This window comes from Hippopotamus amphibius, chromosome 8 (assembly GCF_030028045.1).
Source record: "Hippopotamus amphibius kiboko isolate mHipAmp2 chromosome 8, mHipAmp2.hap2, whole genome shotgun sequence".
Taxonomy (NCBI): Eukaryota; Metazoa; Chordata; class Mammalia; order Artiodactyla; family Hippopotamidae; genus Hippopotamus; species Hippopotamus amphibius.
In genome coordinates this window covers 99,208,375-99,352,553 of record NC_080193.1, presented here as the reverse complement: position 1 = coordinate 99,352,553, position 144,179 = coordinate 99,208,375, and the positions used below count along the sequence as shown (strand labels likewise).

Below are 144,179 nucleotides of genomic sequence, written 5' to 3'. Positions count from 1 at the left end.
CGGATTTGATCCCTGGTCGGGGAAGATCCCATATGCTGAGGAGAAACTAAGCCCTTGAGCCACAATTACTGAGTCTGTGCTCTAGAGCCTGTAAGCCACAGCTGCTGAGCCCACGTGCCACAACTACTAAAGCTCATATGCCTAAAGCCTGTGCTCTGTAGCAAGAGAAGTCACCGCAATCAGAAGCCCATGCACTGCAATGAAGGGTAGCCTCCGCTCTCTGCAACTAGAGAAAGCCCACACACAGCAATGAAGACCCAACACAGTCAATAAATAAATTAATTTAATTAATTAATTAATTTAAAAAACTCTCAATATGGTAGGAACACAAGATAGAAGGAGTGTTTATCCCTGAGCCCCCGAGTGGAGGAGCCCACCAAGGAAAGCCACTCAGATCACACCAGACTGTGGCGTGAATGAAGCTCCTTAGATGTGCAGGCTTATTTGTTACCACAGTAAGGCCCAGCCTATCCTGACTAATACAGGATATATTTGAGCTTTGCTAAGAATCTCTGCATGTCCCACCAATATTTTCCTTTTCCCCTCTTCTCTTCATAACTTGAAAAGAATAACTTAATGCAATATTAGGACTTGAAGCAGTGTGCTTACCTTTCAAGGAACAAATATGCTTGGCTGCGTGATGTTCTTGCAGTTTACAATGAATTCGCGTAGCCCAGCTGGTATAATAGCCTTGAGAGCGCCTCCCAAGGCCCCCTGCCCAATTTAAGACATGGGTTTGGGTGGTAGTGTTCAGCTGTCCACCCCCCACTTAACAGATCTAGGGAAAGTACCAATTATTGCTCAACTGCCTTGCATGCAGCAGCCCTCGCGGTCAGAGGATGACATCCTGAAGGGCCATTTGCAATGATTATATAATTAATATTATCATGATGTATAACTGTGTGTAATGGTTTTCACAGACGGAGACCTTTTCATCCCAGGCTATTCTTCAAAGCAAGGTGGTTTCTGACTCTTCCTGCGTGACATTCAGGGACATCCTTTGGCAACATTGTTTCTAGTTTTTATGGTGCATCTTTAAATCTTTTCTTTGAAACCCGCGGGTCCTGAAAGTTTCTGAACTAAGTTTTGTGGCTCTACGTTTATGGTTTTTAAAACCATCAGTTTACACAGATGCTTGATCATGGGCATTGACTCCTCCCAAAGTCAACTCTCAGATTTATTGACTGAGAAGGACATAACTGACCAAAACTTCACCCAGCTCAATATTTGCCTAGAGACAATAAATCTCAACACTGACCCAAACTGAAAGTCGACGGATATGTTATTGTTACATATTTTCTTTTGACAAGAGTAATCAATTGGGTATGGATTTTGAAATAATTTTATTTTGATTGGAGTGTGGGACTAACTTGACAGTGAGGGCTGAAAATAAAGGCTGGAAAGGATGATAGGAACAGTTGCTCCTCGTAATTCCATAGTTAAATGTGGTGCTGTGAGCAGCACTTAAAAAAGAAAAAAGACCCTGTCATCTACCAAGCATCCAGAAGGGCTGCTTTATGTGAGATGATGTCATCATAATGGCAGAGTGTGTTAAGCCCTGTGCGAATCCCCACAGGGTATTTGTCCTGCATGAGAATCAATTACAGAAAAGATAAATGGTGCATTAGAAGTGTCTTTTGGCATATATTTCACTTCTGATATATGTTGTTCTACTGAGCAACAAACGATTTAGATAAACCTCAAGGTCATGTTTGGACCAGAGAGATGTTTTTCATTAGTTAGAGAGTGACCATCCTGATAAGAGAAACAGAAGCTTGTGGAAAATTGTAAAACACCCATGTCCTCAGGGGCAGCCAGAGCAGCCTACCTGGGCCTCCTGGATCAGGCTGAAAGCCCTGGATATTCACAGGAAGCCACGTCAGCATTCAGACCGAGGCAGAGTGATGTCTTTGCCACCATCACCCACCTATGGCCCCTCTGGTCCACTGGGCAGTTATTACTGTGAACTGTAGTTATACTTCAAGGAGGGACCCTGGAGAGTGCATCTTCCCAGCACGAATCTAAAAACCAGCTGCGTTGTGATGTTTCCCCCGGGTCTGTGTTACCAGGACATCATCCTGTCTTGGCCACTCCTCTTGTTTTCCCCTAGACATCCTCACAATTCCACATGTGAGAAGGAAGAGCGTGTTCATTCATGCCTCCTTTGGGTCACCTCGGCGTCCACTTCCTTGTCACGGGGTCCATAGACCCCACTGCACTAGGACTGTCACCACCCCCAAAGGGCACAGCACAGCCCGGTCTGAGTGTGCTGCAGCAATGTCATCTTTCTGTCATTCAATCCAGCGCCTGCAATGGGCTCTCATTTAGGGTCCTGTCCTCCTAGGACCTCACTACAGCCTCAGAGGCCTGTGAGCGTCATGTTTTTATTCTAGAATCTTCAGTGTCTTTAGGGAACTCAGCTGCCTTCCGTGGAAAAGACTGTCCTCCACATTTTCATAAAGAGAAATTCAAGTCTGTCCTCTTTACACTAGGAAGCATCCCCCCCACTCCAATCTGGGGTGTCTTCTCTGTTCTTGCTTAGCTTGCTGTGGGTACAGAGAGCCCACATCATAATGACCTGGTGATGTGTCGTCTCTGCAGCCTGAAACAGTAAGCGCTAGGAGAGAGGATTTTCATCTCATCACCAGTTATAAGCATGGCTCTTATCACCCCTTATAAGTAGACACTCAACAAGTACTTTAAGCATACATGAAGACGTCTTAGGATATTAAATGTTTGTGCTCATGTTTTTCTACCAGGGTCTATTACAGTTGGATTAAGAATTTCAGTGATTGGCTTCTGTTTTCCCCCATTTCTCAGAGTATGAGCCACAGAGACTCAGCAAAGTGTAAGAACCACTTCAGGGGCCCAGTGTCTCAGGCTCGGTCGCCGTCTCTGGAGTGTGTGGGGTATGAGTGTGGACCAACCAGGTAGAAGGGAACAGGCCATAAGGGTGACTGGTTCCAGGCCAATGAACATTGCTTCTTGCTCGTGAATTTTTTCCCTCTTTCCGGAAGGTGGACCCGACCAAGAACAACGAAGTCAGCAAGAAGGGGGAGCCCGCTCTAAATCAGAGGCACCTGGCATGTGTCTCCTGGCCCTGCATCCCCACCAAGCTGCATTCAGGTCCCCTCTCCGCCCACAGTTGTTCTGTCCCAGCGCTGCCCACACGGTGTCCTGACACCTGATTATTCCCCTGCAGGTGCTTTTATCCACGTTTAACCAGCTGATGTTCTAAAGCTAGGGTTGGTTTCTTTAATAGCTTTATTAAGTTACAATTGATGTATAATATCGCACATATCTGAAGTTTACAATTTGGTAAGTTTTATATATATGTGTGTGTGTATGCATATACACACACACACACACACACACATCTCGTCACAAAACCACTACCACAATCAATGTAGTGAACATATTCATCACCTCCCAAGGTTTCCCCATGTCCCTTTGTTACCCCACCCTCCTCCCAGCTTCTCTATTCGCGGGCATCCACTGATCTGCTCTGTCATGATCGATCAGTTTGCATTTTCTCGAGTTATATATAAATGGAATGATACAGTATGTGATCTTGCTGACTGGCTTCTTCCACTCAGCATAATTATTTTGAGCTCCATCCGTGTATTAATGTATTAATGCACGTATTAACAGTTTATGTTCAACTACGGTTGTTATAAAACTAACCTGAAAGCTTAGAGGCCTCCTAAAAATTGGGAAAGATTGGGTTCTTCAGATATATTATATCATAAACTGCCTAGATTTGTTCCAGAATTAGCAATCCTGATATCAGCAGGAAACCCACAAAAAGGAAAGACTCAGAAGAGGAAAGGGGCAAATAGCATATGGAGATGGACGGTTAAGAGAGCAGAGAGGAGCTAGAAATATCTCCTGAATTTCCTGTCTGTAACTCTCTCCCCCACAGCGCTCCCCTGGACCCACTGTCACCGATTCATCCTAATCTTTCACTGAAAGTATCTCCACTTCCTTCTGCTTCCAAATATCCCACCTCCGCTATAAATAAAGCCTTTTGTTTTTATCACCTACCTTTAGCCGAGCAAGAGAAAAAGTGAAATTACCTCCCGCTCAGACATCTCACTGGCAACCTCACTGATGCTGTGTTTAGAATTCTGAATCCACTGAGACTTGAGACAAATCTTTCCTTTTAAAATCCCCAGGGTAAAGGTGCCAGAGCCTGGCTTCACCTGCCTCCCCCACCACATCTCAGAGCCCTCAGCCCAACTCGGGAACATTACCCATTGGTTAGAAAGCACACTAATCTCAGTGTTATCCAGGGAGCCCAGGATTGATGCCTTGTCAGGTGGAGCCTTCTTCTGAGTTTTGCTCTCTATCATGAAGTACTTGTGAAAATATACTTCCCTTCGCCATAACAACCTAGCTCTGGGCACAAGCACACGTGCACTCCCAGGCTGCTACTTTTCCAGCCGCAATCCTATCAGCCTAGAAGAGGTGTTTCTCATGCCCCGGTTGCCTTTTGGACTCCTTCAAGGTGTAAAACACTCCCTTCTTGACTTCTGCATGTACGGGCACCTAAATCCCAGAAGATTGACTGCGGTGAGAATTCCAACTTTCAACAAGCTATATGAGAGACACTGGGTTTGCTGTTTGTCTTGTGACAAGTCCATTTATCCTCCCTGTTTGTTCCAGGCTGGCTAGCATATGTGACCTATTTAATGGGCATACTTTAATGCGCTAAATAGCACAGATTCCAAAGCTATGGTTGAAGGCAGAGCAAAATGATTCCCTTGTAGATAAAGAAGGTGCCATTCCAATTACTGTAAAACTTGGCCATGAATTTCCAGGCCCAAAGCAATCCTTCATCCAGACTAGCGGTGAGTGTCTGGCCATTCCTTCCCCGACACTTCACCCGTGGAGGACCCTTTTTCCATCCCACTCCCCTAAGCATCCTGTGCCAAGAATTTGCTCAGGCTCCTGGCGGGAGGTCTAATTACCTGTGGCTTAATTGATCATGCTGTAGCTGTGTAGAGCAGCAAATGTTCTGAGGAGGCTTTAAGAGCCCTACTCTACCAGGTTCTGACCTGTCTTACCTGCTTTATCTCCTGTGTCCCTCAAACCCTCCTTCCAGATCATGAAAACCCCATGGGCTTTTCTTCCCTCAGTTCCTTTTTTCACAGTGTCTCCTTTACCTGGATTGTCTCTTTGGTCCTCACCTCACCATCTCTGCCTACCAAAGACCTGTCTACCCTCGAGGTCCTAGACCTGAGTGCCCCCTAGTCCCTAGCGCTCCCATAAATCCCCCAGCCCAAAGTGACTTCTTTCCCTTTTCTTCTTAAAGCACTTAGTTCATCCCATAAATATGGAAGTTGTCAGATTCTGCCTTGATTGTAGCCAGGGCAGCCTAGATGGCCAGCGCCTTGAAGCTGATGTGTCAGAGGACCTTCAAGCAGGCACCGTGCTTTCACACGAATTAGTGCACTTAATCCTCAAAGAACTGCTTACATTCCAAAGGCGTTATTTAACTTGTCTAAGATCACAGAGCTAATAAGTCATAGATTTGAACCTAAGGCAGTTTGACTCTTGCCGGCAACCAAGGGACTGTTGACTGTAAGCGCTTGAGAAGAACAGCTCTACAGACCTTACGACGTGCCTTCCCTATTAGTAACAGTCATATACACAACACACACATGCACACAAAATCTATCTTCTATAAATATTGATTTTATTTTTATATTTATATTTATAAGTAACTAGATATAGCTATACCTCACATAAATAAAATTAGTGAATAGAACACGTATTAGTTTCCTGTGGCTGCTGTAACAAATCACCGCAAGCTTGGTGGCATAAACAATGGAAATTGTTCCTCCCTCAGTTCTGGAGGCCAGAAGCCTGGAATCATAATCACTGAGCCCAAATCAGTGGGTCGGCAGGGCCACGCTCCCGCTGGAGGTTCTGGAGGAGAATCCAAGCTTTACCTCTTCCAGCTGCTGGCATTGGTTTGTGACCACATCACTCCAGTCTCCGTCACATGGCCTTCATTTCTGTTTGCTTCGCTCATATAAGGACACTTGTGACTGTATTTAGGGGCCACCCAGATAATCCAGCCTCATGACACCATCTCAAGATCCTTCACTTAATCACATCTGCAAAGATCCTTTTTTCCAAACAAGGAGGCATTTATAGGTTCCAGAGATGTGAATGTGCTAACTTTGGAAGCCTTTGCTCATCCAAGTGTAATACCCAACCTTGGTTCTTATTCCTAAATCACAGGTGTCCCTTAACAGCTGGTCTTACAAATTAACATGCTCCAAACTGAAATTAGACTTTGTAGGAACCACCTCCTCAGCCCCTAAAGTACAGAGAAGCACTAAAAACAACCAGAATTTCACAAAGGACTTTAGGAGAAGCTGGGTTTCAATCATGAAAAGTATAGTCTTCGATAGAAAACAGAACTAGAGCTCATTCTCCTCAACAAACATACTGTAGGTCACGTTTTTATGGCTGAATCAACAAAATGCTCTCCATAAACTACACTTTTGTGAAACACAAACTGTTTCGGAAACACTCCTGCTGCCAAGATGAGAAGTAAACGTGGCCAGTTGCTTACCCTAGTGTCTCGGAAAATTCTTTCCCACGTAGCTCGAGGTTGGCTGTGCTAACAGCAGGGATAGTATATCACCCTCCGGTGACCAGCCAGCTTCCCTCTGTTAGGGGCCCAGGGAATCTAGAGCACAAAGCATGAAACACGTCAGGGCTCCGTGGTAGGGACCCCAGACAGCTGTTGTCGGAGGGGGTTACAGAAGCCTCTTAACGAGGGCCGATCTGAAATTGCACGCTTACGTGGAGCGCACCGGCCTCTGACAACCTCAATGTGTGAGTCTTTGCTAACAAACTCTCCGTTTGGGAAAAAACTTCACTAGGAGATGTTCAGACACAGAAAATGCCCAGTAGGCCTTTGGTCAATATAATTTTATGGTTTATTTAAAAACAGTGAAATAGCTATTAAGCTTCCCTCTCTCCAGCCATCATCCTTGCCTTCCCGCCTTCATATAAGTCACGCAACCATTCGCTCCCTCCTCCTAAAACTCTCGGACACATAAACACACACAAGCTCTGTGGTTTCATTGCTCCATTATGGAGAGGAAACGTCATGATTTTTCCACCTCTGCTGAGCGTTAAGAATTCAATCACAACCATGAACATGAGCTGACCAGCCCCCGGTGACAGACTCCGGCCCTTATGAGCCAAATGAGTTCTCTCTGCACTGAGATGCAGCCAGGGGTGCAGGGTGAGGGGAGGGGGTCCTTTCTGAGCCATTCTGTGTTCCAAACAGCTCGATAAAATTGATAGAATTAGAAAGCTTTCTTTTCTTGGTGACAGTTCAACCTACTCTGTTTTATTTCTGCTAGGTTGGCACTAACTGGCCAGCCAGGCTGTTAACCACATTTATTACTCACAGTCCAGGAAGTCTAAGCAAACACAGCCAGAGCCGCAGTACGTGCTCCCTGCGGACCCTCGGGGTCAGGCAGGAAGTCCCCTCCAGGAGCAGATTTCAGTGCTTGCTGGCTGGATGGCCATTTTGGTCAGGAGCCAGCCCCGACTTCTCTTCCAATGTCACTCTTGGGGGAAGCTCAGCAGCCGTGACACCTCCCCTGGGACACTGTCATCCAACTGTTACACAGAACATGGATTTGCCTGACAAGCCTGAAACAGCACCGGGTATTTCTCCCAAATCCTTTATCTATGCATCGCAAGAAGGTTTCGATTAGGATAGAATTAAATTTTATGCCACTTGGCATGTTGGCAATTCTCTCCTTCTCTAACCTGTGATTTAGAATAACAGTATGTAAGGACCTGAAGTTAACACAATAACTAAATTCTGTCTTCACATGAACAAGAGAGAAAGCAGAGATTTTCATAGCCCATTCCATTAAAAGTCACAAAGTCAAGGATGCTAAATTTTTACCTTTTGCTTCATAGAACAACTCTCTATTAGCTAAAAGAACAAAGGGGATATTCCAGCAGTTTAAAAGTATGATCTGAAATTCAGAATTCAATTCATTAACATTCATTTTTTCACTCACTGTAACTAGAGGAAATAGAGGGTTTCATCCATCTCTTGGAAAACATGAAACTCTTTCGTTCCTTCTTGGTCACATCTATTTATCACGCAAATAAAGGAGCCTTCCATTTCACCAGCAGCAAAAGATGTCAGTGCTTACCCTGCATGCTGTATACCTTCAGAAACTCCCAGGAAAGAAGAGAGGGGAGAGAGAGAGGGGGAGTAGCAGAAGGAGTGGGGAGAAGAAAAGACCCAAAGTCTCAAGGAAGCTACTGACTAAATACATTGGCCTTTGTTAGATAATTCTTCTCATTCTAAACGTTTGCACATTTATACAAAGAACACACCCTTTTAGGTCCAGGAAACAGACCTGGTCTTCTATTTAAAAATCTAGTGGATTTTTAAAAAACACAGAAAGGGAAGATCTGATCCTTCCCACCACCACCCCCAAAATGCTCCCCCAGGATGCCTGATGATCCTTCATCCCAGTTTATTTCCGTGTATCGAAAATGACCTCCTCCTGGGCATTCTCTTAAAATACGCACTCCTCCCAGCAGAGGTCATATGTCAAATCCCTTGCTTGTTAGTATGCATGATACTTTCAAATTCTTCAGCAAAGGAGAAATCAAGAAGATTTAAGGCACGAGGTGGAGTAAGGGCAACAGAAATGGAAGTCAGAGGTGGGACCCGCCGTGGGCCTGCATGGAAGCGGTACCCAAAATTGGTCAGGTGCTCGGGATCCAGTCCAGTGAGCGAGGCTGGGAGAGTAGAAGATGCATTTGTGCGTGAGGGGACATCCCCCTTCCTCCTCGCAGACTCAGCCCTGCAACAAGGCACGTGCCTCAGGGATCAGCTCCCACTTTTCCCCTCAGCTAGGCCCCTTTGTGGGGTCCACAGACTACACAGCCAGGTGCAGTGGCTTAGGCAAGAAGACAGAACCTCAACTTCACTTAGGGACTGGCCCTGAGGAAACAATTTCCATCATAAAACAGAAAAGACCTTTGGGCCTATTGACATTCCTTGTGTTTACTAGGAGGTGCATTCATGCTCCTAGGAATTTCCTTCATTTTTGTTCTAAGTACCCCAGGTGTCTTCTACCCTCTAATGGCTGAGGCGCTCGGGTGTGAACTCACTGTAACCATCTCAGAATATTCTCCACATCTTTTTTCTCTCTGAAGTTGGAATCTCCCATATCCCCCATCCATATCTCCCCATTGTTTCTCCATCCCCCCCGACATAAATAAGGAAGAGGATGGTAGATGGGTTTGTGATGTTTGCACTGCTGGGTTACTGTTCAAAAAAAACACAACTGGTGAGCAGACATGGTTTTAGATCTAGAGAAGACTCTGCCTACATCTTCAAAACTCTGGCAATCCCGGAGAGTCTAACCTCATCTAGAACTCTTTACACTGACTTAAATGCAGTGAAGGCAGAATCAAATGTGTCTAGCTCTCCTACCCAAGGATGCACAGGTAGAAAGTGGAGGAGCTGGGATTCAAACCCGGGAAGTCTGACTCCAGAGCCCCAGGGTTCATGACCACCAAACTCACACAGCCTCCCAGAGAGGGTGCAGGGAAGCCGGGGGTTCTGAGAATCCTTTCCCAGGTTCAGATTCTGTCTTTCAGCTTCGGCCTCTGATTTCCTGCTCTGCACCCCAGGAACCTGTCTTCCAAGTGGGGACCATGTCAGTGAGTAACCAGGCAGGGTCAAGGTAATAAGCCCCTGGGTCTCATAAGAGCAGCCACCACCACTCAACCAGAACCAAATGCTTCTGCACAAATAGGCTTAACTATGGGTAACCAGGATGGCCAGGGGCTCCCTCAGGCTTGCCTTCACACATCATGACCAAAAAGATAAGCCTTCAGGCTACGGAGGACAAACGTGAGCGGCTTACTGGCTTGCCTTGCTAAATGTGATAACTACAGACGGGGAGAATGGACAAGCAGTGTCTCACACTTTCTCCATTGTCAACAGGGGCTACCTAGTAAGCATTTTCTATTGATTAAAGTGCAGAAATTAAACCTCAAACCATCATTACCATACTTGGATGTGTTGTTCCTGTGTAAGGAATACTTGGAAAATTCTTACAGGTTTAAAGAAATGTCTCTCAATTTTCAGCTATATTTCTAAATAAAGAGGCAGATCATTGGAATAACCAATATATTTCCCCTCTAAGTAACGGTCTCACGTTTGAGTTTCCTCTTGCACGTCATTAAATTAACACCCCAAATTTATATTATATTGTTTGAATAGTTGTAAAAGATATATTTTATCGTAATCTTGGAGCTAAAGGTTTAGTTCCAATTTGTGGAAAAAATGTCTCCCACACAACATATTTGGAAAATAAAGTTTAAAAAAAAAACCTTATTATGAAAACAACTATCAAACTTACTTGCAGTCAGAAAAGGTCTAATTTTACCTCAAACAAATGTATTAATAAAAGTGCTCATGAAAATTCTTTGTTCTGGATTCTAATTCTGAAATGGATGGGTGAAAGGATGGATGGACAAATAGATGGATGGATGGACAGACAGATGAGTGGATGGATGCATCAGAGTCTCAACATGAGTTTGTCACTGTGATGAAATAAGCTGTCATCTCCTTCAGTATTTTTTTAATTGTGGCTAGAAACAATGAACTGCACACATAAAATCTACCATTTAAACATTTTTATGTGTACAGTTTTCAGTAGTGTTAACTACATTCAATATTATCAGTCCAGGACTTCCCTGGTGGCACAGTGGTTGAGAATCTGCCTGGCAATGCGGGGGACATGGGTTCGAGCCCTGGTCTGAGAAGATCCCACATGTCGCAGAGCAACTAAGCCCGTGTGCCACAATAGCTGAGCCTGCAGTCTAGAGCCCGCAAGCCACAACTATGGAGCCCACACTCTCTAGGGCCCACGTGCTGCAACTACTGAAGCCCACACACCTAGAGCTTGTGCTCTGCAACAAAAGAAGCCACTGCAATGAGAAGCCCATGCACTGCAAGGAAGAGTAGCCTCCACTTGCCACAACTAGGAAAAGCCCTCGCGCAGCAATGAAGACTCAACAAGGCCAAAAATCTAAAAAAAAAAAAAATTGTATACACACAGACACACACATGCATATAATCCAGGCCCTAAGAATGTATTACATATATACCTACACTCTCATTCCATCCCTCCCCCCAAAAAAAAGATAAGTAAAAAGATTAGCATATGATCAGGTAACAGGTGCAATGAAAAATTAAAATATACCAAGCTGAAGGAATGAAATTTTTACCTTCCCAGCCAGGAAGGGGCTCACTCCCCGCGCCTTGCATGCCTTATTAATGATGATGACCGTTTAATCACGCCCCTGGTAGTGGGGGAAACATCTTGTTCCCATTCATTAGGTCAGAATAACTTTTTTGTTCACCCAAAGTGCTTGGGATAAGGTTCAATGCATAGTGTCACTGACAACCCTGCTAATTGAAATCCCATCTGAAGCCCTGCACCTACCTAATGGAGACCAGCCGCATAATCCCATGCCTTTCCTCATGTCTCCTTCCTGCTCCCATCCTGAGCTCATGTACCTAATCTAGCATCGAGCCCATGTTCTGAAGGGTTTGGGTGGCTCAGCAATTGAGTGCCACAGAGACCCAAGGTTTGCAGGAGAAAATTAAACGTTTGTTGAATGAATGCATACAGGCGCACAGAAATGAATGCAGGAGGGAACAAATGGGTAAAGGATGGAAGGCCACAAAGAGTTTGAGTCCCTGGTACCAAACAAAGTCCAAATGACACTCCTCAAGTGTTTTCATCTTTCTTATTAAACACAGCCATGACTTGGCTGACGCTAATTAAGTCCTCAACAGTAGCTAATGAACTGCTGAATAAAACTAAACAACCTTACATCCTGACCACAGAAAAGGTCAGACCCATTCAATGGCCGAACTCCACAGCCAGGGAGAAAGTCTTGAGAGCTTCTCCTCAGTTGTCCTTCAACAGGATGGGCACCTAGCGCCCTCTACCCTTCAGGCTCAGGAATCGTTTGGATCTGTGCTTTCCTGCCCTGTGGATGGACATGTACATCCGTCCTCCAACCAAGTGCTCCATGCCCAGTGAGTCTGCTCTGCCCAGCCTTCACGGAGGGGGCTTTGCCACTGGCCCAGCTTTCGCCTCTGCCCAAAGAAACACCCAATAACCCCACGCTCTGACCTCCCAGCAACACTACAATTCACTGATTTTGACAATTAATCACATCCTTAAAAATGAAGAGGCACTAAGCAGATGCCAGGGAGAAATAAACATGACAACACTTTCTACAAATGGTGGGCAATGCTCTTAGAAAGAAGGTTTTGTCTGTGCCACCTCTGTCCCTGGGTACGAACGTGCATTATTATTTCAAACCTGTATCTCAGGTTACAACCTAAGTCAGTCAGTTGTGTTGTAGTCAACCAAATTTCAACAGACTTTGAAATGTCGATTGCGTCTGGAGATTGCACGAGTTTAGTTATTTTTTTAGCACCTTGGCCTGTCATAAAAACATCCTCTCAAATCCCAGTATTTCTCCTCTCCCCGCATAATAACTTCAAAATGTATTATTGTTGAGAAACTCCATTCTCTCTGCCAACAAGTCCCTGGAGAGAAGCTCGAACACAAGAAGCTTTTACAGTCACTTCATGAGAGAGTCACTCATCTACTGGACCTAATCAAGTTTTCCAAGACGTGGCCCATAGCTGACACCCAGAGCTACCCTCTTTGTGTGGTACTTTTTCTCTTCCTTCTCTTTAAAAAGATATGGCAAACAACAATGCTTTTTCTTTCACAGCAAAACATAATGGGCAAAAACGAGGGGCTATTTTCGTGGGAGTGCTAATAGAGATTCTGGCCTGTAAGTAAAAAGACTTTACCGGGACCAGAGGACCAATTAACAGGTCAGCCAGATAATGCACGAACGCAGGAGGAAATGCGTATTTAGAAACCAGGGCTGAGGATGTACTGCAGGCTGCTGCGGATTTTACAGCTGCTCCTTTGGCCCCATGGAAAGGCATTAGCGTGAGGTGGGGAGTAGGTGTGATCCAACCCAGCCCCAGCCCCAGTTAACGCCTCCCCTTCTCCTCCATGAATCAGGAGATATATATTGAAGTGAAGACCTTTCAGAGGCCTGCCTTTGGAAGCCATGATCTTCTTGATAGTTTGATGAACAGTTCAAGAAGCATACCTGCCACTTGGTAGCACAGCCTGAGAGGCATAGAAAATGACGGTCTTGCCTTCTCAGAGTCAACGTTCCACGGAAAGGGGCCTGATGTCCACTTCCTCCGTGTGTTAGTGTCTCTTGTGCAGAAGGTTGCATCTGTGGATGCAAGCACATCTGACGTCTCTTCAGACAGCAACTTCTGTGAGCTGGCAGACTTGCCCACTGGCCATCAACATTCCGAGTAGGGATCCAGGGACACCTAGGATCCACCGATGCCTTCTAGGTGAGCAAAGAAACATTGCCTGTGGGGTTGTGTTAGAGTTATGTGTTTCAGCAACGCTTAAAACATCTGAGCATCCGCCCCGTTTTTCAGTGAAAGCAGTTAAGACTTAACGGAGGGCACGTATGTAAATAACTGATGTCAACATTCTCAGGGATGTCCCTGAGCAAAATGGGGAGCTTGCCAAAGGGAAGCTTGTAACTGTGTAACAAGTTACAACAAATGTAGTGCTTCAGATCAACACAAATTTATCATCCTACAGTTCTGGAGGTCAGAAGTCTGAAGTGGGTCTCACTGGGCTGAAACTAAGGTTGTCAGGAAGGGCTGCATTTCTTTCCAGAGGCTCTAGGGGAGAATCTATTTCCTTGCCTTTTCCAGCTTCGAGAGGCTTCCTGCATTCCTTGTCTCGTGGCCCCATCCTCCATCTCCAAAGCCGGTAGCACAGCAATCTCTCTCTTACTCTGGTCTTCATCCTCTCTCTTCCACACTGAAAAGGGCTTTATGATTCCATGGGGCTCATCTGGATAATCAAGGATAATTTCCCAAGTTTAAGGCCAGCTGGTTAGCAACTTTAACTCCCCATTGCTACGTAGCACAATGTATTCACGGGTTCCAGGAATTAGGATGTAGACGTCTCTGAGGGGCTGCTATTCTGCCAACCACAGAGTGTCTGCAATGCCCCCTTTCTTCACTCTAGTCCCTTCTCAGGAGTACGTCCTTCTACACTCAAGAGTACTAGCTATTGTCATCGGGAGAGGACAGTAGTTCACTTTACTTGACGGTTACACAGGGCTCCTGGCTTCTCCTTCATTTTGTCTTTGTCTTTAACAGAGATTCAATTTATCATATTTGTTTGCCTTTTCATTCTACCATCCATTTCCATCAATTTTATCAGCTGAACTGTTTCTCAGTCTCTTTTCTACTCCTAACTCCATGACTTCTTTCACAGAATCCATGGAGCACTAAACTGAACTGTACTTAGAAAAAGGACCTTCTGGTTAATGTCCAAAATACATAAAGAACTCATACAGCTCAACTTCAAAAAAGCAAACAACCCAATTAAAAATGAGCAGAGGACCTGCATAGACATTTTTTCAAAAAAAGACATACAGATGGCCAGCAGGCACATGAAAAGATGTTCAACACCACAAATTACTAGGAAAAGGCAAATCAAAACCTTGATGAGGCAACTAAGCCCATGCGCCACAACTACTGAGCTCGTGCACCACAGCTACTGAAGCCTGTGCACTTAGAGCCTGTGCTCCACAACATGAGAAGCCGCCACACTGAGAAGCCTGCGCACCACAATGAAGAGTAGCCCCCTCGCCGTAACTAGAGAAAGCCTGAGCACAGCAACGAAGGCCCAATGCAGCCAAAACAAACAAACAAATGAGTAAATAAATAAATAAAATTTTAAAAACGAACTTTGATGAGATATAACGTCACACCCATTGGAATGGCTGTTATCAAAAAGACAATGCATTGCGGGTGTTGGTAAGGATGTGGAGAAAAGGGAACCCTCATACACTGTTGGTGGAAATGCAGATTGGTGCAACCACCGTGGAAACAGTGTAGCGTTTCCTCCAAAAATTAAGACTAGAACTACCATGTGACCCAGAAATTTCACTTCTGGGTATTGATCTGCAGAATATGAAAACACTAATTCAAAAAGATATTTGCACCCCTGTGTTCATTATAGCATTCTTTACGATAGCCAAGATATGGAAACAATCTGAGTGCCCATCAATGAATGAACAAATACAGATGTGAAACACACACACACACACGAGTGAAATAATTACTCGGCTATAAAAAAAAAAAAAAGATGAAATCTTGCTATTTGGGACAACATGGATGGACCTTGGGAGTATTACACTAAGTGAAATAAATCAGACAGAGACAAACACCATATGATTTCACTCATATTTGGAATATTTAAAAAATAAATAAAACAAATAAACAATCCACACAAAACAAAAACAAACCTACAGATACAAAGAACAGAGTAGTGATTACCAAAGGGGAAGGGGTATGGGGGGAGAACAAAATGGGTAAAGAGGGTCAACTATATAGTGACAAATAGAAACTAAACTTTTGGTGGTGAACTATAGGGTACATAGAAGTTGAAATGTAAGTTTGTAAACATGAAGCTTATATAATATAAATCAGTGCTACCTCAGAAGAGAGGTCTCAGGAGGTGGGTGAAATGGGAGAAGAAAGTCAAAAGGTACAAGCTTCCAGTTTTTTGTTTTTTTTTTATAAATTTATTTATTTATTTATTGGCTGCGTTGGGTCTTTGCTGCTGCACACAGGCTTTCTCTAGTTGCTGAGAGCAGGGGCTACTCTTCATTGCAGTGCGCAGGCTCCTCATTGTAGTGGTTTCTCTTGTTGTGGAGCACGGGCTCTAGGCACATGGGCTTCAATAGTTGTGGCACGTGGGCTCAGTAGTTGTGGCTCACGGGCTCTAGAGCACAGGCTCAGTAGTTGTGGCGCACAGGCTTAGTTGCTCCGTGGCATGTGGGATCTTCCCAGGGCAGGGCTCGAACCCTTGTCCCCTGCATTGGCAGGTGGATTCTTTACCACTGCGCCACCTAGGAAGTCCCAAGCTTCCAGTTTTAAAATAAGTCATGAGGCTATAGTGTACAGCATTGGTGACTTTAACTAGTAATACTGTATTGCATATTTCAGAGTTGCTAAGAGAGTAGATCTTAAAAATTCTTATCACGAGAAAGAACTTTTGCAACTGTGTATGGTGACAGATGTTAACTAGATTAATTGTGATGATCATTTTGCAATATAGACAAATATCAAATCATTCTGTTGTACACCTGAAAGTAATACATTATAGGTCAATTATACCTCAATTTTTAAAATAAATAGCATGTCAATTATATCTCAATAAAATTCTTTTTAAAAGGGAAAAAAGAAAATAAATAAATAAATTGGGAAGGAGGGGTGAGGAAAAAGAAGAGAGCGGTACCCTTGCACCCTGAGCTGTGCTCCTTGGCTCAGTGGGGAAGGGCTCACGCGTCTGAAATCGTGGGTTAGAACATTTTGCTGATTCTACTTGCAGAGTGAATCTGCTGCATTCCCAGCACAAATTCACATCTTTTTCTAATTTATATCTCCTTACTTTCTCCAAAAAGCCTGCCCTGGATTCATGAAATACTGATACTTATCATTGCCAAGCATTTTGTTGAAGCTTGGACAGTGAAATGCATTGTATGTCTATGGGAACGGCCTTTAGAATTGCTGGGGTGATGTTCGGATCATTTGATTGAATGAAATAACACCTCCTTCTGGATAAAGTCTACAATTCACTTGTTAGGGTGTTACTCCTCTAACTTGAGGCTTCCTTCAGATGTTAAAATGAAAATTCCTGTGGAAGGGCGGATGCATCCAGCATGGTCGATGGTTCATTAACCTCCGTGGGAACGAGTCTGGTCTTTCCTCAGCGAAGTTGGAGAGGTGATGGAGATAAAGAACATGAACCTAGAGACTCTCCTTCCTAACTTCTACCCAACTGAGCCCATGTCCCCGGGGAGTTCAAGTCGAAGGGTCCACACGTCACCAGGACTCTGGTCTACGACCAGTTTACGTAAGCCAAGCATCTTCCACAGAAAAGGGTGGTACCCTCTAAAGCATCTTCTTCAGACCTTCTTCCCCCGCCTGCCCTCAAAGTGCTCACAACTCTCAAGACTCATCTGCCAAAATCCAGCAGTTGGGGTGTCTCAGGATCATGGGACATGGTGGAGGTGACCCCTGGGACGTTACTACATAGGAGTCAAGGGCACTTTCCTCATCTACCTCACCTCCCAGGATGGTGAGGACTAACTGTGATGTGGAGTGACAAGTGCTGCTGTCATTCAGCCACTTTCCAGAAGAAAAAGAGGAAGTGAAGAGAGTTAAGAGAAGGAACAAGCACTCAGGTTCACAGCTTTTCCTTAGGCATTGAAATGGAGAGCCCATGAAGTACCACGCACAGAATCACCTGCTCCTACGGACGTTGCTTCATTGAATCCCTACCACCACCATTTCCTAGGTGAGGAAACGGGCTGAGGATGTGATGTAACTTGCCAAGAGCTGGGGCCCCTGACTCTTCCTACTGAGTCTTTCTCCCCTTAAATAACATCAACCCAGTCCCAGAACGTTCAGTAGACACCTCTACAGATCTGCCTATTGTTACTGTTTGTATATCAAGTAGATATTAAGGAGCCGTGTCCTCGCAATGTGCCGAGCTCTTTGATAAGCATGTGACACGCAATGTCACATTAATACTCACAACCACCCAATGAAATAACAACTCTACATTGCCCCCTTCATACACAAGGTGACGAACTTGACTCTTAAGGAAGTTAAGTGTCTCAAGTCAACAGGGCCAGTAAAAAGGAAGAATTCACAGATTCCAACCTAGGTTAGTCTAATTTCAGTAATTTTAAGTTAGCTTGACTTGTGTTTACTCGATTCACCATAACGCAGCATGCAAAAGACGAAAGCACTTATAGAAAGTGACCTAAAATTGCAGAAGACCCTGAGTTTAGAGGAAAATCAAGGCAAGAGACGTGAAAGGGCAATTTAGGTATAAGTCAGCAATTGCTCACAGCAATTCAATTTATTTAATTTTTAAAAAGAGAAAAAAATAGAGAGAGGGAGAAGTTGAGGTTTTTTCTTTTTTGGAAGAGCAAAATACCCAACCAGGAATGCTCTCCACCCCACACAGCATCCATCATACATGCTGCAGACTTTCTGAAACCATCAACCCTGTACGTGTGTGGAATTATTCCCTCAAGGAAAGTGGCCAAAACTCTGATGCATAAGATTCGTATAACTGCTGGGCAGAGAGGAAGACAGACACCCTGGGGAATTCTCTGCCTGGTGGGTGGGGAGACCAGATGACCCAAGAGCGCTGAGCCCTTCAGGCACACAGCGGCACAGAGGAGAAACATCTCATACCCAGCAGGTACACAGAGGAGGCCACGCTACTTTGGGCCCTGGGGACCAGGCATCATTATTATAACCATCCTTAGCTTCTCCCCAGCCCGATGGGCCCTGCGGACTGAGGCCTGGTGAGGCGACACAGACTACTGCCGGGCACAGCCAAGCCCACCCTGGCCCCCATGATGCTCAGAGCCCTCCCCTCGGCAGGCTGCCCAAGCTGATGGATTGCATCCTGTCAAGATATTGATCCTGGTGAACTAGGGGACCCTTGGTTGTGATTAAAAGAACCTGAGCATAAAGAAAAGTCTTGAACTATAGATGATACCATGCCACTTGGGAGACATTGCCAGAAAATCAACTCCAAACAGTTCTGATGGGACGTGATCGAGATGTTAGGCATCTAGGGAGTGGGGTGAGAGGAGGTTCCCCACAGCCAGCAGATGCCTCCCACCGGCAGGGGGTCCCAGGAAGTTGTCCTACAAATGTTGAGTCCTTGGGCCTCGTGGTCATTCGGCCACCAACCCTTTTGCAAGATGACCTCACATCACATCCCTTTAGTGAGAACAACCCAGCCCCCATATAGCCTCTGGCCACCATGTGGCCACCAGCACCTGGACACCCAGCACCTCTTCCCTCTGGAGTCCACGGTGAATAGAAAAGGCCCTGCTGGTCCAGGTCTCTTCACATCTCCCCCATTCCCAGGTTCAAAGTCTCCTAGGGGTTCATGATCCTTCTTCCTTCTTCTGTGCTCTCCTCTCCCATGGAAGTCGTCTGCCCTTCTGTCCTTGAGCAAGGCAATCGAGCCATTTCAGGTAAGTGAGGCACTCGTGTCCTTTGAGACCCAGGCTGATCCCTGAGAAACGGAGGGCCCCTCAGTGGCTTCCAGGCATGAAAACGACTTGAGCAGAAGTAAAGGGGGAAGCGGGTAACATGACATGGCTCTTCAATGGGATCTGAAAACCTGAATAAGAGCCGCTTCAATGGTTCATTGCATTCTGTGATGGTTTTCAAAATGCATTTCCACGGAGGCCAGTTCCGTGTCTAATTCATCTTTCTCTCTCCCACATCAGGTGCTCCACGTAACAACAACACGCTTCCATTTGCACTGCGTTTCACCGTGAGCAGGGTCCCTCCCCATCAGTCATTCGTCCCTGACACCCCTTGAGCACCTAGTGTGTGCCAGGCACCGTGCTGGGTCACAGGAATGAAAGACATAGATGCCCCCATGGAGCTCTGTGCAGGGAGGAGGAAAACTTAGGATAGAGCTCGACGGACGCACGACAGAGGAGCCCAGTCCATGCCCAGACCGGGACGGGGTCAGTTGAGAAAGCTTTGTGGTGATGACCCTGAGCCCAGTCCTGGGACCGGTTGTGATTCTAGACAGCGAGGGCAGGTGAGCACAGAGCAGTGACAGGGTGGCTGGGTGGGGGCTGTGAGCCTCACTGTCAAGGCCGAGGGGTGGGGGTGGGGGGACAAGACCATCAGGGGCTGAGGTCACAGGACTTGTGCCGCAGGCAAAGAGCCTGGCTTTCGTCACAAAAACCACGGCAGGGTTTGAAGCAAAGGAATGACACCACCACGTCCACATTTGGGGAGGATCTTTCTGGCTGCAGGCGGGGAGGGATGAAGCATGGCTGGGTGTGAGGAGGCTGGAGGTGGGGAAGCAGGTCAGAGAGAAGGGGAGCCACACCCTGGGTGGCTGTAGGGAGATGGAAAAGGGACACCGATGGAAAGACAGTTAAGAAAAGTAGCAGCTCCCAGTGACCCTTTAACCAGGGCGAGTGCAGGAGGTCAGGCTGATTCCCAGGGTCTGCCTTAGGAGCCTGGTAGAAACTGGGGTCATTTGTCAGGCTGGAAATTTGGCAGCAAGGAGAGGGGTCAGAGGAGGAAGCGGCCATCAAGTCAGGTAGGGGCCTGCGTAACACCGTGCGCAGGTCTGTGTGGAAACGCCCCAGGCACTGAGCTTGGCTCTGGAACCCTGGACAAGGGCTGGACATGGAACTGGAGATCCCAGAACCTTCAGGGTGACCCGAATCCTGGTGGGCGATGTTGCCCAAGGAAAGCACGCCAGATGATTTAAAGAATAAACTCAGCAAAAGAATCAAAGGTGGGACTTCCCTGGTGGTCCAGTGGTAAAGAATCTGCCTTCAATGCAGGGGACACAGGTTCAATCCCTGGTGGGGGAACTAAAATCCCACAGGCCGCCGGGAAATGACACAACTACTGAGTCTGCGCCACAGCTAGAGAGCCTGCATGCCGCATACTTCAGAGCCCATGCACTCTGAAGCCTGCACACCACAACTAGAGAGAAGCCCATGTGCCCCAACTAAGACCCAACACAGGCAAAAATAAATAATAAAATATTTTTTTAAAAATAAAATCTGTTTTAAAAAAAAGAATCAAGGGTGTGGAGAGAACCCAGGAGACACCTACATTTAAGAAACTATAGAAAAGGGGGGTGGGGGGGAATCCACAAACAAGGCTTTTTAAAAACCTGAAAAAGAAAAAAAAAAAGACCAGGAGAATGGTGCCATGAAAACAGTGAAGGGAGGGAAGGGGCCTCACAGACTTTGAGTCTGATTGGTTCTCACAGCAGCATTGTTGTTCCCATTTCACAGAGAAGAAAACTGAGGTTCAGAGAGTCAGGGAGGTAAGCAACCTGTCCAAGGCTCTTCATTTAGAGAATAGGCTCCAAGCCAAGTCTTCAGTGTCAGCCCAGCTCAGGCCTCATTCCCCAGGGCCACCTCCCACGGAGCAGATCTTAGGTTCACCCATTCACTCATTTACTCATGAAAACCGTAGCTATTTCCTACAGTCACTGCAGGAGGAGGGAGTGTTTCACACGCCTGGGCTGGCGAACCAGCAGAACTGGAGAGGGGATCCGCAGGGGTGGGGGCCAGACCCACGCCCGAACACGCGCTTGCCGCCTGCCCCGGCCCGTGCCCTTCACCATCCCGGAGGCTCCCTGCCACAGGGGTGGCAGCCCCTCCCTGAGGCTGGCTGCGCAGGTGGCCGGGCCAGGGCTGAGCGCCTTCCCTGCTCCCGGGCGCCGCCGCCGCCTCCCTGGGCCGCGGGACGCCCTCCCTGCCTTGCGCGAGCCTGCAGCGCCCCCTGGTGCTCGGCGCCGGCACCGACACATCCCGGCGAGCGCAGCGGGCGCCGAGAGGTGATGGGTTTCTGCCTGCCATGCGCTGGAGCGTTCTCAGACTCTTGTTTCTCTCAAATCTTCAGTCCCACGTGGCCAGTTCGGATGATCTGAAAGGTTTTCCAAAGGGGTCTTCGGTTGCCTAAACACGTTCACCGGGATAAAGGACAAGGAGCAAAACGACTTGGAGGGTTATCAAAACCCTTAAGAGGCAGAGACAGATGGACAGCCCTAGGAGAGAAACCCGATGTTTCAGGAAGAGATAGGCAGAGGAGATAAAGAGAAAAACACATAAACCTTGGAACTCAGCTGCCCTGAGCACACCATTAAAACTAGCCATGGCTGAATGATAGAGCCAAAGGGCAAAATAATTTTCCCATGGAAATAAAAAAAAAAGGGAGAGGAAAGGGACGCAAATAGATACACATGTGCCCAAGAGAGATGTTTAAAATGGTAATAACAATATGGGAAAGAGAAAAAATGTAGGGTCCTTTGTAAAAATGGGGAGGAGGCCACTTGATTTGGGATTCCCTTGAGGTGGGAATGATGGAATTTCCCTCTGCACCCAGCTAAAGAGTAAATCAGTCTTGAAATGTACCAGAGAAACCAACAAACAAAATAGTCCCCTCTCCCGCATCTCTCGTGCAAAGTGTCCCAAAGAGGCTCTGCAGAATGGAATTGAGGCGAGCTCTGCAACGGGAAAGCATATACGCTATAAAGGAACATTCTATATAGAAGCAATCAATCCAAGGCGATTCGTGCAATCAGTCAGTCAGAGGTGTAAATCCCTCCGGACGCATGAGGTATGCGGCTGGTCTGGATGCCTATTTTCTGGGGGCATTGAATGAATGGATTTCTCCCTCCTTCCCAGGCTCCAATGCTTTAGCAGTTGGCACTGTGGCAGGATTTATACCACGGTTCTTGTAAATTGTACCTTCTCTCTCTTTCCAAAGGTTTCTTTCAATACAATGTAGATGGAATTGTTCAAGAGCTGCTTTTCATGTGTTTATAGGTTACTTCTGCTGGGCTGCTTCTGCAGGTGTGTGTCTCTAGGCCTCTTTGTTTTCTATTTTCTCTGCCTATTAGGGAAATGGAAACATATGGATTCCTTGTCTGGGCCCAGCGGACCTTATAGAATCATATCCCCGCTGCCTTCCTCACTCATCTTCCAGTAATCACGTGGCTCTGAATTAGCCTCTTAATCCCCAGTGGAAAAGCCATAATATGGGGAAATTCAATAAAATGTATATGCAGTCTGAATGCCAAAGCACTTACAAAAATAGATGGGAACGTGGTCGTCTATACAACTGTGAAAGGAGAGTCTTGGCTGGCATTGGTGATGAGTCACCGTTGCATAAAGAAACAGACATTTAACACGGCAGGCAGGAGCCTGGTGTTAAGGCAAACTAAGATTTTAAAGTCTGGTTGGGAAAAAGGTAGTACTTGAGTGTAAAGAAACTGCAGGCTTGAATTTGGATCTGCATCACCAACACAAACATTTCCAGGGTACACGAGCGGAGATTCCTTGGCTATTCTTTGCCCGGAAGATGAAGAGTCTAGAGACATACGCAGAAGCATTCCCAGAAATGCAAGGCAAAGCCCTGCTATAGGTTACTTTCCCATGTTATAATTTTCATTGTCAATAAATAACTCATCTACTGAAGGCTGCATACGTTTTATTAAAATACCCCACGACCTGCCTTTAGGAAGAGGAAATAAGTGAAAGTTCACCCAGGAGGCTGTCCCCCACCCCCAGCAGAGTGCTCAATAAGACTAACAGGAACACGTAGTGTCTACCTTGCTCCAGTTTTCAGAGAAAGAACATCCCTCGGGTGAAGCGTATCATTTTGCTGTTCTTCCCTGCCAGTCTAAGGACACTGTAAGAAGGAAGTGAAACACAGACATCCGTCCACAGCCACATCTGGACGAAAAGACGAGTGTATCCTGTGAGGTATCAAGCTTGCAACGTTCTGCAGTTGAGGGCCTCAAAATGATTTGCAGAGGTTCAGACTAAAATGTGGCAGGATTCCATGTGCTTCCCCCAGCCTTTTGGGAAAACTGCTGAAGTTGCAGTCTAGAGGGAGTCACGCTGTTGAGCCCTGACAACCAGGGCCTCTGACCATCTTCATGATGCAATGAGGGGGAAACCTGCTGTTCTGTCCAGATAGATTCCACTCGGATGGGACCCGCTAAGGTGCCCCAGGAAGGATAAGGCTCCAGGCGCCCCCTGGGGGAGAATCATTGTTTGTATGAATGATATTAGTGATGAGACTTGCTTGGTGAACATAGTGAAAGCAGAAAAAGGAATCACTGATAAGGGTCTGCTTGGACAACTCTTACAGTGACCCTCATGACTTGAACGTGGTTCTTCCCCTCTCAGATTCATGAGTGCAGTTCTATACTAGCTCTTTCTCCAAAGAAAGTAAACCAAGGGCTAGCAGTGGGATCCCTGACCTGGTGATTGACATGCCCTTGCTGTGGTCCCCATTTTGCCTTAAATGTATAACCTCAGGCAGATTGTGTGACATCTGGAGGCTCAGTTTCCAAATCTGAAAAATAAGAAGTTTTGACAAGATGATTTCTAAAGTGGTTTCCAGCCTTAACATCTAGGACTCTACATACTAAATGTTAAAAATAAACTATTAAGATGTGCTCCCCGTACCCTGCAAACACAATGCTCATGGCTCCGGTGAGCCCAGAAGAGGTTTCCCAACAAGGCAAGATTGGTCCCTCCACCCTCCTGTGGACTCTGCTTCTGACCATCAGCCTTCATCCAAGAGAAGCTTGGTCAGAAGAAAAGGATTGCCCGTGTTTTGTCATGGAAGCATTTTCTCACTTGGTTTCTTATCGCCGGTAGGAAGACATAATAAATACTAATTAAAATAGCCTGATGCAGCATCTTTCATCTTGACAAATAGCTCATCCCCCATCTTTACATAAACAAATTAGAAAAACCAAATGAGGATATATGGATCTAGGGAGAGGGAAAGAACAGGAGTTACACCCTGCACAGAGGAGACACCACCAGTTCTACTGTGAGCCTGTGATGGCAGATATTTCAAATGTAATTACCTCAGTTACCCCCCCACTGGGCAAGGACTCTTAAGGTCTGCTCAGCTTCTAGTGCATGGCTTGTGCTCAATAAATGACAAATGCAATTATAATAATTAATAATTCATATTAATAATGCAATCCCTTTCCCCACTTTCAGTAATTGCCAGCCAACATGCCATGCATACACAGGAAAAGGGGCTGCCAGGCGCCCTGGAATTTCTTTGCACTTCCATAAAGCTGTGTCCAGAGGTCACCTTGAAAAGGAGATCACAGTCGCAGGTTAGTCTAACAAAGATGGCTAGCTGACATGCTTCATTTTCTATCTAACTCCTTCCCATGTCAAATATTTGGAACTGTCTTTGAGAACTAGCCCAAGAAATAAATGCCACGTAGACACAGTGGACATCTGTCTAGAACCCTCACTGTGCTTCCCAGAGGCCCAGCAGTCAGGAAGCCTCACTCGTCCCCGGCACCTCCTTCCTTATCCAAAACCTGCAAAGAGCTCAAGCAACTGATATGTCCATCCAGACCCTCCCCGGCAGGGCCCACCCTGGCAGCAGAGAGCCTTTGAGGCTTGCGGAGCTGCTTATCTGGGGTGAATTGGTGAACTCGGTTTGGCAAATCCTCATCCCACAGTGAACGGATTGTTCATTTCGGAGACAGTCATGAAAATCAAAAGCTCAAGCAGGTTATTAATATCCTAGCAAGCCTTCCCAGAAGAGGGCTAATGTTGATCTCTTTATCTCATCTGTGTTTTCTTTTTTCCTGGCATTCTTTGATTTTTCACAATGCAGGTAATTCTACTCTGTTTGATCAGAACTCACTCAAGTTGTCTAATGAATTTCAATTGCCAGTTTATTTAGTTTTCCAACTGGCCTCTCCTCCCCGGACATTCCAAGCGATTTCCAAACTGGGATTAAAACTCAGTGTTTTAACCTCCCACTCCACCTCCACCCCCAACCCCCATCCCCTCTCCCTGCTCTCCCTAACCTCCCCACCAACCCTCCCCCATTTGCTGTAATACTAAGGCCGTGGTCAGCAGGAAGCACAGAGGCTGATGTCATCAGACAACTCTCTAATCCTTCTGGAGCCCAGAAATGACTGACCTTTTGTTAGGCATAAAATCTACTCCTACACCCTAACTCTGAGGGACCGGAAGGCAAAAGAGTCCTTTAAACGATCATCTTGCGTCTTACAAATTGCTTTCTCACATTGTTTTTTTTTCTCACATTGTTTTGTCTTTACATTTTTTCAGGCTCCAAGTAAAACCACCTAAAATAAAGCTTCTGGTTTCACCTTTAGAGGATAAAGTATATACGGAGCTAACTTTCAGAATTAATTTTCTATGTGTTGATTAAATCACATTCATCAAGATACTGTTTAATTGGAGAGCTCTGTCAAACGTACCGTTGGCACCCCACCACCCTAAATAGATACTGGAAACAAGGCCGTGATCCCAATTTCCACATCTGCAGGAATCTGTCTCCCTCTGTCTCCAGTCCTCCTGGTGGAAGTGTTCTGTGTATGTGTTTGGTACACTTTATGCCTCATAGGGGGCTGAGAATGAAACCCTTCAAATATCAGGTTTTCTCTCTCCCATGCTTCTGGTTCAGAACCAGTGTCCAAAGGATCTGTATCTGTTAACATTTAACACCCTCCTTCCAGACCGTTAAAAGAATATCTGTGCCTTCAGTTCAGATCTTTGTTTTACTGAATTCCAGATTTCTCATTAAATAAAAACATGGCTTGGGGCTTCCCTGGTGGTGCAGTGGTTAAGAATCCGCCTGCCAATGCAGGGGATACTAGTTCGATCCCTGGTTCAGGAAGATCCCACGTGCCGCAGAGCAGCTAAGCCCGTGCACCACAACTACTGACCCTGCACTGTAGAGTCCATGAGCCACAACTACTGAGGCCACGTGCCAGAGCTACTGAAGCCTGTGCACCTAGATTCCATGCTTTTCAACGAGAGAAGCCACCACAATGAGAAGCCCACACACCACAACAAAGAGTAGCCCCCACTCTCAGCAACTAGAGAAAGCCCACGCACAGCAACAAAGACCCAATGCAGCAAATAAATAAATAAATATAAATAAAATTTAAAAAACAAAACATTGCTCATCTGTAGATCTACCCATAAAAGAAGCCCAATATCACAAACCCATTATCTTTCCGCATAAATCTGGTCTTCCTCTCATAGTCTTTATACTAATTCAAAGACACCACCATTGCCTAGTCCAAGGGTTAGCAAACTCTGTAAAGGGCCAGATAAGAAATATTTGAAGCTTTGGGGCCATACGGTCTCTGTCACAACTGCTCAGTTCTGCTGTTGTAGTGTGAAAGCAGCCACGGGTAATACCTCAATGAATGGCATGGCGGTGTTTCAATTAAACTTTATTTACAAAAACAGGTGGTTCTCCAGTTAGCGACCTAGGGTAGAATTTGTCAACCCTTTTGCCCAGAAACCTGGGAATCAACATCTTTCCTTCTCTCTTTAACCGTATACATCCAATCAACAGATGAGTCAGCTTACCTTACCTCTTAAATATTTCTGAAATCTGCTCTTCCTCACTATCTTTAAGTTCTTACTCCACTTTAAAGATATTGCAATGGAAAATTAGAGAAGATGCAAGAAAGACAGTGTGGCACAATGGATATTCAAAGAAAATTTCTCACGCATCAAGATCAGAGCATAAATGTTTGCTTACTGTGTTTCATCCAATCTAAGACCCCACTGATTGTAAGATGTGCATTATTTTATGCATGACACTAAGAAAGAAAAAATACAGCCAAAGCCAAATCAAAACTTTCTTATCACTTAGAATTTGTATATTACACTTCTTGAAAAAAATCATTTTAGACGTAGAAGACATTGTTCTTCATCAGTTTTGCACATGCATTAAATATACATAAACTGTATATGCAAAATAAGTTGGTTAACGCATTCCTAAAACTTGACATGAAGTGTCGGATTTATACATATTTTCCTTCTACAGTCATGGAAGTCTGTATCTTTCAGCTCAATAGACCATCAGGGAGATGGTAATGCAGCATTTCTTAAGAGTGTTCTGTGATTGTTTCCAAGAATTCACCCCAGCCCCTGATACACATTCAACAAGTTTTCATGCTATCCCTTTCTTGATCTTACTAGAAGGTGTCAAGAGAATGCATGCCAACAACAGCCAGGACTGACATTCCTTCCTCAAGGATTCCCTTAGATGCTTTGTGGTTTAAAACATTGAGACTCTGCAGTTGTCTAGTTGTGCCATCAGGAATAGCAAACTAATATGCTCATGCTGGCAATGACAGCTACATCTTGAAGTCTGCCTGGCAGACAGTGATTAGAAAACAATCCCAATTGCAGAGATGTTAATGTAAAAAAAACGTGTATCCATGAAATACGGTATATAAGTCAGAACAAATGTTTATGGCATGTATGTAACATTTTGTATGATTCCCCCATCTGAACCAGTTTTTTGGATTAACTAGCCAAATACTGGAAGTCATTGCTACCTATAAAATAATAGGAGCGCTTCTGCTGTACATGCCAAACAGGAATTTGACAAGCTCAGTCTTGTCGGAGGGGAGATCTGGAGCTTAAATGGCTCTCTTCAGATGAGTATATGTCACAAGTAGCTAGACTGTCTCACTGGCACTACCTCTGACAATTAGGGAAAAAAACAGCAACTTGTTTTTTTCCCAAAATTTTTCCCAAAGGACTTGAACAGTTCTTATTCCCCCTATTGACTTGGCTTGAAAAGACTCAACCGTGGTGGCAGAGTGAGCACTAAGATTTTTAGACCCAGTTCTTCTAGAACAAAGATTATACCATGAGCTCAAATTAGTAAAGTCTTGTGGGGCCCACAACATACAAAAGGCAAGAGTTGAATTTCACAAGGAAAGCCTTCTGAACCTGAGAACATTCTTCCATATTCACCCTAGGACAGCACATGTGCCCACCAAGGAAACGCCTCTGGGGCCTTCAGTCTTCTATAGGCTAGCTCCCCATCAGACACTGGGACTGGCTCCAACTTCCTCCTAGAATGAGTTGCTAGTTTGACTGTTCATTACAGAGTGCCACTTATATAAGGTTAGAGCCAGGAGCAATCTCAGAAAGCCAACCACATAAAGCTCCAGCTGGGAAGACTGAAGAAAGTCGATTGCCCTTGGGACCACTCCAGGTCAGGGGCAGTGTGTCTAGACCCTTAAGCCAGTGTTCTGTCCCCCACACCTTGGGACCCTTGGTGGAAAAATCCCTGAATTCTTCAGACAGAAGCTACCCTGTGACACAGTTTTTTAGTCATTAAAATAAAATGCCACCTACCTCAAACTCTAGAACAAGAAATCATTTTTCTTTTCCCCTTGAAATGTGGATGAAAATGGTGTTGGCAAAAATTCCATAAGACCTCTTCTTTTAAGCTTTAAATGAAATTCATTAAAGCACTTGGGGGAAAAGACTACTGTTTGATTTTCTTGTGTTTCTAAAATACTAAAATAGCTGAGGTTTTGAAGAGAAAGACAGCATTGCTGGGAGAAGGAGGCCAGGAGATGGCTGGATAAAGCCACCAAGCTTCCAGCTCCTTCCCTCGGAGTCAGACTGCTCCTGAGAAACCAAAACAAAGTGACGTGTGAGCCCATACAACCCTTTTCCTATGCGCCTCCAAAATCCTGAGCTGACCCACCGTTGTGTGCCCAGGAGAGCCCGAAGGTGGGAGGTGATGGGCGAGCCAGAGGCAAGAGGAAGGCGGGTCACTTTGCTCTGTCTTACTTCAGCTGTAAATTTTCTGGGCTATACGAGCGTGACAATTGATTTATTTTTCATTTAATACAGATTTATCCTGTGACGCTTTGAACACTCACTGACTCAGAATGGAGAATTTTCAGTTTAGCAAAGCAAACGCTCAATAAATATTATTGGATATGAAATTTGTTAATCCGCACTTCCCCTGTTTGGAGATAACCATATTTTCTGCTGCTCCATTTGACAGATCTCCAACCTCTAGCATTTCAACGTTAATCTGAAACGATAAGTGATCAAGGCTCAGAACCTATTTTCTTTTCAGACAAGACTGACATTTTTTTTTTTTAATCACATTCTTAAAATTGCCCCAAAGAACAAGTCAGGAATCCCTGGGGAATCTAATCATATCTATTATGCTAACTATGAAGACACTACTGCCCCAAGCCCTCAAGAAAAGATCTTAAGAAAGAAGAAATTAAATTGCCAAGTCTAATGGATTCCCTGTGTGACTAAATCATTGTATTATTTCTCATGTTTGAGGACATACACAAATTTCACGGACAGGCCCACTCTGGGCTTCAATACCCCTGCTTTAACAGCTGTTGCCTTGCCCCTGTGTCTAAGGTCAGGTTCATCGGTGATGGAGCCCAGCAGTTCTTACTCAAGTGGGCTGAATGCATGAAAGAGTTTTCTGTTGACATTATTCTGATGCTTTCAGGAGAGACCCCTCCCCACCCGGTCCCAGGGAAGATTCTGCCTGGCCTCTTCGTGATGGGAGGTGGAGGCGATTAAAGCCATGGGGTAGATGAAAGCGCTTTCATCTGAGAGTTTGAATAGCATAGGATGGTTGGGGGTCACCCAGCTGAACTAAATAGACTCTCCCCCCTCACAGCTTCCAACCATCACCTTTATTTTCAACAGTTTGCTTCTTCTGGTGGTCCCCATTTCTCGTGCAAACTCCAGAGAGAAAACTAGATTATCTAAAATCCTTTTGGGGAAAGCATGGCATAAACCCATTCCACAAGGCATAGTAACAAAATAGTGACCTTCCCCTTTTCTTTCCTGTACTCTCACACTGAGCATCTTCGTCTTCCAGCTGCAACCTCAGTAGCGTGATCCAAAATAGTCCCAAAGCTGTGGGCATAATGTTTTGTTCTTTACTCTCAATTCTACCGACTATATTTTAATGTGGTGTGTGTATCTGTATATATGCATTCTCGTTTAGAAATAATTATTTAAAATATATTGAATTATGAAACAAATATAATCATCATACAGTTTCACAATAGTGCGTGTTATGTTCAGACGCGTAATCTGAATAGTGCAGTGAGGAATCTGATTTTTTTTCAAGTGGGTTATAAATAGGGTTAATATATTTTTTAGCTCTATAGTGGGCCTCATTATCTGAACTCAGACAGGGACCATTTCCTCTCTTTCTTTTTTATGAATTCTTTGCCTAGTGAACACTAAAAATAATGTGATGCCTAAAGTTTAAAGTTAGCTCCTCAGGGAGTCCTTTGCTCTGGTAATTTTTACCAGTTGCTAACAAATCATTCCCATCTCCAATATCAGTTTTAGTTACAGGCTTTTTTTTTTTTTTTACCTTTTAAGGATTCACTTTTTTAAAAAATTTTATTGGAGTATAGTTGACTTACAATGCTGTGTTAGTTTCAGATGCACAGCAAAGTGAATCAGTTACGCATATACATATATCTACTCTTTATTAGATTCCCATATAGGTCATTATAGAGTATTGAGTAGAGTTCCCTGTGCTATACAGTAGGTCCTTATTAGTTACCTATTTTATATATAGTGGTGTGTATATGTCAATCCCAATCTCTCAATTTATCCCTCCCTCTCCCTCTCCCCCCTGGTAACCACAAGTTTGTTTTCTACATCTGTGACTCTGTCTCTGTTTTATAAAAAAGCTCATTTATACCATTTTTTTTAATTTCCAGATATAAGCAATATCATATATTTGTCTTTCTCTGTCTGACTTACTTTACTCAGTATGATAATCTCTAGGTCCATTTAGTTATGTTGAAATAGGAGCTTCCCCCCCTACCCAAAACTGTATCTACCTGTTAGAGAAAGAAATCGGAAAACCCTACAATTGCATCTCAAACCCTTTTCCGATCAAGTTGTCACTGCAATGGGCAAAGAAAAAAAAGAAATGATGGTTCTGAGTTGAAAGTAAGGTGTGCAGCAGCTTGGAAGGGAGGGCTGGTTACACCTGGCAATGAGAGTCTAAAGGCAGGAAGCCCCTCCTCAGCAGAGCAGGGAGCTCTGACCCATATACAGATGCCTAGCTGGTGTGCACAGGCCATGACCTCAGTCCAGAGCCCATGAACAAGGGGCAGGCACCAAATGCAGAACTTGGAAGGAGAAGGGAAGAGAGAACTTCCAAACTCTCACACATGCACTCACTCATAAAAAGCAGTCTCAACTAAGATACAAATGTACTTATTTACAAAAACAGACCCACAGATGTAGAAAACAAACTTATGGTTATCCGAAGGGAAATGGGGTATGGAAGGGATAAATTAGGAGTTTGGATTAGCAGATACAAACTACTGTATATAGAATAGATAAACAATAAGGTCTTACTGTATAGCACAGGGAACTATATTCAATATCCTATAATAAACCATAATGGAAAAGAAAGAGAGAAAGAAATTATATATATATATAGAGAGAGAGAGTCACATTATAGTATACCAGAAACTAATACATTGTAAATCAAGTACATTTCAATTTACAAAAAAGAAAAGAATTAGAGGGCAGGCAGAAAGAACTACAGACTCACCTAAGTTGCTAAGGACCCAGGCCTCGCTCTGCCACTGCATGAGTGCTCTGTTCCTACCTGTCTCAGTCTGCTCAGGCTTCTATAACAAAACACCCCAGGCTGGCTGGCTGAAACAGCAGACATTTACTTGTTCCCAGTTCTGGAGGCTGGAAGTCCAGGATTGGAGTGCCAGCATGGCCAGCTGCTGGTGAGAACTCTCTTCCTGGCTTATAGACAGCCACCTTCTCTGTGTCCTCACATGGCCTTTCCTTGGTGTGTGAGCAGGAGGGAGAGAAGCTTTCTGGTATCTCTTCTTATAAGGGCACAGATCCCACCAGACCAGGGCCCTGCTCTGAAGGCCTCATCTAACCCTAATCACCTCTCAAATGCAATTAATATGTGCTATATTTAGCTGTTTAATATGTATAATTAAATAAATACCATCACACTGGGGGGTTATGGTTTCAACAAATGAATTGCAGTGGGGAACACAAACATTCAGTCCACTACACAACTACACACATAAAACAACCAACTGCAAAGCCTCAGTGCCATTCAACAATGGGCTTATTTCTCAAAATCTATGAGGTTCACTGATTTCATCTGGACCCATTTATGCATTTGGAATCCAACTGGGGGTCGGCTGATTTGGACTGGGTCCCCTGGGGCAGCTCTGTGGCCCACATCTCTCTCCTCCTATAGGCAGGCCTGGCCATATGCTCATGGTGGTGACAGAGGAATGAGTGAGAGAGCAAGCCTTTTCCATCACCTGGTTATGTCACTTTTGTTACCATCCCATTAACCAGTTCACACGTCTGAACCAAGGCAACTTGGGAGGGCACCATAAAGTTACATCCTCAATGGGGCACAGAAGGGGAACCCCTGGGGTCACCCTTTAATCCCCTACAACTATGTAATATTTGCTCAGATATCTTTCCTCTCTGCCGACATTTCCCTTTCTTCTTCTGAGGGGCATCGGCAAGTGCATGTAAGACCCTTTCCAGCATTAGGATTCTGTGACAATTGCCTTAATATAATATTTCATGTATAACTTCATCCTACTGATGAAATATGTAAGTAGTATTTTAACCCTAGTTGTATTTTAAGCAGTATTTTGACATATTGGGGGATAGGGGTTATTCTAAGTTTACAGTGTTCAATTAAACCAAGACTTCTTGAAAGAGTTAGCCAGAAAGTAAGACTGCTCCGGTTCTGTCTCTCTCCTCTGCCAACCCTGCTAGTCTTTTTCTCTGAAGAGAACCGGGGTTGGTTTAGGTAAAGTAAAGTATCCAATGGGGCCTATTTGCAGCAAATTCCAGTTTGTGTTGTTGGAGAAATCGATCCCACGAGAAACCAAGCACCACACTTGGAGGGTTGGAGAACTCAGGTTAATTGAGCCAGCAGACCCAGACAGCTAACGCTCCAAAATTCTGGGCCCCATTCTAGGTGAATTCTCTCCTTATATAGGTTAAAACACATAGCTACAATTGGCATTAATTGATTGGCTACAGTTGGCATTAATTGATTGTATTAATTGATTGGCTACTCAATTTCCATAGGTTACAGGTGATTAAAGAGCGCGGGAGTTGCTAGGGGTTACATGCAAAGGGTTTTCAAACAAAGGTGAGCAGGCAGAAAGCTATGAACTCCAAATTTTTCCTCATCATTCCCCCTCTTGATGCCCCTAAAAATCTTTATAAGGCAACTTCTTGATCATCTAGGCCCATGGGTTGATAACTGCTCAGGGCCAGAAGGTGTCACTAGTCTCTACAAGGCAGGATGTCATCGTAACCCTGATTTTCAGATGTCCCTCGACGAATTCCTCAAGCTTCCGCCGTGCGTAGACCAGTCAGCCCTGGAGTGAGTGGAGCAGGGCTGAAGCTCTTAGACGGGACTTGGTTGTCTCCATAGGAAGACCTGAAGTGGCTGGTTCAGATGGGCTTTTGCCGTCCAGCTCTTGCCCTTCTAGAGGTGCTGCTTTCTTCACCCAGGTGTGGTGGGTCCCCGGGGTAACTCCTGTAACTTTAACAGCAGTAGCGGCCACCAGGATAACCGTATGAGGGACCGTCCAAACTGGCTGAAGTGGTTCCTTTCTCCAATCTTTTACCCATACCTCATCTTCTGGCTGATGGGAATGAACCCAATTGCCCAAAGGAATGAGAGTCCTTTCTAGGGCTTCTCGGGTAATATGACAAAAGACCTTTCCCAGGGCCTGGAGGTGTCGAGACATCTCCAGGTCAGCTAGTTGTTGGGGGTCTCCCTTGAGCTTCCCTACCACTGGGCGGGGGAGGGGGTGTCCCGTATAAGATTTCAAAGGGAGGATAGCCTGAGGACCTCGTGGTGCATTGGACTCGGAGCAAGGCTAGGGGCAGCATGTCAATCCAGGGTAATTGGGTCTCCTGACAGAGTTTAGCTAACATAGTCTTAAGGGTCTGATTCATGCGCTCAACTTTCCCTGAGCTTTTTGGCCTGTAAGCAGTGTGGAGCTTCCGTTTGATTCCCAGTGCCTTGGACAAGGTCTGGACTATCTCAGACACAAAGGCTGGCCCGTCGTCAGACCCTATGGAGAGAGGTAGGCCATATCTGGGGATTATGTCTCTCGACAGGGCCTTGGCCACCTCTCATGCTCTCTCAGTGTGCGTGGGGTAGACCTCAGCCCATCCCAAGTAGGTGCAGACTATCACGAGCAAATACCTATAGCCTCAGCAAGGCTTAATTTCAGTAAAATCCACCTCTAATTCTTCAAAGGGTAACGTTCCAACTGTCTGCACCCCTGGGCTGGGTCTTGGTCTTTGGCTGGCATTGTTTCATGCAAAAGTTACGTACCTAGCACTGATCTGGGCACACGGGGTTGGGAGCTTAGGAACGAAATAGTAGCTGCTCAGTAGACTTTCTAACGCAATTTTCCCTAAGTGAGCTGTCTTGTGATGTGACTTTACTAGCTGAATGGCTATAGTACTAGGAACAAAGAGCCTTTGGTCTGGAAGCTTCCACCAGCCTTCCTTCCCCTTAGTTCCTCCCTCATTTAAAGCCCATTGGTCTTCTTCTATGGTATACCTCAGAGATGAAGGCAATTCTGGTGCCAAGAGGATTTCAAAGTCTGGTTCAAGGCTCACTATAGGATTCAGTTGGGTTGCTGCCTCCTTGGCCGCCTGGTCTGCCAACCGATTCCCTCTGCTGACTGGGTCAGTTCCTTTTTGGTGGCCTTTGCAATGGATGACTGCCACCTCAGAGGGCTTCCAGATTGCCTCTAACAACTGAAGGATTTCTTCTTTGTTTTTGATCTCTTTTCCCCCTGCTGTTAGTAGTCCCCTTTCTTTGTAGATGGCTCCATGTACACGTAAAGTAGCAAAGGCGTATCTTGAGTCTGTGTAGATGTTGGCTGGCTTCCCTTCTGCATGGCTCATCGCCTGGATGAGTGCCCATAGTTCAGCCTGTTGTGCAGACCACCCCTGGGGCGAGGGCTCAGCTTTTATTGTTTCATCTGTTGTTGTTATGGCATAGCCTGCTTTGCGTTGTCCTTCCTGGATGAAACTGCTTAAATACAAGAATTCGTGAGCCACCAAGTGACCCCCAAGTTGACAGGAGTGGGCTTTACAGAATGAGCGAGCAGTCTTATCTCCTGTGGCCCCAATGATAGTTGCTGTCCAACCTGTAAGGGGAGCCACAGGTGTGGTCACCACAGAGTGTTCAGCTCCGGTGTCTACCATGAAAGTCATTGATTGGCCCCTGATTTTCATTGCAACAGTTGGCTCCTGGGGGCCCAGGGTCAGGGAGCCCGGTCTCCCCTATACTGACCCTGTACCAGCCAGGCCAATAAGATCTTGGATGACTGGCTCAAGCTGGTACCTTCCTCTGCTGGGTTGATTGAACTTCTTTGACCCTTCAATTGCCCCTCTGCTGTCGGGACATTCATTTTTCCAGTGCCCGGATTCTTTGCAACAGGTGCACTGATTGTGACGTAGCAGTGGTCTGCGGTTTCCCCTTTCCACAGGGGAGCAGCCTGCTTCACTGGACCTGGGTTCCCCAGTGCGGCGGCCAGCAGGGACACTTATTGCTTCATGCGCTTGTCAGCCATCTTTTGGGCTTCATAGTCGAGATTCACAAACACCTTGTTTGCAACTTCCAGCAGTTGGGTGGCATTCATCTCAGCGAAGCCCTCAAGTTTCTGAAGCTTACTGTGGATGTCAGCATGAGACTGGGCTACAAATGCCGCATTAACCATGTGTGGAACCTCACGCGCCTCAGGGTCAAAAGGGGTATACACCCAGAACACTTCACACAATCTCTCGTAGAGCTCCATAGGTGATTCATCTGGCTTTTGGTGCACTTCCATCATCTTGAACATGTTGGTTGGTTTCCTAGCCCCTGCTCTCAGCCCCTACAGCAGGGCTTGTCGGTACTTGTCAAGAGAGCCCTTCCCATCCGGGGTGTTGAAGTCCCAGTTGGGTTGGACATCTGGTGCGGCCCCCAGGGCCCAGGCTGCTGGATCTGTTGTACCAGCTGGTGCCTGCTCTTGGAGCCATCTCGGAGCCTCTGATAGAATCTGACAACGTTACTTGGTGTTGAAGAGAGTCAGGAAGAGATGGCGACAGTCATCCCCAGTAGGTTGGTGGGTGTGAAAAATGGACTCAAGGAGGTCAATCATTGCTTGTGGCTTCTCTGAATAGGACAGGGTATGGTGTTTCCAGTTGAGGAGGTCGGTAGTACTGAAGGGCTGATAATAAAGGACTGGGCGTCCTGGCTGGATAGAGCTGTCCTCATTGACCTGAGGAGGGCTTCAGGCCTCTCTCAAGGGCATCTGCAGGGCTGTGGGTTGCTGTGCTGGTTGGCCAGCCAAGCAAAGCCACCACAGGCTTGGAGGGGGGCTCTGGATTTGGAAGCAGTGGAGATACAGAGGGTGGAGGGCTGTCTGGTAGAGGACAAGGAGGCTGAATGGGAACTGGTGGAGCTGTTGGTATATAGGATGGAGGCAGAGGGTGCCCTTCTTCAGGGTCCTCTTGGTGGATAACCTTGGCCGGTTTTTCTTTACTTTTTCTTGGAGCCAGTTGGACTACAAAGATCCTACACTGTCCTTGCTTATTCATGCAGAACCAAACCCAGGGAGGCAGCTGAACAGCAGTTTGTAACCAGGAATCTATTTATGGAAACTAGTCTGGGTGCCCAGGGGTCCCCGTCACCACCTGGTACACTGCTCTAACCATAGGGAGATCCAGGGTACCCTCCGTAGGCCATCCTTCCCTGAAGTTGGGCCACTCCAGTTCATGCAGTGTGTGGACATTTCCCATGGTCATCTTAACCCTATAGTCTCTGGAAAAACCTTTCTCAAAGTTTTTCATCATACAATCCAAAACAGTTGGCTTTGAGGAATTTCCTCCCACCTTAACAAGTGCAACCTGCTTCCTTAAACAGGAGGGAGAAGGGAAAACCCAATATACTGGCTCAGAAGGTTAGCTGAGGAAAGGGGAGGATAATCCAAAGTTTTAGGGGCTCTAAAGCAAAGGGCAATTATTCTTTTCCTCTCTATGTATCCTATCCTGTGTTGATGATGCAGAGACAAACAAGGATGGGTGCCCCCTCCAAAGAGGAGACCACTCAGATGCCCACCTGGCTGCATCCTCATGGGGAACTTAGGTACCTCTTAGCTTTGGTGGGTGGTATAGATTCCCAACTTGAATCTGACTCACAGGGAGGGACTGGGTCCCCCAGAGGCAGATACCGCCCTGAGCTGTATGACGTCACCACAGAACCACAGGTTTGGGCCCACTTGGACTCCATGGCCACGAAGGCCGTGGAGCCACACAACCGTCCTGGAGCAAGGATGAACCAGGGCACTCATTCACACATACATTCAGACCAGACCTGACTGGGTTCAGTGCCCTGGGGCCTTACCTTATCCTGTGTCTGCTCCTGGTGAGTTGGTCCATCCCTCCAATGAGTCTGGTTGGGGCCCGGCTGTCCGGAGAGTTAGAGCACTGGTCCGAAAGAGAACCCGGAATACTGTAGGGTGGCATGCCTCCTCTTTTGTCTCGGAGCTCCTTCTCCTCAACCCAGCCAAGCAACCTGTCTGGAGGCTCAAGGGGCTGGCGTGGTTGGAACCTCACTGGGGCCTCCAAAAATGTTTCAGAAATCGATCCCACGAGAAACCAAGCACCACACTTGGAGGGTTGGAGAACTCAGGTTAATTGAGCCAGCAGACCCAGACAGCTAACGCTCCAAAATTCTGGGCCCTGTTCTAGGTGAATTCTCTCCATATAGGTTAAAACACATAGCTACAATTGGCATTAATTGATTGGCTACAGTTGGCATTATTTAATTGGCTACAGTTGGCATTAATTGATTGGATTAATTGATTGGATACCCATTTTCCATGGGTTACAGGTGATTACAGAGCGTGGGAGTTGCTAGGGGTTACATGCAAAGGGTTTTCAAACAAAGGCGAGCAGGCATAAAGCTATGAATTCCAAATTTTTCCTCATCAGTGTAAGAAAGATAACACCACATCCTGAAAAGCTACAAGGTGCAGGTAAAGAAAAAGACCAAAGAGCTATTATACAGACATCCCAATGTTTTTAAAAAACAAGCAAACAACAACAAAAACCTAGATGGAAATTTAAGCAGAAAATCTAGGACTATGAGTTGTGTGTTGTCAGGATAATTGAGAACAGGCAATTTCCTAAGTGATAATGAACTAATGTAGAAGAAATGTGTTTTTTCAGCACTGGAAACAGGTTGTACCAAAATATCAAATTTAGGGAGCTCCCAGAGAGAGAGTGTGACACCTGTGTTCTGGGAGTGAGAACAACAACCCCACTCCACAAAGCCGAGCACATTCATGCCTTCATGTGGGTGTGGTCCCCTCTCCAGGGAGGTGAAAGCCTGTAGCAGACTCCAGTTGTCATAACCAGCCCTCCCTTTCTGCAGGGAGGTGGGAGTCAGCCCAGAAGGGGCTGCAGTGGCATAAAACAGACAAACCCTTGACTAAGAGCAGCCAAGGGTATGAGAGCTGTGTCTCTGGGGAAGATGTACTTCACCACTCCTTCCTGAGTCCCCAGAGGTGACTCCACTCAGGCAGCCCACAGCAGACCCTAGGACCTCAGGGAAAACCCTTGCTTCCACTTTTCCATCTGTGGGACAGAGCCATTCAAGTCAGGCTAGCTGGGGGCAGGCTGTTTGGGCCATAAATCACTGCCTGGACGTGTCCCACGGCATCTCCCCCATGTCGGGTGCCACGCTAACCCTGCCACACCCACCAGCTCTCAGGATCACACGTCACATTCTATGAGCACCAGCTCCCTAAGTGCAGACCAACCCGCATAGGAGGACTCACAGATCAGAAGCTGAGCCATGGGAAAGAAGATGAAATGTGACCAGTGGGCACAGTGTTGGGTGCTCTGTGGGAGGAGCTGGTGTCCTGCTGGATCCTGGTCCCCCATCCCCTCCCAACCCTCCTCTGTCAGGACAAGGCACACGGCCCTGCCATAGGCGTGTGTGGGTGTGGAGCGCCACACTCAGCCCACAGAGTGATTCAGAGATGCCCGTGAGCAGAAGCTGTCACGCTTGTCACCTGCACTCAGCGATCTGGTGAAGAGCCTCCAGGCACGCGTGGTGACTGTGGCTATGCCAGCAGTGTAAAGTGCTTTAAAAGAGGGCAGTGAGAGACTCGGGAAAGTCTGGGGCTGGAAGATAAAGCAACTGCTGGAAACTCTCTTTCCATTGAACTAGGACGTGAAAAACTTAAGTTATCAGCTAACGACATTCATAATTTGACTCTACAGCTGGATTTCTGAGTAAAACTATGAGGAGATGAAGGTTTTATCCAAAAGGAAACAAACAAAGCTGCTTTGATCCGACGTACCTTTTGTGCCTTTTTTTTTGGTCATTTATTTGATTAATAAACAGAGGCAATTCAAAAAAACTGTAATGAAACTTAGAAGACACCCTTAAGCCATATCAGAAAACCACCCAACCCTACAGAAAAATGCAAACACAGAAAAGGAAACAAAATGGGAAAGGAGAGGTTCAGGGGCGGCCTCGGCTGAGAAGGTAGTGATGTCTCTGCCTCCACCAGCCCTGCATCCTCTCCCTTATCTGCCTTCCGCCTCTCAGCTCTCACTCAGTGCAGTCTATCTGCAGAAAGACATGGAACTGAATACCACAAAATAGGCTACTTTTATACTAAAAGGAATTCAATAAAAGTGAAATATGTAAAAGTCAGGGCTTATGTATTTTTATTACGATTCTTTTCAGCCAGGCTTTAAAAAGTTCTCTATGTTGGGAGTAGTACAACCAGTGCATCTTGCAGAAAGAGACATGATATAAGAAAACATATCTGGGACTTCCCTGGCAGTTCAGTGGTTAAGACTCCACGCTTCCAATGCAGTGGGCACAGATTCAATCCCTGGTCAGGGAATTAAGATTCCACATGTCACACGGTGCAGCCAAAAGATAAAGAAAGAAAGAAAGAAAGAAAGAAAGAAAGAAAGAAAGAAAGAAAGAAAGAAAGAAAGAAAGAAAGAAAGAAAGAGAGAGAAAGAAAGGGAGAAAGAAAGAAAGAAAAAACAAAGCTGATATGTGTACATAAAGACAATCCCTGCCCAAAATAAAAACCCTACCTTTCACAGGAACCCAAGTTCAGGCTCCACCCTCCTCATCCCCATGTGCTTTGGGACAACTTGCTTTATTCTGGTCCTCTTGATGGTTTTAGGTGCCAAGGAGGTGGTCCCCACAAACTGCATCTTTCTATGAGTCTTTCATAAAAGCACTTTTTTCCCCTTAAGCGGTGGTCATCTGATGTTCATAGAGATTGATGAGGAGCCCTGGGTGTCAGCAGAGAATCAGACAGATGGCAATTGTGACAATAAATAATCGTAATGCTTTTCACTCTCTTGACCTCAACAATTCAAGGGTCTCAAAACACAGCAGAAACTTAGAATTATGGGGCAGGAAGAGACCTTGGGAAAGGGCACCTCATTCATCCTTCCAGCTTCTCACCCAGAGCTCAGACGAAACGAGACGCTCTCATCGGCACTTGGCCCCTGACTGCAGTGGGGACGGCTGTGGTGCTGGTGAGGACACGGGTGCAGCCCATGAGTCATGGGACACGCTTCCTCCTTGCCCCCGGGGGAACTGAAGCTTGCAGACTCAAGGGCAGAGAACACAATGAGCTCCAGAAACCTCCCAGTGAGATGAGGAAGCTGAAGAGAAGCTGATACCAAGGGCTGGCCAAGAGCACCATCCTGGCAAGAAATGACCACTCTGGCCACCAGGAAGGAGCAGATGCTGGGGAACCTGGCTACGAGGCAAACCATGCTGGCACAGACCCACCACACTGTGGATACACTTTCTAAATGACACGCCTCTTGGAGCCCAAGCCAGGACTTACGTGTGGATTCCTCTTCATTGGCTGTTAATAAATGCTAAGAAGGACCTTGGCGTGAGCTGGTAAACAGCCCCTCGCCTCACTCTCACCTCCTCGTCGCCATGGCAGGGCGCTTGGTGAACAGCAGTGTACCTGTGTTTCCAGATGGGGGTGAAAACAGACGGAGGACAGCAGTTCCCAAGTCTTAGCGCTGGGCAGAAAGGATGGAGGGCAAGTGAGGAGGGAAATGAAACTGCTTTCATTTACCCTTGTCTTCCAATTTCCCATCTTCAAGAACCAGTTTGAGGTGAATGACTGGCAAACTGGTTGTAAATATCCTTGTATTTCATTTTTCCTCATTTCATAGGGTTCAGTGCTTCTTGAGGACTCCCTCCCCCCTCATGGGTTCCATAATCATAAGTATTCCAGCCAAACCACTCGGAGTTCTCTTGTTTTCTGTCCCAGGATCTCTCCCTTCCCTCAGTGGCCCCATCTCTCCTGAATCTTATGTGTGTCTTAATTCTCATTTCCTTTGAAAAAGATCATCTTTGACTGGAAAAACAGAAGCTCTCCTGTACCCATGAAGATCTATAATAACACCCTTGCTCTTGAGATGCAAATAAAAGAAGTAGCAGTGTTTTCAAGCTCTTCAGGCTGCCTTTGCAGTGTCCAAAATGAGCAACGTGGATTGAAAGAATTTTAAAATTTGACAAATTTCTTAACTTACTTTTTCCAATTAAAAAAAATTGTTGTTGTGTTATCAGAAAACTAACCTTGAAGCAACGGATGCCCACAAGTAAATAGTGCAGATGACAAATCATTAAGAAAAAAATGAAGCCCTTTTTATGAGTCCTACTTATGGCTCAATTATCCTATCCTAAGTACCGACATAGAAACAAATTTAGGCATCACTGAGACAAGATCGAATCTAATATTCAAAGTGTTCTAGAAATAAACTGTTCCTCAGAGGCAGACATACAGCTACTTTGCTCTCAGTCAGAAGCACAGACCTTCCAGAGAAAATACAAGCATCATAGCACGATAGTGCTCTGCCATCTGGTGGCCAAAAGCGAAATGACCATCAATACTCAGCCCAAAGACTGAAAATAGTCATATAAATTCATATGTCATGAACAACACGGTTTTCTCAAGTCTTCTACCAATGAGCAGAGGAAGTTGGGATTCTGAAAAAAACAAATCCAATTTTGAAAAATCTTCTCTAAGCCTCACAGGCTCTTACATTGCTTGCTTGAATGAGCCTGACTGGTTACCACACAGGTACGCAAAAACTGCAGTTATCTAAGTCTGCAGACCCCTTTTGTCGGTTGTCTACGAGGACCATCCATCGTGTCATGCACATGTCTATTGGTGGTCAAGTGGAGGAAACAAGTAGCTCATTTGATAATACATGTACAAGACCTGGGACACTCTGAGAGCCACTTGTGAATGTATTTACACAGATATGGTCCGAAAGAGCATTTCCCAGAGTCTGATCTATGAAACACCGGTTCCAGAGACAACTTACAAAACTGGTCAGAGACGTCTGGAAAATCGACACCACTCCCTCCCCACACCCCTTCTCAAACCCATCTTCCATTTCTCCCTCCTTGGAGATCCACAACATTCTTTAGCATCTGAAAGTCTCAGAGAACTGCAGTAAAGTTGCTTAACTTTGCTTAGCTGAGAATCTCCTAAGTTTCTTGGACCTCTGAATACGTGTCCTGGTTGGTTGGTTTGTTATATTTTTGTTCTTGGGTCTTTTTTTTAATTGTTGTGATTTTTAATGTCACCCAGAGAATTTGAGAAACACAAGTCTAAATACCGTCTCAGCTCTGGCTCTAGCAGAGCAACTTTTTTGAAAGTCCTACTTACCTCTGTGTGCCTTCTTCAGATATAAACCAAGAGGTAAAAGGAAGACAGAAAATATTTTACCTCAGTCATCCTTAAGCTCTGCCGTTGTTTCCCACACACAATCAGCTTTCAACAGTCTCCACAGTGTGTTACCTGAGGCCATTATTCTGTGATTACACCTCAAAATAGCCAACTGACAAGACACATTTGTTCCCTTTCCCTCTCCACACTCAACTAGGCTGTGAAGGAATAATAAAAGGATATTAACTTATAAGAAAAAAAATAATAGAAGAGGTAACAGTCAAGCTATGCTGGCCAAGCACATGATCTTAGTTCCCCAACCAGGGATTGAACCTGAGGCCTCGGCAGTGAAAATGTGGAGTCCTAACCACTAGCCAGGGAATTCCCGAGATAGGCAATTTTTTAAAAAATTTTTATTTTATTTATTTATTGATTGGCTGCATTGGGGCTTCATTGCTGCACACGGGCTTTCTTTAGTAGTGGCGAGTGCGGGCTGCTCTTCATTGTGGTACACGGCCTCATTGCCGTGGCTTTTCTTATTACGGAGCACGGGCTCTAGGCTCGTGGGCTTCAGTAGTTGCAGCACATGGGCTCAATAGTTGTGGCGCACAGGCTTAGTTGCTCCGCGGCATGTGGGATCTTCCCGGAGCAGGGCTCGAACCCATGTCCCCTGCATTGGCAGGCGGATTCTTAACCACTGCGCCACCTAGGAAGCCCAAGATAGGCAATTTTTAAAATTAAGAGGTGGATGGGGAAATAGCATTGGCTTAACAGAATAGAGGAAGTTATAACATGTGGTAGATTGTATTTTCCAAAGATGGCACAATGCTTCTTCCTTTCTACGTGTTCTGCAATGTGAGCTTGCCGCTCTCCCATTAAGCAGTATGGTCTTACTCCCCTCCTCTTGAACCTGGACTGGCCTTAATGACTTTCCTATAACCAGTAGAAGATGTGCAGCTCTGCCTTGGTGTCTTGGAAAGCTTGCTCTTAGAACATTCCCTCTTGGATCCCAGCCACCATGCTGTGAGGAAGTCCAAGCCACATGAAGTGGTTCTGTTATGTGTAGGCACTCTGGTCCACAGGTCCAGCAGAGCCCAGACTTTGAGTCATCTCAATCCAGGTGGCAGACAGGGGAACAGAGAAACCTTGGACGGAGAAGGTTTCCCTGGGTACTCTCTCTAAAACAACACCCTCATCCTGCTTTATCTTTATTCATAGCCATGATTTAATTCATTCATTTACTATTATTTTCCCTTGCTGGAATATAATCTTCATAAGGTCAGGGGACCTTACCTTATTAACCACTATATTCCCAACACCCAAAACAATACCTGGCACATAAAAAAGTAGTCAATAGGCACTTTCCTGGTGGTGCAGTGGTTAAGAATCCACCTGCCAATGCAGGGGACACCGGTTCAATCCCTGGTCCAGGAAGATCAAATGCCGTGGGGCAACTAAGCCCGTGCGTCACAACTACTGAGCCTGCACTCTAGAGTCCACGAGCCACAACTACTGAGCCCACGTGCAGCAATTACGGAAGCCCGAGAGCCAGGAGCCTGTGCTCCACAACAAGAAGCCACCAGAATGAAGAGTAGCCCCTGCTCACCACAACTAGAGAAAGCCCAAGCACAGAAATGAAGACCCAACGCAGCCCCCCCACCAAAAAAAAAAGTAGTCAATAGATAGTTGATGAATAAGTAAATGAATAAATTATTTAAAAAGGAAGGGGGATGCCATCAATGTAAGGAACAAAACAAAACTTCAAAGAGCTGTTAATTAATATTCTCAGAGAGGAGTATAATGTCCACATAACAAAAGTTGGAAGCTATTGGGATAGCGGGGTCGACAAAAATAAATAGGGAATAAGAAAGAGTTTTACAAAGTAAATGTGATAGCTGAAATAAAAAAAAAAAAATCAGTAGAAGGCTTATTAGATTAAGCCGACAAAATCTTCCAAAAAGCTAAGCCAAAAGAAAATGAGATGGAAAATGGCCAGAGGAGGGAGAAAGGAAGTGGGTAGGGAGAAAATTAGGGGACCAATCAAGGCGGTCTCATATCTAACACAAGTTCCAGAAAATAAGAATGGAGAAAATGGAACATAGCTGAGCAGCAAAGAGAAATCACAGCAAGTCCTGTGTGCACCAAGCCAGAGAACCCCAATCAACTGGAGCAGACCACAGAGGGTGGGGACTCACGGAAACACAGGACTGATGGATTGTGTGATTTGTTTAAGCATTTGGAGAAGCCATTATAAAGTATTTTGTCAGAAAGATCTGTTGAAGTATTTAGGAAAAAATGTTTGTGTAGTGGTAGATCCATAGAAAACTGAAAAATTAAGATAATGATTAACTCCAGGAAAAGCAAAACATTATACAACGTGTTGACGAAAAATTAATCAGTCGATCTAAGAAAGAAATGGAAAATTTTACTCAAGCCAAATTGAGGATTATGACCCAGGAAGAGCATCTCAGAAATCTCCAAGCATTGTTCCACCTATTAGACATCAAGGCACGGTTATATAAGTTTTTTGAGACAGAGGGCTGTACATCAAATGATGTATTATTGACAGTTTACACAATCCAGATCTAAGCATCATCGTGGCCCCTTACAAGATCAAGAAGGAATATTATCTTTTAAGGAGTTGCCTTGTTGATGCTGGGAGAAGGTTACTCTTTCGACTGAGCGGGTATTTCTGCCGATGGAGGAGGTGTGTTCAATGCATAATGCAGATACACAATGCACAGTACTGGAGCAAGAGGAGGTCGAAGGGCAGAGAAAAATAATTTTATGTTTAAATTTTTCCTGTTTTGCCATAAAATATGAATTTTATTTCACAAGTGTAACCTAGCAGTAGAGAGAGAGGACTGTTAATTTATCCCCCAATGGTGATATCACCATTTTGAGAGGATAGGGGAGAGAAAGACAGAGAGGAGGGGGGAGTGTGTAAGGAGCTAACTCCTCAACTACCAGGATGCCAGGAGATGTATCCAAAATGGATATTCCAGGGGTAAAGAATCCGCCTTCCAGTGCAGGGGGAGCGGGTTTAATCTCTGGTTGGGAAGCTAAGATCCCACGTGCTGCAGGGCAACTAAACCCGTGCGCCACAACTACAGAGCTCACGCCCCTCAGTGAGAAAAGAGAAAACCAGCACACCGCACCTAGAGAGAAGCCCGCACACCGCAAGGAAAGATCCCACATGCCTCAGTGAACATTCTGCGTGCCTCAACTAAGACCCAAAGCAGCCAAAAATAAATTTTAAAAAATAAATAAATAATAAATAAACATTTCTTAAATTTTTTTAAATTTAACAAAATGGATACTACACAGCGATATAAGCACATTATTTATCAACATGGAGTAAATACAGAAGAAACAACCATCAAGTTCTCAATGGAGGCCTATGGAGAGTAGAGGGAAATGGAGCAGGAAATGAATATTTTTCTTTAAAAGCCTTTTGATGCTCATTGACTTTTTAGCTCAGTGTATGTATGTCTTTGATTAAATAAATACATACATACATTTTAAAAGCAAAGGAACTAGGCTAGAATGAAGGATATACACGGGAAGGTATGGCAGATAGTGAGGTCCAGGGCCTGGTTTTGCCTTCCTTGTTCTCTTTCACATTTTCCAAATTTTCTGTAATAAAAGTGTAATGTGTTTGTAATGGAAACATTCCAACAAACTTTTTTTAAAAACATACTTACAAATATTTATGCCAAAATCATAGTTCCAAAATCTTGATATGCATAGACATTTACCTGAGGAGTTATTTTAAAACTTAAAGTTTAAATACAGAAGCCCAGGCTTTACCCTCTGAGATTTTGATTTTGGACTGTTATAGATGCCCTAAATAGACCAGAAGTGCAACATATAGTTCAAAATATAAAGCAATACCAAGCCAGGAAATTTTTTTTAAATTTCCTAAATTATCCAATTCATAATACATATGCAATGGATAGGAAGTTTAAATAGTGTTTTTCTAGACCGGATGATTTTCTAATCTGTGTGTATGTGTTCCTGCACATGCCTCTCCTTAGCTAGTGCTCTCAGCAGGTGCCAGCTGGAGTACAGAGATTTTCATGTGCAACTTTTTTCCAGGTGATGTAAGAAACACTGCTCCAGGACCCCATCCCACACAGGAGCGCTCTCCCAGTTTGGTCCCTGTACCTCAGAGTCCATGCGAGATCCAGTTCTTCTTTCCACTCACAATAGCTGGGACTACTCTGTAACCACAGGGACAAGACAGACACTTGGAGCTTTCCTGGAAAGTACAATTTGGTTGAGAGCAGCAGCAGCTAGTAAATTCAACTGAAAAAAAAGTTAACATAGTAAAGCAAGTTCCCTCAGGCAATGGGAGTCCCAGCCTCCACTGGAAGTGTTCAAGCATCATTCACTCTGCCTGCCCCCCTACCCCCATCCCCCATCAGGGGATGGCATAGAGAGCTTCCCACATCCAGGAGGTGGCTGGATTTTAAGGTCTCATAACCTGAGAGTGGTGGTTACCTACAGCAATTTTGCCTTCCCCCATACCACCCCCAACCCCCCATGCCTACCCACCCCCAGGGACATTTAACAATGTTTAGAGACATTTTTGTTTGTTAGAACTGGGGCCTAGGGATTTCCCTGGTGATGCAGTGGTTGAGAATTTGCCTGCCAATGCAGGGGACATGGGTTCGATCTGTAGGCTGGCAAGATCCCACGTGCCATGGAGCAACTAAGCCTGTGTGCCACAACTACTGAGCCTGTGCTCTAAAGACCTTGAGCCACAACTACTGAACCCATGTGCTGCAACTACTGAAGCCTGTGCACTCTAGAGCCCATGCTCCCCAACAAGAGAAGCCACTGCACTGAGAAGCCCACACACCACAATGAAGAGTAGCTTCCACTTGCCACAATTAGAGAAAGCCCATGCACAGCATTGAAGACCCAATGCAGCCAAAAGTAAAATTAAATAAATAAATAAAGTAAAAGTTTAAAAAAAAAGAATAATAACAAGAAGCATGAACATTAGAAAACAAAATTATAGAAAAGATTAAAAAAAAAAAAGAACTGTGGCCTAGAGTGTGGGGTGCCACTGGCATCTACTGGGCAGAAGCCAGGACTGCTGCTAAAAATCCTACGATGCACAGGAAGCTCCCTCCACCCACTCCAATAAAGTATTATCTGACCCAAAATGTAAATAGAGCCTGGACTGATAAACCATGTGCTAGAAACTATGATACAATTATTCAAATGAGGTAAAAAGATTAGCTGTCCTCTTGTTTTACTAAATAAAGTTCTATTATCTAAATACTTGGCTTGATAGAATGTGTTCCATGTGCAGAAGTTAGGACCATTTACAGACAGGTGCATCAGTCAAACTTTCTCAAATAGAATAAAACACACACTATTGCCACCTCTCCTTAGCAGGCATAGCTGTAATCTCATAAAAGATGTTTTGTATGATATGCTTTTTTTTAAGTCTTATTTCCCAACAAAACCTGGGGATGGTAAAAAATAAAATCTGTATAGAAAGCTAGTGAGAAAAACAATTTGACGAGTGATGTCCAATGCTAAAAAATAAAATGAGGCATTAGTTTCCTAGTATTAAGGAGAATATAAGATGCTATAAAGCAAGTTCAAGATAGCAGCATGACATTTGCTGGAATCAATGGTACAACTGCGACGTTATACCAGAAATAAAGGATCTGGCAATGTGCTAGGGTAAGGTGTTCTGTTAGGTTTTATTATTGTGTAAATTGTGGTGAGGCCAACAGATTAGGAGATGATGGCCACTGAAAAGGATGTTTGTTACTCATAGTTCTCAAGAGGTGAGGGCATGGTATGCCTCCCTCGCCACATGAGGAAGGGCCACACGAGGAAGCACCGGGGTCAATTAGGAGGCAGAAGAGGGAAGCATGGGCAAGAGTCTTTATTGTGGTTTTCATGGGGAGGAATGGGTAAAACAGGGTAGGCAGGCTAGCTTGAATAACTTCATCAGGCTGGGCACAAGGGGTGTCTCTAGTGGTCTGGTACCTGGCCCCAGGTGATTAGGGCAATTGGGTAGTGGCCCAGAGGGTGAGAGCCCCCGTGAAGGAAGTGCTTGGTGTGTGGGCTCTGGATCAGTTGCTTTGCTTTTGACAAGCACGCTGGAGGGCAAGCTGTTTACTGTCTCTAGGAATTGGCTACCCCTGGAAGGGGCAGTCCCTCCAGGGTCATCAAGGCCGCAAACAACAAAGTATCAGAATACAGAAAATAAAAGACATGGTTAATACACAAAGGGAATGTCAAAATGAATAACAAAATATGCAAAACAGTAAACTTATTCTTGCTGAGAGTGCATGGGTCCATGGGAAGGAGATATACGTTCAAGAAAGGTGAATGGAGCATGAGAGAGTGGTTTCTTACTCCTCTGCAGATCAGGTTTAATTCAAATGGCTGGGTCACATAATAGGTGAAGAAAACCAGACATACACCCAAATGCACTTCAACTGATGAATGTATAAACAAAATGTGGCATATTATACAATGGAATATTATTCATCAATAAAAAGGAATGAAGTACTGATACATGCAACATCACAGATGAACCTTAAAAATGTCATGCTCTGTGAAAGAAGCCAGACGCAAAGGATCACATATTATATGACTCTATATATACGAAATGTCCAGAATAGGGGTTATAGAGACACACTATAGAGATAGAACATAGATGAGTGGTTACCGGGGGCGGAGGGGAACGGGGAATGAGCAATGATTGCTAATGGGTACAAAGTTTCTTTTGGAGGTGATGGAAATGCTCTAAAATTGGATAGTGGTGATGGTTGTATACGTCTATCAATATATTTCAAAAAATTGAACTGTACATTTTTAAAGGGTGAACTTTATGGTATATAAATTATATGCACAATAAAACTTATAAAAAAATAATTAAACAGACTGTGCAAGTTTCCTCCTTAGATGCAGTGATGAATTTACAGTGCCTAAGCAAGAAGGGCTTAGGCGCTATAAATTCTCAGGGCTGGCTGTCAGCCCAGGGGAAGGGCCTGTCCTCAAATCCCTTCCCCACTGCCTGGCGTGGGTAACTGTATTCAACCCTAAGTTATTTATGACTCTGAGACTTGAAGCCTCTTGATAGTCAAGAGCCTCCTATTAACATGCAAATACTCCTGGGAGAGTTATAAAATAGCAATCACTCCCCAAAGTGGAAGACAATCTTGTGAAAGAAGCTGCTGGCCACCTGCGTTCAAATGTGTTAGTGCCGGTATTGCAAAAAACCCCATGTGCATGGTTGGCAGGAGGTAGAATGTGCCCGATGCCAAAGAGGCTGACAGCAGGCAAGAGCCGATGAAGGATGGAGGGTGTTCCAGTCCAGAAGAGAGAGCGAAGGACCTGGAGCCTGGGAACGTCCAGGGCTCCACAGGGAGGCACTGAGGTGAAGGCAGAGAGCAGCAGAGACAAGCCCACACACCCCACTCTGAGAAGACTCTCTTCATTCTCCCCGAGTTGACAGTGCAGCCACCTACATCAGGATGGGGCTAGGGTGCAGGCTGGAAAAGGCCTCAGGTAGGCTCAGGTGAAAATAGAGCAGGACAGGGTGTGAAAGAAATCTGCAGGCACAGCACCACAAGCCAAGAGGCAGGGCACCGCCCAGCCGGCCCTAGCCAAGTAGAGAGGATGCCAAGGACCAGGGACGGGACCTTGAGGCAGCAGCACCAGGACAAGCCTGAGTCTCTCCCACCTCTGGTTCTGACTGTGGTTTCGTTCTGTACAAACTGAACACAAATGATTGAAGTACCAGGCCAGCCCTCACCAGCCTCTATAGAAGGATGTGCAGTGAGAAAGCTATTGGTGATCGATGGATTGCCATGACGTCCCCACGTCGGTAAACGTTACTGAGGGTTTACCTGGCACAGGCCTTACAGCACATGGAGAGTTTTAACACTTGGTCCCAAAACAGAGTGGGGAGCTAATTACACTCAGAGTTGGAAAGAAGGCAGAAGATGCTCCTCCTGTGGTCCCTGGCAGAGAAAGACATCTTCCTTTTAGACTCTGGGGCAGCATCAATTCAAGAAGAGAGTTGGGGGTAGGGGCATAAACCAAGTCACTGCTTCCTATTTTGTGAGCAGATGTTATCCAACAGCCTGGAGAAAGGGTACTTAGGAATGAAGGGTGGGGGAGTTGGTGGGGGAGGGAGGGGAAGGGTGGTACTTCCCTGGTGGTCCAGTGGTTAAGAATCCACCTTCCAATGCACGGGACGTGGGCTTGGTCCCTGGTTGGGGAACTAAGATTCCACAAGCCTTACAGCATAGCCAAAAAACAAAAAAAACAAAAAACAAAAACGGAAAATACTTCCCTGGGCAGGGCCAACCCACCATATGTATACACTAAATAAGAAGCCCCACTTTTATCTAAGACTTTAGAAATTGTCGCCTATGATGTAGAATCAACTAGGAAAAAAAGAGGAGTACGTTAAGGGAATTTTATAATGAGAATTCTTTTTCCCTAACACTTTTCTTCAACTTTAATACTTCTCTTTCAGACATATCTACCATCCAATTATAAGGTAGGAATGCAGCACGTCAGGTGAAAATGGTCTTTTGGTACCTGCCACCAACCTGTGTGTGAACCTCTCCTCTTCAAACAGCATTTGAATAAAAGCTGTGCTCATTTGGGGAGGGCAAGGTTGAATCAGCGAAGATGGATGTGAAGATTTCTCTGAACAAAGATCTAAAAAGTGAAGCAAAGAGAACTGATCTTCTGTAACAAACTGCCTGGGAAAGACGTAGTCATCTACTGATTTCATTATTTGAGATTTTCTCACTTCCTTCCACCACTCAGGGTGGGACGGGCCAAAGACAGAAAAACGCAGTGTCTGAATCTTACGAGAAGTGCCTATAACTAGGGATAGGCAGAACAACTTTTCTTTGGGGACAGAATGCAGCATCCTAATTAACTGGAGAGAGAACAGCAAGGGCATTCTTGAGAATGCCAATTCACATCTAACACACGGTTCAATTTGGCTTCATGTATATCATGCTTGTTTAGAGAGAGGATGTTGAAGAGACTTGGGTTGCAGCCTTTGCTATAAATACCTCATTCATTCTCTCCTTTAGTCACTGTTTATTGGACTCCCAGGTGCTGTGAAAACAATGAGTTAGAAAATGAGATTGAAGCAGCCCCTCCTCTCATGGAGGTCTTCGACCTTGAACAGTAATTTTCTTCATGTGTTAGTTCCTCAATCAGAAATCTGAAAATTGAGTTTCCCTAAAGGATTCAACTCAATTCAACAAACATCTACCCAGCCCTTAACTTAGTGCCAGATAGTGTTTTCAGAGGCAGAAGGCTAGAGAGCCAGGAAGGGGGATGGGATCTAGGATGAGTTAGAAGGGACCCCGCCTTAAAGAAACAGAAATAGGGTGGGGAACGCAGACCCGGAAAGGACAGATCAGAGCTCAACAGAGGCAAAGGCGCCAAGCAAAGGAGGGACTTACTCTGAATGCTGAGGGAGCGCAGGAGAAGTCCCCAGTGGAGTGATGCGTGTCCTTCACTCTGGGCCTTGAAGGAGGAGCTGCCTTCTCTGGTAGAGAACTGGGAAAGGACAGCCCAGGATGAAGGTACAGCATGAGCAAAGATCCTGACATGAAAACGCTACACTGGTGAGAAAGGCACTTAACACACACAGTGCTCCTCTGTCATGTGGCTCCCATCTGCCGCCCTTCCCCCTGTTCCCAGGAATTCAAAAATGCAGTTCAGAAGGGAGTCAGGAAACAGCTGGGCTCCAAGAGCCATCAAAGCAATTCAGATAAGTCAATATTGGAAACTGAAATATTGACATGGGGCAGGGTGGGGACTGAGAGCTTGTCATCTAAAGGTGACAGCCACTGCTCAGTTTGGCCCAGTTGGAGGAAAGTGAGAGCAGTCAGATTTGGGGACTTTTCAGAGAAACTAGACATACATACATATGTAAAAAGACATATATATATATATATATATATATGAAAATACAAAATATATGTATAAAATGTGTGTATACACTCATACATATATGTATGTATACATATACACACGTACATACACACATTCTATATATTTATATTTATATTTTTCCCCTTAATGTTAAATCTCCTTAACAAAAGCAGGACAAATAAAACACATGTATCTGTGAGCCACATTCGGACCCACAGTCCACCTTGGCGTAAGTTGAGAAGAAACAAGTTCTGAGAGGATGAGAAACTTGCATGGGCCAAGACTAGTAAGTGCAGCGGCTGGGGTTCAAATCTTGGGCTGTTGGACCCAAAGCTGAGCTTGTGGGAGCCTTGGGCGAGGATAAGGCAGTCACTCCCATCGTGGAGCTGGAGGTTCTGGAAGGAAGCGGAACGGAAGCTGTGAAGACACAAACCGGGAACAGGGTTGGTGATCTAAGAATGAGACAATCTAGCAGAAGTACTTTTTATTTTTATTTTTTTTGGGGGGGGAGGTAATCTTTATTACTTTTTTTGTCTTTTTTCATTGGAGTATAGTTGTTTTACAATGTTGTGTTAGTTTCTACTGTACAGCAAAATGAAGCAGCTATACATAAACATATGTCCCCTCCTTTTTGGATTTCTTTCTCATTTAGGTCAGCACAGAGCATTGAGCAGAGTTCCCCGTTCTTCACAGTAGCTTCTCATTAGTTATCTGTTTTATATATAGTATCAATAGTTTAGATATGTCAATCCCAATCTCCCAATTCATCCCACCCTCCCTTCCGCTCTGGTATCCATACAGTTGTTCTCTATGTCTATGTCTCTATTTAGCAGAAGTATTTTTTAGACGATTAGGAAAGTCAAAGCACACACGTGCACTCACATGTGAAGAGTCATGAGAGGAACTGGCCAGACTGAAAAAGCTTTTGTACCAAAAGAGAGAAACCAAGAACCAGCAAAAGGAGAAAATACTGAGAGTCACCACAACTGCTGATATTAAATTCTAACGAGTTAGTAGTTGAGAGTGGCTTCAAACGCTACAGCGAAAATGTATTACCAATTACATGAAAACACCAGCCTGTCCAAAATCAACTCAAAAAGAGAAACAGAATCCTGGACTCTCCATCCCCAGCCCTTCCTTCAAGCCTCAATCTCTTTCGATCAGTAATTGAAACAACATCCTCCAGGCATATTAAAGACCCTAGAAGTGAGCTCTGCCCTGCAGGGTGCCACAGGTGAACATTTGCATATGTCAGAGTAAAGAGCATTTCCACCAGCCTCCCCTGTTCTCCAGAGACAACCCCGGGGCCTTGCAAGTGTGGGCAGAATTTCAGCAGAAGGTGAAATGATGCACACACATACATTCCCACTGTGTGTGTGTGTGCGTGTGTGTGTGTGTGTGTGTGTGTGTGTACACGTGCACAGAGACATCTGTGATCTGTTGAGTTTACCATGCTGGCAATGAGGCAAGATGGTGAGGAGAGAGGAAAAAAAGTGTTGAAAGAAGGGCAAATGGAGAGATATTTAATCTAAATATAACCTTTCAATGACATTTTTTTCTGTAGTAGCCGCTGTCCAGCTACTGAATGATGCAGCTATTCTTGGGTTACACCTTAAGAGAATTTTTTTTTATTGAAAATCCTTTTCAAGAAAAGATTCTTTTCAAGAAAATGGGGAAAGCTACCTTTTTAGATGCATGGTATTAAGCCATTCAGACCAAAGGCACAGCAAGATAGGCCTTATCGAGTATGAATGTACCAATCACAGCGTTATCCTGTTGAGCCTTTGCTGTAATTAATTATACACGCCCTTCAAGATTTCAATGGAAATGAAGCTCTGAGGAGTTCTTGGGGAAGGCCCACAAAAGCCACAAAGCAGATCTCTTTGACACAGACTGAAAACATCAGGTAGTAAGGGGTTCCCTCACCTTGATTCATGGGACATAAAAGGAAAAATAACTTAATTTTGGTATTTGTGACAGGCGAGGCCTGAAAATCTGCAAAGGCTCCTCAGGCGACAGTCTAACGTCCCTCCACAAGTTTATTCCTCTTCCAAGTATGACGCGCTGGGAAGGTCGGTCTGGACGAGATAAAGAAGCAACAACCCTTCATTCGAAGCAGTTCTCTGGAGGAGCAAGGTCAGAGAGGTGAGAAGGATGGGACCATGTGACCCAGAGGATGCACAAAAGCCAGGGCGGGGGGTGGCCACTGCCCCCAGCCCTCCCCACGGAGGCCAGGCTCACAGGGTCAAGGTCTTCCCTAAGATCTCCTTTCGCTCTCAGTAAAAAAAAAAATGTTTTTCTTCTTGACATCTATTTTTAAAGCTTTTTCCACCCCTATACTGTACACACTCAGGTCAGAAAATTTACTCAGTCCACTTTCAAAATGCCCCCTCGGAGCCGCTGACACAGGTGCTGAGGGCTGGGCTGCAAGCCTGCCCAAACTTGCTTTGCGATAGTACAGAGTAAGAAAGGGTCGCGCGAGGGATGGGGCAGGGGGCGAAAAGCACGGACTCCTGGACAGAGCCGGGCGGGAATGTCCGAGGCCAGGCAGCTGCTTCCTCACAGCACTTCGCACCAGCCCGCTGCCCCAGCTGGAGGCACGGGGGCTCCACGTAACTAAGCTGCATTTTCTCTTTCCTGCCTGGCCAATGGGTGTGTGCGTGTGTGTGCATGTGTGAGGGGGTGGGGGTGGAGAGGAGACCCCCTCCAAGCCTGTCAGGAAACAACCGCAGGACTTTCCTAGCGGCCCAGTGGTTAGGGCTCCACGCTTGCACTGCAGGCGGCGCGGGTTACCTGAGGGGTGAAAGGACACTCTCTGGCCAAGAAGAGAATACACACAGATGTATGTGTGTGTGTGTGTGAATGAAATGGGGATTTGGATCCCTCAACACACATATTTCTCGATTATGTTGTGAAGAAAATGAGAGTAGAAGATAAAACAGAGCGTTAATATTCACTTCTCATTTTCAGCTTGAGGAGCGCACTGGGCCTGAGCAAGCCTGGGTCTGTTACTTACCTTGGGCGTGTTATTCATGTCTCCATTTAGATCTCTGGGTTTGATTGCACATATACTTATTTTCTTTATGAAAATCATCACTTCTGTGCACAGCAGAATTTCCAAGTTTAGTTCTCCCTCAGGTCTCCTCATTCTTTTTTTCTGAATATTGAAAAATCTCCTGTTCAGAAAAAAGTTGATTAGACTTGTTTATTGGATGAAAAAAAATCCATTTTCCAAGCGTGAAATGAATTAGTAGGAAAGGAGTTATTCGGGAAAAAATAGAGTTATTGAATCTAGATTGGCATAACATATCTTATACTGTAGTTTACTTTGAAGAGAGATATGAGATATGGGTGACATCATTCTAACAGAAAATCTCTCTGGAAAAATACTTACCTGCTTTGAAAGAATTTTAACAAACAGTATTTTAGAGGTAAGGTTGAATCCCATTGTAGGTCAAAAACAATTAAACATCCACAATTTCAATAACTGAATTGAATACAGAAGGACTGAGAAAAGTGTCATTACTTTTTTTACTTAAATACAATGAAAGTTCCGCTTAAATCATACATTTAAAATGGGTGAGTCTTGTGGCATATAAATTATATCTCAGTGTCATCAATTGAATGTTTGTGTCCCCCGAAAACTCACGTCAAAACCCTACCCTTCAATGTGGCCTTTGAAAGATAATTAGGATTCAACGAGGCCATGAGGATGAAGTCCTCACGAGTGGGATTAGTGCGCTAATAAGAGTGAGGAGAGAACTTGCTTCCCCTCTCTGCTCCCTGCCACGTGAAAATACCAGAAGGTAGCTGTCACAATCTGGAAGAACTCAACCATGCTGGCACCCTGATCTTGAACTTCCAACCCTGGAGAAATAAATTTCTGCGGTTTATAAGCCATCCAGTTTATGGTACTTTGTTATAGCAGCCTGAATGGACTAAGACATGCAATAAAGCTGTTACAAATACTACTGAGTTATTTATTCACAACTATTTACAAAGCACTAACCCATTACTTATAGTATGCTAGGAGATCTACTGAGGGTCCATGAGTTATCTAAGAGAAGGGGAGAAAACCAAGCCACAATGAAAAGCCCAGACCTTGCTCTTCTTGGCTCAGTCCCCTTCTTCACAAGACTTGGCTGTAAAAGGGCCCTATCTATTTCCAGCATTTACAGTTCTCCAAGACAGGAGGATAATTAAACCAAGGCCACAGAAGTTTGTAGCAAAAGAGCCAGAAGCTAAAGTCCATGGTTTCAACTGCTTCTTTCTCTGTGGTAAGTTAACCATTAACTTGAGACCAAACAAGGACTTTGTCTTTTTCTCTGAGGCTTCCCTCTTCTACTGTACACACCTCTTTCTCCTTGCCGCCTCCCAGCCCATCCTGGAAAACGTTATTGGACAACAACCTCCCTGTGCAAGTTCACCTCAACCCAAAGGGTCCATGCTGGGAGGGAGGGGAGAAAACAGAATCGGCAGCAACACTCTGAAAGCCTCTTATGTGACGTTCAGCCTGCCACGGGGCAGTAGCCTCGCGATCGTGTTTTCCTGGTAGCAGATGGATCCGCCAAACCTATAGTAAGCCCTCTGAGAGGAGCTTCTCAAACTTGAATCCCATATGAACCTGACTAAAATGCAGATTCTGATTCTTTAGGTCTGGGCTGAGCTCTGAGAGTCTGTATTTCTCACAAGCTCTTGGGAAAGGCTAACGCTGCTTGAGCAGGGACCACACTAAGCAGTGAGCTTCTAGAACAGCCCTGTTCAAAAGAAATGTAAGGCAAGGCAAAAGTGTGAGCCCTGCACATAATTTTAAATTTTCTAGGAGCTATATTAAAAAAGTGAAAAGAAGCAGATGAAATTATTGTTAATACATTTTAATTTAACCCAACTAGTTCAGAACGTCATAACTAATGTAAGAATTTATTTTTGAGGTGTTTTACATCCTTTTTTTGCATAGTAAGTATTTGAAGTCTGATATGTATTTTATACTTTCAGCACATCTCAGCTCCAACCAGCCATGTTTCAAGGGTTCAGTAGCCCCTTGTGACCAGTGGCCGCTGTTACGGGACAGCTCTAGGGGCCTCCTCATGTGGCCCTATAATGCCTATCTAGGCAACCCACGAGCAACCAAGGCTAAGGGGAATTATTCCCATTCTGCTCTATTCTTCTGTGGTGAGAGGTCTGCTAAGAGGTTCTGGAGACTCAGAAACAGAGACAAGAAATGTCTTGTCTTTTGAGGTCTACTTATCAGAAACAGGGAGGGGTCTGATTCCAAGAGAGGAAGGAGGGCATTTGCAATTGGGAGCCCTCTGCCAGGGAAACTAGCAAGGACAATGGGACGTTCAGGGTGGCCAGGTGTAGGGGGTGAGAGGCAAGGAAGGCCCCAGAGCTCCTGAGCTGCTCGCTGGTCCCTGACTCTTTGCCACCCATCGCTGACCCGGTGCTGCTTGGGTCCCTGCCCCAGACTCTGAGGTCATGGCCAAAGTCACCAATCCTGTGACTTGAATTTAGTACCGAAATCAAAGAGGGCAAGAAAGAAATTAAAGACAGGATAAAATGAAGAGAAAAAAGGAAAGTAAGACAAGCGGGAGATAAAAGAATCCTAAGGAAAAGAAAAGCGCCTCTCAACACTTAAACTCTATTTGCTTTCTCACTTCCTCACTCTGAGTTCCCAGGCTACACACAAGAAGATAAGTTCTGGAGATGTTTTCCTTGTCTCAGCGCAGAAACAGGAGGAGGCTTGAAGCCACAGCATTTAGCCCTACAAAACCAGCATGAGAGTATCTCTCCTAACTCTTCTACAGAATTTGCTTCTGGATGTCATAGAACTGGAGGACCATCAACTTCAAACTCCCTTCAAGGCAGGAATTCTTTCAGAAACAAGGACAGCCAGCCCTTCCTTGAGAACTTCCAGAAAGAGTTCACTACCTCAATAAGACATCCTTTTCCATTTTTAAGAAATGTTACAAAATTATTTCTATCAAGTTGAAATTTACTTCCATTTAATGTTCATCCACTCATCCAAGTCCTATTTTCCGGAACTATGCAAAATATATGTCATCCTTATCCTTTAAATAATTGGAGACAGATGTTCTGGCCTGCTTGTCCTAGATCTCTTCCTGTTCAAGTCTGCCAACACCTTTATATCAATTTGAGACTGATATATATAATATTATAATTGCCCAGGAAGAAGATTAGTTAAGTAAATTGTAGTCCATCCATACAACGGATTATTATGCAGCCATTAGAAAATGATGATGGAGATGTAGATTTATTGACATTGAAAGATTTTTTACCATACGTTAAATGATTAAAAGGCAGGCTAGAAAACCACATGGATAGCAGGATGCCATTTTTTAAAAAATATATAAATATAGATAAACAGAAAGGAAGGTCTAGGAGAATACACACTAAAATATCACAGAGGTTACTTATGGGTGAAGGTATTATAGATATTTTCTTTTTTGCTTAGCAGCATTTTCTAATTCTTTTATCAGACATGCAGTGCTTGTATAGTATAGTTAAGTAAGTTTTCTATAAATAAATTATAACTAGTCTTCATAGCAGATAAGGATCAATGCCAAGTCACCCATCATTCATTTATGCATTCATTGACGAGTGTCTATTTTATGTCAGACACTGTTCTAGATGCTGGGAGACAGTAGTAAACAAGACTCACCGAGATCCCTGCACTTCCGGCACTTATGTTCTAGTAAAGAAGACAGACATTAAAAAAGAATAAGAAAAACACATAGGATATTAGTAATGACAAGTGGTCTGGAGATAAAATAAAGCAGACAAAGAGTGGCAAGTGTTGGGGACGTTGACATTTTAGATAAGATTGTTAGGAAAAGCCTCACAGAGAAGGTGTTAACTGAGTCCAGACCAGAAGCAGGTACAAGGATGTTTCATGTTTAGGTGTGTGTGTGTGTGAAAAGAGAGTCAAGGGACATTAAGTACAAAGACCCTGGGGCAGGAACATGGCCCACATTCAGAAACTATCAAAGAGCCCAGCAGGGTTGGAATGGAGGGAGTTGGGGAAGAAGGAGACAAGGTCAGAGAGGAAACAAAGGCCAGATCAGCAGGGCTTTGCATCACTCTAAGATGGGCGGCCCGTGGAGGTTTCTGAGCACAGGACTCACATGATCTGACATATGTTTTAACAGAATCACTCTGACTGCGGCGTTGAGAAGAAACTGAAGTGGGCAAGGCCAAAAGCAGGGTGACCAGGTGGCCACTGAAATAAACCAAGCAAGAGATGACTGGCTTGGACCACCACGATAACCAGTAGAGGTGGTTAATCATATTAATCAATTGTTAGTGACCAGAGAATATTTTGAGAGTAGAATCCTCAGGATTTGCTGATGAGCTAGACATGGTGTATAAAAGAAAGAGAGGAGCGAAGAATGACACCAAGATTCTGAGCGGGAGCAATTGCAGGACTGTATTCGAGGTGTGGAAGGCTGGGAAAGGGGCAGACAGGGTTAGAAATCAGGAGGTCAGCTTTGAACATTCAATTTGAAATCCTCTTGGACAACCGAGTGGAGATATCAAGAAGACGAATGTTTCTGGAGATAAGAGGAAAAATGCTAGATAGAGATATATTAACAAAACAAAATTCAACTGAGAGGGAAAAAAATTCAACTGAAGACCTTTTAAATATCTTACTGGCTTTAGGCACCAATTCATGAATCAGGCAGCATCCAGTCTAGCAGAGAGAAAGGAGCCCCAAGGAGCTGTACGAAATGAAAAACTTTTATAGGCAGAAGCGTGCAAGAACATGGAAGTTACAATAGGCAAATATTGGATCGGTTATCACAAGGTCAATTTTCCTAATGGCAGGGGCCTATCAGGAAGCTTATCTAACTAGCGGTGATCTGGCAATTCCCAATTGACTGGTTTAAGATTCCATTTCTGGGAAAATCAAAACCTTCATTAAGCTAAACCTCAGTTTTGGTGACATGGGGCTTTGCATAAGCAACTCCCTTTGGGGCCTGTTGTTCTTAACAGATGTACATCAGGAGCTGTCAAATAGATGGTACTTAAAGCCATGAGACTGCAGGAGATGACAAGACTATAAGTGTAGGGAGGAGAGCTACAAGGTCTGAGCCCTGGTGCACCCAATGTTATGAGGTCAGGGAGACAAGGAAGACCGAGAGAGACTGAGAAGCAGCCAAGTGAAGAAGGAAAAAAGACAGAGAGACTCTAGCATCCTAAAAGATAACTGAAAAAAGAGATTTAAGATGGAGGGAGTGGTCAACTGTGTCAAGGGCTGCTGCTAGGATAAGTGAAGGGAGGATCAAGGGTAACCTCGGGATTTAGCAACACAGAGGCGTAAGTGACGTTGGCCAGAGCAGTTCTGGTGGAGCAGTAGGGGCTGGAGGCAGTGGTGAAAATATCATGGGAGTAGGATCAAGAGAGACTGGAAGGAGAGAAACTGGACGCAGCTCTTTCTGGGAGCTGTGCTATAAAGGGAAGAAGAAAAATGGAATCATAACCAGAGGTGAGGAAGCAAGAGAGGGTTTTTTGTTTTGTTTTTTCTGAGATGTGAAACATAACAGCATGTTTGTCTGTAAGTGGAAATGATCCAGTAGAAACAATAGAGAAGCGAAGGGAAAATTACTGGAGCAGTGTTCTGGGTAAACATATAGGTATGGGATCCAAGCACAAGTGGAAAGGGAAGCCCTTGCTAGAGGCACAGACACATCATCCACAGCACCAAGAGAAAAGGAGGAAATGGGAACAGATGCATCTACTACTAAGTAGATATACTGTAGGAGCATGTAGAACTGGTCTCCGATTGCTTTAATTTTCTTAGTGAAACAGGAGGCGAGGATATCTGCTCAAGGTGAGGATGAGTTGTGAGGTGAGGTCTGAGGAAGGAGGAGAAAGTGTGAACCTATCATCTAGGAGAGAGAGAAAAGTAAAGGAATTACAGTACTTTTTGTTTGCTTGGCAGCATTAAAGGTAGGCACATGAATTCAGTGACCACAAAATCATGTTTGAGGCCTCTTCTTTATAATTCCTTGTTTAAGAATAACTAGGAATAGACCAGACACTATAAAACTCTTAGAGGAAAACATAGGAAGAACACTCTTGGACATAAATCACAGCAAGATCTTTTCTGACCCACCTACTTGAGTAATGGAAATAAAAACAAAAATAAACAAATGAGACCTAATGAAACAAAATCTTTTGCCCAGCAAAAGAAACCATAAACAAGACAAAAAGACAACTCTCAGCATAGGAGAAAATATTTGCAAAAGAATCAATGGACAAAGGATTAATCTCCAAAATATACAAACAGCATGCAGATCAATAACAAAAAAACAAACAACCCAATAAAAAAAATAGGCTGAATACCTAAATAGACATTTCTCCAAAGAAGACACACAAATGGCCAAGAGGCACATCAAAAGATGCTCAGCATCACGAATTATTAGAGAAATGCAAGTCAAAACTACCATGAGGTATCACCTTACACTGATTAGAATGGGCATCATCAGAAAATCTACAGAAAATAAATGCTGGAGAGGTTGTGGAGAAAAGGGAACCCTCTTGCACTGTTGGTGGGACTGTAAATTGATACAGCCACTAGGGAGAACAGTATGGAGCTTCCTTAAAAAACTAAAAATAGAATTACCATGTGATGCAGCAATCCCACTACTGGACATATACCCAGAGAACACCATAATGCAAAAAGGCACATGCACCCCAATGTTCACTGCAGCACTATTTACAATAGCCAATTAGCCAGGCCACGGAAGCAACCTAAATGTCCATTGGCAGATGACTGGATAAAGAAGATGTGGTACATATATACAATGGAATATTACTCAACCCTAAAAAGGAACGAAGTTGGGTCATTTGTAGAGATGTGGATGGACCTAGAGACTGTCATACAGAGTGAAGTAAGTCAGAAAGAGAAAAACAAATGTCGTGTATTAACACATCTAGAAAAATGGTACGGATGAACCAGTTTGCAAGGCAGAAATAGAGACACAGATGTAGAGAACAAATGTATGGACACCGAAGGGGGAAAGGGGGTGTGGGATGAATTGGGAGAGTGAGATTAACATATATACACTAATATGTATAAAATAAATAAATAATGAGAACTTGCTGTATAGCACAGGAAATTCCACTTTGCTGTACAGTAGAAACTAACACATTGTAAAACAATTATATCCCAATAATAAATAAGTAAATAATTAAATAAATGGAAAAACCAGGGGAAAAAAAGAATAACTAGGCATCAATTCAGGGAAATACTGACTTCACTACTGAAATCACAGAACCCTAGACTTTTTGAATTGGAAGATACTTTAAATACTATCATTCAACTTCTTTTTTCATAGAGAAAAACATAGGAGACCAGCGAAGTTAAGATGTTTGCCAAACAAGGTCCCTAAACAAGTTAGTGGCAGAACCCAGATCTTTATGGTGGAGGGGAAAATAAATAATTGAGTGGTGTGTCCCACAGATACAGACTACACATCAATAGCTAGAATGTATAGATTTCAGGTAAATATAACACTTTCTTGCCAGCAAGGTACAATAATGGGGTGGGCTACCTGAGACAGAATAAATGTTAAAAGACATCCTTTAAATGTTGTGAAGGATGGTTCTTGCATTACAGTGGAGTTAGTCTAAATTACCCTTCGAATTCTGATGTTCTACCCTTCACATGAAGTGTTCAAGAATACTGTGCATTGGACTTTCTCAGTGGCGCAGTGGTTAAGAATCCACCTGCCAGTGCAGGGGACACAGGTTAGATCCCTGCTCCAGGAAGATTCCACATGCTGCAGAGCAACTAAGCCCATCTGCCACAACTATTGAGCCTTTGCTCTAGAGCCTGTGAGCCACAGCTATTGAGCCCATATGCCACAACTACTGAAGCCCGAGTGCCTACAGTCCATGCTCTGCAACAAGAAAAGCCACTGAAATGCGAAGCCTGCACACTGCAACGACAAGCAGCCCCCACTTGCCACAACTAGAGAAAGCCTGTGTGCAGCAACGAAGACCCAGTGCAGCCAATAAATTAATTAATTAATTAATTATTAAAAAAAAAAGAATATTGTGCACTAAAAAAAAGCATACCAGGGGCAGTGTTAGGACTACTAGGACAACTAAGGCCAACAGCTCACTTAAAAAGCCTCCTCACCTAAAGTCTTCAATTACAACTTTTGAAATATCGGAACTGACTGAAGTCCCTTTCTTTCCCTTCCCACACTGTGGTACCTGTGCTTATCCAGCAGATGTCTATAAAACAAGTAAGTCAGAGGAAGAGGTAGGAGACCTAAGCTGCTTGGATAATAAACAGAACAGATAATTAGTCCTTGAATAATTGATGAACTTAGGCTCCAAGGCTATTATTCTGGCAAACATTCCTAATGGTGCTAAAACTAATCCAAACATTTTCCCACTGCCAACCAATGAATGGACCACAAGTTTGCTCCAAAGGAAACACTGTACAGAAATGAGTACATTGCTATTCCAATAAATAGGAATTGCCGCAGTAGAGAAGTTGCCTTTAAACACAAACTGGGAAGGTTTTCTCCAATCTAATTTGTTACATAACATGTTTGTACTTTAAAATTTTTTCTGCAGCATATTAGAAAAGAATCGGGGGAATGACAAGGACAGATATAACACATCCACTGATAACTGCTGTGGGTCAAAGGGGGGCTGGCAGATTCTGCAAGAGCCCTGTTAGATTCAGTTTATTATTTACATAAACAGCAAAAGAACAAGGAGCAAAGCTGCCAGCTCCTGAGTCCTCTGTCTCACAGAGGGGGCCAGGTGACTACAGCAGCTCTGTTGCTGAAGAGCCATCGCCAAGCTCAGCTAAGCAGTTTAAAGTCTGCAGCTGTGCCCTCACGGTGGGGACAGGGCCTCAAACCTCATCAGAGGCTGGGAAGCGATGAGGAACTGTCTCATGCTGGCTTCCCAGGGAGATTGGGTGGCAAGCGGGAAATGGCCCAATAGCAACTTCTCATAAGCTTCTCATGTTCTGAGACGATCACAGGGCCTGCGTGGGACATGCACCGATTGCCAGGGCAGAGCGGCCCCCTTACACCATGGTGGGTTTAGAGCCTCTTAGGAAAGATGATGAAAGAGAGGGAGGCATCACATGCAGAAATCAGTAAAAATAGTCAGAAGACTTCTGTAGGAAGCTGAGTCACTGACTAGTCAGCAAGGGAAGGAGGACCCGCAGGCAGCGTTGGCTCATTTAGGTGGGACTGACCAGGAGCAAGGAGCTGATGAACAGCCTATTGGACACAATGTTAACGGGCAGGTCCAGGGTATCTCCAGCACATGGATCTGAAAACACTACTTCACAACAGAATCAAAAGCAGAGGGGCACTTCCCTGGTGGCGCAGTGTTAGCAATCCACCTGCCAATGCTGGGCACCGTGGGTTCGATCCCCGGTCCTGGAAAATCCCACATGCCGCAGAGCAACTAAGCCCCTGCACCACCACTACTGGGCCTGCCCTCTAGAGCCCAGGAGCCACAACTATTGAGCCCCCATGCCACAACTACTGAAGCCCGCGTGCCCAGAGCCCATGCTCTGCAGCAAGAGAAGCCACTGCAATGAGAAGCCCATTCACCACAATGAATACCCAACACAGCTAATTAATTAATTAATTAATTATTTAAAAAGCAGAAGGGATTAGGCTCTTCAGAACAAAGAATGTTTAAAGGCTAACAAACCCTTCTGAGAAAGCTATTATGTTATGTTATGTGAATACGCATTTGAAGAGTTTCTGTCATAAATGGTGCTCCCTAATAACCGTGTTGTACAGACTGTGTTAGAATCTGGATCTTCCTAATCCTTCAGACCCTACACAGCTAGAAATTGGTGGAATAAGCAGGGAAAAGCATAACTTAAAAAAAGAGAGAGATCCAAAACAGTTGTTTGCTTAGCCCTCTATGCTTCAGAATAAGGACGCTATTTTCAAAACAAAAATGAAAGTTGTTAGAATTTTAGATTTTGAAGGAATCTTGGAGATGATATAATCCAAAGATTTCCAAACATTTAAAACTTTTAGCTCCAGAACTCACTGTTCAAACAAAAGCCCATGAAAAGGGAGGGGAACAGTCCATTCCACTCTACCGTCTTCTCATCCCACCCACTGCTGTGAGGGGCCTTAAGGACACTCCCAGAGCAAAGTTAAGAAACCACTAATTTAGCTGAATTGTCCTAGTTTACAGATAAGAAAGCTAAGGTCCAGAGGGTGAGGTTATTTTTCCAGGTTTAAACTTCTAGTTCAGCGAAAGAGCTTGCACATCTGAGCATCTCTTCACCCTGCTGTGCCATTTCCTCTAGTAAATTACTTATTTCTAAATTGCTACTCGGTTTGATTTACCAGTACAAAATTGCACTAGTAAGAAACTGTTTCAAAGCAAAACTGACTTAGAATTCTATTGTTCTGAAACTGAAATTATGCTTTTAAAAATCACTTATTTTTCCCCTACTGGAGTAGTTTCAAGGCATCAAGAATAGCTTCCATTCTTAGTAATTTAAGCATTATTTTATCAGAAATTTAAGAATATGTGACTTTAATGTTTTATTGCATTTTCTATGAGTATTTTAATTTAGTCTTAGACCCAAAATACTTCCCAAAGGAGAGCATCTCAAATTTGGTAATTTATGTCAACAAGAAAATATGAGTAATTAATACAAACCAGATTTACTGCCAACTTTTCATGAATAAATGTATTTTGTTAAGTAACTTGTTAATTAAATAGGTGTATGATAAGAGAAATAAATGATAATAATAAAAATAAATTATAGCCCCAAGTTTCTTGTTATTTTCAGAGAGAAATATTGTAGGTAACAGCCATGAACTGGAAAATATGTTATACTTTCAATGCCAAAATTTAAATATAATTTTTGCACTTATATTCCATCAGTATGTAAAAATTAAATACAAAAAGATACTATTACACATTCTTAATGATTAATATTCTGCACATATTTTGAGCAAGACACGATAAATGAAATGCTGACAATCTAGTGTATGCTGTGACAAACGAGTATTATAGACAAGATCACCAACTTTGAATATAAGATCTATTGGAAGTTTCTTTGCCTTCTCCCTACCCAAAGAAACCAAATGTATTATTTGGCTTCTGCTAGCATCACAGTGAGCAATAGTTCATTCTGCTGTATGCATTGGGCCACCACCCCAAGCAACAATGATTTTTAAAAGACAGCTATCCTAATGTAGCTTGGTCTTGAACAAGCAAGGAAACATTTTGCATCAAATTATTACTACAGGCAATGAGTGCTACCAAGGAAAAGTGACTGAGGATTTCTCTGGAGGGGGACGTCTTCTTGAGGTTAGGATGTCTTGAAGGAAGGTAGTTCTTAGATAAGCAAAGAGAAGGTCTTCACAGTATGCACTATCACAGGTCCAGACAGGACTATGGATGTATGCACTCAAGTGTATATAGATAAGTTTGGCTGGAAGAGAGGAGCTGTGAAAGGAAGGACATTTCTTGTTGATGATCATACTGTGAAATGTGGTTCAAACAGGTTAGAAGAGATGAGATGAGGAGCCTTGAAAACCAAACTATGTTGGGATGTTCCGACGGAGGAATGGAAGGAGATTGAATGAAGGAGGTTCCCAATGGAAATCATAAATTACTCTTGGCCAATTTGGGAGGGTCTTGGGAAGGTCAGTCCAGCAGGAGCATATGTAAAGTGTTGGTTTGAGGGAGGAAAGGTTAGAAGCAGGGATACCAGTTAGAAAACTAATGTGCTGGTTTAGTCACCAGGTGATGAAAAGCTGGGAGGCTGGGAAAAAAACAAGATGACTGAAGATTCTAGTGTGGGTGACTAGGAGTCTTTTTATTTGCTGAATGAATGAGTGAACAAGTGAGCAAGGGCAGAAATTCAGAGCGAAAGCTGGTTTAAAAGGGAAAGATGGTAAGTTTGGATTTAGACAAACTAAATTTACAGTGATGACTTAACATGGAGTTGGAGGTCCTCAGGAAGCCATAGGAGATGTGAGACTAAAGTCTAAAGCAATCAGAGCTGTAGACATAGGTTTGGAGTTAATCTTCAGCGAGGTCAACATTTAAGCCATGGCAGTAGAAGGATCCTACACTGGGAGCTCATGTACAGAGAACAACAGAGAAGGCTGAAGAATGAGTTTGAGACGTGTTCAAACTTAGGGAGAATAAAGAGGAGTTGGAACTAACAAAAAACCCAGAAAAGACATAATCCGAGAATTAAGTGGAGAAATGGGACGATGAAACGTCGTCCATGCCAGCTGGGTCAGAGAGGTAAAGGAGAATGACACAAAGCTCATCCATAGCCTTGGAAGGAATAGCTTCAGGAAAACAACAAGGTGAAAGCTGAATTGCAGTAGATTAAGGAGTAACGGTGGGAAAAGCAGGTTTAGCAGTAAAAAGAAATGACAGCAGTTGAAGAGAACTTAGTCAAAGAAATATCTGCGGTATGGAGGGTAAGTACTGCAGGGCACCATATTTAACTTCTATGGACTGTGGAGGTGATATATGGTTTGGCTCTTTAAATTTGATTTCCACTTTTTAGTTTAGCAGGTGACATGCACCTCTTTTGATAAAGGACCCTCTACTATTTCTTTATACCTATATTTTATTTTCTTCAATACTTTTTAACCCAAAGTATATTCTGCAAGTCAGGCTACAATGATACATTTTATTCCATTACATGATGTTTTGTACTATATAAGATTAAATGTAAGACTTCTCTGGTGGCACAGTGGTTGAGAATCCGCCTGCCAATGCAGGGGACACGGGTTCGAGCCCTCATCCGGGAAGATCCCACATGCCGCAGAGCAACTAAGCTCATGTGCCACAACTACTGAGCCCACGTGCCACAACTACTGAAGCCTGTGCACCTAGAGCCCATGCTCCACAAGAGAAGCCACCGCAATGAGAAGCCCATACATTGCAACCAAGAGTAGCCCCACTCACTGCAACTAGAGAAAACCCGTGTGCAGCAATGAAGACCCAACACAGCCAATTAATTAATTAATTAATTTTTTTTAAAAAGATTAAATGTAGAATATATAAAAGTTATAAAGCAAAAGACAAATATATTTTAGTGAACAGGGTTTCAGTAACTGAATTCATCCTAGAATATTTTGGAGCTTGAATAAAAGTAACTGTATCTGTTGGTTACCCATATCCTCTTGTGTTACAAAAATCAGCACTCCCTTATCAGACACTTTATCTTCAGAAACCTCTTGCCCAAGCTTCTCACCTATCCCCATCCTCCTTCTCAGGAGCAGCTAACTTTTGTTCATTTGCTCATTTGCTTTCCACTTGCCCTAGACACCTATGTTGTTTGTATCTTCAGCCTTTTCCTCTAGCCATAAAATGAGCATAGCTAGAATAACCGAGTGCTTACTTAGTGTGCGCCGGGGACAACTGCACGTGCTTTCCGTGGGCTCTATCATGTAATCCTCCCAGTGCATTTTATGGATGATGAAACTGAAGCAGGGGGAGGTTAAATGACTTACCCAAGATCACACCGTTTGTAAATGAAGGAGCCCAAGGTTAAAAAGCAAAGGAAAGGCTTCCTAGGTGGCGCAGCGGTTGAGAATCCGCCTGCCAATGCAGGGGACACGGGTTTGATCCCTGCTCCAGGAAGATCCCACATGTCGCAGAGCAACTAAGCCCGTGTGCCACGACTATTGAGCCCATGTGCTGCAACTACTGAAGCCCACGCGCCTAGAGCCTGTGCTCCACAACAAGAGAAGCCATGGCAATGAGGAGCCCGCGCACCACAATGAAGAGTAGCTCCCACTCACTGCAACTAAAAAGAAAGCCCACACACAGCAAAAAAGACCCAACACAGCCAGTAAAATTAATTAATTAATTAATCAATTAAAAACAAAGAAAAAGCAAAGGAAGCTTTACTCCAAAGTCCATAGCCTTAACCAATTGCTACATTGCCTCTCACCAGATCCTCTAAGTCTCTTAAATCTGCATTACTTCCAGTCATGAACTTCTTCAGAGTACTAAATTCATTCAGTAATATTTTCCTGTGATTATGGGCAACCACATTGTGCTAGGGGCTGGGGTATCAGATGCTAACAGTATGGACACTGGAGCATCCTGTGCAGGTGAGGCGAACCAGAAATCATTAGAAGGGAGTGTGAGGGGTGAGTGCACATCCACAGGCCCTCACTAGACCAGGGGTGGGGGACGGGCTGACTTTCCTCAATACCATCACCCTGAGGCGAGTCAGCCTGCTAGCCTTTACTAGGTAGGAGACGCTGGAAAAGTTATTTAAGCTCTTTTCAGGTCCGCAAGTAAAATAGAATTCATAGAGGTGTTCTCCAAACTCTGTCCTTATATTTCTTCTTTATCATTTACAGCTGGCTTCAACAATCAACTCTATGTCCATAGCTTCTATATCTGCAACTTCAGCTTGAGCCTCTCTTCTGAGACTTAACTACAATCAGTTAGAAGCCAATGGGATGCCCCTGCTTCCAACTCAAACTTTACGTATTTAAAATCCATTGGGAAAAAACAAAGCAAAACCACTGACTCACTGAAAACCATTGTGTGTTGAGAGCGGTGCTGTCCACTCCTGCCACCAGCACCACCATTCTTCTAGAAATCCAGGAAAGAAGCCTCTTTTTATTCCTTTTCCTTCTCCCTTGTTCCTGACATCCAATCAGTATGTTTCCAAGCTTTTCTGAATTCCTTTCCATTTTTTATTGCCACAACCAGTTTCAACTTCATTGGCAAGCCTAACCATTGCAGTAGCAGCATCCTAACTCACGTCTCTGCCATGAACCTCTGTCTCTTAAACAATGCCAGATTAGTCTTCCTGAATCGCAGCTGACCATCTCTCCCTTGTCCCACTGGGTAGTCTAGCCTTCCATACTCATTATGATCTCACCTCCATTAACTTCTCCACTCTATTCCTCACCACTCGCCTTCATACATCTCATACACGTCAAGTGAAACCGCTCCCTGTTCTCACACAAACCATGAGGCGCTCTGGCTGTGTACGCATCTTCCTCCATCTGGAATACTTTCTCCATTTTTGGATGTCCAAATACTGCTCATCCTTGAATGCTCTTTTCAGATGCAAAATTTTCTGTTCCCTTTGGCTAGAAATTCTCTCTTTCTGACATGAACTTACACAGCATTTTGTCCCTCTTTTAAGCACTTGAAGATTTCTACCTTGTTTGTGTAGTTATGCATCTTCCTTCTTCTACGCGGCAGTCTTGGAGTGTAGAATCCAGTTGTGATCATTCTTATATGTTCCACTGTCCTTAACACAAAGTGCTCAAAAATACAAACAAGTGAATTTAAAAAAAAAATGAACGGAAGGCCAAAAAGACAAAAGATGGAATGACAGAAAATTGGAAAGATGGAAGGATAGAGGCAGCAATAGCGTACTATCACGGGCTCAAATGAAATCTCAAAATTCATCAGACGGATTTAAAGGAGGAAAAATAACTGTCTATAGTCACAATGTGTTAGGGATGATTTTTCCAGGAAGCCAGATATGTGAAAGAAACCAAGTAATACCACCTTAGTGTTCAGATCCACCCATTGCTGAAAGCTACAAAGTAATGCAAATAACAGGCTTTTAAACAATACAGGGTTTGGGTTTTTTTTGTTTTTTTGTTTTCCTTTTTAAGAATGACTGTGGGGTTTTTTATTTTGTTTTTTAGTTAATTTTTATTGGAGTATAGATGCTTTACAATGTTGTGTTAGTTTCTGCTGTATAGCAAAGTAAATCAGCTATACATATATCCCCTTGTTCGGATTTCCTTCCCATTTAGGTCACCACAGAGCATTGAATTCCCTGCGCTATAGAGTAGGTTTTCATCAGTTATCTATTTTATACATAGTAGTGTATATATGTCAATTCCTTTCTCCCAATTCATCCCTCCCCCTTTTCCTCCCTTGGTATCCATACGTTTGTTTTTTTACGTCTGTCTCTATTTCTGCTTTGCAAATAAGTTCATCTGTATCACTTTTCTAGATTCCACTTATAAGCAATATTACACGATATCTGTTCTCTTTCTGACTTACTTCACTCTGTATGAGTCGCTAGGGTCAACCCTCTGCAAATGGCACAATTTCGTTCTTTTATATGGCTGATAGTCCACATCTGAGTAATATGTGCCACATCTTCTTTATCCATTCCTCTGTTGATGGTCATTTAGGTTGCTTGCATTGTCCTGGCTATCATAAACAGTGCTGCACTGGGGTGCATGTATCTTTTTGAATTATGGCTTTCTCCAGGTATATGCCAAGGAGTGGGAATCCCGGGTCATATGGTAGTTCTATTTTTAGTTTTTTAAGGAACTTTAAGGAGAACCATACTGTTCTCCATAGTGGCTGTACCAATTTACATTCCCATCAACAGTGTAAAAGGGTTCCCTTTTCTCCATACCCTCTCCAGCATTTATTGTTTGTAGATTTTCTGATGGTGGCCATTCTGACCGGTGTGAGGTGAGATACCACCTCAATGTAGTTAATGAGGCAGATGAAAGAGCAAGGAGCTAGAGATATGCTAATGAACAAGTTAATATATTCACTTCTAAACATGAACTTTTGCTTGTACCTGGCAATCCATAGGCTCTCAGCACCACTCCTTTAAAGATTGCCTAACTCAAACATTTCACTAATAAGCTTATCTCCTTAAGACTACTTTTTAAACATCAAATCAAGAACAGCACGATCTCAAAAGCTTCTGCATTTACACAGATATTTAGAAAAGCATCCTTAAGTAGAAAAGAACAAGAGTTTAAAATCAACTACCATATAACTGAAGAACTGGATAGATCAATTTCAAGCATTATTCTTCATACCCTGTCAATTTCAAAGGCAGAGAAATGGATGAATGAAGCTGTCAGTTCTGGCGGTTTCACTAGTACAGTGGGCATCTGCTTCTAGTTGCAGAGTGTTAATTTCTTTCAGAGAAGCCAAGTACAATTTTGGAATGTATCTTAAACATGCCTGGATTGGAGATCAATAAAAAAAATAAAAAGTTCAAATGTCCCACAAAAATTAAAAATCGTAACTCTCTACAAGAGGAATGTGTGATTAGGAGATTACTAATTTTTCTTCATGAATTTTGTCCTAGCCTCTATTTGTACCACAAAATTCCTCAGCACAGGAAATGAAAAATTCCAATCTACATATTAAAAAAAGTAATTCAATTAAAAGCAGATACAAGGCACTTGGCAATGCCTTAGAGGAATAGTGTTTCTTCAAGTTTTTTGTTTGTATTACCTCGGTTATACAACATGAAGTTGTTCTTTTGCTTGTGATACTCTGAAAATGAAGAGAGAAAGGGCTCCTGATTAAATGAAACAGAAACTGGCATGCAAGACCTCCATTACAGCATATAACAATTTCCAATGCAACTTCTGGTTGGATTTCAAGGTTGGATACCACACTAAAGTCATCTTGAGTAGCATTTAATTGATCCACAGTTATTACACAAATATTCATCTTTGTTAGTCTAACCATAAAGAACCATGAATATAGCCCCCTGTGGTTCTTGACAAAATAATAAGATATAAAAATATATATATATATACTCTTTAAATAACAAAGGGGGAAAATACCTACCCTAGATTAGCAGCTTCCATCAATATCCAGGCAAAAGAAATTAAATCAAAAGCAAGGCTACTTCACAGCAAGATTTATTAATACATCCAAAAGAAAGAAAGAAAAATCATTTTGTCACACTATATACAGATAATACATACAGTGTTTTATACACATATTACATCAGTTTTTACACAAGAAAAATATACATAAAAATGTAAACTTTTGTATACAAAAACCCTTAAACAAATTAAACAAGGACCAGATAACAAAAGGAGACCAACCCATTATTATTTCATCAAATTTTTAAAACGGTAATACAGTACATTCATTGAGATATATATGGAAAATGTGAGCCATCTCTTCTTGTTTAAAGGGAAATTACAAACCAAAAGCCCATCATCTCCCAAAATGTGGTCTCCCCCAGCAACACTGCACCCAATGCCACAGATATGCCTTTCCTCAGAACTGGGGGCCTCTTTCCCAAATCTGCCAATCTCCTCACCTTGCTCCTACAGTCTGTGCAGAAACAAGTGGCTCCTAGCTTTTGTGCATATAACTAAGCTTCCAGCCACTATTTACACAAATACAGAGAAGATTCTCAGTTTGTAAGTTCCCTTTAAGCAGGTGTTTTTTTTGTTTTTGTTTTTTGTATATATTTTTAATGTATGGCCTGTTAAACATACTTGTGTGCCAAGGCGAAGGAGAACACTGAAAAAGAAGGGCTTTGAGAACGGCTAGTCCTTGCTACCGTGCAGTTACTTTATTAGAAGAGATTTCGAAACTGTGCAACCTGTCATTTTACTGGTTTCCAATAAGCTACCTCACCTTTGATTTCCCACTGCAACTTGGTTTCAACCTGTACTTCAGTACTCTGGTTAGTACCATACAATTGCCAAGAGGCTAATGTTAAAGGCTGCTTCTGATATCAAGTTTTAGCTAAGCTACTCTGTGAAATCCCTCAAACCCCAACCTCTCTGTTGAGTCTTCAGGGGTATTCTTACTCCACCTGTTTTTTGTTATCATCTTACGATTTAGGATTGTCCATCTACACGCCTCTCTCTACAAGGTCTTGAAATGGAATCCACTGCCAACTCATCACAAAATAAAATATTTTAACAGTTTTCTCTTAATATTCTTTCATTCAGTGCGTCAAATTGATACACTAATGAAAAATACCTGAAGCTGTGGGGAGCAAGAATTAAATCTAGGTCGAGTGTACGCAGACTTGGAGTACTTTAAAAAAAAAAAAGTCTGGGAAGACCTTTAATTAAATAAATGCAAAACCTGCTTAAGACAGCTTCATGAGAGAGCTGCCTTCTCTCAAGGCTGAATTTCGAACAAGGCTGAATAACAATTAGGTGATATATTTCCCTGTAGCCAGAGAGTAGTTAACTTCCCCCAGGCAAAATGATCTCAATGATCATTATTTATTAATGAAAGGAAGAGGCAAATTGGTGAATTAAGTTGATCTAGGAGATGGTGGATGACATACAGTAATGGAAATGTTAGGATTGCTTTATAACTGAAATAAACAGGCTGGTTTGTGGTACATCTCCATTTCAGAGAGAGGAAAATGCACAAGGTTCCTCAAGTGAATCTCCAGCTCTCTTCCTTTCATGGGACAGATGGCATTTTTAAAATGAGAGTCTCCCTTTCAGTTAGGGGGAAAAAAAAAAACAATAAAAGGAAAAGGAAGATAAATAAATAATGTGTGGACGTCCTTAGATGAGACTTTTAAATGTTCTTTAAATAACTTTTGATAACGTGTTTTAACTCATTACATACAACTGCCACTGCAGTGACAATATTCCAGTAGGGGCAGCATTTTGCTAAATGTAAAAGATTGCCGTTTAAAACTCATACATATACATGTGTATATACAGGATATCAACACTATTTATATACATATATATCTAGAGAGCAACACTTCATTGCTTTTGAATATCTATATATCCACTCCCACAATATATACTAGAGACATACTGTGTGAGTACATACGAAAGTATATGTACACATGCTCCAACATGTATATATACACTTTTGTCTGTGTGTGCATAAAAGCTTTAAAGGCACAATATATAGGGATGCAAGTTTTCTAGAGAGCTGCAGCAAAGTTAAAACAGAATGTCACCAATGTAAGAAAGTCAAAAGGAAATATAGCAGAATTCATTACAGAAGAATTCATTAGTTTCTCATCATGAATAAAATGAATGATAGAATTCAAGAGGCTTTCGATTAAAATGAAAATGGTAAACTTATGATCAAATCACAAAGTAAAACAAATTTTTAAAACAACAAGTTAATGACAATAAATGACAAAATAAACCTAACACGAATGTCAATCATAAAAATCATAATTATGTTCTTTTTCAATTTAGGTAAAATGTCCCAAAATTACCTAGGTAAAATTTTCAAAGTAGTTTTGTTTGAATGTTGGCTTTTTGTTTATTGGTTGGTTGTTTTTGAGACAAAGATGATGCCCAATTCCCAAAATTACTACAGAAAATACTACCAAAACTTATTACCTTCTGGGAAATTTCAGAGACAAAGATATTTAAAAGAAACAAGTGAAATATTAACGAAGTATGGTTAAGCCAAATGATTCTGGCTGGAAAGGATATAATGAAGGGGAAAAAAACCCACAATGAAGTGTGATTTGTAAATGGTGAGAGATTGACTTAGAAGGTAATGAAGATGAAGAACAGTGGGACTGGCAAGTGAGAACAGTTCTAAGGGGAATTCATAAGACTATAATCCTAAGGACTTCTGTCTCTGTATGCTCTGACAATTACTCTAGACTGTTACCTCTTCTTGCTTATAGAATAATCCGGAATTTTCCATAGATGTATAATCCTGCTTAACAAAGGCTGTTTATCTATTATACACACACTTTTTTTAGGGAAATATATGTATATAGATTTATCTATACACACACATATACATACGTGTATATATAGATTTATACAAATGTATAAATAAACATAATACTTCTCAATCTTTCCAATGACAAGGCAAGTTCACATTCAGCAAAGTGCCACCACATCCCATATACACATCTCTGTACAGATATACACAAAAGGGTCTATTTTCACCCTTCAATCAGGGGGAATTTATTCTAGCAAATCCCATTAACCAGTAACTGAAGGGAGAAATGGCACCAATACAACCTCCCTTCTTTCATTTGCATGCATATGTACAAGAAATACGCAGATTTTTTAAAATCCATGAAGCAAGAGTGAATGATACTGGGAGATGCTACAAGAAATACAACTGTAAAAAGAACAACATACAAAGCTTTCCTAGGTCTTGAGTATATCTAAGGTGAATGAGGCTTCAAAGAGAACCACAAATTCAGATGTATTATCAGAAGTTGTTTTGACATGTTTCAAAGTATATGATTTTTTTAATATTAAAAATAAATGTGATTGGAGCACTTAATAACAACTCTAGCTTTGACTATTTTAGACCACCAGATACTCCAGTAATGAATGTATAGCAAAATGACAAAACTCAAAATATAGGAATGTATTTTTTTAAATTCCACATAAATCAGGTAAAAAGTCAAGGGTAGCATAATTTTTTTATAGCCAAAATATCGTGGTTGGGGGGCATACTAACTTCATAAATAACAACACAACTGAGTAATTTTTTTTTTTTAATTTTGGAAATAACTGAAATCAACCCAGCTTTGAAATGTGCATGGTGCAATGACCCCATCAAATCTTTAAACAAAGCAGCCCCTTTAAAAATGGCATTCTTTATAAAAGGCCTATACTTTTCTTAATTTCACCAAGAAACGGTGATCAATAATATTTCAAAACTCAGAAGATGAAGAAATCTATCATTAACATAAAAAAGGTTCATCTGATCTCTGGTCCCATCACCCCAATAGATAAACACAGCTCATGCCCAGGCCTGTTTCTGTCTTATTTTTATGCTCAAAAGCGAGAGCCTTGTCTTAGAACCTGCTGTATCTTACCTCATTTTAAAAACATAAGTTAATCAAAAGGTTGAAATAAAATGATATCAGAGCTAGCCTTTTAACATAACATAATCAAGAATTCGGTGTATTTATACAACAGAGACGATGAGGAAGTAACTCCAATACCCTCAACTAAATAAATCATATTTCTACCATACATTCTGTTACCTTTCTCTCATTTTACCTAAGCACACATTCATCTCTCTCACACACGTGCCCCCAATGTATATTTTTGCATGTGTGTAAAAACACAGACATATACATGCACACAAGTACTTTAATTCTATTTTTAAGTCACAGTGGGAATTCCTTAGTGAGGAGGGATAAAAAGTTCCTGAATAAGACACTGAGAACATCTAGATTTATTATTTTCTCTATTTTAATTCCCAACTTACAGCATAAACTGTAATTAAAGAATAAATCCATAGGAAATAAAAGAAGTCTTAAAAACTTAGTTTACAAATTCCAGCTACAGTAGTTGGGAGTTTCACTTGATGTATGTATTTCTATTTACCCTGTAACTAAGCTTCTAGCCATCATAAGTGTAAACCACAGATCATTTACTAAAGAAACATGATTCTCAACAGTTCTATGAGCAGTAATAAATGGTCTAAAGGTGTTCTACGTTTTGAGGCCCCAGGATATCCTTTTATTTTATATATCTGCAAGGTAGCAAAGGATAGCTATACACCTTGACACGGCAGAGATCCAGTGTAAAAAGGTGCTTCACTAGTTTGTTTTGCCAAAAAAAAAAAAAAAAAAAAAAAAAAGCTCATATATAATTTTTTAGCTATTAAACACATAGGCAACATAATTCATTACACTCAATACAGCTTTAGTATAAAACTTATAATTTATGAGGTGATGTTAATAGCATAAATTAATATACCTTTTCTCTTAAAATCTACAATAAGTATTCTGAAAGCTCATTGGGGAAGGAAATTTTTAAATAAAAGTTTTAAAGCTGTGTGTGGTGGGAAAGGATTCTGTATGCTGAGGCTGAGATGAGAGCCTGAAGGAGAAGGGAAAGCGTCCCATGCAAGACACCGTAGGCTACAAAACCAAATGTTTTCTCTTTCTTGAGCTCTCTTTAATGATGAGTCACCTTTAGTTTCTTTTAAAACTATTTTCTCATTTTAAAAACTGCCCTAATTTCCACAAGGAATCCCTGAGACATACTCAACACTGTACAGTGAAAAGAACTATCACTGTGGAGAGGGACTGATTCAACCCTTCCAAGCAGATGAAGACAATGTCGCAAGTACCAAACCTCCCATCCCTTCCACACTCATCAGCTGGAGCCAACTGTACCTAAACAACATAGGGTGGAGTCATTTCAGGGCAAATCAGTCTATTCCCCAAGTAAAAGCAAGGGTGGCATTTAGCTGCATTGGAGGCTTCTGCACTGCATGTTGAAAATTTTTCCAAGGGGAACTTTGGGTGCATATAGAGCTTACTTCGGTGGTCCCCAGCTTAAAAAAATAAACAAAAACAAAAATCAAGTGAAAGAAGAGGCTTCTATTACTCTTGGGCCAGGAGCAGTACAGATCGTGTGCGTGCGTGCGTGTGTGTGAGCTTACTTCAGTGCTGGGGGTAGGCTGAGCAAGCAGGCAGAAGGGAAAATGGAAGGAAAGCTGTGCTGCCCTACATTGCTAAGAGTTAGACAGGTTTTCTCTTATAAGACTGTTTTCCAGGCTGAACTTTAGATCACCAAAACCCTGCCATTCAAAGTAGCCAAACATTCCCAAGATTCGGGAAACTGGGGTAAAAAAAGTCATTCCAAATTTGCTTTCTCTCTCTCTGAAATGCCACATTTCTTTTGTTTGATCTGCATCACAGTGCAGAGAGAGGAAAGCTAACAAAAAATAAGAGCTGGAGTGAAAAGAGACTTTTTGCTATTTAGAAATAAGGCTAAGTTTGACCCACAAATTTTGCATTAATGACACTGATCATTAGGAGAAACATAATTATTCACTTACATTTTATGTTTTCTTTCCTAACTCACTGGTCAGAAGAAAATCCTTAACAGATGCCCAAATATGTTCTTCACTGATATCTTATTACACGTCTTTTGAAAGATAATATTTTTAAAATGTTACTTGAATCTACTGAACATGGATTTTGGGTCCCTCCAGAATATGATATTGGAAAGCTTTATAAAGTTCAAGATATTAAGAAGTCATTACATTGTTTTACTTTTCTATAGAATGCCCATGAAAATTCAGTTGTTTTCAAAGTATTGAGAGGAAAAAAAAAAAATCTGTGTTCCATCACATATACATTCCCACCCCGCCACCCCATCCCCAAGAAATACATTCCTCATCAGGAAAAAAAATCCTTGGAGTGATGTAGGTGTCTGTGATGAAAGATTTGGTATGACTACATTTTCTTCCAGGGAATCCTTTACATTGCCTGATTAAACTGCAGAGTTCTGTTGACCATTTAAAAGACCATTGTATTATTCTATATATACCAGATTAAAAATAGAATTTAATAGAATATTAAAAGAAGGCTAAAAAGAAAGAGGATGAAGAAACTGGAATCTACAAACCTAAGCAAATTTTAAATGAATTTCAAACCTATGAACCTGAAATGATTAGTTTAGTGTTATTAATATCCTCATCTTTTTGCAATACCAATCCACAGCAACCTTTTGAACTAACCTGGAGAAAAGGCAACGGCCTCCCACAAACACTGCTGACGAAGCTACCACCCACCATCAGCACCCCAATGATGCAGGGGCACAGGAAGGGCTGCAGGCAAGTATCAGTGGACTTACAGGATGGGCGTGACCTATGCAGGCTCAAATTCTAGTGCCAAATGATAAAAGCCCAAGGGTATATATAGGTCAATAGAAATATAATTTTTTTCATGTAAGAAGCAAATTACACAGCTAGGGCCACTGTGTGTATCACAGACACTGCCTGCCTCCAAATCCAAGAACTGCCTTTGCCTCTGAGGATTATGATCACGGACTGAGAACAAGCTCTGATAAGGAAAAGCTCTAGTGTTAGTCACAGGAAGTGATGGTTCTTAACCTGCAGTTGAGAGATTGAGCTTACTTAAGAAATAAATCTTATAAATAATTATTTGGCAAAGATAAAGTATTAGCTTTCTTTAGCCTTAAATCGCTCAAGACAATGACTACAATTTTAAGGAAAAGAAAAAAATTTTTTTTCCAACCTTATCTCCATACCTACTATTTGCTTCTCATTAAATTATACTCTTTTCATGGAGGGACACTAGACACACCACACTGCTTGCCAACTTGAAATTGCTCAGGAAGTCATTTACGAAGCAGTTCTCTCTCACATGGTAGGTTACTAGAGAAAATAATCCTTTGCCATATAAGCTATGCGACGATAATTAGAAAATTTTTCCATTGCATAGTCTGTCACTTGGTGGGTTAAAGGTAATTGCTATTTACTATTGTGAATTGTTTACTAACTACATAATCTACCCAGATGTGCAAATTGCTAAGCCATTTGTACAGAGGAAAAACAATGTCTTAAGTACTTTAATTAAAATAATATTAACAATTTTGTAGAGAGTGTAAAGGAGAAAAACACATCTTTCCTTCGGATGCTACAGATCACAGCCAGTGAAATTATACATTAGAATGGAATTCAGATTCTCAGAGCACAGAATGTATCCATTAACTGCAGCAACTTTGTAAATTAAATCACATTAACACAATCCAACTGGCCTTTATAAATGGTCCCAAAGAACTGCTGAAACAGAGTGAACCTTCTTTGCCACTCTTTCTCATGAGTTTAACACCAGAATGAAAGCCAGTATCCACCTAATTAGATAGAACCTTATATAAAATTTGTTTTTGATTCCAGTATTGCCTTATTATAGCATAAGCGCTATTTTACAAGATACTAATTTTCATATTTCTGGAGTAAAATACACTTCATTCCTTTTTTTACATAGTAATAGCAAACCTATACTACTAATAGACTAGAATTGCTCCATTGGCTAAGATAACAACATAACGGATACCTCCGGGTTCACAGATGTTCCTCTCTCTTCCAAAAAGGGACTCACAAGAAACAGCAAGAGCAAAGCAAATCGCAAGCTCGGATATTTGTTTTGAAGTAGACAAAAGGAGAATAAAAATCTGTTTTTTGCTAATTCCTCAGACCTACACTGGTACTTTCTGCAGGTGCCCTTTCTTCAGCTATCATCGTGGGCATCTACAAAAAAATGAATGTACTCAAAGTTTTTGGTGTGAAGCTGTAACTGGCAACATTCCTGATCATTTCATGCCTCCTTACCAGAAAGCAGAAAAGGGCTTAAAAATGCACAGAAAACAGAAAATTGCAAACAATAAAATGTGCAACTTACTGCAGACTCAGTTTTGATAACTGAAGAATTTTAAGCAGCTACCACGAGGGACAAATAGCCAGAAAAATTCAAATCGACATCCCATGACTTCCCTTTACCGTCAAAGAAGGGCTGATAAGAAAGTCAGTGTGTTCTGTACCACGTTTACCTCAATAAAAAAGAAAGTCAATGGGCTGCTCTGCTACAACCTTTAATTAGTACACAATGGAGACGGAATCGAATCACTGGGAATGGACAGTTATCGCGTGATGATTATGATGGGATGTGAAGAGTTTAGCAAACTAAATGACACTTTTGAGCAGAGGTAACTACTCATAATCATTTCATTACAGTACATTAAAATAAAAAAGCTTACTAACATAGGTTTACAGGTGAGAAATATTCAAATTATTTGTTCTCACCCTTCAGAATAGAAATTTATGGTGCTACCAAATATAATTTTGCTTTGTGACATGATTTTATAATTTAGAAATTTCTCAATCTGCAAAAAAGGCAAAGCTATTAAAAAATAAATCTTCCAATCAATTATCATGATTTAAAAAAAAACTAAATATATTACAAACATATTTTTGGCCCACAAAAAGAAACTTCAATAAATACAAAATAGGGCATATAATGATTTCATACAGTCATGTGACATTTCCCCTCCATAATCTCAGGCACGTGGTATCTGCATAATGCCTGCTGATCACCAACATTCCTTTAAAAAGCAGAGAAAGAAAAGCTTTCAAAAGAAGGGACTGCTTAGAATTAGCACGGCATAAAGAGAATACATATAGGAAGTAGGAAAATACATCCAAATCTTTACCTATTGAAAAGGAATTAAGATCAAATATTCCCTGACAAATGAATTATTATATCACATCATTAATAGATATGTTCTCTCTACTCATCTTTTAAAATATATATATGTAAATTAGACTAGACTCAGGTATAAATAGCCAATGGTATCTCAAGGGACAGTGAAACTTCTCAGCAAAAGCAGAGTACAGATGCCTTTAAAATCTAGTTCCACCCTTGGGCAGGGGGTGGGGGGCTGGGGAGAAGGCAGGTAAAAAGAAACCTCATATATTCATTTCATAGTCACCAACTTACTAAACTACCCAATATGATTTTTAACCCTAAAGTTCTGGTACTGAAGAAAAAAATTTCCCCAAACTTAAACCTAAATACTTAAATTATTTTAAAAGTACCAAAGGGTGGGTAAAATTTATGTCTAATTTCCATATTCTGCTTTGAAACTTTAAAATGTGTATCCTTCAGATATTACACATCACTTCACAACTGGTACACTGATTCTACAAGTGTCTTCAACATTTTACAAATCTTACCAAAGAATCACTACTGTAAACATGAAAAGTTCAAAAGCAAAAGATGGATCAAAGAGTTCACAGATCCCATCTTTCCAAATCTATCTGACCTATCCTGCTTTTCACATCAAAATATTTTCTTTAATTACATCTTGCGAATATATTCCATGGAAGAGGGATTTATAAACAAATGCATGTCTAAAAAAGGCAATATAACCAACCACCAGACCTCAGAATCACAGCAACCCTGCAGTCCTTCCAGGCAAGCTTTTCATGACATCCGCAGGGCAATGACTTCACGTGAATTCAGCTTTTTGTGTTCTGGGTTAACTCAGTAGAAAAGGGTTGTGCTATTCACGCCACCAGACCACCACCCTTCTCCATTCAAGAAAGTCGGTTAACTCAGCGGGAAAGAATGACCAACCTTATTAGGGCTGTGAGATGTGGGAAAGGAGAAGAGCCTTCTACTCATTAGGAAAGAAAAAAATAACAATGGGACAGCTGCTTCCTGCCCTGCACAAAGACACACGCGTGGGTGCACACATACACACAGGCAGTCAAAAGACTAATTTTTTTCTTTTTAATTCAACATGATCACAATTAGGAATGGAATCCTGGCCTCATGTGGTGTTTAGCAGTTGGTGCTAAGTCAGAGCCTTGATCTGCCTCTACACACCATTTGCCATCTCTTACACAGGAACTCGATGAATGGGCTCATTCTGTCTAGAATCACCTATGTAAAGACCTGGTATTAGAATGGAAAGCATGGATCTGAATACTAGGAAATAGTAAAGGGCACTGGTAATCTGAGGTATCTTCCACTTCTAGGACTTGCTGCTAAAGTCGATTCTATCCAGTCACTGTGCTGAGCCACTAAGGAAACCACTGGGGGAGAGTGGGCCTGCCAGGAGGGAATGAGCACCAGTGCGAAGGAGCACATGTGAACACTGAAGCGAGGTCCACCGCGGGGGAGCTTGTATAACGGGAAAAGGGAGTTCTCCTCTAGTCCCCATCTGCTATTTTTAAAATCTTCTTTAGGAAAAGGGGAGAGGGGTGATAAAGAGGAAAAAAAGATAGAAAACACCAGGTTCCCCACCTGCCTGCAAACACACAGACATGCTCAGTTAGGGGAGGTAAAGGGAGAAGATGCATTATTGGTACTTGTAGCTGTGGCACCTGTTACTGTGAAGCCTGTGGGAGGCGCTATCGAGCTGTGGCTGGGCTGCAGGTCCTTGGGAATGCCACTGTGAGAACTCAGCTGGTGGCCAAAGGCTGCGCTGAACTGAGGGAGTTGCTGCTTGGGAGAGGTGGAGGCCAGCAGTTCAGCAGAAGGCCCCATGCCACTGAAGCTGGTCTGCGGCAACCCCGGAAGCACACTGGAGCTGCTGGGGGTCACGGTGGCGAAGGCAGGCTGTGTGGTCTCTGAGTTCGAAGTGGCGGGTGGCGTGGATAGGGAAGTGGAAAGAAGATGTCCGTCGGCGCCGAGAAGGTTGCTAAATGGAGAGGGATCTCCGAGGCTGACAGGGAGACTGCCCCAGTGAGTTCTGGGGTTTACAACTCCTCCAAGGGGCACCTCAAGTTGGGCTGGGAGCAAGTGCTGCGCCATGATGGGCATCTCTGCCGAAAAGGTAGCTGCCATGTTATCACCAGAGTACGATGTTGTGTGGGGAGAGGTGATATGGTCGCTGTAGGGAGACGGCACGTGCTCACTGTCATAATGGCTTCCATGGGGCGAGGAGTGTGAAGGATCACTGCTGTATTGCTGTCGTGAGGTGATGAGGTCATCTGCCTTGCTCAGCAGCTGGGCAGGATGTGGCCTCTGGGAGGCATGGCTGCCATCATGAAGTCCATGAAACTGTCCTGGGAAGGCTCTCTCCCCAAGTGCACTCTGGCTGATCAGAGTGGCAGAAGTAAGGCCAACGTTGGCTGGGGCAGAGAACTGCCCCTGGATCTGCCCTGCCAGGGGTGTAGGTGGGTTAGACAAGGTAGCAGAACGGAGCAGGTTCTCATCCAGCTCTAGACTAGAGAAATTGTCGTGTACTATACGCCCATTCAGCAGCTCCCCCAGGTCCGTGTTTACCTCTCGGCTCAAGGACTGAATTCCTGAAGCTCCAGTCCCTGTGGAGAACACCCCTATCCCTCTATCGGACAGCTCCTGGACGGGCACACCATCTGACTGGGTGAGCACCCCCATGGTACTCAGGCACTCGAGAGACGTCACGGCCTGCAAGGCCCGTTCAAGCTCCTCGGCCTCTTCGGTGGTGGGGAGAAGGTCTCCGTTCTTTCCTGAGTGAACAAGAGCCATCGACAGTCAGCAGAGCTTTCGCTGTCCCAGACCATAAAAATCGTACTTTGGAATTATTTGTGACAATATTCTATTAAAGACTGGATTGGAAGCAAAGAGTGAAATATTCATCTGCGGGACAGGTGGGGGGGGGCTCGCTGTCCCGGAGCCTGAACCACACCTTCAGTGCACTCACAGCACTCTCACAAACCATCGTAGCAAAGTGCTCAGTGCTTAGGCGCCTAAGCACGGCCAACTTAAAACCCTGTGGTGACTATCGGATTACACGTATGTTTTTAGTCATGTTAAAGGCACTACAACATCAGACATATCAATCCGTTCAGATCTGAAACAAAAGCCTGTGCACGAGGAGCCCCCTTGATTCTTCTACTCTTGGGCTCTTCTAGCTGGAAGGGCAGCTGTGAACCTAGAACACAGAACTCACACGCATATTTCAGCGCAGCACCAAGCACTCAGCTCACTTCATAGGTTCCTTCTGAAACGCTTCTGTGTTACTCTCTACTCTTCCCCTCTCATCCATCTCCCGTTCCTAAGGCATTTTCATAAAATGGAAGCTCACAGGCCTACACGGATTTCATTTCCAATACAAAAATCTATTGTTAGGAACTCGATTAACCACCACAAAAATACCCAGTTTTTAATGGGGAAAGAAACATTCTAAGAGTATAAAAGATTTCGCCTAAAAGCACGAGAGAATTGGCAGGATGAAGCAAACTTTGTTTTGGAAAAGTGTACTTCAATTGAAGTACAGGGTAGGGTATTAAAATGAGGACAATTTCTGAAAGGTTTCAATAAACTCAAGTTTAAAATGTCTTTCTTCAAAAATAAACTAAAGTGGGGTGTTCCCTGGCAGCCCAATGGTTAGGACTCGGCGTTTTCACTGCCGTAGCCCCAGGTTCAATCCCTGGTCGGGGAACTAAGATCCCACATGCTGCACGGTGCAGCCAAATAAATAAACAAAACAAAACAAAACAAAACAAAGGAACAAAATTATAAACCTAGCTATCAAACCTATAGATCTACTAAGCCTGTAATATCATTAAAAAAATTGTACGTCTCACCTTCTAAAAAGAAGTACTTTACAGTACTTTGTATTCTCTATCTATGGTGAAAGACATTACACGTGAGGAGGAATACGTCAAACCTATCTCAAAAAAATTACTTCCCTTTTTTAAAAATTCATTTTAAAAATCAGTTCTCTTGAATCAAAACATTGACCATACCTTCAAAAAAATCAAAATCTTGTAAGTCATCAGGTAGCCGTGGCAGGACGTCTGAAAAGTCCTCCTGGTTCAATTCCAAGTCGTGTGGAATGTCAGTGATCTCATTGGCAATGTCATCCGGCAACTCATCAGCACTCAGCTCTGGCGTGGATGGGCTCCTGGGGGAGACAACACGATTGACCCCACCACCCCCATTTTACCTTCACACCAATGTCACCCACACATGTGTGTCAAACGCAAAAACAGAAAATCCTAACTCAAAATGTCTCCTTTCCTGCTTTAAGAGAAGGAAGTTTGAAACCAAAATGACAGATCTTGCCATATGCAGTTACATATCTCTGCAAATTTTACCCATGTTTTAAAAGAAGAAAACCATTTTGAGATACTATTTTTACTGCAAATTAGTAAAATGAATGAAAATTTGGTGTACTTGTAGAATGAATTACAATTTGGTATATCAAGTGTGTCGTAATACTTTCTAGTAGAATTTAAAATCTGCTCAAAATAATTAAAAAAAATGAAACACATAAAACTGAAATGTTTGGCTGAAACAGAAGTTTCATTCATCTGGTCAAAATGCTGACCGCTGCCAAAATTAATAATGCATCAGATTTCTTTTGAAATATTTCTGTTGGAACATATATAGAATTTCTGTTGAAACAGAAAAATCTAAGAGTAGACAATTAATTTCCCAATATCAGCATCTGCTCTTTTGGTTATCAAAAGCTTTACTTCAGATCTAACCCCGTCAGAGATTCAGTAAAAATCGTACTGAAAACTACAAAGTCTAGGCTGATACACCTAATGGTTTCTTTAGCCTACTTCCAACACTAGAGAAGGAAATGAAGCCACATGTTCTGAGAACGATGAGAACATGTGAAAGCGATGTAAACTCTGGCGCCATCACTGACCGGATGTGAGAGGCCTCCACTGGCAGTGAGACGCTGGTGGGCATGCTGAGGTTCCCCTGGGGAACTGCAGGGGGAATGGGTTTTTGGGGTCGACGAGGTCCACGCCTTCTCTTCTTCTTGTGTTTTTTGGTAAGTGCAGGAGGCTTGGTTTTTTTCCTGGGTTTCCTCTGCTGCTGGTGCTGAACTTTACGGGAGCTATCTCCTCTCAAGAAATTATCCTTTGGAATGAATAAATGGGTATTTTTTAAACTGAGACTATTTGGGAAAAACCAAAAAGCTATCCAAAAAAAAATACTTATATCTCTTAATATTCTATATAGGGCCTAAAACTATGTATAATGATCATTAAATGAATAAGAAATTCATTTTAAATTTAATTCAAATCAATTCAACATATACACATAGTTCATCCCACATTTACAGGCACTATCACAGGTGCTGCGGTACAAAAAAATTGAATAAAATTTGATTTGTGCTCTCAAAGAACCTGCTCAGTCTCCCATGGGGAAAACATGAATATGAGTACACACAAATACAGTAGAAAAAAAAGGGCAATGACGATATAAACACCTTCTAAGGGTACACAAAAGGAAAAGCCTTTATTTGTGGTTATGTGGGATTAAAGGATAAACAGGATTTTAAGTTGTTGGGATAAGGGGGAAGATCACTTCAGGCTAAAGGAAATGGCACAAACAAGACAAAGGACAGCAAATAACTGGGTATGACTGTTACCTGGGGTATAATGGAGGACAAAATATAAAAGTAAGCTGTAAAGAAGAATGGGACTAGATCCTGTATGACTTTGAATACTCTGTTAAGGATTTTAAACTTTATTTTATAGGCAATGGGGAATGATTTTTGATGGCAGGAGTACATGTTTTTAAAGGATTAATTATCCTGGTGGCCATGTAAAGGAATCATGAGAAGAGGCAAGTGAGTGGAGGCAATAGTTCCAATCAGAGGGCTATTTCAACAGATAATACAAGATAGATAAATAGCTGAGGGCAAAGTGAGCAGGAATGGAAAAGCAAGGGCCTGTTGAGGGAGAGTTCTCAAGATCTGACAGCTCCTTGGATGTGGTGGGGATGAGGGGAATATAACACTCTCAAATGTTTCTAGTTGAGGTGATGGTTAGGTGATGATGCCACTAGTTGGGATATAGAACAGCAGAATAAACAGAATCAGAAGAAAAGTTAGAGAATTCAGTTGGCTCACATACAGTTTGAGGTGTGAAGATATCCAGGGAGGAAAGAGAAAACTGTATCTGGTACACAGGAAGGAAGAAAGGAATGGAGATGTAGACTTGGAAATCTTCACACAGTAAAAGTCCTTCAAAGAATTTACGTGGACCAGGGAGGCAAGGTAAAGAGAGAAGACACTGGGCACACAGCTTTATAAAACTGTTGCAATTAAGTGAGGAGGCAAAGGAAGAAGAACCAGGAAGGAAGAAGAAATTTGCAACATAACTAGCTTTTTTCAGCTAGTACCCTTAAATCTGAATGCCACATTTCATCAATTCCCAGATGCACATTTTACTATCTCTACAGTTATAAAGCATTTTACAATAATGGCATATTATTATTGCTGTCAGCCAGGTGATGGTCATTATAGTTGGTGCTGCCTACATGTTCAAAGTTGGTCATAGCTCTTTGTACTGTCATTGTTGGAATTAAGGTATGTGCATTGCTGGTTTTACATGCAGAGGGAAAACTGTTGTGTATACAAAAAGGCACAAAAGCAGCAAGGTATAAAATTGTTATTAGGGAAGCAAATATTCATTATTGAAGAACTGACCACAATCCCCCCCACCTTTTTGTTTTGTAAAGCAACAACCAAATGAGAAAGGAAAATTATCACAAACTGGACAAAGCTGTGTTATAGTAGATGTACGTAGAAAATACTGCCTTTCACACATCAAGAATTAGCTGAAACCAGGAGTGACACAGAAGATAAAAAAGCTATGTCTAAGTCTAAAAAAGCTATTTTGATAAGTATAAAATAAAAACTTTAAGTGATAAGAAATGCACTATGCAACATTTTTTCCTTCTTGGTGGTATATAAAACAATTGTGGTTTTTACAACTGATGTCACCTTTGAGTTGATGAATTCAGTAATAACTCTTATAACCAAATACATAAAAGATCTAAAGACTAATAACTATCACTAGCATCAAACAAATTCAAAGCGAGAAAGAATAAAATTAAGCATAAATTCAGGAAATCTAAAAGAATTGTAATCCCAGCTAAATACTTGAGTCCAAATACTATTACAGACTCAAAAGTCACAAGTGCACAAATTTAGAAAACAACAAAAAAGAGGCTGTTTCCCAGCTTCTATAATTCCTTTTGGTTCAACACTTGACGTCTACCTTTTTTATGCCCAACATGTAATTGAATAAATAGTGAATAACCAGCTACCAATACCCACCAGGTGCTGGCATCCATTCCAGGATTTCCCTGCAGGACCAGTGTGGATCTTGAGCAGGAGGGAGTTAGAGAGCTCTGGTCAGGAACATACAAAAGTCCTACTGGTTCTGGTTCTAGGCTTCTGTCTCACTCCCTTAAGCTTATGCTGCGCAGCCTGGCAACATTTTTGGTAATGTTCCAGGCCCTCCACACAGAACTGCCCGTGACCGAGGCCTGGCCTGGCTCTTGGTATTCTCTTGCTTAGCTCCTCCAGAGCCAGCGCACCTGTGTCCTGGAGGCTTCCCTAAAGCCAACTGTTCCCTACGCCACTTACGAACACCGTTCACTCCCAGCATTCTCACTGTGCCATTCTACTCCCACACAGGGTAGCACATTTAGTAACTGAGCATCCGTTGTATGGCCTCATACCTGTGGAATACCACGTGCTGTCTGCGAGCCTGGGCCTCCTGCAGCTCAAGCCTCTTCTCCCAATGGCTGTCCTACCAAGTGGCTGAGTCTAGTTCACAATCTCACCATTCTCCCCCACAAGCATGTGCCTAACCGATCATTTATTCAACAATTACTTATGGTGTGACTTTGTTTCAAGCGCTAGGGATACAGCAATGAACAAAACGTGTTCCTGCCTTTGTGTGGGGGATTCAGACAATAAACAAACTAACTAGTAAATAACATCAGACAAATATAAATGTTAGGAAGAAAAATAAGGTAGAGTATGAGGATAAAAAGTGGCAGGATAGAAGGGAGGCAAAAATGTACTGACATTTGATCAGAAACCTGAATGAAATGAAGGAGTGAGAGATGGAGAAATCTGGGAAAAAAACATTCCAAGAAAAGAGAATAACAAGTACAAAGTCCCTGAGGTGGGAGAATACTTAAAGTGTTTAAGAAAGAGCAAGAAGGCCAATGTTGCTGGAGCTCTGGAAGTGAGGAGAGGGTATAAGATGAAGTTGGAGAGGTTGCAAGGGCCAGATCAGGAAGTGCCTCACAGGCATAAGAATTTTGGAATGGATTCTAGATGCGATTGGAAGCCACTGGAAGGTTTTGATCAGGGAACTAAAAGGATCAGATGTACGAGTATATTCTAAAAGGCCTGCTCTAAAGGCTACATTTATAAGACATTCTGGAAAATGTAGAATTATAGGGACAGAAATAGAAAAGTGAGTGGGGATAGAAAAGGGTTGACTACAAAGGGCAGCTCTAGGGCTTCCCGGGTGGCGCAGTGGTTAAGAATCCGCCTGCCAATGCAGGGGACACAGGTTCGATCCCTGGTCCAGGAGGATCCCACACGCCACGGAGCAACTAAGCCCGTGTGCCACAACTATTGAGCCCATGTGCTGCAACTACTGAAGCCCACACGCCTAGAGTGCATGCTCTGCAACAAGAGAAGCCACCACAATGAAGAGTAGCCCCCGTTTTTTGCTGCAACTAGAGAAAGCCCATGTGCAGCAACGAAGACCCAACACAGCCAATAAATTAATTAATTAAAAAAAAAAACAAACCCAAAACAACAACAAATAGAATTAAAAAAAAAAAAAAAAAGGCAGCTCCAGAGACTTTTGGGGGGTAATGGAATGATTCTGTATCCTGGTTACATATCTGTATACACTGTCAAAATTCATAGAACTGTACACTCAAAAAAGTGCAGTTTACTACATGTAAATTCAAAGACAGTGGGACCCACACACATGGTCTACCCTGGCTGATAGGTGAGCAATACATCTGGGTGCAGGGGGCCTGGGAGGAAGAAGGGAGACTAATCAGGAGACTATCACAATAACGCAGCAAAGATAACAGTAGCCAAGGCTAGGAGGGTAGCAGTGAGGTTGGTAAAATGTGTATGAATTCAAGATACAGTCTGAAAGCAGACCCATGAGATTTGCACAGTTTTTATCACCCGGTGTTAAGTCTCTCACTGGGGGACTGATGGAATACAAGTGTTTGCTATACTCTCTTACGTAATTTTTAATTTAAAAACAGCTCAAACTAGTGTCAGATTCTACAACTGCTTTCAGAGAGAAAACCATTTGTATCGTATTATAAAAACTTTGCATTGAAAATACCTTTTAAAAACCTGATTAATATTATTTCACACTATATTTTAATTTTACATTATTATATAAAACAAATATTATTTTATGACTAATTTTGTTATACTAATTCAACCTTACATTTGCCTAGCTGAGTCTGCCTAAGTAGGAATGTTTAACCAGCTGAAAAGAATAAACTGCTTTCAATTTCTTTAGAAGCATTCACACAATAATTGTTGTACTAATCATCAACTCACTAAATCAATAAAGCAGATCCTGAAGAAAGATCCCTACTTAACAATATTTTCCTAGTCTTATTAGAAGTATGGTATAACTTCAAAATCAACTTTTACAACCAGGATCATTTACTTCAGTGGTTTGAAAGCTACAGTGCCCATATTACCAAAGGTCTGTGAAATCATCAATGAAGGTCCACAAAAGTGGTTTAAAAAACATATGGAAGTCATTCTTTATCCATGATAAAGCCTCAATAAGCTAACAAAAAATATGTACATTTTAACTGTTTTAAAATTAAAATGGGAACATAATTACTCAACATTTGTATGTGTAGTTTAGTATACAACTTTTCAAAATATATGGTTCATAAAGGAAATCTAAAAAACAAAAGAGGTTCTTGGAGAAGAAGCCAGTAAACTACATGGCAACTGAGGTCTAAAAAGGATGCCTCATTAGTCCATGTCATACATTTAGCTAGTGGCAAAGCCAGGAACACAACGTTACACTACTAAGTCCTGTCCAATGGCCACTTTAACCCTGATGCACCCCTGCAAACTGAAATATGCTCATAGCAAGTGAGAGTTGTCTTGCTCAACTTTTTAGTACACAGGTACCTAGCACGTACCCTGCAAATAGCAGAAGAACTCAATAACTGTCTAATGGGTGAAATATATTTATTTTAAGAGATTATATAATTCAGATAGGTCACCAATTCAGACTTGTCTCTCCTCCAAATTATTCTGAATTAATCAGGGCTTATGCTACCAGCATTAACTAAAGCAATAATTAAGTCCAATGGAATTATAATAAGGTTTGGCTTCTGGCTGAAATTTCATCAAATATCCAAGACATTCGCAGAATTGTATACAAGAAGAGCAAAACCCTAGAGAGATGGGGCAAAGAAAGATCTTGGGAAATCTGCCTATGTATAAGAAAATGTATCTTGAGGAGAAGAGAGGTATAGACTAGGTAGAGATCAGGAGTCCCCCGTACCAGTCCCCGGCCTTTTAGGAACTGGAAGGTACAGCAGGAGGCGAGCGGCAGGAGAGCGAGCAAAGCTTCATCTGCTGCTCCCCATCGCTCGCATTACCCCTTGAACCATCCCCGACCCCCAACCCCCTGTCCGCGGAAAAATTGTCTTCCACGAAACCGGTCCCTGGTGCCAAAAAGGCTGGGGACAGCTGCTATAGATAATACACAAAATGACCATATCTAAGTAACTATCAAATATTTTCTAGAACGGTGTTCTTTTTTTTAATAACGGTACAAAATTAATTCAATCGGTCATGACCAGCATTTCTTTTTTTAGTGATATAGAACAGACTACAAAAGTATTATTTCACAAAACTTGTTTCAGTGATTTACATACACATATAGTTTGTACTAAGTCATATAAAATATTTCCTACTGTGGATAGCTATCAAAACTTTGAAAGCCTCCAACTATTATATATAGGGTGGATAAACCACAAGGTCCTACTGTAGAGCACAGGGAACTATATTCAATATCCTGTGAAAACCACAATGGAAAAGAATATGAAAAGAATATATATATATATATGTGTGTATCTGAGTCTCTTTGTTGTACAGAAGAAATTAACACAACACTGTATATCAACTATACTTCAATAAAATTTAAAATATATATATAAATTTTAAAAGCCTCTGTTGCAGAAAATAAAATCTGAACTTACCATTTTTTTGGCATGTTCTTCACACAGAGGTGTCTGGTGTGTAATGTCAAAAACGGGCACAGAGCACTGCTGTCCATCTGCAAACTTGGCCGTGCAACTTGAGAAGAGTTGCTGAGAGCGGTTCAAGAGGATATCTGGTTTTTTTTTTTAAGTTAGGAGTAAAATACACTGAAACCATTTAATTTTTCAAGTTCTATATAAAATTTGTCTTCCCTAATTTGTGCTTAGTAAGTATAAATTTTATTATTTATAAAAGCTAAAGAACCAGGGGCTTCGTTGGTTGCCCAATGGTTAAGAATCCGCTTGCCAATGCAGGGGGCATGGGTTCAATCCCTGGACAGGGAAGATTCCCACATGCCTCAGAGGAACTAAGCCCATGTGCCACAACTACTGAGCCTGCGCTCCAGAGCCCTCGAGCCACAGCTACTGAGCCCACGTGCCACAATTACTGAAGCTCGCACACCTAGAGCCTGTGCTCCACAACAGAAGCCACTGTAACCAGAAGCCCACGCACCACAAGGAAGAGTAACCCCCACCTCATGGCAACTAGAGAAAGTCCTATGCACAGCAACAAAGAGCCAATGCAGCCAATAAATAAATAAATGTATTAAAAAAATAAAAGCTAAAGAACCAACCCAACCACTAATATAGAAAAATAATAGTTGAGCTTATCTTTATTTATCAGAAGATACTTCTGAAGGAGTCTATTTTGCAATGAGCTTCTAACATGAGTCTCCCTTATGCCCGTTCTGATTTCTGTTGTTTGGAGAAGCAGTGTCATTCCCTTCCTAACACATTAACTCCTAAAAGTTTCACCATGATGATTGAAAACAAACAGAAAACTTCCTTTTAAGGAAAATTTCTGCCTAAGCTACTCATCAAAAATAAATATTTAAAGATATAATTACAAAAAACTTGATTATCTAAATTTGAATTTTTCATTTCACATTTCCAACACCAAACTCAAACTTCTTTTAAATCAAATTAAAATTGGAACATCAACTTTTTATCATCATCATTTTTAAGCATTTTTAAGCAGCTATACTTTTAGCCACTAACTACATTTCCACAGATTTACTTTATACATATTAAGGAAATACCTTTCATTTTTCCTTTATGATTTTACAGTCAAGGTTATTTATAAAGCCTTTACTGCATAGAAACTGCTGCTGAAAAAGCTGTGAAAATATAACACCAAGAACAGAAAGAAAGGCAAAAATCAGATAGATAATATAAAGAAAAGTAACTGCTACTATACAAATTTTTTAAATGCTACTCAACTTTAAATGTTTAATAAAAGTGAAAGTAATGAGATTTCATAACCAGTCTGAAGCTCCTTAACATAGGTTTTCCTCAAGTTTATTCTGTCTTAAGATATCGTCTTTCCTAGTCAGTGATGTTTGTCATCTCTCATTCATCTCAAATCAGTGCTGTACTCAATAAAAATAGCAAATTAATCCTGTAGCAAAAAGCATACTGTAAAACTACATAACTTTCTTGGAAGACTGCAAACAGTTTTTGAATAATGGGATTTGATTTTCCCACCAGTGAGCGTCATGGTTGCCTCTTAACTAACTACCTAGAACCACTGGAAGGACCACAATCCTTTTAACAAAATTTATTTAAGTGACAGCCACTGGAAGAACCTACTACTTGCTGTTAATTTTGTTCATTTTGATATGATTCTTGAAAACAGAATCACAATGATATAAGCAGAAAAAACTCTTCTGAAGACACCAAGAAAATCAGAAGTAATATAAAAATTATTTTATATATTAAATAGTTAGGATTTCAAAAGTCATTCACTTGGCCTGAGAATGAAATCTATCACACCAATGAGTCAGTACTTTTCAACGCCCACTTAATTTAGTTGAGAGGATACGCTGGAAACAATGCCTGGTGAATGGAAGGGCTTTGTTGGCGCACTGTTCGCCCTTCACGGTCCCACTGCATGCTGCGGGCTCCCCCTCCTTCAACTTGGTCCGGCTTATGCTAAGGAACAAAACACAGGAAATGAGTTTTTCAAAACGCTGCAAGAATCCAGGGCAATTATTCAAATTAACGTAACACCCACATGTTTAACTACCTACATTCATTAATTAAAATGCAAATATGAATTACAATGACCAGTTCCAATATTTCCCCAACCTACTGAAAACAAATAATTACATTATAATTGGTCTCAGCTATGTCTATCTGTTTTTGTCTTTTGTTTGTTTGTTTTCTTAAATGATATTTTGGTTCCTTTTACTTCACAAAGAGGCTGTAGAGAATAGTGATGAAGCCCAGGAGACAAGATCAGACAGACCTGGCCCTGAATCTCCCCTCTACCTCTTACCAGCTCTGTGCCCTTTGGCAAGTTACTTAGCCTTGCATAAGGATCAACTTCCTCACCTGTAAAGTGGAGATAAGAGTACCTCTACCTGACCAAAAGTACCTCTAGGCAAGCAGCGAAAGACGTAACACATCAGAAACACTCCCCACATACAGTATATAGTATGGGGCATAGTGAAGTGTCAGTGGTTGTTAGTCACCCCTGTTTTCACCACCATCACGGTTACGTTTTGGCCTTCTCAAGCTGCTACGCAATACATCTGCAAAAACTTAACCTAATACATGAGGAATGGGATAGAGAATAGAAAACTATGCAGTGAAGAATCTCCTTTCCACCCTTGTCTCAATTTGCCAGTTCCCACTCTCTCTCTATAATAAGTATTCATTTCATTAGTTTGTGGACCCTCCCACAGTTTTATACAAACATAAAAAATTAAAAAATAAACAATATCTAAATTCTTAGAAGTATAAAAACTATGCTATCTATGTAATTCTATAAAGCATCACAAACTATTAGGGCTTTATACATGCCTGAGTATGGAAAAAGAATCTGCTTAATGCACTGAGTCACAAGTCAGGCATCAAAAATAAAGAAATCTTTTGAATTGTTTGCTTCTCGTATCTTTCTAAGGATTTAAGTGGAATGATTTACACTAATTAGAGAAGGTCACATAGAATCTAAGTTACATATGAACTTGTTACATAAAATCTAAATAAAAGAATGCTCCTATTATAATTGTAACCTTCATATAAACAGTAAATGCAAATAGATGCTCCCAGGTGCTGCCAATAGAAGTTGCTTTAATTAAGAGTTCTACAAGATTATCAGCATCACAAGAGTGAGGAAGTAGGTCATTAAACTCTGTAAAAAGAATATACAATTTCAAAAAACAATGAAGCTTCACTATTTTGGCAGCTAAACCCAATTTCTCTTGATCTAGATTTAAATAGGAGGTAGCTCACTATTTTGAATGGATAATTTTCATTGAACACTTTAATAATTTGCTCAACCATCCACCAGGCCTAGTGTTACAACAGGACCCTCACTTTCTTTTTCCTAAACTTCAAAGTAAACCATTGGTTTCATTTTTAAAAATCACCAGTATCTTCCAACTCACTAATCTATCTCTTAAAATAAACCCAAAGTCAGAGTTTCAATATCCCCATGGATAATTAGGTACAAGTGGTGATGTTAGATAGAGTGTATTATCCAAATAATCCCAATAAAAAAAAAGTTTTGATGTTGTTAATAGGAAAATATCTACTACAGGCTTCCCGTTTGTATGCTCTTTTCATAGGATCCCCCATTAAAAAAGAAATTTACACACAAACAACACTATCTCTCTGCGGATTGTGTGCTACAAGAAACTGAGATTGGGTTTATGCTATTTCAATGGCTTATTCCTCATATTCACCAATAAATATGACAAATTTATTAGATAAAGAATATTTTATGTTGTTCAGTTTGTATCTAAACTATATTTTAAGAATACCTATTAGCTAACACAACACTGTAGAGCAACTACAATAAAAATTAATTAAAATAAATAAATAAATAAATATATTCAAGGATACAAATACTTATTAGAAGGTAGCTATTATAGTTTTAATTCCTCAAATATTTAACAGCAACTTTCTTAAATGTCTTTTGTGGAACTAGGACTTTGATAACAAAAATATTAAACACAGGACATTATTCAACTGACAGCTGATTTCTGCAGACCTAAAATATATGTAATGGAAAGTAGTAAGCTACTAATCACCAAGGAATGATTACGGTACACTGTCATGTGATTATCAGTGATGCACTGAGCAACAAACCTTTTACTCATCATGGGGGACATCACCAAATGACAGCATGTTAATTTGAGAACTGTAATCGAGTTCATCTTGGTGTTTGTTTGTTTGTAATAGTTATCACGAAATTTTCTTAAAAACATCATTAAAGGTGGTTTGGGAGATGTTCTGAAAAGCAAAGGGTCGATTCTGCCAGTTAAAAATCATAGGTAAATACAGTTTCCACACAAATAGGAAATTGTCCCAAACTCACAGCATAGTCTCTTACACTTTGACAGGGTCATAATAATATACGAGACCCAATATATACAATGGTCTACATTCAAATTGCTTCATGCTGGACAAAACTAAAATTTCTACTGCAACTATACACTTGAAAGCATTATATAGTATAAACGTTAGATACCATTATTTTAAAACCTATGTCAAACTGAGTGAGTTCTTTCAACAAATAAAGAACAGAGCTTCACTTGTGCAATTCTATTCATTCATTCATCAACACTGGAGATTAAAAACAAAATATACATTGTCTCTGCCCTCACAGAAACTACTGTCTAGCATGACAGACATTAATGTAAGTATAAAATTCTACAATGAAGCAGAGTACAGAGCACAATAGCATAATACCAAGGGGACCCAACACAGTCAGGGGAATCTGGGAATGTTTCTCTAAGAAAGGCAAGTCTCTGAGTAAGTAAGAAATAAGCTAAGAATTAAAGATATTCTAGGACAGACACTACCTCCATTACAGGGGACTGGCAACTCTAAGAGTGCAGGAAATACTTCAGGCTGCAGCCACTATGGAGGTATCTTATATATACGTACACAGTTTCAAACAACTCTAAATATGCCAAGAAGCAGAAAACTCTTAAGGGCATAGTATTTTTTGAGATACCAACTGAAATATAGATTACCTTTTTTTTTTACAGCAAATATAATGAAAGCCAAAATACACATAATGAAATTTCAAAATTTATATAGGTATGTAAGGAATGTGATCAATAGCTACAAAGCAAAGGTTAATTTTTAGTTTTCTGCTTGTTTTAAACCCTTTTTTCCTCAAATGACTCATGATCACTATAGAAAAATTAAAATATACAGACTACAAAATTTTTTTAACTTTTTAAACAATAATCCCATGATCTAGAGATAACCACTGGTAATATTTAGGTATATAAACCCCAAACTTTTTATATATATAATGTTTATTTGCACACACGCACGCACACACACACACAGAGAAAAAGACTAGAAGGAAACAGAATCAAAATGTTCATAGTGCTCATTCTGTTTTGCGAATGCTGATATTATGGAGACTTTCTGCTTTTTTCTATATTTTTCAAATTTTCACAATAAGCAAGTATCTCCATTACAAACAGAGGGATTTTCCCCCCAAAGAAATCTAATGTAATAAAACATTTTGAATACATAATATATGGGATAATGTAGATATTAACAGAAAGTACAATGGAAAGAAAATTTTTAGAGAATATAAGTAAAACATAAAATACCACTATTGTGGTTAAAAAAACTATAAATATTACTTTCAAATAACACAAAATTTCTAAGTATTGTATTCTTTTAAAGACAGTTAACATTCTCAAATCCTGTACTGAATAAATTCTAATAAAACTCCAGCAAAATTATAATAATACTTTAATTTTACTGTCAGCTCGTGGCAGGATTATTCTGCCATTTGTAGAACTTTGAGCAACAAAACCAAAATACAATGCTTAAATATTTCAGGATAATATGCCCACCACTCCTTGTGTCTCGACTATCCTCTCAAAAATTAGAGAAAATAGGCTGAGGTGAGTTCTTAGAAAGAGGCGGCTGTGTGGGGCTCTGACCTGGTTCGACTGCATGCAGCTCTCTGTAATTCCTGGATCAACTGGCCAGTACATTCTGGTTCTCTACTGGCCGCCTGCAGCAAGGCTTTCCTATACGTGTGCCGGCATTTCTTCTGACGAGATTCTGCCCGCTCCAGGCGGCAGAGGTGCTTATATTTCTGCTGAAAGTAAGTGCAAAGTTGGGTCACCCTGGAGCTCCTACTCTCCGTATCATCATCATCCGACCTAGAGAGTGCAGAAAGAGAAGCAGAAAACTTGATTACACGTTAGCCTCATTTTAGAAAGGGGAAAAGCAGGTGAGGAAGCGGGAGCTGGATGCACAGGGCTGAAACTTGTGGCATATAAGCACACACTTAACAAAATTAGAGGAAGAGAATTTCAGTAGAGCAGCTGAAAATAAGTACACTGTTTTTACCAATAAGTTAGCAGTAGAGACAACCCAATGCTCTATGAAGCTTAACCTTCTTAGCTTGTTATAATTAGACACCCAGTGCATCAGTGTCTTCTGAATTTTAAGTGACTAGGGATTAGGGGGAAGAAAATAATTTCTTTACCTCTACTTATTAAAAAAGTCTGAGTAAATGACATGACGGTTATGAGGAAGTACTCAGCATAATTTCATAAAAGATAGGTAACACCAGAAATAGAGCAGTGAATTCTAGTAGAGCCATGAATTCTACTAGAGCAGTGAATACTATCTAAGAGGTGCCCTTTCAGATGTACTGGTTTTTAACTACCCTTTTTGTGCTAAGCACTTAAAGAATTTTGATTGTAGGGATCACAATCATTCGACAGTACTTTTTTAAACTACAGGAGATATCCTAAACAACACTTCATATACCAGGGAAGTACACAGAGGCATTCCTGTCATTACACTAATGTTGACTCACTGGTGGCCCTGCCGGAGCACTACGCTGAGAAGGATACTGAGGGCACGTTCAGGCTCACCAAGAAAGAGTGCTGCGGTTAGTTAGTGATGTCTACCACCAGGGAAGGTTAAAAACGTCACTTTTCTATAAAACAAATGCGATCTCATTTTTTTTTTTTTACTGTCAGGAATAATGCATACAAGCCTTGAAAACTGACCTGTGTTATTTTACCTTCCTTCTCTTATATCATAACATAAACAAACAGCACACATGTGACACTGCAGATGACATATTATCTTACTAATCTTCTGTAAATCCTTGCTTGGTTTCTCTTCTCTTCTTGAATGGTATCACCCCTTTTTTCTTCAAAATAGCCCATGACAGGCTACTCTGTAAACTGCTGTTTAGTATATACCTTAAGAGTCACGTTCTCTTCAGTATAGTTTCCACTACACGTATACCAATTTAAGGATCTCACTTCAATCTTTTCATCTACTAGATATTCAACATTACTCTATCTATTATGCTTTGTGAAAAAGCTAGGAGCTTTTTAAAATTTCAGTTTCCCAAGACCTATCCTAGATCTACTGAACCGGAACTTCCATGAGAAAGGAATCTCTATTTTAATTGTCCCACAGCAGGTCTCCATTTGGGAGTTATAATAGAGCCAGTAAATGCTGTTGGTATCTTTAATCTGAGATAGAGAACAACCAGAAACATAGGAGAGGTACAGATAAAATGCTTTTAGAGTTCACTGCAAAGACAGCTGGATGAAAGGCTTTGTAGAGGGGATGACAACAGAACTGAACCTTGAAGAAAGGGCATAATTTTAAGATGAGAAAAGAAAGGTACCTCACAAGGATAAAGCGATATAATCCAAGATACAGAGATGGACAGGATGGGGAACGGCATGGACTGAGTAGCTTGGTTTATCTAAGGCATGGAGAATGCAGGGGAGTGCTGGTGGATTAGGCAGACTTTCTAAACCTAAAGGCCCAATTAAAGGGTTCGACCTTTATTCCACAGGCAATGAAGAACCTTGTAGATTGTTGAGAAAATAATTAACAATAACAGAGCTGTGTGTGAGAAAGATTACACTGTCAGCGGATATAAATGGAAGAAGAGACAGACGAAGAGAGTAGTGAGGAAATTATTATAAAACTCTAGGTAAGAAATAACAAGGATGCCACATCAGGGTAGCAGCAGCAGGACTGGAGAATATGAGAGGTAATCTGCACATATAAGAGACAGACTTTGTCAGCTGTGCAAGGAAGATGGACGCGACAGTACTCACCCAGCAGTTTCCATTGGCAAAGACCAGGAAATAGAAGCAAGAGCAGATTTGGGGTAGGAAATAAATTCCATTTTAGACCTAGGTAATTCAAAGTACAGATGAGGCATCAAAGGGAGTGGTGGAAAAACCGTCGGAAATTATAAACTTGAGCACATTTAGGGAAGAGATACAGATTTCAGAGTCAACAGCTAACAACTGGGAGTGACTAAAAGTAAAAGGCCACAGAGATAAAAAAAGGAACAAGACACATAAGGGTCATTATCACAAAAGAATTCAGTGACTGGGTATGAAGGATAACAAAGTCAATAATGACTTTGAATCTGAATAACTAGGAGAATGGAAGTGTCAAAATAGAAAAGAGGGAAGAAGAGAAACAAAGAGTCTTAAAGGGAAAAAAAAAAACTAGGGTGGATAATCAAATGCCAACATTGTTATTTAAAAAGACTCTATTACTGCAGAGAAAATGAACTAGATGAGCAGTTCTCAGGTTAACCATGGAAAGATACACCTGGATGCTGAGGCATGTTACATCACGATAAAAGTTTTCAAAGCTTATTCATAACTTCCAAACTTATCTTGTTGTGGCCCAGTAACAAGCAGTTTTCAGACTAACACAGCTCCACAGAGCATCCTTGGCATGGTCCTAAACTAGAAAATCTTCAAGATGCCTACCACTTATAAAATGCTATGACATTAATATTTCAAACCTGGTTGCTGAGATATTTCAAACCTGGCTGCTGAGAAAGAGCAGCAAATTAGGAAGAGAAAGGCCAGTTCCCATCATTTACCAGCAGTGACAAGGGCTGGTACCTACAGCATTTCTCAATATGTGTTAAGTTTCCTTCCTTCTTTAACTTTTCTTATTTGTGAAATGAGAGACACAGCTGGCTCACCTATCTCCCATGTTAAGAGAAAGAAATGATACACATGAAATCACAATATAAGTACAGGTATTATTATTAAGATGCTACTAATAGCTCCAAGTACAGAGCAGTAAATTGCAAACCTGATTTCCTAAGACTTTAGCCTTTTCTGTAATTTCAAGTTTCATGACATGAAACTTTCCAAATAAAATTCACTTTATTTTACTTTATTAAAACAAAAAAAGAGCAAAAACTTCCCACAAAGAAAAGATTCACAACCAGATGGCTTCACTGGTGAATTATACAAAATGTTTAAAGAATTAGGGGACTTCCCTGGTGGTCCAGTGGTTAAGACTTCAAGCTTCCACTGCAGGGGACATGGGTTAGATCCTTGGTCTGAGAGCCACGCATACAGATAGATAAGATAGATAGATAGATAGATAGATAGATAGATAGATAGATAGATAGATAGATAGATAGATAGGTGAGGCATAGTCAGAGCTGGGGGGAAAAATTAAGGCACAGACAATTATACCCCAATAAAAAATAAATTTTTTAAGTGATGGCAAAATAAAAATTTTTTCAACTTTCAAAAGCTGAAAAAACTCATCACCAGAAGACCTGCACCACAAGAAATATTAAAGGAAACCACTCATACAGAAGAATATGACATATGATGGAAATCTGGAACTACTCAAAGAATAAAGAGCTCTCTAGAAACTGTAAAAATGTAGGGGGTTATAACACATGTAGAAGTAAAATGTATGACAACTATAGCACAAAGAATGGGAAAGGGGACATGGAAGTACACTGTCATACAGTTCTTACACATGAAGTGGTATAACACTTAAACATACACTAAGGCAATTAAGTATGTATACTATAAACCCTACAACAACCACTATGAAAACAAAACAAAGGAATACAACTAATAAGCCAAGAAAGGTAAAATGAAGTCATAAAAAATAATCAAAAAAGAAAAACGGGGGGAAAAGGACAAAGAACAAACAAGACAAACAGAAAACAAATGAAAGACGTTAGGCTTAAACCCAATAATATTAATAATCATATTAAATGTAAATGGTCTAAATACCCCAAATAAAAAGCAGAGATTGTCAGAGTAGATAAAAAAGCAAGACCTAACTATATGCTACAAACAAGAAACCCACTTTAAATATAAAGATTAAAATATGTTAGAAGTAAAAGGATTGAAAAAGATACCAAGCTAACAGTAATCAAAAGAAAGCTGGAGTGGCTATATTAATATCTCAGAGCAAACACTATTACTGGGATAAGAGGGTCATTTTACAATGACAAAAGGATCACTTCCTCAAGAGAACAGAACAATTTTAAATGTTTACATATCAAATAAGAGAAGTACAAAATGTGTGAAGTAAAAAATAAAAGAACTCATACAAATAAATCAGTAGCAAAAAAGCAAACAATTCAATTAAAAAATGGGCAGAAGATCTGAATAGACATTTTGTCAAAGACATACAGGTTGCTAATAGGTATATAAAAAGATGCTCATCATTGTTAATCATCAGGAAAATGCAAATCAAAACCATAAGATATCACTTCACCCCTATTTAATGACTACTATCAAAAAGAAATAAGTGGAATTCCCTGGTGGTGCAGTGGTTAAGAATCCACCTGCCAATGCAGGGGACATGGGTTTGATCTCTAGTCCGGGAAGATCCCACATGCCATGGAGCAACTAAGCCCGTGAGCCACAACTACTGAGCCCATGCACCGAAACTACTGAAGCCTGAGCACCCAGGGCTGGGCTCTGCAACAAAAGAAGCCACCACACCAAGAAGTCCATGCACCACAACAAAGAGTAGCCCCCACTCATCACAAGTAGAGAAAGCCTGTGCACAGCAATGAAGACCCAATGCAGCCAAAATAAATAAAAATTTTAAAAAAAGAAAAAAGAAAAGAAATAAGTGTTGGTGAGGATGTGGAGTAAATCAAACTCTTGTACACTGTTGGTGGGAATGTAAATTGGAGCAGCCACTATGGGAAACAGTATGAAGGGTCCTCAAAAAGTTAAAAATTGGAACAGAATTACCATATGATCCAGCAATCTCACTTCTGAGTATACATAACCAAAGGAAATGAAATCACTATCTCAAAGAGATATCAGCACCCCCAGGTTCACTGCACCATTATTCACAGTAGCTAAGATGTGGAAGCAACCTAAGTGCCCATACATGGATGAATGGATAAAGAAATTGTAGGATATGTATACAGTGGACTATTATTCAGCCATAAAAAAAGGAAATGAAATCTTGCCATTCATGACAACATGGATGGACATCAAGGACATTATGCTAATTAAATGAAGTAACTCAGACAGAGAAATAAATACCATATGATCTCTCTTATACATGGAATCTTTAACAAAACAAACAAAAAACCCTACCAAGCTCACAGATACAGAGGCTTGATTGGTGGTTGCCAGAGACAGGGATAAGGGATAGGAAAAATGAGTCAACTGTGTTTTGGGGGATTTTGTTTTTTAGTTTAAATAAATTGAATAATAAAAAAGATCCTGCTTAGTCTCTCATGGTAGAAATAAGACAGCAAAAGGAACTCTGTGAACAATGATACTAACAGTCTTATTCAGGGGCTGGTGGTCCTGCTCTCCATCAACACTGCCTCACTCCATCTTCCACACCCAAGCATACATATGTTGTTTTTATTGGCTACAAAGCAAATGTGATAATATTAAGGGATAGTTTAAAAATAAAGAAGAATGTAATTTTCCATAAAAAAACAAAAAAATGTGAAAGAACTAAAAGGAGAAATAATCAAATCCACAAACAGAGATTTTAACACCCCTTTCTCAGTAACTGTTAGAACAAGAAGAAAGAAAATCACCAGAGATGAAAAGAAAAAAAAATCACAGAAGACCTGAACAACACTATCAACCAACTTGACCTAACTGACATTTACAGAACAATATAATCTAAATGTGGTTTCTGATCACAGTACAACTAAATTAGAAACCAATTCCTGATAAATCCCCAAATATGCGGAAACTAAATATCACTTCTAAATAACCCATAGATCAGAGAAGACATCAAAAGGGGTATTAGAGGGAATTCCCTGGTGCTCCACTGGTTAGGACTCAACTCTTCCACTGTTGAGGACCTGGGTTCAACACCTGGTCGGGGAACTAAGATCCCACAAGCAGTGGCATGGCCAAAACAACAAAAAAAGGGGGAGGGGGGTATTAGAAAGTTTTTGAAATGAATAAAAATGAAAACGTGTCATATCAAAATTTGCTGGATGCAGCTAAAACCAGTGTTTAGAGGGAAATGTATAGCACCAAGCACCTGTTAGAAAACAAGAAATATTTCAGATTTAATTGATTTAAGCTATTACTTTAAAAATGTCAAAAAATTAAAGCCAAAGGGAAATAATAACAGAAAGCAATTAAATAAAAAAACAAGAAATTAAACAACAACAAAAATCAATGAAACCAAAAGCTTTCTTTAAAAAGTTTAAAATCTATTATGAAGCTATTTTAATTAAAACTTTGAAGTACTGGCACAAGGACAAACAGGCCAATGGAAGAGATTAGAAAATGCACAGACATACATACATATGTCACGGCTCCCAAGGTGATGGAAAACAAATGTTCAATAAATAGTGTTGCTTAAATAGAAAAGCCATATTGGGGGAAAAAAAATGAACCTTGGCCCTAACTCACATCATATATAAAATACACAAAAATAAATTTCAGAAAGATTGTCAGTAAAACAATAAAGCTTATAGAAGATAATATGAGAAAACAGCTTCATGACCCTGCAGTAAGCAACGATTTCTTAAATAGGTCACAAATAAATTAACCATAAAGGAAAAAACTAATAAATTGTAGTCATTAAAATTAAGAACTTTATTCTATCAAAGACATCATTAGGAATGTGAAAAGGTAAGCAGTTACTGGCAGTAGTTACTGCTCCTTAATAATACATTTAAGATACCAACTTACTTCTGCTACTGAGAGACCTAAGTAAAATCCTGAGAGCTTCACTCTGGCATATGCATCTATAACTAAACTAAGTAACCAAGGAACTTTTGCCAAAACAAGTCCAAACTTTCTCTCCAAATTTCTTTAAGCACAATTCTGATTTAGGAAGAAAGCTCATGAAAAGGTTCTTCAGGGGGGAATGTGGTGATCAAACCACTGTCCATTTTTCTTCTAAAAACACAATGAACTCACTAAGGAATTTTAAATGGAAAAGCCTTTCAAGAAATTTCACATGGCAAAAACTTCTTGAAGATATAATGGACAGGCTAGGTAGGGCCAATTTTCTACAGCTCACCATTTTCTATTACACTGAAGCACAACAAGAAGCTGGAATAAAGTAGTTCTACAGGTAGTCTAAAATGTAGGACAGAGGTTCCTGTGAGAGAGCACAGTGGCAGATGCAGACGTGCAGCTGCAGCACAAAAGGGATGGTAAACCAACGCAAACCCAGTTTCACCCAAGGGGAAGAATGTAGTACCCCAAGCCCAAAGCATAACACGAGCTCAACAAGAATATGTTGAATGAGTGAATAAACAAATGAGTGAAGAGGCAAAGATTAAAGGGATAGCTGGACAAGAAGTAAGGGTAACTGCTTGTAAAAAGGAGAAATACATACTGAAGGAAAAGAAGAGCAAGGAAAGCAGACTATCATGGTAAGTCAGAGAAGAAGCAAGTTAGCAAAACTGGCCAAGAAAGTAAAATGCTACAGAGATGAAGACAATGAGGATGGCCACAAGTCTGTAACAGCAAAAGAAATATTCTGAGAACTCTGCAGCAGAAGGCAGAAATGAATACACATTGCTCCTAACTAGGGGCAAATACTCCCAATACTAATGTTCAGGTCGCCCTCAGAATTAAAATAGGATTCTTAAGTACCATTTATCAATCATTTCCCATGAACCAGGTATTGTGCTGAGCATTTACTTATGTTACCTCATTTATAGCAATTTGTAAAATTAACCCAAAATATCCCAAGTCAAGTTAAGCTGATATGAATAACCACCTTAGGAAGCATGGTTGATATTATCTATAACTTAGAAAGCTTAAGCTCAACTGTACTTCTATCTGAAAACAAGAAATGCTAATGGTAAAGAAACAGTCTTAAATGACATATAAAATGGAACCTCAGAGAGAGAAAATATATATCTAGCATTTTCCAATACAAACTAGGAGATAGGAGAGACAGGGGCAACTACATGGGATATAAATCCCAAGAGTGAAAATGGATGCATCAGGCTATTATAATGACACTGACCATTAATAAATTCAGCTAACTCTCCTTGCTCGAATTCCATGTTCAAATAAGCTTCTAACCTGCTTCCCATTTAGTTTTGCTTAGCAAACATTTATACCACTTAATGATGAATACGTCTCACTATAAACTGGCATTGTGGCTTATATGTTAATCTCTAGTGAATCAGTTCCCTGAGCCTAATCACCTCTGGGTGTAATAACAAATTACATTTTTAAGCCTATAAATTCAAAAACCAGACCCCAGAATGTATATCCGTACAATGATTCTGTGAAATTCTAGGAGTCGGCCTGGGGCAGATAGCTAGTCTCCCTGCCATCTTGCTGACCATCTAATCAAACCACAGTACTTTTTAAAAACTTAATCATTAGCTGAGTCTGTGAGTCATCTTTTGGCCCCAAAGACAAGGATCTATCTCAGCTCTGTCACACTGCACCGAGCATATCCCTATGATGCTGAGGCAGTCCCCTGAAACAGAACTAGCCTTCTCACTACCATTGAAGGGGCTGGGCTTTAACCTACAGCTTTCTGATAAGGTAGCTACCAAGAACCTCTAATGAGATCACTTCAAAGATTATTTTAACACATTAGAAATATTCAGCACATAAGAAATGTTACAGAATGGATCAATCTTGCTGAAAACAGAGGTCTATAGACATAGAGCACTATGTCTAGCTACTATAGGCAGAGGGCCAAGAAAGACATGGAGAAGTCAGACAGGGGCTCCAAGACCACTGGGACCACAGGCACGTTCCTTTAACTATCAAGGCCTTGATTTCCTCTTCTGTAAAATGAGGAAATGGGATCAGATAATCTCTACAGTTCCCTTCAGTTCTAAAATCTATTATAAATTGGTTCCTTTAGTGATAAGTGAGAAAGGTACAGAAATAAATTTACCAAGGAAACTTAAAAGTAGCTTTCCTTGAGAATTTGAAAAAGAACAGATACATTCATATGTATAACTGAATTACTGTGCCATACACCTGAAACTAACACAACATTGTGAGTCACCTATACTCCAAAATAAAATAAAAAGTTTAAAAAAATAAAAGTAGCTTTCCTGAAATAATATTTCTTCCCAAGTGGAATTTTTACCTCCATTACAATAAAACTACACCCAATAACATTTTTTAAATTAGCATATATAGGAAAAAAAATCAATCTACTACAGTGGAAATTGAAGAATAAAAAGGAAAAGGAAGTCTCACGTGTGTCTTTCGTATCTGAGGGTCTCTCGGATGGACCAGGCAACCTGGTATGGCGAGGCCTGCTCTGAGTCCTCCAGTTCTTCTCCACTCTCTTCAGACCAGTCCAACCCTAGGACAGAGGAGACAATGTTGCAAGTTAGAAAAAATTTATGCTTACTTAAAATTTAGATAAAAGGCTACCTGAAATACATAACTGGACACCTATAACAAGTACTATCATAATGTAACTAAATCTCTCCTGATGAGTTTCATCCCCGTTCTGGCCAAGATATTAATAATGAATGTATGACATGCACTCACATTTAAACTAATGACAGTATTACAAAAAGGCTATATTCCACAGATGAACTTCTTTCATCAGATGCTTCACAAATGGAGTAGAAACAACACAAGCAAAGAGAGAGTTCAAGTCAAACAAAAAAAGAGAATTTCTTAAGTATCAAAACATTATACACTAAAATAATGTTGGAAAAATATCAAACACATTCAAGATGACAGGAAAAGAAGCCTAATGCATGTTCAGGCAAGAAAAAGTCAAAAGGTGCCAGTGGCCTCACACTGTACCTCAACAAAGATGGGGCCCACAATATACTGTGAAAGGCAGGCACACTCTATCCCCTTTTCCCAAGAACATCTCTGGAGGAAAGGGCTCCATCCACTAGGCAGGGCCATTCCCAGGCTCTTGCCCCCTATGGGAAGAGGGAAGGGTAGGATGGCAATGTTCTACCTCTAATGTCGCTTGGGGTTTCTTTTAGTTCTTTTAAACAAGAGCTGTCACATTTCGAGTTCCATTTGGAAAACAAGGTTAGAGGGAAAAGTAGAGAAATATAATATAATAATGCTTATTTTGTTAAATACTATTATTTTTAATGATTGGATAACTGTTAGCCTCCAACATAAAGGTTTTGCCTTTTTTTTTTTTTGTCCACACTGTGTGGCACGTGGGATCCTAGTTCCCTGACCAGGGATCAAAGCCATGCCCCCTGCAGTGGAAGTCCCAAAGGTTTTGCCTTTTTTAAAGTTTTTTATCTTGAAGAGGTCTTGATAAATAATGATGTTGCACAGCCTAAAATACAACAGTGTGTAGACTATATAAACTTAATATACTCATACCACTATAAAACTTTAATTAGATACCTTAATGACTAGTATTCTATGTCTTCCTTCTTGAGACCCTCAAAAATCAAAAGACCATCTTCATTAGGCACAGTTAGTTAAAAAGAACCTCACAGATTTCTTTCATAATTCAAATGAGTTTACATGTACCAAACTGGGAAATTAAGAAAAGGTTAATTAAAATGCAAATTATACATGCTTAAAATTAAATACTGCCATTGGCATAAAGAAACGTCAAATCTAGTTCCAAGATGACTATTCAAAATGTCAGGTCATCTTAAAAAGTAAGTTACTTTCTCTAACTAAAGTAATTAGTAATTTGTTAAAGAGTAAATAAAAAAATAAAAAACAAGTAAGTGACCACATCATCAGCTTGAGGATGTTGAAAGGTAAGATCTTTCAAACACAAAGTGACACAAGGCACCTTTAAAAATTAGAACATGAGTTGTTATCTTTCATATTTTCTGTAGAAGTCATAGTAATGTCTACTAAGACATCTATGCTTTCTCTGAAAAAGTCAAGATCTAAGTCATAAGAAGTAAGATGGAAGCGTTTCTCCTGTTGTAAAATTAACTGTCCAATAAAGCATACCTTTGATCTTGGCTTTATTATCACTAGTTTCAACATAACTAATTGAGATAACCAGTCCAAACAGGACTGTAGAAGCCAATTAAATACTGCATTTTTAAGTACTCTTTGCTGACATGAATGCAGACTACACTTGGTAATAACAGTGCATTACAATTTCTGCTTTCTCAAAAATAACCTGTTTTAAAAACTTGGGTCCCTCATATGCTTGAAATTTTTTAAAATAAAAAGACAATACTTTCTATGAGTTTTAGTTCTGTTCAAAGTGACTGAAAATCAGCCCTCAACACAGCATAAACTTTCATAGTTTCAAAAGCTATAATATTATCAGCATCTAGAAGTAAACAGAAATATAAATAAAAATTTAGCAGATGAAATGGGTAAAAGGTAGAATAAGAGGCAGACATTTAGAAAGAAAAGTTAAATCTCTGCCTCAAAACTAATGCTTAATGAGTTCCAAATAGGCGACTAAAATAATAAAAGGGCTAAAAGAAAATATAGTTGAATATGTTTATATACTCTTGGAATGAAGAGAACCTAAACAAGAGGAAAAAAACCTGATTCAAAAAGAAGAAATCTTAAAAAAGAGAGAGAGAATACATAAAAAATTTTAACCTCTAAATTTCAAGACCTTTATAATGGACACTAAAAGCAAATAACAAATGGGAGTGAGGATTTTGCAACAAATATGAACTATGTATAAAAAGCTCTTACCTATCAATAAAAAGAGGAATGCTTAAATAAAAATGGATGAAAAAACTGACAAGATAAAAGAGGAAATACATACGTCCAAAAAAAGCTGTATGAACCAATATTCAAAACTACATTATTAATCTAAAATAGCAGTTCTTACTCAAAAGCATGGCCTACAGATTTCCGGGGGGTCCCTGAAACCCTTTTAGGGAGATACTTAGGTGAACACTATCTCCAAAACAATACTAAAATATTATTTGCCTTTTTTACTGCATTGACATTTGCACTGATGGCAAACAAACAAACAAACATGGTGAGAGAAACTGCTGACACTTTAGCATGAATCAAGGGAGGGCACAAAACCATACTGGTTGTCAAATATGTGTTCCATACCATGACCTGCAGTTAAATGAAAGCAAGCAAACAAAAAACAGTTTAAGATCATCCTTGATAAAGCACTCATTTATTAAAGATTGCTTATTTTATTAAATCTTGATTCTTGAGTATGTCTTTATGACGCTGTGTGTAACAAAATGTGAGGTATACACAAAGCACCTTTACTGCATCCGAAGAAAGTATAGCAGCTGTCTTGAGGAAAAGCACTTGCAGGACACTTAGTTGTGACCTGAACTAGCTGCTTTTCCCTCATTGAACCCATTTTCATTTGAAGAGTGACTGACAGACAAACTATTGGCTATCTGGCAGTCATGTTTGCTAAAATGAACACAGTGAAACCATCACTTCACGGAAAACAACGAACAGTATTTGTTGCCAATGATAACATTCAAATGTTCACTTGAAAGCTTAATTTTTGGGGAAAACTTGAATTTATCACTGACAGTATGACAATTTCCTAAGAATTGGACTTTTCTGACAGGACTGGTGTTAATATTAATGAATTCAATCTAAAATTTTTGTATAATGAAATATGTCAACATTTGGGACATCTGTGTAACTCAGTAAATCAGTATTTTCCGAATGACCAACATACGATGTTACAACATCATGCATGGGTAAAATATTCAGTCAAAAATCAATGAATTTTAATGTAACAGTATGCAAACTTCCTAGATATGGTTTCAGATTCCACATTGAAACTAATCTTTAAGAAACTACCACTTGTCAAGTTTTGGTGTAGAACCAATTACAAATATCTACAATTATTCAGAGAAAACTGTTAAAACATCCCTCCCTTTTCCAGCTACCAATGTGTAAGGCCATATTTTCATCTACTAACCAAAACCATGTATCAGGACACAGTGAATGCAGAAGCACATATCTAGCTGTCTCCTAGTATACCAAGGCATTAAGATTTGCTAAACAATGTCAAACAATGCTGCTATTCCCATTATATTTGTTTTTGTTTTGGAAAAGTTATTTTTCATAAAAAAAACATGTTAACATGCAGTAAGTTTATTGTTATTTTTAAATGAATTAGTATTTTTTTAATTTCTCAGTTTTAACTTCTAATTCAGTAAATATCAATACATATAATTCACATATACAAAATCTCTAGTGTCCTTGCTAATTTTTGAGTGTGCAAATAAAGTGCTTCTAAGCTCCCAAATTTGAGAAACACTGGTCTAAGGTATGCAAATTAAAGCAAACTTCCTATCAAATTTGCAAAGGCAAAATAATAATATCTAATATCCAGGGCTATAAAGATGCAGAGAAACTGCCATTCTCATACACTGCTGAAAGAAAAATAAACTGACAAAGTAATTCTGAAGGAAAATTTGGCAGTATATATCAAAAACCTTTTTAAAAAGTGCAAAAGCCTGGGATCAGCAAGTCTGCTTCCAGGAATCTATTTGAAGGAAAAATTAAAGATGTGGCGGTAATTATTTTACTGCAAGGGTTATACAGCTACAACACTTTATAATTTAATAAATTGGAAACGATTTAAATTAGAGAAAGAATTCAGCTGTGACAAATTATATTGTGTATGAAAAATTACTAACTTGATAATACATTACAAAAAATTTTCAAATAGGTTACAATATTGTCTGATAGCAGGAAGTTAATTTTATGTATCTGAAAGAATACGCCAAGGTATTAACAAAGAGGTATTAATACGGTTTGGGGTGTTTTAATTTATTACTTTTGCTTACCTATTTTTTTTAAGTTTTATTAGCTTTTTTAATTACCAAAAGTCATACATGGTTTAATAACAAACGAAACAACATGAAGCTATAGAAGCGATATCACTCCCATCTCCCTAAAAACATACCCTGTCCAATTCCATCCCCCTGTGATAGTCAATGTGAACAGCCTGACAGTGTACTCCTTTCACACTCTAACTATGCTCATACCAAAGAGGCAAACATCTATCCATATGCTTGATCGACAGATATACTGGTGTCCCCTGTTTATTCCCTTTGCTTATTTTTACAAAAATGAGGTACCTTGATATTTTCCAACTTGTTACTATATCATGGGCACATCCAGGTAAAAGACAGAGATTTCATTCATTCTTTTTAATAGCTGCATAATACTTCATAAAATGTATATGTATCAGAATTTACTCAAGATTTCCTATATGTTATAAAGGCTGTTTGCAGATTTTTAATACAGCAAGCAATGCTGCAGTAAACATCATGGAACACACACCCTTACATTCTGATATTTGTTTTATCCCCAAAGTGAGCTTGCTGGCTACACATACACTTTCTTTCTTTTTTTTTTTTTTTGTGGCACACAGGCTTCGTTGCTCCACGGCATGTGGTATCTTCCTGGAGCAGGGATTGAACCTGTGTCCCATGCATTGGCAGGTGGATTCTCAACCACGGCACCACCAGGGAGGCCCCACATACACTTTTAATTAGTAGATATTGTTGCATTACTCACCAGCAATGTGTGAGATCCATTTGCATATTAACAACAGATATACTTTTTGCCAGTCTGATAGTAACTCACTGTTATTTTAATTTGTGTTTCCCTGTCTTTACAAGGATTGAGGTTTTCATTTGTTTATTGATCATTTATATTTCTTCTTCCTCTATTCCCTTCCTTTTCCCATTTTTCTGTTGCTGTCATATGTCATGCAAATAATTTTTCCTAAAGTTAGAATCACAGCTCACAACACATTCAAGAATAAATTCCAAATGAATCAAAGCCTTAAATGATCAAAAATAAAACAATTAACAGAAGATATAGAATATCTGTATAAACTTGCTATCAGAGGTTTTCTTATGTAAGATAGAAAACTCAGAAGCAACAAAGGAAAGATAGGCATTTAACTACATTAAAGTTTAATCTGTAATTTTTTGCTTTTAAATCAGAAACAGGTATTACTTTAAGAATTTTTTTTTTTTTTTAGAAAACTGTCAGCAGATATTAACAATGCTATCATTATTCCAAAGTCCTGTGATAAGACATGTTGAGAACTTCATTAGACACACAGGGACTGAGCTCACAGAGGCACAAAACCAAATATAACTTCTTTTAATATGACGACGACAACGACGACGATGACGACGACGACGACGACGACGACGACTACTAGAAGCTATAACTGGAATTCTAAATTCCCAGCTCCTATTTCTTCTGTATCCTGTTCACCAATTACTGTCCTCTCCAGTAGCATATTTACTTTAAGGAAGTCTACTTAAACACAGAATCCTTAACTGGCCCACTGTGCCCAAGTATTCTTTTACCCCTATAACATATGAGAAGGTTATGAAAATAACACCTCGTGCAATAGGCACATTTTGTTACATTACACACATATGAGATAGTAAAATAGACGGTAACTCACCTAAATGGGGAAACAGATCAGTGTCCAACTGATGTTTTTGGGTGCACAGTTTCACCAGTCTCTGCAGTCGACTTATACAAGAGAAGTGTGGAGAGAAGGCTGTGGCTTTCATAAGGACCCGGTCAGTCCTGGGTGGGTCCACGACGGGAGCCCTACTGGATGGCAGGAGGGGCAGAGGCCTCTTATGAGACAACTGCCTTGCTTGTGCTATAGTGTGTGTGGTGGGGGCCACTCCCTGCATTGGTAGGCTGGTGTTCTGAGGTTGAGGTGACTTGCAGACTAAACCCTGCGGTGGCGCTGGAGGTTTTAAAGTGGATAAAGGTGACAGGTGGGAGTGCTGCTGCAGAGGCTGCTGCTGAGAAGGTGCAGGAGGGGGACTAAAGTGCTCTTGTCGAACTTTTAGAATCTCTGTCTCTCTCTGGCGCTGCCGATTCTGGGCCAACTTGCTCTGCAACTTCTTTCTCACGGTTGCCCCTTTCTTTAGGTCTTCATCTTCCTCGTTGAAAGCAAATGGGTCTTCCAACTCAGTTTCCAGGTAGTGGAGAGGGACCCTTGCCCCTGGTGGAGAGAGGGACATTCCATCCAGTCCATTGGGCATCTTCAAGGCCAAAGGGGGCACCGTCAGGCTAAAGGCCATGGTATCCATCTGGTGCCTGACCTTTACCTCATCTATAGGATCATTCTTTTTCTTCCTCTCTTTTTTCGGGATAAAGCCAAGTACCTGCAAGTGGCTGTTGCAGTACCTTTAAAAATACACACACACATACAGGAAAATGTTCATGATACATATTAAGAAAAGTAGAATATAAAACTACATATCATAAAATGTGAATCCTAATATGTTCAAAATGCATGACTATAATAACTTTGGCATTCGTGGACGTAATTTATACAACTTCCACTACCCTCAAGCAATTCTCAAAGTCTGAGCAATTTTGCTAAAGCAAATACACGAATTGCACATGTGAAGTGGCTACCGGACAGAAGCAAGTCATTCAAATAGTGAGTAGCCCTGGATAACCAACCACCCAGCTATTGCTTCTCACAGCGCTTTGTTATTCTCTATTCATAGCATACAAAGTAGCTCATCAGCAGTCTAAAGGATCACTTAAAATTCTCTTATGGAGAAAAAAATATATGTCCCAATGCCATTCAAGTACTAGAGATTCACAAAGATCTTATGACATAACACTTAAGAATGTCAAATGTCTGTGTGTTCTACACACACACACACGCACACGCACACGCACACAGAGAGGAGGAAGAGGAGAAAATAAAATAATAAAACTAGTTAGTGCGATTATAGATTAAACAAGTTTCTCAATAGCCATGTGTTAAGTACATGGCTTATCTCCTCTAGTTTCCACCTGCAGGAGGTACCAAAATAACACCCTTTATACAGATGAGGAAACTAAATTTTATACAAATTAAATAACTTGCCCAAAACCACCTAACTGGAAAGTGACAGAGCTGAGACTTAAACTAAAAATCAAAGTTCGTACAGTACAGGGAACAATATTTAATATCCTGTGATAAACTATAATGGAAAAGAATATCAAAATGAATGTATATATATATATATAACTGAATCACTGTGCTACATAGCAGAAATTAACACAACACTGTAAATCAACTATACTTCAATTAAAAAATAGAAAAAAATAAAAATCAAAGTTCATGAAGACTTATTAATTAATGTCTTCAACAATGAGCAAGTTAGTTCTGTACTATAAATGCTATTTTAAAAATACTATGAAAAGACAGAATCCTCCTACATAATGAGAAAGTAAAATACATGAAAACCTGTGCAGGCTTCTAACCAGTAGAAAAGTAGCGTTTCTCAAACTGGTATACCTCATGCAGTTCCAAGGTATGTTAACAAGTATGCCATAAAAAGTCTTCCATGCTTAAATAAATCTGGAAAATGCTGGCTTAAAACAGAATTAGGTAACAATTTCATCATTTGTTTCTCCTAAACAACCTCTCAAAGCATTTTGTATGGTAATGTGCATTATACTCCAAGGGTAGAAATGCACCCACACGGCACTGCTTCCCAAACTTATTTAAAATGGCACCTATTTTTATTGCAGCATATCTACGATATCTCCATAGAACACAGTTTGAGGAAAAAGGCAATAAAGTAAATAATGTCAATCCCCAAATTCAATGGGCTGCAACAAAAGACTGTTGTACTGATTGTTAAAAACACAGATTCACCAAAAATCAGGACATGTGGTTTTGTCGGTCTGTCTTAAAAATAAATTCATTAATGACTTCCCTGGTGGCACAGTGATTAAGAATCTGCCTGCCAATGCAGGGGACACGGGTTAGATCCCTGCTCCAGGAAGATCCCACACGCCGTGGAGCAACTAAGCCCATGTATCACAACTACTGAGCCTGAGCTCTACGGCCCGTGAGCTACAACTATTGAGCTCATGTGCCATAACTACTGAAGGCCGGACCCTAGAGCCCGTGCTCCGCAACAAGAGAGGCCATGGAAATGAGGAGCCCGTGTACCACAGTGAAGAGTAGCCCCCACTTGCTGCAACTAGAGAAAGCCAGTGTGTAGCAACGAAGACCCAACACAGACAATAAATAAATAAACAAATAAATAAATAAAATTCACATTAAAAAAATAATAAAGTGTAATATTACTTTAAAAATAAATAAATAAATAAATCTATCAGAGGCACTCTTTAATTTTAAATAGAACTATTAAGAAAAAGCTTTCCAAAAAAAAAAAAAAGAAAAAGCTTTCCAGACAGTAAAGAGACTGCATTCTGTGTATGGGGGTGTGTGTGTGGGGGGCGGGGGGGGTGTGTGTGTGTACCTAGCAGGTTTGAGCTTGGTCCTATATACACCTTAAACAGAACAGATTCTTAAACCTGCAGCCAACAAGGAAAAGGGTTTCAGGGATAACTGTACTAAGCGTCCCAACAAAGAGTTAATGGTCTTTGTTGTTTTCTACTCATTTTCAAATTAACAAAAGGATTAGTACTATTAGTGAGGAGAAGTGAAGTGGGGTTTCTAAACTTTAGAAATCAAACTTTTCTGCTTATTTACATGGGCAACCATGACTGATAAATGAGGCTACTATGTGCTACATTATCTAATCCAGCAGAGGTGAATCCGCATGGACACTCCTCCTTCAACCCCACCCTCAACTCCCACTCCAGCCACTGTCACACTATCACAACATTTAGCCCTGAACTCTTAAAAACCCTGCTCTTCTAAAAGGGAAAATTCTTCATAACCAGAATTAGAACAGCCTACTTAATTATGAACAGCATTTAAAAGAAGTATGCAAATATGAATTTCCAGTCTAAAAGAATATACGGGACTGACTGCAAGTGAGTTCTTTTGGGGGGATGAACATGTAAAATTAGACTGTTGATAGTTGCACACTCCTGTAAATACACTAAAAAACACTGAATTGTACTCTTTAAATGGGCAACTTGTATGGTACATGAATTATATCTTTAAGTTGATTTAGAAAAGAATAAATATAGGAAACAAGAAAATTTCCTAGTAAATACATACTATTAAATATATATATAAAATTATACCTAACTTAAATTTAAAATACTATATAAAATAACCAACTTAATATAACCATGTCTCTCTAAGATATCAAGGTCACAGTAATGGGCCTTAGCTTCCCACTGTGTAAGTATATTAGAAAATGGACTTCACTTTTTAATTACACCAGTACTTCTACTGAACATAACACTATTCTATCCAAAAGATGGAATCCCATAAGTTAGCATTTATAATACACACCAGGTTAAGTTATGCACCAGACACTATTAAGAAGCTTCCTCTAGCTGACTATCAACCAGATAATTTTGTCAATTAAAAGTCCTTAAGAATTTTTTTTCTAAAACTATACATAAAACCATGTCAAATCCCTAAGTGTCCAAGGAGTAACTGCCTTAACAATGATAAAAGCTTATTTTCAAAAGAATATTAATCTTTTCTACAGTGTCACATAGTATAGTTATAACTATTATATTTATACACAGGTTTAAACATATCATTACATAAATTCAACCTGGGTTTCTTGAGGCAAAATAAGAATATTACCTCCTACTGATGTCTAATCTGTTTTCAAACAACCCAACAGCAACAAAAATATTAACAGCATTTGTGTTTTTCACAATTGATCTTGGACCAATTGTGAAAAAGTACATAACTTATGACTTATTAAGCCTAGCTTCTCTTGACATGGCAACACAAAAGTCCTTTCCCTTCTTGTTCTCAAAAAACAAAATTACTTCAAATATAAAGGTAAAGACATATGCTTCAGAGAATTAATGTTTTGGAGAAATTCAGAGTGACTCTCACTTTACTTCTTGCTGTTAGCTATTAAGATAATACTTGCTTCGACTGCAATGAAAAAAATCCAACTTTGACAAAAATTGCAACTGTGATAAACTGAATTTAAGACAAAATTACAGAAATGTGATTATAATGGATCTTAAGGTAAAAAAGTTAATCCAAGTCTATTCATTCCTCAAGTGAAAAAAGGGCAAGAATAAGAAATTATTTTCAGTCAGATAAAACCAACTGGACAGACATGCTTAGCCTAATACAGTGGTACCTTTCTCACCTGAGATTAAAATTTTATTCCTTTCCTCACTAAACAGCTGTTTCTAACTTTCAGGTATTGTAATTTGAAGCCTAAAGTGCTCATTAGAAATTCTAAGAGAGTATTCCCAAATCACCACACTATACTGTACTCATTTTGGTGGGATATTTATCAGTACAAGTTATTTATTTCACCCTAAAAGTTTAAAAGTTGCTTACCATGACATAAAATACATAATTCCTTTTCAACCAATCTATGTAGGTGACCTTTGTTTATGTACAGGAACAAAAATAAAGCTTGTATATGTATTTTTTAAGATAGAAGTAAAAAGTTCAAATTTCTACCTAAAGATAACGAGTATTCGAAACTTTTAGGAAAGTAAGCATGCATTTCTTTATAATATCCTACAATGATCAAAATGTTTTCTGGAGAACTGGCAAAAAAAGAGACATAAAAAAAGAGATTATATGTGAAACAGTGTAAATTTCCCTAAGAATATGAAAGATGAATAACAAGCATGAGTCCTTTAAAAACACCTCCACATTTTATTTTTTTAAACTCAGCAAAATATAAATTCACAATTCTAGTCATAAAGTCTACTTTTCGACGAAAATACAGTTTCTAAATTATAGTAAACATGGTCTATATGGAACCCTTTTTAGCCAGAAGAAGTCTGAGAGGAAGTAAATCTGAATGATTCAAGTAATCATTCTTTGGAATAATTCTTTTTCAATAAGCATGCACCATTTGCTACCTTTCAAACACAGATTTAAAATTCCAAAATTATTACCATTAATTATAAGACCTAAGTAGTTCCGGTAATTTCTCTCATTTAGGCTGATGAAATACTAAGTAGAGAAGTCAGGAAATACTTTCTAAGGCTGCAAACCAAATACATCAGTACCAACACTTCAAGCAAAAAAAAAATTTTTTAATAATTCTAGAAAGTCTATTAAGTAAAAAAGAAAACATACTTTTCAAATAATTCCCCAAAGTTACTACCCCATTTCTTAAAAATTGCCATCACTCATCTTTAGAACCATTCTAAAGTTTACTTAGATTACCCCCAGAACTCAACATTTAAATTCATTATATCAAAACACAAACAAACAAACAAAGAAACCAACTTCCAAGCCTATTAATTAATAATCAAAGATTGCTCCCCACTGTCAGCACTTACCTGCGGTCCTCTGATTTAGGGATGGGGTTGGTGCAGCGCTGGCTATTATACTTGGCCACATATTCACATTGCTTGAAGGGGGCAGTCTTGTCCTCCAGAACGTGTCTGATACAGAAAGCGTAGCCGTTGAGTCGCCGCTGCTTGCACAGTTTGGGGCTATATGAGCACAAGGGCTTATTGTCAACCTCAGAGAAGTGTATATGTTTCCCTTCATACATCACGTGACTCTATTCCTTGTGAACATCAGCTAAAAGACCACCACAAAAAAAGAAACCCAAATGATAAATCAGAGAGTATAAGGCAGATTTAAGTTGAGAATTTCACTGAGGGACTCCTGGCCCCACAGCCATACCTGATTTTAAATCTTCTGCACCATAGCAATGTTAAGAGAACCCCAAGGATACCACAGTTTGGAATGCTGCAGAATCAAGATGAAGCAGATTGTCTACAAAAATATCAAAAGGCCTAGTTAACAAACAGAAATAAGCAGAGTTTGCTCACCTGGGAAGTAAAATAGGAGGATATCACCCTTCCTAACAGAATGGATTCTTCATTGTAATCCAACATCTCAATACTCAATACTGAATTCAAATAATAAGACACATTATAAAATATTAAGTTACCCTACCACTCCAAATTGAACTAAATAATTTTTGCTTTGGTTAAGTTTTGCAAATAACTCAAAGCAGCTGGGCTCTTCCACCAAACTAATGTCATAAGGTGGCAGGTCATTTCGTTTTTTCATTACTGATGGTTGCATGCTATGCCTATTTTCAGAACCCAGATCTCTTTAAAATGGCAATGGAATGAGCTCTACAGACCCAAAACCTCCCCCAGAAATTTTACACTTTTTGATATGTTAGCAAAGTATTTAGCAGTTTATAACAAATGTTTCTTTCAAATACAAAAAAAAAAAAAAAAAATCATGTTTTAAAAGTCATTTTCCATCTATTCCCCCACACCTATCCATCCAGACTATAAACTTCTTGAGCCCCAAAACTAGTCACATTTCCACCATTCAGTTGAGTGCTCTGCACCACACTCTGCTCCCAATTACACCAAATAGTATAATTATCATGGCGTGTGAGTCTCTGGAGGTTTAATAAGAAAATGGAAGGAAGAAATCACACAATAGTCACTACCTCTCTACACACAAAAGGTCCAGCAGTAACATTTATGTGCTATAACAATATACAGTCAATGAAACTGAAACAACTAATTTGTCACATCAGGACATAGGGGCCTGCTGTGGTCTTTCTCCACACTCCAAAAGTCACCCAGACAGCTGATGAACAGCTTAGATACCAGCTACAAAGAAACTCAAGAAGCACTCTCTCCTTTACAAAACTAAACATAAAACTCCTTGTACCCATGAATGACAAGATAGGTAAATCCTTGAAGAGTCAGAAGATGTTTGCTAAGTTTGATATCTGCCACGGTAACTACAGTGTTTACCTTGAACAAATTATTTGACCTCAGTTTTCTCATCTGTAAAATAGGGATAATATTAGTAGCTATGTTATCAGGTTGCTCTAAGGATCAAATGGTACAAAGCATGCAACACACTAAGTACCATGCCTTGTATAAGCACTAAACAAATGGAAGTTATTACTCATAAAAGTTCTTATTATTACTACATTTTACCTGCTGATGATAAACACAGAGAATTTGTACTACCTTTGAGAAGCATTTCATTTACTTTAGTAGAAAACGAATCTGAAATATTAAGTTAATAAAAATCATTTATTACTTAGTAAAGCTAATCATACATCAATGTAAAACAAAAATAAGAACTTTCCCTTTTCACTTTATTAGGAGGCAAGGAAGAAAAGTTGGACTAAAAATTTAAATTTAGCTGCCCTAAAGGTCTGGATGTTCAGGATAGGAAATTATTTCGAAGCAAACCCATGCTACTTCATTTTTACACTCTCTCTTTGGCCTGCTCATCCACCTGACAAACATAAATCTTTCATGAATTAGTTCAAGTAAATCTACATGAACTTCAGGAAATAAATAGGCTGGATATAAGTAACTGAAAAAAGTAATTTACATAATTAGACCATCAGTCCCTCCCATCAGGAAGCATGCACGAGCCTGCTAGATAGCTTCCTCCACAAGAGGGCAGACAGCAGTATCAAGGAGTATCAGCAGTATTTCATCTTGTGGAACTGAAAACCACAGCCACAGAAAGATAGAGAAAATGAAAAAGCAGAGGACTTTGTACCAGATGAAGGGACAGGTTAAAAACCCAGAAAAACAACTCAATGAAGAGGAGACAGGCATCCTTCCAGAAAAAGAATTCAGAATAATGATGGTGAAGATGATCCAGGACTTTGAAAAAAGACGATGCAAAGATCAAAAAGCTTCCCAAAGACCTAGCAGAATTAAAGAACAAACAAACAGAGATATGCAACACAATAACCGAAATGAAAAATACACTAGAAGGAACCAATAGCAGATTAACTGAGGCAGAAGGGCGAATAAGTGACCTGGAAGACAGAATGGTGATAATCACTGATGCAGAAAAGAATAAGGAAAAAAGAATGAAAAGAACTGAAGACAGCCTAAGAGACCTCTGGGACAATGCTAAACACACCAACATTCACATTATAGGGGTCCCAGAAGGAGATGAGAGAGAGAAAGGACCCAAGAAAATATTGGAAGAGATTATAGTTGAAAACTTCCCTAACATGGGAAAGAAAATAGCTACCCAAGTCCAGGAAGCACACAGAGTCCCAGGCAGGATAAGCCCAAGGAGAAACACACCAAGACATATAGTAGTCAAACTGACAAAAATTAAAGACAGAGAAATGTTATTAAAAGCAACAAGGGAAAAACGACAAATAACATACAAGGGAACTCCCATAAGGTTAACAGCTGATTTCTCAGCAGAAACTCTGCAAGCCAGAAGGGAGTGGCATGATATATTTAAAGTGATGAAAGGGAAGAACCTACAACCAAGAATACTCTACCCAGCAAGGATCTCATTCAGATTCCACGGAGAAATCAAAAGCTTTACAGACAAGCAACAGCTAAGAGAATTCAGCACCACCAAACCAGCCCTACAACAAATGCTAAAGGAACTTCTCTAAGCAGGAAACATAAGAGAAGAAAATGACCTACAAAAACAAAAACAAAACAATTAAGAAAATGGTAACAGAACATACATATCGATAATTACCTTGAATGTAAATGGACTAAATGCCCCAATCAAAAGACACAGACTGGCTGAGTGGATACAAAAACAAGACCCATATATATATGCTGTCTACAAGAGACCCACTTCAGACCTAGGGACCCATACAGACGGAAAGTGAGGGGATGGAAAAAGATATTCCATGCAAATGAAAATCAAAAGAAAGCTGGAGTAGCAACAGTCACATCAGATAAAATAGACTTTAAAATAAAAAATGTTACAAGAGACAAGAAAGGACATTACATCAAGATCAAGGGATCCATCCAAGAAGAGGAGATAACAATTACAAATATATATGCACCCAGTATAGGAGCACCTCAATACATAAGGCAAATGCTGACAACTATGAAAGAGGAAATGCAAGGCAGAAATAGAGACACAGATGTAGAGAATAAACACATGGACACCAAGTGGGGAAAGCTGGGAGGGTTGGGAGGGAATGAATTTGGAGATTGGGATACCAAATTGTACACTCTAAATATATGCTGTTTATTGTCTGTTAACTGTATCTCAAAAAAAGTTCTTAAAAAAAAAAAGTAATTTACATAATCAATTTGATTGCCATTATGAAAAAAGTAGCCCATATGTCTGTATGTATATTTTATAAATCTTATGAAGGGGAATGTTCACTTTTTACTCTGACATATTCTAGGTGGCATCATATCCCCCTTTCTTTCCAACGTTTATGCTTTTTTTTTTCCCATTTGAATTGCCTAGAACTACTGGAGCAATGTTAATAATAATGTTAACCCCTGCTACTCCTAACTTTAAATGAGAACTACTTCAAGTCAATGGCAGGAATAATGCTGACGTCTGTGCTATGTTAAGGAAGTATGAAGTAATTCTTACTTTATTAAGAGTTGTTTCTTTTTTTAAGAAACTCAGAATTGATTGTTAATTTTTACCAAATTCCTTTTCAGCTTCTAGGGAAATGATCATTTTTCTCTTTTGTACTTTTAAAAATATGTACTAAAAATATTTAATATTGATATTTAGTTATTTCCTGACACTGTACTCTTCTTACACTCCTGGGATGAAAGAACATGGTCATCATGCATTATTCTTCTAATGTATGGCTGAGTTATATTTGCTAATACTAAGGATTTTTGTATTTTGAGAATGTCTAGAGGTTTCTTGTGTGTGCTTTGGCAGAATTAGGTTTAATACAGTATTTTTAAAAATGTATAAAATCTATGTTCTTGAACAAGTTGAAAAGCATTGCAGTTATAACCTTCCTTAGAAGGTTGCTGGGCCTACTAGTGTTTTGTGCAGATCAGGTTTTCAAATTTATCTGCATACAATTTAGCAATGTGACGTCTTACATTTAGTTTTCTAAATATCTGTGACTCCTTCTCATATTCTGTGCATCTCCATACATATGTGATATTGTGCCTTCTCCTTTTGTTCATGATTGGATTCAATAGGCGTTTATCTGTTTAATATTTTTACAATATCGTACAAAAAAACCCCCCCAAAAACCTCTTGGATTTATCAGCACCTCCATGTATTTTCTAATTCATCAATTTCTGCTTTTATATTTGGCAATACTTTCTTTCTGCTTTCTTTCCATTTATTTTATTATTTTGTTAACTTCTTGGACTGAATCCTTTTATTTTCATTCTTTTCTTGCTTAGTAATTTGTTTACATCTATGAATTTTCCTGAGTACTGTTTTAATCATATCCCATAGGCACTAATACACAGAACTCTGATTATCGATACTTTCTAGTTGATTTGGATTTTACTTTTTAATTTCTCCTTTGATCCAAGAGTTATTTTTTTCAGATGGCAGAGTTTTATGCTTCCCTTTGTTTTAGTTCTAGTTAAGTATAAGGAACCCTGGGAATTCCCTGGTGGTCCAGTGGTTAGGACTCCGTGCCTCCACTGCTGGGGGCCCAGGTTTGATCCCTAGTCAGGGAAATAAGACCCCACCAAAAAAAAAAAAAAAAGAAACAAACAAACTATTAAGAATAAGGAGCATACTGGTGTCTGAGTGATTCCCTCAGCAAAGGGACCAAGTTTCCAGCTCTGAAGACAAGGGGTAACATCCCAAAATATGGGCTTATTTTCCATTCCATCTTCATTTGCCAAGCAGCTGTCAAGAACAAATGCAATACTGCTTCATGAACTGATTGCTTCTCTGGGGTGCCCACAAGTGCATGTAGGGAGAAGCTTTGCAAATAAGTTGAAGAGTGGCTGTCCTATGGGACTGGAAAGATACCACAAAAGATTCTATATGTTACAAAGGAGGCAATGGTTCAGGCAGAGAAAGCAGCTGCTGAGAATACTCAGAAGCTGGAGAAACAGAAGAAGAAACACTTGAAGAAGGAAAGGAAACAGCTGGCTGCAACTGCCCCCAAGTCTTCAGAAAACAGCAGCAGTGTAGAGGAGGAATGTGAGGAAGAAGAAAGGTGCTGAGACCTCGCTGAGAGCCCAGAGAGCTGGCTGGAGCACACACCTGTCTGCTGGGCAAGTGTGCTCTGTGCTCAGCTGCCTCCCAGAGTCTAAGACCCCAAATGAAGAAAAAGCAAAAGCTCCAGGAGACTCCCCAGGAGAATGGAATGAAGACCCATCTCTTTCTCCAAACCCAAGAAAAAGAAATCTTTTTCCAAGGAGAAGCCAGTTAGCAGTGCTGTTGAAAAGACAGCTAGCAGTAGAAGTCTTCCCAAGAGGAAGAAATCTTTCCCCAAAGAGGAACCAGTTAGTGACCCTGAAGAGTCAGAAACAAGAGTGTCCCCAAGAAAAAGAGGAAATTCTTTTCCAAGGAGGAGCCACCCAGCAGTGGACCTTTAAGTCTGCTGGCAGCAAGAACAACAGCTCTAAGAGAAAGTTCCAAAAGCTATCCCAGGAAGATCCGAATGGAGACTTCGCTAGTCGGGCATAACACACAGAGATATTTCTCAGCCCATCCCTTATATCCTAATAAAAACAAATTCACAAGGGAAAAAGAAAAGAAAGAGCATAATCTACACATATCTCTGATTTTGGATTTGACTGAGTTTTTATTTGGGGACTAACAGGTATTCCTGGAAAAGAGTATTCATTGTTTCCAGGGTATGTTGTTAGTTATATACCATATATCATGCTATTAACATTCACTATGTTATTACTTATTTAGTTTGCTTTCTCTATCTACCAAGAGCTGGAAGAGATGAATCAAAATCTCCTACTGTAATCTTATTTGTTTCTCCTTGTATTTATTTTATAAATTTTACAGCTGTATTATTTGATACAGAGATTCCTGACCACTAGACTGTCATTCTTTATCATTAGGAAATGCAAACTCAGTTGATGCTTTTTGTCTTGAATTCAACCTTGTCTGACACTAATATCTGGACTCCATTTTTTGGATTTGAATTTGCTGGTTAAGTCTTTGCCCATCCCTTTACTCTCAAGTTTTCTGAGGCAGTTTTAGATCACAGGTCAGCAAACTCTGGCTTATAAGACAAATCTGGCCCATTGCCTGTCTTTGTTAAGTTTTATTGGAATGTTGTATATTACTGCTTTCATGCTATAACAGTAGAACTGAGTAGTTGTAATAGAGATTGTATAGCCACAAAGCCTAAAATATTTACTAACATATTATTTGCTGGTCCCTTTTTAGATGCATCTCTTAACAGGTTTGACTTTTTTGCTCCAATCTGAGTCATTTTCTTTTAATAAATGTTTATCCAATTCATAATTTTATATTTACTTACATGACAAATGTTTCATCTTAATTTTATTACCTTATTTTTGTATTGTTTTTAGCTTTCAATTCTGTCTTTATTACTTGTTTCATTATATAGTCTGTTTTCTTGGAAGATTTATAGTCTGTGTCCTTTAGATATCATTTCTTTACTCCAAACTAAGAAAATTAGTATATTTAGCATTATTGTGATTAATCTCATGTTATGAATGAGAAAAATTTCCATTTTTATTAACTACCTACCCATCCCAACTCAGTATTTCTTCCTTAGGTTATTTCTACATTGCTATAGCTTATGACATTTTAATGTTTGTCCTACATTTAAAATTATTTGATGCTAATCACTAATCTTTTAACTCAGTTTTCAATTCATCTCTTGATTCAATAGCTTATAATACAGTTACCTCCCTTCCACCTTCCCCACCGAGGGCTGACTTATAGGAAATAAGTCATGGTTTTTGTGTTTAAAAATACATGTCAACTGATATTATACTTAAACTAGGAGCTTGCCTGGACATAAAAATCTTGGGGTTTTTTTATTGTTGTTGTTGTCTATTGACTTTGTGTAATTTTTCTCCATGTCTCCTAGAACGTAAAAGCCTGAGGCCAGCCTCTGTTGATTTCTCCCCCCTCCCCTTACTTTACCTAACAATAAAAGTCTTTATAGGAATTCTCTGGCAATCCAGTGGTTAGGACTCAGCACTTTCACTGCCTGGGCCCGGGTGGGTTCAATTCTTGGTTGGGGAACTAAGATCCTGCAAGACACATGCTGTGGCCAAAAAAGAAAAAATTTAAAAAAAAAGCCTTTATATTTAAAGACTAGAAACCATTCTAGAATTTCAATTCATCTTTTATTGTGGGAAACTCTTCCTTAAAATCTTGAAATTTTTTTTCTACTTCATTTATTCTACTGTATTCTTCAGGGGTATCAATTAATTGGTATGGTAGATTTGCTGTCTTCCATATCTGTGTCTGTCTCTAGACTTTATTTTTACTTTTTCCATTTTGGATTGCTCAAATTTCTCAAGCTTACCTCTATTATCCTCACTTCTATAATGTGAAGTGAGGATAATGGAGGTAAGCTTCATTTCTATAATGACTATACTTTCCTCTTCTATTTCATACCCTGGTTCCATTAGCTCATCCTTATATCTTATGCATTTCTTGAGCTTTTGTGTCTCATTTTTAAACTCCTGTTTCAGAGGAGACATGTCTCACCCCCAACTCTGCACATCACCTCCCACCATAAGGAACTATTTATTCTTAAGTTTTAATTTCTCCGTTCCTTCTGAAAATGATCAACAGTCTTCCCTTAAGGCTTGACACAATGCTGGACTAGTCTCCCCAACTCACAGGGGCCCACATGGCATACACTGGGGGATGATAATTTAGGCTTTATTTCTCTTCAATTGACCAGATTGGCAGCTAAATGGCTGCCTGCTGCCAGTGTCTCTTCTACTCTCAATTTCTCGCAAAAATAGTACAACTATATGGTTTGTTATTCAACCCCACCTCTCTTGCCACTCAGGGAGCACAGTGTATATACCAACTTTGACATTCCTAGTAAGGGGATCACTAGTTGTGTCCTCATGGTGTGTCGCCTACTTGGGAGGAAGCTGCTCTCCCCAATTTGCTTGAGTTCTACAGAGGAAATCATCCTCTCCTTGCATCCTCTCTTGCCCTGGTTCCATTCCCACTGCACTTAATTAAACAGTACTAATTCACATATTCATATTACAAGGTTTTGCTAATTATCAAAGATTGAGTTTTTCTTCTGTTTCTCATTGCCCTTATTCTTTTTAGTTGGTTTAGAGAAGACAGAACAGGGATGTTAGCATTCTGCCATCATTAACCAGAAGTATCTGTTAAAATTCTGAATAGTAAAATATACCAAAGTAAAATCAAAATCATAAAACAAATTTATTATCTAAGTTTTACAACAAACGTATTCCTTTAAAGAATCAACACGCTATTAAAGCAGTTACTAAACTTGATTCATTTTCACTACGTCAGATCCACATGATTCTAGCTTTAATGACAAGTATTTATTTATTAAACACTTATGACAAGTCCATCATTTTCTGAGAAGCTATGGAGAACATTAATAGTAAAAGACATAATTCTTTCCCTTAGAAGATTATAATCTATGCAATGAGATATGCTCAAAAGAAAGGAAGTGAATAACTGGAGGACTTCACCCATAGCTCTGCATAGCCAGACTCCTCTGGTCTTGCCAAGCCCAAGGACAGGCCCTCTGTCCAGAGCAATAGATGTCTTCCTCTTAGTGTCCCCTCCTCCAGCCAGCGCTAGCCTCAGAACAGAGCTTAGTTGTCACCACATGCAGATTCCCAAAGGCTGAGTTAGTTACATGATCCTCTGAGGTACTCTGTGCATTTCCCTGTTTTAACCCTCATCACATTCTACTTTGCCTGTTCTTCTGTTGTCTTCCCTCTTAGGAAATAAGCTCCTAGAGGGACAGTTTTCTGTTCATCATTATATCACAGAGCTTAGGACAGTGCCCAGAAGTTAATAGCTGCTCAATAAGTACATGCTGCTTACATAAATAGCTTCTGTGATAGTAACTCAATTCTAGGTTGTCTACACAAAACAGGTTACTAGATTCACCCATCAATCATTAAATAATCACTAAATTGGTATTTCAGACAGTCTACACAATAATTTCTAATAGCCATAGCCATATATTAAGAGACAGTATAATTTAGAAGCTTTAAAATTTTTGAATATTGACGTTTAATTCTCATGAGGTAACACCAAACGTTTCATCAAATAGATTCATACATATAATTTGCTACCCAATGTCTATTTGGCATATAATGTTTTTTAAAAAATGTAAGAATGCATTAGAAGCTACCTATTCAACTTCCTTCTAACTCTAAGAATTCATTAATCTATCCAACTGCCCTCTTTCAGCATTTGCCACAAAGTGCCAAAGCTCTTGCTAATGACCTCTATGCTATTACAAATAGGTGTTTAACTGCAACATCTTATAAGCAACTTCTCTTTAATCTTAATTTTTTTTCTTCTCCCTGTGATTATTTTTTCTATTAATTTATTTTTATTTTTAACTTTTTAAAGTCCTACTAAAAGTCAACTTTCCATCTTTTTGAACAATCACCTATCTGTTCTCAATTTTTTTAAATTAATTAATTAATTTATTTTATTGGCTGTGTTGGGTCTTTCTGCTGTGCGTGGGCTTTCTTTAAGTTGCAGTGAGTGGGGGCTACTCTTCATTGTGGTGCGCGGGCTCCTCATTGCCGTGGCTTCTCTTGTTGCGGAGCGCAGGCTCTAGGACTGTGGGCTTCAGTAGTTGCAGCACATGGGCTCAATAGTTGTGGCTCACAGGCTCTAAAGCACAGGCTCAATAGTTGTGGTGCACGGGCTTAGTTGCTCCGTGGCATGTGGGATCTTCCTGGAGCAGGGATCAAACCCATGTCCCCTGCATTGGCAGGTGGATTCTTAACCACTGCGCCACCTAGGAAGCCCTGTTCTCAATTTTCAAATCCCTCTTTTAAAAGCCCAATGCAATCTTTATACTTACATTTTCAATTCCCTAATGTATTCAGACTCACTTTATATACCATAAAAGGAAAGAATGTTAGGGCAAAATGGCCCTCTGAAATCTAACTTACTTCTTAATGAGTATTATTTCATATCAAAATCACTTTGTCTATAGGGACTTCTCTGGCAGTCCAGTAGTTAAGACTCCACGCTCCCAATGCAAGGGGCACGGGTTCAATCCCTGGTTGAGGAACAAAGATCCCTCATGCTGCACAGGGTGGCCAAAAAAAAAAAAAACGCTTTGTCTATAAGCTGGAAACAACTATTCATCTAGTCTTCTCTACATTAACAGGCTTTTCTTTTTTAATTAAAGAAGAAATCATGACAAAAGCACTAAGGCAGATCTCAGGGGGAAAAAAAAACCTATATATTTTTCATTTTTTACATCTAGCCTCCCACCACTGAAGTTCTCTACCCATACTCCACCAAAGGTGAAGTTCACATGGCCTTCATTCATTGACATTCATTGTAAGATAAAATAAGAGAGGAAACATATAATGTACAAAGTCCACATGATCTTAATCAAATGCCTTATAGACCCTAATATTTAAATACTAACCCACTGTCTAATCCATGTAGAACTATATCTAAGCTCTACCTTTCAATATACGGTATCACTTTAAAAAAAATCCTAACCAGACTAAATTTATCACAGCTACAGTAGATACTATCTTCAGCTGTGGAAATAGCTTGCTTAGAATTAGAGTACAAACAGATCAATGCTCCCTTAAAGAAGAGAATTAAGGTAATTAAGCACTTAAGAGCAGCACTAGAATATACACTTTTATTAATTATTACCAAGAAAGCAAAAATAACTATTACTGAGAATAGACTCACAGAAAGAATATTTTCACAGCAAACATATCCACATACTGGAATTCAGCAGAAGAAAATATGGGTAGGTATAAAATTAAAAAAAAAAAATCCTCCTTGATATTACATGCTGAGTTTAATAAAAAACATAAAACAATTCCTTTCCCTAGTTTCTTTTTTCTTGCAAATGTGGAGGAATAAGACATTAGCAAGGAGAAAAGTAAGAAAGATAAGCTTTTAACAAAAGCAACCTACAGCCCTTTTGGTCTTCCAACTGCAACCATAAGCCAATTTGAAAAAATATGAACATTATTCTCTTTGGGACTGCCACTGTATCACCTCCATGTGGAATCTCTGTATGTCATTACTGTTCTTTTGAGTCTCGTGTTTCAGAAGCATGTTCATTTCACTGCCACAGCATTTGCCCCTAACTGCCATCTGTAATTTTATATTCTGCCCCTTTCAAGAGCCTGGACCTACAACATACCTTACAATTTTTTTCCTAATCCAACATGAACCTAAATTCTCAGAATGTTAGTTTTCTAATATATTTAATACAAACGAAAAGAATTTTTACTTATCCCAAATCATATAAAGTCTTAAATAGCGTGTCCCCCTAATTAAAGCTCTTTTTTGAAATGAGTGTTAATTCAACTTTATAGAGCATAAAAAGGTAATACTAATCAGATGAGTACACTGATTTAAAAAAAAAAAGCAATATCCCACATATCAATGTGAAAAGTAGTAAAACTAGACTCAGAAATGATAAAAATCAACTGATGTGATTCAAAGAGAAAGATCAGTGAGAAAAACTGCCTATCACTCCAAAATATAAACAATATTCAACATAAAGTTCAACTAGAATATTTAAAAATAAATTAAATGCTTATTGAATGTCTATTATGTGCCAAATACTGTGCTCAAACAGTACTGTGCAAATAAGTTTGCATTATGAATTTTAACTAAAATGGCCTTTATGCTAGTTGAGTTCCTTACCTCAATTATTAGAAAAGTAAGAATAGCTCATGCAGCAGTTCAGAGCACTTACTGGCTTTAGTGACTATCAGAGATGGTGCTTCAATCTGGTTCTGCTAATTACTGGGTGTTTGACCTTGGGCACTGTATTTAAGTTTCAGTTTTCTCAGTTGTAAAGAGAGTATTATAGTAGTATGTACCTCACTGAGTCACTTAGGAGAATTAAATTAGGTATTTCACATGCATGGTATGCAGCACATAGTAATCACTTAATGTTAACTACTGTTAGAAGCAGTAAGTAGTAGTTTATTGGTATTATCATTTTAATCAAAGATCTGCAGGGCTGAAATGCAGTCTCCAGCTGCTGGTGGTTTTCTGAATAGTACAATGTAATTCTCCATTAAGTCAGGCCCTCCCACCTTTTTGAGGCTAGGGTAATAGAATCCACTGAGAACTGTTTCCTATAATCCATATTAAAAATCTAATATTAAAAATATTTTCTCCTTTCTATAGAACATCTATATACTGGTGTCCTTAGGATGAAAATACTAGCAGAATGAGCAGTGTTTGATGGGGTTACAGCATTTATTAGCTCCAGTTAACAATCTTTACAACAAATGCTTTCTGAGTTTCTGTCCATGCCACAGTCACCCTCAATACAGAAACCCTATATTGCAGAACAAGAAGAAAGAAAAATTACTTTGTAGCTATAGTCCTCAAAGTTCTTTTGTTCTAAGAATCTGAAACTAATGGCCTCTTTTGTTGCTAAATTCCAGGTACACTGTTCCATTCTTATCTCACTTGACCTCTCTGTAGCACTTGACACTGCTGACCACTTTCTCTTTCTTGAAAAATCTCTTTCTGGCTGCTCAGTCAGTGGCTTCTCTTGACCCCCACATTTAAATGTCAATGTTCCCCAAGATTCTTTTAATCTTGTTTTATAGGTTATAGGGATGCCAGATGAAATGTCTACACTGGCCGCGGGGGTGGGTCTTGGGCAGACTTTGCTCATCGAAAGGCAGCAGACTCAAACCACTTCCAACAAGTTGTTGTGATTAAAAAAACAAAACACACACACACGCAGACCCAGGGTTTCCAGATCTTCAAATTTTTCAAAGAAGATAAAAATCCACATTTTCCCACAAAATGTTTTCCATGTCAGCAGCTCATTCAAACTGTTAAAACAGAAAATGTGTGACCTTGAGCAAGTTCTTTTACAAATCTTTTCCCTCATTTATAAAGTCAGTGATAGTCACACACAAACACACAAAGAGTAGAATGCCAAACAAAACATTTTTACAGGCTTTCATTTTAATTTCTGCTCTGCATCTACCCCAAGGCTAGATTATGCCAGGTTTCAAGCAAATGTATAAAACTGTGAATATGTAAATGCATTTTACTGGAGAAGGGTCCAGAAAGTTCATTAGATTCCCCAAAATAACTAAGAACCACCGAATAAACCAAATTTTTCTACTTCCACAACTGCAGCTGTTATCCATACGTGGATGGTTCCCAAATCTACACCCGGTCAACCTATGAAGACCAGTTTACCTCTGTAACCAGCCTCTCCACTGACTTCTCTCCATCTCCACTGCCACCTTCAATCTCTTCTCAGCAGCTGTCTCACTTGCCCTCCTTTGTTCCACTTTTTGTCTGATTCAAATCTTCTAAAATGCAAATAATTTATTTGGCCAAAGGCCTACATAAATGTAAAAGGAGTCCAAACCCCTCTGCCTAAGCACAAACTCCTTAGAACCTGGCCAGGTTGACCACTCCCTCTCCCATTATAGGTTCCTACTCCCCCAATTCCTACAGTTTGCAATACAGAATACGCTTTTGTCCTTAGGCATTTATTAGTACTTGCTGGTCCCACCTCCTGGAATGCCTAACTCCTCCCATTTGCTCAGGGCAGAAATCACCCCCCTGGGAAAAATCCTAACTGCTTGCCCCTAGGCCAAAATAAGTAGGTTTCCTTCCTCCAGGCTAAACTATTCCTCTTCATTCAAAGTTGTAAATGTCAGCTTTTTCTTCTCCACTAGACTAAAAACTCCTCAAGGGCAGACAATGTGTCTTTTCATTACAAGGCCCAGAGCTACCACTAACCAGTTGAATGAATGAAACTGCACTGGTTTCAGCAAATCCTACCATCACCTCAGATAAACATCCTACCCTCCCAAGGTGAGCCTACCAAAGCCACAGACTACTCAGCCCTTCAAAGCCATGCAACACACACACACCTGCAGGCAGACAACTTCAAGAGTTTAAAAGGAGCTAGAAGTAAACTCACCTTCTTTGCCCACTGGTGTACTTACCACTCCTTTACATTTACCAACTCACAGAGTTCAATGGTAGAGACTAGGCTAACATCAAGCTGCTGAAACTTTCTGTGAATATACTGATGCTTTTTTACTGGCACAAAAATATTTATTTGCCCCATGAAGGTCATTATTATATTGTATCTGTACTCAAATACTTATTAGTATTATTAATATAGGCTGAGTCAAGCACTCATTCACATTGAAAAATTCACATCGAGAATATTAAAAATCTTTAAAGGAAAACATTACATAAAGGTCATGCACCAGGCACCACTCTAAAGGCTTTATGTGCAATTCCTCATTTAATAATCACAGCAACTGTATGAAAAAGGTGTTATTGTCACCCCCTTTCACAGATGAATAAACTGAGACTTAATGAGAGTAAGTAATTTATCCAAGCCACATAGGTAGGACTCAAAGCCAATTTGACTCCACAGCCCAAGCTTTTAACCAATACAAAACTATACAATATTGTTAAATGGAAGATCCTGAGATTATGTAGCATGCACATAATCACACAAAATCACAAAATGGGAGAAAAAAAACACAACAAAATGTTAACAATGGTTCTCTCTTGACTGTGATGAATATGAGCAAATACTACCTTTAGTCAGAAAAAAAGCAAACAAACAAGGGAAATAGTATAGACAGTGCTAACAGAAAAGTAAAGTGCACTAGGGGAATGAAGAGCCAAGCACGTGGGCTATCTCATCTAATCCTTACATCAAAAAAAAAGGTTATTTCCATTTTACAGGTAAAGACTCAGGAACCTGCCCAGTGGAAGACCTGGGATCAGAGAGAACCCAAGGCCCAGTCCAGACAAACATGGCTGCCTGCAGGATAGTATGCTACAATAAAATGCAATCAAAAAGCTGTCTTAAAACCAAGTCACATTCTGGGAAGGAATCAGAATCAAGCAGCCTGGCATCTTAAGTGCAAGAAGGGTAAAAAGAGAGGCCTAAGCTTTTCACTTTAAGCTGATCAAGAGTATCTGCAAGGGTCCCCAAAAAGCCAGGACCAGCCACTACAGTTGGGGTTCTGGAACAAACTTGTACCGGATGGAAGTGGGAAGGAGACTCCACTGCTGTTTGTTTTGCAAAGCACAGAGTTGCATTAGCATAAGTTAAATGGACTTGGATGGGACACCATTGTATATGCAGTGGAGCACCTCCTTTGGGGGCAATTTGCTGCCTCCAACCCAGTCTCACCAATTCATCCGTTGTTCACAAGTTACCAGGTGTGTGGGGGAGAGACGGGGTGCTACCTGTCTTAAAATATTGCAGTCCAACTGTATTCAGATATAAATGACTTCTCATTATCCATAACTACTGTTGCAAACCTGGATAGTGAGCGCTGCTAACCCTGGGGGTACATTTCAGGTAAGAATAAGTGGATCAGCATTTTTTTTGAAATGACATTTAATTTTGGGTGCTCTGACTTAGAAATTTTTAAATCCCTCTGAACTATAATTTCATTTCTCTAAAAATAGTACTAACATGATTTACTGAGAAAAATGGTTGGGGTAGGGTATACAAATTTCCTTACACAAGCTTTCAGAGGAAAGAAAACTTTATTACTTGAGACTTATAAATGAAAATCAAACATCTATTTTTGAAACTAAATATCTAATAGTGAAAAAGTTATTACCTTACCAACTTAAAATTCAATATTTGCCTTGAAAGTCTTTTTTTAGTTTCAAGTACAATGTAACTTTTTAGATTATCAAACCCACCATTCCTTCAAAAATAAAGTAGCCCATGGGGTGATCAGATTAGGAAAGATGTGGGAGCAAGGTTGAGTACAAAAACTTCGGGGATTTGTACATATACAGAATTTTAAAGTTTGGGAACATGAAGCCACCAATATACCTTAAAAATATCAAATTATGAGGTAAGAGATTTTTTTTTAAACCTTAAAATGTCCTAAGAGACTCATAGACCGATTTCTTCCATCCAATATGCTCGAAAAATAAGGACAAGCTATAACAGAAGTAATAATTTTGGGTACACAAGTATATGAAAACATCCAAATCAATAAGCAATTTCAATTAATCAATAGAGTCAAACAAGCATTAAATGTAATTTGCATTTCTGTATGAAATCCATACAATCTCACATATCAAACCTTTCTTAAGTAAAACACTAAATGGCTGGATGGCTGTCATTGTGGAGAAACAGGAGTTTTATTTTAGGCAGACAAAAGGAAAAGAAGACACACTTCGTAAGAATCACAGAAGGAATCTCACTTCCACGCCTAACAGAAGTTAGCGCTGATCAAGTCCTGGGTTACCCATTGCCCTGCAAGTGCCAGCTTGTCCCTGGGTAATAGTGTTGGGGGGGGGGTGCGGGGCGATGAGTGGTCAGAATGTGGAACACCTCTGCCAGCCAACTCCAGCCAGCTATCAGGCAGGACACATATACCTACACACAATCTCCTAGGTCCACTAAAAAGAGCTCAGAAGAAAAGAGCAAATGAAAGAGCAAAAATCACCTCTCCAAACATGCCCACGCTGGTGGCTGGTAGTGGGGGGCAGGGCACATTAACATTTCGACTTCCACACTAAAGAACATCAGGAGGTTAAGTGTGGCCACAGGAAACATCCCATCCCCGAAAACCAGGAAATCTAGACTTGGAAATTTAAGTTTTCGACTTTTTTTTTTTTAAAAAAAAACTTTCAAAACTCACGGCACCAAGATATAGCTAAAATTGAATCCGTTTAAACACAGAGGAAAAAAAAATAAAAAAGCAAAAACAAAACAAAAAAACCCGATACCCAAACCACACTGTGTCAGCTACGTTCAGTTCCCTGAGGGCTCTTCCACAGACCCTTCTGAGTTGTGGCAATAACAAGTTTCCTTAAAATCCCCATTTTTCTATTTCTAGAGTCGAACGTAAGAATATCACAGAAATCCAAATAGTTATTATCAGAATAAATAAACTACTGATCCTTAAAATGTAGACTTTGTTTCAGGAGCTGCCCTGCCCACCTCCACTCCCTCTTCATTCTTAATGCTTCCCAGCAGGGTCCGTCCTGCCAACCTGGGTCTCCCTCTTGGGTCCTGTCCCCCTGTTTGTTTTCCCGGGCGGTGACCAAACAGGACAGGAAACTCCTCCATCTGGGGGCTGCTCCAAACATCCAGCCCCCTCGCTCTGACAGTCTCCTCCCCGCTCCCTACATCTTTCCCTCTGCAAGGCTGTCCAGAAAAGGGGCTCGAGACCCAAAGGAGTCCGGGATGGGAGGAGGGTGGGTGCTCAATCTGAAAATAACACCCCCCGCTTTCTGGGGTAAGGGCTAAAAAAGCGATTAGGAAAGCCTGCGATTAGAAATACCACTTGAATTTACCTCCTCCCTTGCCACTGCAACTAGCCCAGTCACTAACTAATAAGCTAAGACAAATCCCTGGAAAACTTTCGCAAACGGGCCGAGAGGGCCCTCTCCCCCGCCGAGGGGCTCCCGGGGACGGGGCTGGAGTTTGCTGGAAGGGCTCGCCGGGGAGCGGGGTGGGGCGCGGGCGAGGGGTGCAGGGGCGGAGTACCTTCCATGGACAGGAACTGGCAAAGAGTTTCAAAATAGCCGGGTGCTCTCCCCCACGCCCTCGGGGGTCGCGAGCGCTAGGACCGGGGCTCCCCGAAAGTAGGCCAGCCCCCAATTCGGGCCTAAAAGGAAACTTTCCGGGCCGCGGCTGCACCTGACTCCTCACCGCCCCTCCACCCCACCCCACGCCCGCCAGGCCGCCCGCCCCGCCCCGGCCTGGCCGCCCGGAGCGCAGAGGAGGGGGAGAAATAAATTCAACTATTACCGGAATCGGGGGTGGGGGGCGTCGGCGAGAGACCGGGGGAGGGGGAGGCTGGGCGCCCATTCCCCACTCCTAGGCCCTGACGCCCCTGTCCCGGCCACCCGGGCCTGCCGCCCCGCGGGGGAGCCTCCCGGGGGCCCGCGCAGGACTCGGCCCAGCAGCGCCGCCGTCCCGCCCGGAGGCCCCGGGGGACCCGAAGGGGCGCGGGGAGGCCCGGGGTGCGGGGGCAGGGCGCGGCCGCCGTGGGGCCCACCCGCCCGAGGCCTAACCGGCGCCCCCCCCGCCCCAACCTCGCCCCACACCCCCACCCCGGCCCGCGCAGGGCGCGCCGCTCGCCCCGCTCCGGCCCCGACTGGACCCCCGCCCCGCGGCCCGCCGTCGTCGCCCGCGGACGCCCCCCAGGCCCCCGAGTCCCCAGTCCCCGCCACCCCGGTGCCGGCCCCTCTCACCCTTTCATTCTCTGCCCGAGGCCTGGCGCGGGCCGGCGAATCCCCGGCCTCACGTAAGCGCGCTCGCCGCCCGCCCTGCCTGCGCGGCCCAGCCCGCCGCCCTACGGGAGCCCGGGGATGTGGGCCGGGCCTGGGGCCGCCTCTGCTTACCTTTCAGCTGCTTTTTTTTTTTCTCCTTCCCCCCTTTTCCCTCGGTTGGGCTGACAGATCAGAGTGAGAGGCGCTGGCAATGGACTAGGAAGCTCGGCTGCCGATGCTATTGCTCCCCCCTGGGCTCCGGCGAGAGCCTTTCCCTGTCAAGCAAGAGGGGTGAGGATCATATTTTTATTTTGGAAACTAAAAAGTGCTCCCAGGGTCGGTGATTATTAAGGGGAAATCCCTGAATATACTCTCCAGCCAAGAAGGCAGGGCTGCCGGGGCTGCACAAGAAGAGGCAGCAGCCTCCTACAGCACCACTACAGGCACTGCGAGGACATAACACCAGAGAGCAGCTCCTCTGCCCTCCGAAACGACAACTTTCCTACCATCTTGGAGGCAGAGGAGAGGGGGGCCGGGGGGAAAAGTGCACCCGCTCCCGATAAAGTACAAATTTCTACTTCTCATCTCCGGAAAAAAGTCCACAGCGGCCGTCTACACCGGCGCCTGGGGGAAAAAGCGGGGAAGAAACTGGGGGTGCTTGAGAAACGTTTGCATTTGCACCAGGGGGAAAAATGTGTCTGCATCTTCTGATGGAAAGAAATCTTTACAAGACACAGGTTTTCCGGTGATTATTGTTTTCTATTTTCTATTTAATTTTTTTCCGTGTTAGTGATAGTGGTATTTGAATTTTTTTTTCAGGCTAATGATTTTTTTCCATTACAGATTTAAGTCCTGGGTCTGGTGGTCAGTTTATAAATTTGGACTTCAAGAGACTTCCTAGCCACTTTATTTGTCTACTTATTTATACGTTTTTGTATTGATACATAGAGATATTTATATGTTTCCTTATATATAAAAATTTCTGGTGTATATGCCCCTCCAAACTGAGATTGCTGGAAGACAATTATAAAGGGATGTCTTTTGTCTCCTTTTCTCAAAGCAATGTAAATAAAACCTATTGACTGTCCAGAAAGGCAAGATACAGCTGTTTATTTTTCACAGTGCAAATTAAGGCAGAGATCACTGGGGGTTAAATACAACTTACGTATAACTGACCACGTTTCTAGAAATAATGCCAGTGCTGTTATGGTCTGCCCATGAAAAAAGGTTACTGTAAAACTGGAAATAGATTTTAAAGACAGCTGTAGATTTTTTTTTTAGGTAAAATTGCTTATTTAGAATTATATCCAGGCATTTAATTTTTATTTTAATTTAGATCCTTAAGGTTTAGATCTTTGGTGTATTACACGTTGCTGTCCACTTTCTGTGTCATAGAATTGAGACGTGTCTATTTTTGTTAGAGTTGAAATGTTCAGAACTTCCAATGTGCTGCCAAACTGTGTGAATTGCTTTTAATCTATTGCAGTGAAGGTCATGAATATATTTTTTTTCAATAAGCAACGCTCAGTGGATAGATGGGATCAGTTACACCGTGCTGAGGTAGCACAGAGGTGAGGGGGGGGGGCTGCCCACTTGTAACAATTCCCATAGAACTCTTATTGGAAGAGAACAAATTACAGAGAGATTTTGCTGTTTTTATGATGAAAGAGAAGTATACTAGAAAATGAACAAAAGGTCTTTTTGTATGTTCCACAGGGAATGATGAAGGTGCAGGTCGGCTGACAGTGGAAATAAATTTGTAATATTAGTGCCTTGTACAATATTTATTTATTTATTTGGGATATTTAATTGGGGTATAGTTGCTTTACAATGTTGTGCTAGTTTCTGCTGTACAGTGAAGTAAATCAGCTATGTATATACATATAGCCCTGCTTTCTTGGATTTCCTTCACATTTCGGTCACCAAAGTGCATTGAGTTGAGTTCTCTGTGCTATCTTTATAGCAGGTTCTCGTTAGTTATCTATTTTATACATATTACTGTATATATGTCAATTCTAATCTCCCAATTTGTCCCATCCTTCTTTTCCCCTCTTGGTGTCCATACATTTGTTCTCTACATCTGTGTCTCTATTTCTGCCTTGCAAACCAGTTCATCTGTACCGTTTTTCTAGATTCCACATACATGCATTAATATATGATATTTGTCTTTCTCTTTCTGACTTAGTTCACTCTGTATGACAGTCTCTAGGTCCATCCACGTCTCTACAAATGTCCCAATTTCATTCCTTTTTATGGCTGAGTAACATTCCATTGTATATGAATACCACATCTTTATTCATTCATCTGTCGTACTCAGAATATTTAATTTCTTTCATTTAAAATTTATTACAGAGCATTTAGAAATAACTGATGACTGATTTTTAAATGTTTATTTTTTGAGCTTCCAAATTTAGAAATTCCCATAATAAAATGAGTTTAGCTAATGCATGTAGCAGATATGTATGATTTTCATCCTGACCCCCATCTTTATCATCTAAATTTGAATACAGTACCTGAATAGTCTTGGTTTTCTTTTGCAGTTTTTTTCCTTACTCTTTACTAGAAAAATCTAAAGTAATTAAAGTAAAATTAACTGATTCTTATCTCAGAAATTTCAATTATGAAGTTGTGTTCTAGTTACAGTTTTTTTTAAACATTTGGAAATCAAACACTTTGGTCATAATAGGGAAATCCTTTCCCTTAATGAAGAAATCTAGTGGACTTGAAAAACGTGTTTTTGAGCAACTTGTTCCGTATATGTGACATGACTTTATAGATATGCTTTGAATTTTTCAAGAAATTAAGATGTGTTTGCTTTAGTCTGACTGCAACCTTTTATGCGATCTCTCTTGTGACCCACAAGCTTGTTTGCGTGATGTCTATCTGGGGTTAGGGATATGGTACATAATCTTAGCATTTGAATGTCTTTCTCTTTATAAAGCTTGACTTGTATAGGGCTATGATCCATGATGTTTGTCCATCAGCTGAGCTAAACAGCCCAGACTTGGGGAATTATAGTGGCAACAAGAAAGAAATCCTGCTACATTTGCAACATTGTTGACTTTGATTGGTCAGTGTTTACTTCAGTTGATAACTGAACTCATTTCAGGTGTTATATCTCTTAATTCCTAGAAACTACAGGTGCTAACAAACTACTGACATAACTAACCGTAAATAATCCTATTTTGCCCAATAAAATTCCCAATACTGTTCTCAAATTTGGCTAACGTTGAACACCTAGTACATCTTGGTAACCTTGCTGGACACTTTTGTGTATGTGCTCTGGTTTAATTCCCCCAAGGGCTCTAAAATGTATTATTTTTCTTTCCTTTCTCCCCTTTTCCTCCTCCTTTCCCTGTCTTTCTTCTTTTAAGTACAGTTGGGATAATCATCTTAAATTTCAAGGAGTGTGGACGTTCTTGGCCCTAAGGCTTCCAGTAAGATTCCAAATCCTTTTGCTCTGTTGTTTCCGAGGTGCCTACCACAGCTCTGTATGTAATATTTGGAAATGTTAAGTTTCTGCCATTTACTCTTTGCCAAAAACA

The 144,179-nt window shown here is 40.9% G+C and overlaps 1 protein-coding gene and 1 pseudogene across 4 annotated transcripts; one reads left to right on the top strand and one right to left on the bottom strand.

Moving 5' to 3' along the window:
• Window positions 1–73,992: 73,992 nt before the first annotated feature.
• Window positions 73,993–140,894, bottom strand: INO80D (INO80 complex subunit D). Of its 4 annotated transcripts, none has more exons than XM_057745108.1 (11): window positions 140,767–140,889; window positions 122,155–122,247; window positions 121,803–122,049; window positions 116,035–116,777; window positions 109,881–109,989; window positions 100,356–100,580; window positions 96,257–96,366; window positions 94,375–94,508; window positions 87,992–88,209; window positions 87,081–87,238; window positions 73,993–85,838 (listed from the first exon to the last, which is right to left on the bottom strand). In XM_057745108.1, the coding sequence occupies exons 3-11, from the start codon at window positions 122,018–122,020 to the stop codon at window positions 84,673–84,675; spliced, it is 3,081 nt and encodes a 1,026-aa protein (XP_057601091.1). In that variant the 5' UTR covers window positions 122,021–122,049; window positions 122,155–122,247; window positions 140,767–140,889; the 3' UTR covers window positions 73,993–84,672. The 4 variants fall into 4 exon arrangements, with proteins under 4 accessions (XP_057601091.1, XP_057601093.1, XP_057601092.1 ...); XM_057745110.1 differs by having other exon boundaries at window positions 121,803–121,958; XM_057745109.1 differs by lacking the exon at window positions 140,767–140,889 and adding an exon at window positions 139,907–140,005.
• On the top strand, window positions 126,042–127,881 carry LOC130859214 (nucleolar protein 56-like; annotated as a pseudogene).
• Window positions 140,895–144,179: the final 3,285 nt, after the last annotated feature.

Coding starts and splice junctions, on each gene's coding strand:
- INO80D (XM_057745108.1), bottom strand. CDS start 122,020: ATGTATGAAGGGAAACATATACACTTCTCTGAGGTTGACAATAAGCCC. Junction 116,778..121,802: donor CCTAAATCAGAGGACCGCAG/GTAAGTGCTGAC, acceptor GTATTTTTAAAG/GTACTGCAACAGCCACTTGC. Junction 96,367..100,355: donor GCTGCATGCAGTCGAACCAG/GTCAGAGCCCCA, acceptor TTTGTTCCTTAG/CATAAGCCGGACCAAGTTGA.